Source organism: Carcharhinus amblyrhynchos, chromosome 19 (genome assembly GCF_965287045.1).
Source record: "Carcharhinus amblyrhynchos chromosome 19, sCarAmb.v2.hapA, whole genome shotgun sequence".
NCBI lineage: Eukaryota > Metazoa > Chordata > Chondrichthyes > Carcharhiniformes > Carcharhinidae > Carcharhinus > Carcharhinus amblyrhynchos.
In genome coordinates, this window is record NC_137342.1 from 33,101,412 (window position 1) to 33,245,590 (window position 144,179).

Consider the following 144,179-nt stretch of genomic DNA (forward strand, 5'->3'; position numbering starts at 1 on the left):
GTGTGGAACCTTCCAGCAAAGTCCAGGAGGGAAGATTTAACATCTGCTGAGGATGGAGAAACACATGATAAAATAAATGTGAATCATCCCCATTACACAGGTTTTTTGTAAAGGGGATTTCCACACACCTGACGTAGGAGCAAACCTCGAAAGCTTGTGAGATTACTATCAGATAAACTGGTTGGACTCTAACCTGGTGTTGTGAGAATTCTTACTGCAGCAGAACATATTCCAATTTATCAGTAGTGAAGTGGACATGTTCATTTCTTAACTTTTTCAACTGTTTTTTCCATTCAACATTCTCTTAATTGCCCAATGAGACTGTGGATGACTGCTCCATTTTCTCTCATTACCTCCTATGCTGTGGTTGGAGGGGAACACAGTTGGCTCTGGTGTGCCTCTTAATTGTGATGGTGTGTTGAATCCCATTGGTTGAACCAACTAAAAAATCCCCTTTACAAAAAACCTGTGTAATGGGAATGATTCATTTATTTTATCATGTGTTTCTCCATCCTCAGCAGACGTTAAATCTTCCCTCCTGGACTTTGCTGTCTCTTCCTCTAAGAAAAGGCAGCAAAACAGCACAGTAGCATAACCGTCAATTTAAGAGGTGACACTCACTTGCTCTGTCTCCTCCAGGCCTTTAGGCTTCTGCCTCCAGTTTCAGCAGTAGCAACACTAGCCAGAGGGTTTCCAGATGAAAGAACAGTATTCCCAGAACCCTGAAATCAGATTGCAGAACAGCAATTCTAACAATTTTTTTTCTAAGTTAACTCAGCTGGATTTCACAAGTCACAAAACAAACTTGCAGAGCCAATCTTGCAATGGGGCTAATAGAGGTGGTCAGGAGAGGACAATTATTACATGTACAGAGAAGTTCAAGAGGTCAATGCAATGGGAGATATTAACTAGGATAGATAAAGGGCACCAAGACTATATCAGACCAGGAGGGCCAAAGGAAATAGGTGAAAATGAACATGTATAAGTAAAAAACATTTGAAGTAATCTGTCAGGCAGCGTTAGAGACAAGAATACTGGGTTATCAAAAATAACAGAATCATTCTCAGAGTTTATTTCCCAGTGGGAAAGACTAAGGCACCAGTTCTGATGGGAAAGTTCATGTTCTAAAAGGATTGGCCCTGCTGGGAGTAGAAGGGTTTTGGCAAGATGGGCTTCAACAGCAGAGTTAGGATACCAGAGGGATGGTCTTTAATGGGATAACTGGAGTACTAAAGGCAACAAGTTGTCAAGGAAAATTAGGGCTTCAGTAGAATACTGGAGGAATGTGCTTCAGTGAGACCCTGTATATAGGCGTACAGAGGGTTGAGTGCACAATGCAAAGACTGTGCATTGATCTGCAATCCACAACAATGGAAGTGATGAAACGTGGAGCCAACATCAATGAAGCAGTGTTGAAAAAGAAATGAGTAGTCTGCTCTTGGGCTTCAGATTAATCAGGTGAACCCAGTTTACTGTATGCACCGGTGAATCACTGAACCAGACAGCTCAGAAAAGGCCCCAGGTTCAATCAGTCTGTGCCTAGCCTGCTGATCTCAGCTGGGATCTAACCCTCTCCTCAAGTGATCCATTATCAGACTGAAAAATCTCCTGTTCACCGCTCAGTGCCTCATTCTACAACAGGAATGTTCGGTGAGATCAGTCTCGTGGTCAGCTGTCCACCTAACCAGCCTACCAAGTGAATACCCAGCACTTTACTATGGTACCAGAGTATTAGTTGCCATTGTATTGAATCCTATACCCTAGTAACCTTTGTGGGAGGGAGGAGGAGGAGGAAAGGTGGGAGGGGAATTTGATGAGTGAAAGGCTAAGAGTTGGTCAGGTAACCTTCCCTCACCTAACATCATCCGTGTCTGGGAACATTCTACCTGCCCATTACTTCATTTAATGGAGGAATTTGTCGCTCAATGTTCACACTTTGGCAACATCGAGCTGCACTAACACAAATGAGTCTGGAGTTTCACTGCATTTGTGGGTATATAGGTAACTTGAATGTGGTTTTTAAGATTTCCATTGACAATGCATCTAGCAAAACAGGGAATGTATCTTGAATGAACATCCTCCAGAACCATGAACAAAGAAAATCTTCACACACATTGACATTGTCCCCTTAAACAGTATTTATGCATTTACTACTGTAGGGTGCACTCTCTGGTCCCACTATCCCTTAGTCCCACCCTCAGGTATGATATCCTTTGAAATTATTATGAAGAAATGAACCAGCGCCTGAATATCGGAATCTTCATCCAGTTCAGACTCTGGCTTGCCAAAGTTTCAGAAGTAAGGTTGGGAAAATTTCCCAGAATACAGGTAGTGGTACATTTCTCTGTATTTAATCCCAAGGTACATTAATTGGGTTGAAAAGTCAAAGTATGAAAGGCAAGTCACATCAGCTTCTACTGGTTCCCACTTATCCTGGCTTTGCTGCATTCTCCAATGTAACTTTCAGATACATGGGATTGAATATTTTGTGGGAACGTGGTTAAAACTATAAGGACATTGCAGCACTTGGCTTTTCCCATGAGGGCTGTAAAGTGAACCAAAATGCCAAAGCAGCTTCTAGTGGATAACATAGTGCGATTGACATCTTTTCCACTTCTCCAGCGACCTTTGGATTGATATTTTCCCGAGTAGCACATCCTCAGACAAATGCAGGTATCAACCCCTGGATTATGCTAGTTATTCTTACTGGTTGCCTGTATGTTAGCTGCATTTACCTGTATGTAATTTTGGATCTATGCTAGCCATTCACTATAACTAAACACATCAGTATGTAAAAGATTATGGTAACTTGTCATCTAATTGTATAAATGAGGAATTGATCACAAAGCCTTGTCATGTTTTTGATCGTATGATTAAAAATGTGCTTACTGAACTTCCAGCTATCTATTCTTTTGCCCCTTTTTGTGAAATAGCAACTTAATAGATCGGAAGGCAAACTGGAAACTGGCACTAATTCAGAGGGAGAAGCTGCCCTTCACAATGCTTGGGTGTTTAGCCAAAAGGAAAAGTCAATTCCACAGGAAATAAGGATTAGCTGCTCGATTAATCAAATATCAGAACCAGAGCAGTACCTGATGGCCCACTGGGGATATGTAATAGATGGTTCGAGTGTGAATTGAACCTGACTGGTTAGGGGCCTAGCCTCAATATTCAGAACCAAGAGGCAGGCCTCCGATTGGACAATGGGTGGTGACAGATGAACCTGGAATCTGATGGTCTTTCGGTTGCCCGTTTTCTGGCGCTATGATTAGTTGCTTGACTGAGATCCTGAGGGGAAGATTTAGAGAGACAATATTTTGAGAATATGTCCTTATTGTTACTGTAGATTAGGTTACCACAAACCAGCCATCAGTTGACTCTCTCCAAATTACTAAACCTTCATATCTACTTGATCATTCTATGAAAGAGCTCTCCCTCTATAATGCAAGGCCAACAACTATGGCCATTTGTTTTTAAAATACCGAGAGGATGTCTCTAGCCTGTGGTGCTCTCTCTCTCCTTTACCTGCATCAGGCAACCACAGCTGCTTCAGTAATAGAGGGCCTCCTATTGGCCCTTCATCCTTAATTTAGCAATGAGCATGCCCTATGACTGCTGACAGGCTTTTCGTTGCTGATCCCGTTTGGTGTCACCAACCCTAAGTTATCCCAGTGTCAATGTCCTGCTCCAAAACTGAAAATGCAGCCCTACTTCTCAAGTCAGTGATCCTTTGACTGCAATTTTCAATTTTTATTTCAGATATTCCGCATCCATGGTACTTTTCTCTTGAAATATATCCAACTTTGTTGATATAGAATGAGAAAATAAGCTGTGAAGAAGACATAAAGGTTGTGAAGGGATATAGACTGGTTAAATGAGTGGGCAAGAACTTGGCAGATGATGTCTAATGTGGGGCAATGTGAAATTGTCCATTACCTTGTCAAGCTCCCACTCAATGGGGCTTGACAGGGTAGGTGGTGAGAGGTTATTTCCACTTGTGGGAGAGTCTAGGACCAGAGGACATAATTTCAGAATAAGGGATTGTCCATTTAAGACAGGGATGAGGAGGAATTTCTTCTCTGGGAGTAGTGAATCTGTGGAATTCTTTACTGCAGAGGGGTATTGAGGCTGGGTCCTTAAGTATGTTCAACATTGAGATAATCAGGTTTTTAATCAGTAAGGGAATTAACGGTTATGGGGATAAGGTGGGAAAGTTGAGGATTATCATATCCATGACTTTATATCAGATCATACACTCACTGGTGGAACAGACTCAATGGGCTGAATGGCCCACCTGCTCCTGCATCTTATGGTCTAATAATAAAGGAAGAATATTTTTTTAAAATAAGAGTCTATTACATGTTGATATTCAGAGGGATTTATGTATTCTTGTAGATGAATCACTAAGTTACAATATAGATGAGTAATCGGAAAGGCAAATGGTGTGGTTATGATCCCAGCTCAGCAAGTGGTAACTTTTATTTTTTGTTTAGAGACATGGATGAACAGGATCACAGGACTGCGGATGAACAAAAGGATAAGCATTTATTATCAAGATAGTATTCATTATAATACACTACTTCACTCCAGCTATACCTTTACAGATATATTCAGATTAATAACAATAAAACAATTACAAGTGATCTTGTACTCTAATGTTCTCAGTAAGCACACAGTCCATGTTAATCAATAGGTGAAAGGTGGTCAGATACACTAGACACTAAATACAAGTGACAGATATCACCCAATAGAATTTCTGTGGATTTCTCATCAAATTCCAAATGCTTCTCACTCTGAGTTAACTGGTCTCACCGGAACTCTGACTTTTGCATGAGGGGTTCCAATCACGGCTCTCGAAGAACATGCTTTGGAATATTTCCCCAAGCGACACTTCCTCTCAGATAACTTCACCAAGGACCCACATCCAGGATTTCAGTCTCCTTTCAGAATTCCACTGCTGTGGATTGCCATGTGTAATCAAGCTTCCACACAATCTCCAAGGCACCCAGCCATGCCAATGGAACACTCCTGCATGACAATTTGTATTAAGGCTTCTTGTTGGCTAATGCCTCCCGATCTGAACATTGCAGCACAGTCTTTAACTGGGAGTCACTCTCTGTCCCTTTAACTTCAACAGCATTGTGCTCAGATTTTGGTTCTTTGTCCTTTTCACTTCAGTTTTCTGAGGACTCTTTTTCATTCCCTGGTATTCAGCATTTGGAGAATTCCCAGTCTCTGACCTGCTCCTGTAACTATTTATAGGACTGGTGTAACTTATTTTCTGATCAATGGTAAGCCTCGGGATGTTGATAATGGAGGATTTAGTGATGGTAATGCCATTGAGTGTCAGAGAGAGATGATTAGATTCTGTCTTGCTGGAAACGATTATTGGCTGGCACTTAGTGGTTAGTAATATTTGCTCCACACATCAGCAGAAGCCTGAATATTGTCCAGATATTATTTCATATCTGTATGTGGACATGGACGGCTTCAATATCTGAGGAGTCATGAATGGAGCTGAACAAAGTCCAATCATTCATAAACATCCCCAGTTCTGATCTTACAGAGGGAAGGTCATTGATGAAAAAGTTGAAGACAGTTGAGCCTTGGAACATTATCCTGACGAATTTCTGAACTGAGATGATTGACCTCCAACCATCACACCATCATCATTTGTACCAGGTATGACTCCAACCATTAGATGATTTCTCCCCCTCACAGCCCCATACCCGCGATTCTCATTGACTTCAGTTTTGCTAGAGCTCTTTGATGCCACACGCAGTCAAATGTTGCCTTGATGTCAATCAAGGGTAGTCACTGTCACCTCACCTCTGGGGTTTTTCTCCATGTTTGGACTAAGGCGGCACTGAGGTCAGGAGTTGTCTTGGCACAATCTAAACTGTGGTCAGTGAGCAGGTTATTGCTGAGTAACCCTCATTTCAATCTCATTCAGAATTGGATTCAAACCTCAGAGAATTAGAATCCTCTCCCACAGAGGGTTGAGGATGCCCAGTGGATGAGTACATTCAGCGTGGAAAAGTGAAGTCAATATAGAAGATCAATCAGGATCTGATAGAATAATGGAGCAGGCCTAAGGGACTATGTGATTACACCTGTTCATTTTCTTGTATTCTTCTGCAGCACCTTCTTGTTTGGCATTATTTCTTGAGATGTGGATGCAATAAGTAAGGCCTGAATATATTCCCCATCCCTTGTTGATGGTGGGGGAGAATTTTCCTGAGATGCTGCATTCCAGAGTCTTGAGAAGCTCCTGGGAGTATAAAATAAGGTGGGCAGGGTGCACAATAGCAGCTTCCTGAAATTGGGAGCAGACCACAGCAGTTCCTGCTTCCCATTGGCAAGCAACAGGAAGCTATTTTTAATACATAAGAATGTCATGCACATTTATTCAAACACAACTTTGCCAGATCAAACTGTGTCTTTGGAATGAAGTGTGCAGCAAACAAAAAATGCATGCCTTCAGATTTGTGATTGGTTTAAAGTGGTGTGCTGTAGTCTTTGGGCCAAAGAGGAGCTGCTGCCCTTGTTTGAGGAGCCAGACAGGAAGAGACTCTGAGGCATTGATATAAGTGGCAGCTGCAAAAAAGGGTAAGAGGAATGTTTGACTGAGGGAAGCAGGAAGGGAGGGAGGGGAGGCAGTCCTACTCAGGAGGATAGAGGGAGGAAGCTGGACTACACAGGAAGGTCAATGCTGAAGGTCTAGGAGTCATAGATGAAAGAGGACAGGTTAAGGATCATCGAGATTATGACAGACAAAAAGCTGAGGGAAATAGAAGGCAGTTCCAGTGTGCAAAGGGAGAAGGGGGAACAGGGGACTGATAGTGACAGTAGGTTGGATGATTGTTGGCCAAGGATGATGGATGGAAGGTCGACAGTCACCGAAGACAGAGCAAGAACAATGGAGCAACGCACAGGGCAGGTCAATGCCACTTCTCAGAAATGTAAAGGAGTCCAGAAAAGGAGGAATTGAAGGAAATGAGCATTACTTAAAAAAAAGCACTGGAGAAATGAGTCTGACTGAAATGCTGATAAATTGCAGGATAATAAAGGAGACAGCCTTGGAAATAGTGGATGCAGTGGCTGTCATCTGCAGATTCTGGAACAGTCCTGGCAGTTTGGAGGCTGGCAAATGTATACTTAAAAAAGGAGAGAAGGAAAAAACAAGGAATTACAGACCAGTTAGGCTAACATCAGTCCTAGAGTTTATTATAAAGGATATGATAGCAGGCACTTAGAAAGTTTCAATGGAATTAGTCAAAGCCAACATGGATTTATTATTAGAGACCAGACCAGAAGCTCCAAGGTTTATTATACAGTGAGCCTAGACCCCAACTTTTGCATTTGATTTTGGCATTAGGGTGAACATAAGGTGTTTCACTTCAGATATGATTCAGATATGATTCATTTTATCAAAGCAAACTTTATTTAAGAACACAGCCAGAATATAAGGAAAAGTATTAGCATAACTTTTACCAATCAGAAGACTTAAACATGACAAAGTATAATTCTTAACAACTAGCAATCTCTGTAGTTCCAATTTAAAGCAATATCACTACAGACATGCCCCCTTTTTCAGTATTTGTTAGCGCAAAACAAGTATGCTCACATGCTGCTAGATATCCAACCTTTTAACACTTCCAGACACTATCCATTTAAGTTTCCCTAGGATACATCTTCAAACAACTCTCAAAAGAAAGAAATACATTCATGCGGCAATTCTTAGAGAAAGACACTCATCTCCTGGCAGATTCCAGTCTCCAACTTCAAAGAGGGGAAAAGAGAGGCACTGCTTTCTTTCAACTCAAATCAGCACCTAAAAAGCAACCAAGCTTGAATTTTCTGTGTAAGCCTTGCTCCACCCAATCATATTACTCTGTCTGTCAATCAACCTAATCAAGCTCCACTCTGCAAAATCCCAGGGGAGCACACTAAAACAACAGAATAGTATTAATCCACATTAAAACAAACATTGTAGCAATTAAAATCAATAATGCTGCTACAATAATAACAGAGAATGTGGTTACATACAGAAAGGCACTAATAAATGGATGGGACTGCTAAAAACAGCATGCACAAAAATATGACTAAAATACATTTTTAAAAATCAGTATTGTCACATTATGAAACAGAAATCAAGTTTGAAAAACTAACTGAGCTTTTGAGGACATAACTAGTTGAATAGATAAAGGTGTAAAAGTGGATGTGATGTATTTGGATTTTCACAAAACTTTTGTTAAAGTCCCACACCGGAAGTTAGTGTGAAAAATTGAAGCACGTTGGATTGGAGGTAATATATTAGCATGGATTGAGAATTGATTAGCAGACATGAAATGGGTGGTAGGAATAAATGGATTTTTTGCAAGTGGCAGGAGATAACTAGTGGAGCCCTGCAGCAATCAATACTTGGGCCCCAGCTATTCACAATATAAATGAATGATTTGAATGAGGGAACCAAACATACTATTTCAAGTTTTAGACACCAAACTTGGTGGGAACATGAGTGGTGAGGAGGATGTTAAGAGGCTTCAGGGTAATTTAGACAAGTTGAATGAGTGAGCAAATACATGGCAGATACAGTATAACTTGGATAAGCGTGAAGTTATCCATGTCAGACTTCTCTATTATTTAAATAGTGATAGATTAGGAAATGTTGATGTACAAAGGGACCAGGTGTCCCAGTGCACTAGTCACTGAACGCAGGTACAGCAAGCAGTTAGGAAGGCAAATAGTATGTTGATCTTCATTGTAAGACGACTTAAATACAGGAGCAAGGATGTCTTACTGCAGCTGTATAAGGACTTAGTGAGACTAACTTAGAGTATTGTGTGCCGTTTTAGTCTTATTTTATGAAAGGATATATTTGTCATAGAAGGAGCATGTGAAAATTCCTGGAATGGCAGTAAGTGGTGTTTGTGATGGCAAGGACATAGGATCAGAAGTTCAATCTGTGGACAAATAGATGCCAACATTCAGAGTCCAAACAATGGTATGGATCTTGAAACATAATGAAATGACTGAAAACAATGATTTGTTAGACAGCAAGAGGTGATAGTTGGATAGAAGTTGGTCCCAGTCTGTCACTGAGGAGTAGCATGTAGATGAAGAAAAAGGATATTACAGTCCCACCTGATGTTACTACTGAAATGTCAGATCCCAGAATAGAACATTGGTTTAATAGATGATAACTTGCATTTTTTTGACTAGAGACATGGATGAACAGCGTCACAGGGCTGCCTGCCTCACCTTTAACAAAGAATAAAATCTTTCCTAAATATGAAACACCAGACCATGGAGAAGCAATGGCCTAGTGGTAATATCACTAGACTATTAATCACAAACTCAGCCAATGTTCTGGCGACCCGTGTTCAAATCCCGCCACAGTAGATGGTGGAATTGGAATTCAATAAAATTAATCTGAAATTAAGAATCTACTAATGTCAATTGTTGGAAAAAAAACCCCATCTGGTTCACTAATGTCTTTTAGCGAAGGAAATCTGTCCTTCCATGGTCTGGCTTACATCTGACTCCAGAGTCAACTCTCAACTGCCTCAGAGATGGCCTAGCAAGCCATTCAGTTCAAGGACAAATAGGGGTGGGCAATAAATGCTGGCCAGTCAGCAATGCCCATGACCCATGGATGAATTAAAAAAAAACTTATTCACTCCACCTACATATCTTCACGGGTGTATACAGATTTAATAACATAAGTTACAGAATATATCTATAATGTTCTTAGTAAGTGCACAGTCCAATGTAAACCAACAGGCCAACTGTGGTCAGATAAACTGTGTTTAAGAAGGGTCAGAGGGATAACCCAGGGAATTATAGGCCGGTGAGCTTGACTTCAGTTATAGGCAAGCTAATGGAGAGGATCCTCAAGGATAGGATGTATGAACATCTGGAGCGCTGCAATCTGATCAGGGATACGCAGCATGGCTTCGTTACAGGGAGGTCGTGCCTTACGAATCTAGTGGAATTTTTTGAAGAGGTGACAAAAACGGTTGACGAAGGACAAGCCGTTGATGTCATCTATATGGATTTCAGTAAGGCGTTTGACAAGGTCCCTCATGGTAGGCTGATAGAAAAGGTGAAGGCTCATGGGATACAAGGCCAGGTATGTAGATGGGTGGAGAACTGGCTTGGGAGGAGGAGACAGCGAGTAGTAGTGGAAGGCTCCTTTTCCAATTGGAGGTCTGTCACCAGTGGTGTGCCGCAGGGCTCGGTACTAGGACCTCTTCTATTTGTGGTATATATTAATGACTTGGAAGAGGGGGTAGGTGGTGTGATCAGCAAATTTGCTGATGACACTAAGATGGTTGGATTGGCGGGTACTGAGGACCAGTGCCTGGCAATGCAACAGGACATAGACAGGCTGGTAGATTGGGCAGATAAATGGCAAATGGAATTTAATCCGGAGAAATGCGAGGTGATGCACTTTGGCCGGAATAACGTGGAGGGGAGTTATACGATAAAAGGTAGAACTATCCGGAGTATAGATACGCAGAGAGACCTGGGGGTGCAAGTGCACAAGTCCCTGAAGGTGTCGGCGCAGGTGCAGAATGTGATGAGGAAAGCGTATGGTATGTTAGCCTTCATAGGAAGAGGTATAGAATATAAGAGTAGGAGTCTGATGTTGCAGTTGTATAGAACGTTGGTTAGGCCTCACTTGGAGTACTGCGTCCAGTTCTGGTCGCCGTACTACCGGAAGGATGTAGAGATCCTGGAGAGAGTGCAGAGGAGATTTACCAGGATGCTGCCTGGTATGGAAGGGCTGTCTTACGAGGAAAGATTGAACGAACTTGGGCTGTTTTCCCTTGAGAGACGTTGGCTGAGGGGAGATCTAATAGGGATTTATAAGATTATGAAGGGGATAGATAGAGTAAATGGTGGTAAGCTTTTTCCGCTATTAGAAATGGATAGAACGAGGGGTCACGGGCTTAGGGTGAGGGGGGCTAGGTATAAGACAAATATTAGAGGGCAGTTTTTCACGCAAAGGGTAGTGGGGGTGTGGAATGCACTGCCGAGTAAGGTGGTGGAAGCAGGCACGCTAGGGTTGTTTAAGAGTCACTTAGACAACCACATGAGCGGGCTACATATAGGGGGATATAGTAGGCCTTACTAAACATTGTAGGCTTGGGAATACGTTTTGCCTCAGGGATGTTAGTCTTTGCCTGTTTAATAATGAATTTTTTTGTCTCCACAGGCATTTAAGTCCAGCAAGGGGCATGCATGCGGCAGGTTGTAGTGGGCTGCTCTTGGACGTTGCTTCGGGAGTTGCCTATTGCTTCATGTCGTTAGTGTGCTTAAACTGGACCATCTCAAGGGCAACATGACAACTCAGAGACTATCTCTGTTGCTGTGCGGACACATGGATTTGGGCCTGTGTCTGTGGGAGTTTGCACGTTCTCCCCGTGGTTGCGTGGGTTTCCTCCGGGTACTCCGGTTTCCTCCCACATCCCCAAAGATGTGCTTTTAGGCTGATTGATTGGGTACTAAATTGTCCCTAAATTGGACCTCCCTGATCCTCGCACATTAGGCGTAGACTAAAATCATGAATAGGTCACTGAGACAGTGGGACGGCGGCGCGGGCTCGTTGGGCCGAAGGGCCTGTTTCCCGTGCTGTGTTGTTCTTTGTTCTTTGTTCTTTATATATCCCACTCTGAAACCAAGTGGCAGATGCCACTCCCCTAGGTGCTTATCATACTGTGAACCAACAGGTCTCACTGGAACTCTAACTTCCACACAAGTCTTTCCAAATTACATTCTCAAAAAAACAAGCCTTAGAATCTTCTCCCAAACAACGCTTTCACTCGGATACCGTCACCAAGAATCCACCTCCAGGATTTCAATCGCTCCTTCCAATATTGCACTGCCTTAGATTGCCACATACCTTCAAGCTTCCACACTATCTCTCAGATGGAGACGCCAGAAGAACACCGCTGCTTTACAGGTTATAAATTCAACAGATAGAAAGGGATGGTGAGAGAAGTCAATAGTTCAGCTGCTTTGCTGTGCTCAAGGGTCTAACCACTGAGGGCAATTCAAACTGGACAATGGTCAATGGTCTTGAAAACAGCTGAGAAGAAGAGGAGTTGTGTGCCAAGTTTTAGTCACCAGGAATAGTGTGATTTTGGCAGGTGGACAAGGCTCATTATAGTTTGCGAACCCTGACACCGTATTTGGGGACAGCTGATATTTATGAGCATGCAATTAGTAGAGAGGGTGAAGAAATTAAACCTGAAGCTCTGACACACAGGTAGAAGACACTTCTATGCTTGGCACTTGAGATTTAAGACTTCTGTTGACTAACAGTAAAGTGCAATGTGCTGACAATAAAGCACCATTGTATATTGGAAAGAAATACAGCTGCAGAGAAATTCACTGACACTTTAAACTGTCAGTTCATAGGCAAACTTAATTGCTGGTCTGCTCAATAATCAGCACCTTGGTGATGGAGAAAGAGTCTAGCGTTCTGGTCATGCTGCACAGGAGGATCTGGAGACAGCAACCACGCAGCACCCTGGTGGAACTGGTTGAGCCAAGGAAAGATTGAGGGAGAGAGAAAGAGATGAAAAAAGAGAGTGAGAAAGAAAGAGAGAAACAAATAGAATTGCATGTTCTTGTGCAAATGTATTAATGTCTTATTATAGTTTGTCACAGTTATGTATTAACAACACGCCCTAATTTGGTCAATCTACGACTTGTACTTCTAGTTCTTGAGTTTTTTATTTTTTAATATGGCTTTTTTCTTTTCAATTTGACAGAAATAGAACCCAGTACTGGGTTCATTTTTATGGTCTTATTTAGACGTTATCACTACTTGATTTGCGCGTCTGCATCCCTGGAGGGTATTAGTATATGAGTAATTGGAGAAGCAATCCATTGACAAGTTTAACATGTTTAGGTTGGAGAATAAGTGACTTTGGCCTATGGTTTCCAAAACTCTGCTCTGCTAGCAGGTTTTCCTCACCTTATTTACATCAAGCATCCAAGCACATAAATCTTCAAGAAACATCATGGATAGAATTGAAGAGGTTGCAGAGAGACGGGGTATCTTGTGCTGCTTGCCCTGTGATAATCAAAGCTCTACACATCTTACTAAGGTGGGCAGTTGTATCCTTTCCCTGACTGTGACTGTGCTTGAATGATCTCAGCAACCAAAGGGCCTTCTTGGACCTTTTCCCCGATGACCAGTGATTTCTGGAGACGAGCCTTCTGCCCTTCATCAAGTGAAGGATTTTCAAAGTGCACTCTAATCCAGGGGTCTCCTGAAATAAAATATAATTAGTTACAGTTCTCAGCCCCCTGGTGTAAAGAAACTTCAGTATTCCACCTCGTCTAATCCCAATCTCACAACCTCCATACTCCGCGATATCATAGAATCCCCATAGTGCAGAATGAGACCATTTGGCCCATCAAACCTGCACTGAAACAATCCTATTCCCATAATCCCATATATTTACCTTACCATACTAATCCCCCTAACACTAAGAAGCAATTCAGCATGGCCAATCAATCTAACCCACACATCTTGGACTGTGGGAGGAAACTGGAGGAAACCCACGTAGACACAGGGAGAATGTGCAAACTCTGCAGTGACCTGAGGAATTGAACCCGGGTGCCTGGCACTGTGAGGCAGCAGCGCTAACCATATACCACCATGCTGCCCCCTGTCTAATCTCACTTTTCTGCTCACTCCCAGTATTCTTTAATATCTCACCTAGTCTATTCCTACTCTCCTGCACACTTCTAAATTCAATCAATTTCTACTCTCCTGCTCAGTTCTGAAATTCCATTCAATTTAATTTAACTCTCCTGTTCATTCTCTGCCTTTTTGCGTTATTTCCGGACTAATTGCTGACACCCATCAATATTACCCTTAGTCTAATCTCACTCTGGCGTTTCCAATTGAAGCTGCAGCAAAGCACATTTAACCTTTGTTAATCTTGTCGCCTGCAGTTTTCAGCAATTCTATTCCAACCGTCCAGTTGATGGGCTGATCGGGTTGGTTGCGTCCTGCTCCCAGTTCATGCAGCACCTCTGCTATCGGCAAGGAGTGGATCGCCTGAACGATCCCTGAAAGAGACAGAGAGAGCTGAATTAAGGCTGGTTAGTTCCTGGGGCTTCACAGTGGCATAGGCAGTTGGAGGGGGTGGTTGTCAGTTTATTTAAGCACCCACCCCTGGAATTACTATCCCTTTGTTTTTAGTCAGACCACTCCCTCCTTTGAAAGTTTGTGCCTCAATTCATTTCAGGGAAACACAGAAACAAGGTATTTTCCCAGAGCAGCTAGCCCCAGCGAAAGCCCATTCTTTGGGCTGAGATCTCAGAATGTTTATTCAGGTACTACACTGAATCGTGCTGATGATGGATCAGAGAACTGGACTGCACGCTTTGGAGTTTTTTGTTACAACGGATCTGATTTGTTGTCCCAGGTGAAATTAACGTCTCCTCTCTGTCAGAGGATTTTAAAGGGGTCTGCTCTCACCTGCAGCTTCTGACAGGGAGAAAGGAAAATCTCTGCTGCAGAATGGAGTGCTGCAATAACTTAAAATCCTGCCAAGGTGACCCGAGGTTAAAGTGACCTGGCGCTTCAGAATTTACACAGCTAACTTTAGAAAATGCAGATATTAATTACAGAGCTTCCTGAATTCACTATGCCAGGGGTGATCTTCAGGTCTGCCAGGGCTAGAGGGGGCAATCCAGCCACTGCACCCCTCATCCCGGAGGAGAGTGGTGAGGTCAACTCCTTACCCCCTGCCCGAACCCATCCAACCCCCCAGGGCCTCTACGGGACCCTTCTTTGCAGCCTGGCAGTGTCAGAGGGGCAAACCGCCACTGGGCCTACCTCCTTGAGCCCCCTGAGGGACCAAGGTGCCAGGCCATTGTGTCAGTACCATGGGCACTGCCAAGGTGCGTGGCCTGCAGGGAGGCTCAGTAGGGGGGCGAGGGAGGGGAGAGGCCTGAATGTGCAGTCTGAGTGGGAAGGAGGATTCATGTGGAGTGTCTGAGGGGAGTGGGCCAGAAGAGGAAGTGGGGCTGAGTGGAGGGTCTGAGGGAAGGGGAGGAGAGCTGAGTCAGGGGTCTGTGGGGGAAGGATACCCCTGAGTGGGGAGTCTGAGAGGGGAGGGGGAGTTTGAGTGGGAGCTCTGAATGAGTAGGAGCAGTTGGGTCACCCTCATGGAGTGTGTGTGAGGGGTGGGCTTACCTGATATTTGTGAGGGAGGAGCATGCTGAGGGATTGGTCAGAGGGGGAGGGAACCTTTAAAAATGGCAGCTCAGAACCGTGTGGATGGCGGGTTGCTTGAAATGAACTCATTAGCATCTTTCTGGTGGCTGAATCCCACCTGACAGACATGAAGCACCAATGGGAAACACTCTTGTCTTCCTGCCGATGTGGGCACTTAGACTGAAAACCAGAGAATCGGGCCCCAAGTCTGACAGTCTACAGCCAACTTTTGGGTAAAGTGCCTAGACCAATCATCATAATACTATTCACTTGAATGACAGGATCCAGTGCTGGCATTCACTACCACGCTGTAAAAAGTAAAGTACCTCCAGCCTGGGCCTTCAGCTCCTCCTGTTTCTCCGCACGTCTCAGGCCTCCCTTTCCTTCACACAGAATCTTGGCCAAGTCCGCCGTCACGCCCTGGGCCACCAGCATGGCTTGGAACTTATCCAGAGCACTGCCATTCTTCAACACATCTTGCATGGCCTTCTCACCAGCCTTTAAACTCTCGGCTTTTCCACACATATGGAGCAGGTGGCTTCCTATTAAAGGTGGAAGCCAATATGTTAGTGAAAGTCAGTGTTATGTACCATATTTCTCATTCAGCTTGTTGTAGTTTGCAAGCTGGTACATTGTGGGATAGCAGAGGGTTATTGTTTGTTAAATTGGTTGCTGAAGTAAATGGAAGCTACAATATTAAATTACTTTCGTGTCTTAGTGTGTATTGACTCACCTTTGAAAAGTTATTGACAGTACCAGTATTAAAATGTAACAGTTACTTGAGGGCTGTGCATATTCTCACATGTCCTCAAGTCTGATCATACATGTGAGTGTCCACAGCTGTCTGCGTATGGGGTCCAATGTACATCCCACCACTGCCCCCCACCCCCTTACCCTTGTCCCCCTCAGTACAGTTGGGAAGGTTTACTACCCATTAGCACAGTGAAAGAACTCTAGGTTACAGAGTTATTCATTTGAGCTTGCTGCAAAATATCTGCTATTCCCAGTACGGGTCATCACCTCCCAAATGGGAACTCCAGGCAATTTTCCTCAGTAACCCAGCAATGCCAAGTAACCAACCATCCGTATCAATCAAATTGTTGACCCAGCTGAGACCAGTGGGTTGACATTCTATAGCGTTTCAAAGAATGAGAAGCTGATTTCATTGAAACTTAAAAAAACTTTAAAAAGTTCTTATGGATGCAAAAGGGTAGACGCAGATAGGGAGTTTCTCCTGAGTGGTGAGTCTGGAACCACAGTCTCAGAATAAGGGGCAGTCCATTTAGGACACAGATGAAGAGAAATTTCTTCTTTGTCTCTTTGGGCCAGTACCTCATTGTATGACGTACCTACTCACTGCCCCAAATTTCCAAACCTTAGCTCAAGCTTCTGCACCTAGCCCCAAGATATCCACATTGGGCCAAATCCATCTGCCCAGCACGCTGACAGTGCTGTTCAATCTAGAATTTTGTATTCCAGTTCCCATTTGTTTCTAATACGTACAATAATGGCTAAAGGCTTCTCATGCTGTCCCTTTTCCATTGCCTAAATTCCAACAGATGCCACAGGGTCAATGCCATTCACAATCTGGGCTTGAGATTGTGTATGAGGTCAGTTGGTTCTAGGAGCATCCAAACTGCATCAGAAAACTCACAAACCTCATAGAAGATTGGGATTGGAGGAATTTCTCCCCCAGGGTATGGGACATGTTGTGCAGATTGCCAAAATAATGGTTAATCTGGAATCAATTAATACCTTTGAGAAGAAGGGATCTGTACCTGAGGACTAAAGGTATGAGACAGAAATAAAGCTGGGAGTTTGGAAAGAGTGGATAGGTGCTTGGGTTGAAGGAGACTAAGTCCACAACTGAGTCCGTCATGCAATGGCTGCCAAAGGGGTGAGACTAATGGCCCTCATGACCATTTTCATTCAATGTTTCTTGAGTTCTAGGTTTTCCATAATGTCCACCACTCATGCACTAAATGTAATTCTCGATGAAGGACTAACCTAAACAAGTGACCAGTTCCTCCAATTCCTTGGGCCCCTTTCCCTTCAGGCATTCAATGGATTCAATGACTTCTAGAGAATTCCCAACACATCTGCCGATGGGATTGTCCATCCTAGAGAGGGCAGCAGCTGTTCGAACCCCCAAGTGGTTTCCAACATCTACCTAAAGATTTAAAACAGGAGATATTGATTTGTTACTGGGGCACTCCCAACAGAGGAAATGATGCATGCACTGTAACAAGGGAAGCTCTGGAGTTACAAAGCTTGTTAGGAGGCCACCAATCTCTAAGCAAGAAGCAAGGGCAAGAGGCTTTGGAAATCTATGCTGCATTACATTGCTAAATTAATGTCTGCAGTAAAATTGCAAACCCCTTATCATGAGCATCATCACAAATTCAAATCAAAGGAATGGACCTGCAACTTTTGAACCTGCAATTGTAAGTTTCAAATTTCAAAGTTCACTGTTTGTATAATTCTCCTTTTCCAAACTCTGACTTATTCTGGCCTTGAAAGTGATTTTTCTTCTATAAATTTAACAATTCCATATCTTTCCTCTCCAGTTCCCAGGTCTCCAGTAAGATGGGAAAACCCAGAAAGAGTTGCTGTCCATGATGTCAGAGAAAGGCAGAGAATTCTCAGTCAGATCCATTCTGCCCCCCCACCCACTCTCTTGCTCTCACTCTGCTTCTCTTTCTCTGCTTCTCCCCCCCCCCCTCTCTGCTTCTCTCTCTCTCTCTCTGCTTCTCACTCTCTCTCTCTGCTTCTCACTCTCTCTGCTTCTCACTCTCTCCCTCTGCTTCTCTCTCTCTCCCTCTGCTTCTCATTCTCTCTCTGCTTCTCACTCTGCTTTTCTCTCTCACTGTCTTTCTCTGCTTCTCTCTCTCATTGTCTTTCTCTGCTCACTGTTTCTCACTCTCTCTCTCTGCTTCTCTCTGCTTCTCACTCTCTTTCTCTCTCTGCTTCTCACTCTCTCTCTGCTTCTCTCTCTCATTGTCTTTCTCTGCTCACTGTTTCTCACTCTCTCTCTGCTTCTCTCTGCTTCTCACTCTCTTTCTCTCTCTGCTTCTCACTCTCTCTCTGCTTCTCTCTCTCTCTCTCTCTGCTTCTTACTCTCTCTCTCTGCTTCTTACTCTCTCTCTCTCTGCTTCTCATTCTCTCTCTCTGCTTCTCACTGTTTCTCTCTCTCACTGTCTTTCTCTGCTTCTTACTGTTTCTCACTCTCTCACTCTCTCTCTCTGCCTCTCTCTGCTTCTCACTCTCTCTCTCTCTCTCTCTCTCTGCTCCTACAGTGTGATGGAGGTGTTTTGGAGTGCATACTGACCAGATATTGTGCCAGCTCTCTGGCTCCATTAATCTCTTTGAATAACGCTCCTTCCCCAAACTTCACATCCAGAATCAGAGCATTAAGAGATTCGGCTGCTTTCTTCGAAATTATAGATGCTGAAAATCAGAAACTGCACGTTACTGAAAACAGCCAGTTCTTTATCACTGACCTCATTATTACAACTGCTCATTGTTCCAACCTGCCAAAGTAAATTTTGACATTGAACTTTCTTTTCCATAAATTGCTTGGAAAATATTAGTCTATCCAAACAAAGTGGCAGTAGAGATAGATGCAGCAAAAGGAATGCTGGAAAGAGTATGGTGTCTGTGAGTTTCAGTACAGGAAGGTCAGTGGTTAAATGGGGTAATGGGCAGGCCACACGGAGAGCACTCTGTTCAGTTTTGAGTGGCCCACTGTCGAGCAGCAATGTTGAAATCAAAGGAAGTCCAGTAATGGTTCACCAGGGATATCTGGGATTGAGTGAGACAGTGACTGATGATAAGTAACCCTTGGGTCATATTATCTGGGAATAATGAGGTGATCTAATTGAGCTATTTAAAGTTACAGGGGAGTTATGGGTGGCACTGTGGTTAGCACTGCTGCCTCATAGCTCCAGGAAGTCGAGTTCAATTCCAGCCTTGGATGACTGTGTGTGTGGAGTTTCATGTTCTCCGTGTCTCCATGGTTTCCCCCGGGTGCTCCGGTTTCCTCCCATAGCCCAGTTTAGGTGGATTGGCCATGCTAAATTGCCCCTTAGTATCCTAAGATGTGTAAATTCGATGGATTAGCCATGTTAAATGTTTGAGGTTACAGGGATAGGGTTGGGGAGAGGTCCTGGGTAAGATATTCTGTCAGAGAGTCAGTGCAAACTCAATGGGTCAAATGACCTCTTCTGCATTGTAGGAATTCTGTTCTATGATTCTAGGAGATTAGCAGGAGGAACCAGGAATTTTGTCCTTGCTCTAAACCCAGTACAAAGAAGTCTTAGAATTGGATCTAATCTGAAACCATGAGAGTTTTCGTTACAGGGGGAGTGAGAGTGACAATACAGAACCTAGGAGCTGTTTAAAAGTTTCAGGAATAAGGGTTTAGAGAGTTGGAGATTTGGGAATGATGGACAGGGAATTGGGAGATTCCATGAGGATAAGGTAAGCTAAGAAGGTTCAAGGGGCCAGACAGACACAAGATCATATTGGAAGGCAAGGCCTGAGAGACTGTAGCTGCAGCTTTTGTTCACACACAGCCTTCCCTGTAATAAATTGTTGTAAGGATGATTCTGTGAGGTTGATCAGATGAGGAAGTGGATCAGTTAGTAGGGGAGGGGTTGGAGTTGTGAGAGATTCAGGATCTGGAAAGTCAGAGCTGAGGAGACAGTCTGTCGGTTTCTATGATGTGGCTCAGGATTATTAGAGTAACATCACATCACATCGCTATGCATCACATATTGGACAAGCAACTGTCACTAACATTTAACTCCTACCTGTGTGACTCACTCTCACTAACCCGTTACTGTGTGACTCACTCTCACTAACCCGTTACTGTGTGACTCACTCTCACTAACCCGTTACTGTGTGACTCACTCTCACTAACCCGTTACTGTGTGACTCACTCTCACTAACCCGTTACTGTGTGACTCACTCGCTCTAACCCGTTACTGTGTGACTCACTCTCACTAACCCGTTACTGTGTGACTCACTCTCACTAACCCGTTACTGTGTGACTCACTCGCTCTAACCCGTTACTGTGTGACTCACACTCACTAACCCGTTACTGTGTGACTCACACTCACTAACCCGTTACTGTGTGACTCACTCTCACTAACCCGTTACTGTGTGACTCACTCTCACTAACCCGTTACTGTGTGACTCACTCTCACTAACCCGTTACTGTGTGACTCACTCTCACTAACCCGTTACTGTGTGACTCACTCGCTGTAACCCGTTACTGTGTGACTCACTCGCTCTAACCCGTTACTGTGTGACTCACTCTCACTAACCCGTTACTGTGTGACTCACTCTCACTAACCCGTTACTGTGTGACTCACTCGCTGTAACCCGTTACTGCGTGACTCACTCTCACTAACCCGTTACTGTGTGACTCACTCGCTCTAACCCGTTACTGTGTGACTCACTCTCACTAACCCGTTACTGTGTGACTCACTCTCACTAACCCGTTACTGTGTGACTCACTCTCACTAACCCGTTACTGTGTGACTCACTCTCACTAACCCGTTACTGTGTGACTCACTCTCACTAACCCGTTACTGTGTGACTCACTCGCTCTAACCCATTACTGTGTGACTCACTCTCACTAACCCGTTACTGTGTGACTCACTCGCTCTAACCCGTTACTGTGTGACTCACTCGCTCTAACCCGTTACTGTGTGACTCACTCTCACTAACCCGTTACTGTGTGACTCACTCTCACTAACCCGTTACTGTGTGACTCACTCTCACTAACCCGTTACTGTGTGACTCACTCTCACTAACCCGTTACTGTGTGACTCACTCGCTGTAACCCGTTACTGTGTGACTCACTCTCACTAACCCGTTACTGTGTGACTCACTCTCACTAACCCGTTACTGTGTGACTCACTCGCTCTAACCCGTTACCGTGTGACTCACTCTCACTAACCCGTTACCGTGTGACTCACTCGCTCTAACCCGTTACTGTGTGACTCACTCTCACTAACCCGTTACTGTGTGACTCACTCGCTCTAACCCGTTACTGTGTGACTCACTCTCACTAACCCGTTACTGTGTGACTCACTCGCTCTAACCCGTTACTGTGTGACTCACTCTCACTAACCCGTTACTGTGTGACTCACTCTCACTAACCCGTTACTGTGTGACTCACTCGCTCTAACCCGTTACTGTGTGACTCACTCTCACTAACCCGTTACCGTGTGACTCACTCGCTCTAACCTGTTACCGTGTGACTCACTCGCTCTAACCCGTTACTGTGTGACTCACTCGCTCTAACCTGTTACCGTGTGACTCACTTGCTCTAACCCGTTACTGTGTGACTCACTCTCACTAACCCGTTACTGTGTGACTCACTCTCACTAACCCGTTACTGTGTGACTCACTCTCACTAACCCGTTACTGTGTGACTCACTCTCACTAACCCGTTACTGTGTGACTCACTCTCACTAACCCGTTACTGTGTGACTCACTCTCACTAACCCGTTACCGTGTGACTCACTCTCACTAACCCGTTACTGTGTGACTCACTCGCTCTAACCCGTTACTGTGTGACTCACTCGCTCTAACCCGTTACTGTGTGACTCACTCGCTCTAACCCGTTACTGTGTGACTCACTCTCACTAACCCGTTACTGTGTGACTCACTCTCACTAACCCGTTACTGTGTGACTCACTCTCACTAACCCGTTACTGTGTGACTCACTCTCACTAACCCGTTACTGTGTGACTCACTCTCACTAACCGTTACTGTGTGACTCACTCTCACTAACCCGTTACTGTGTGACTCACTCTCACTAACCCGTTACTGTGTGACTCACTCGCTCTAACCCGTTACTGTGTGACTCACTCGCTCTAACCCGTTACTGTGTGACTCACTCGCTCTAACCCGTTACTGTGTGACTCACTCTCACTAACCCGTTACTGTGTGACTCACTCTCACTAACCCGTTACTGTGTGACTCACTCTCACTAACCCGTTACTGTGTGACTCACTCGCTCTAACCCGTTACTGTGTGACTCACTCTCACTAACCCGTTACTGTGTGACTCACTCTCACTAACCCGTTACTGTGTGACTCACTCTCACTAACCCGTTACTGTGTGACTCACTCTCACTAACCCGTTACTGCGTGACTCACTCTCACTAACCCGTTACTGTGTGACTCACTCTCACTAACCCGTTACTGTGTGACTCACTCGCTCTAACCCGTTACTGTGTGACTCACTCGCTCTAACCCGTTACTGTGTGACTCACTCGCTCTAACCCGTTACTGTGTGACTCACTCGCTCTAACCCGTTACTGTGTGACTCACTCTCACTAACCCGTTACTGTGTGACTCACTCTCACTAACCCGTTACTGTGTGACTCAGTCGCTCTAACCCGTTACTGTGTGACTCACTCGCTCTAACCCGTTACTGTGTGACTCACTCGCTCTAACCCGTTACTGTGTGACTCACTCGCTCTAACCCGTTACTGTGTGACTCACTCTCACTAACCCGTTACTGTGTGACTCACTCTCACTAACCCGTTACTGTGTGACTCACTCGCTCTAACCCGTTACTGTGTGACTCACTCTCACTAACCCGTTACTGTGTAACTCACTCGCTCTAACCCGTTACTGTGTGACTCACTCTCACTAACCCGTTACTGTGTGACTCACTCGCTCTAACCCGTTACTGTGTGACTCACTCGCTCTTACCCGTTACTGTGTGACTCACTCTCACTAACCCGTTACTGTGTGACTCACTCGCTCTAACCCGTTACTGTGTGACTCACTCTCACTAACCCGTTACTGTGTGACTCACTCTCACTAACCCGTTACTGTGTGACTCACTTGCTCTAACCCGTTACTGTGTGACTCACTCTCACTAACCCGTTACTGTGTGACTCACTCTCACTAACCCGTTACTGTGTGACTCACTCTCACTAACCCGTTACTGTGTGACTCACTCTCACTAACCCGTTACTGTGTGACTCACTCTCACTAACCGTTACTGTGTGACTCACTCTCACTAACCCGTTACTGTGTGACTCACTCTCACTAACCCGTTACTGTGTGACTCACTCGCTCTAACCCGTTACTGTGTGACTCACTCGCTCTAACCCGTTACTGTGTGACTCACTCTCACTAACCCGTTACTGTGTGACTCACTCTCACTAACCCGTTACTGTGTGACTCACTCTCACTAACCCGTTACTGTGTGACTCACTCGCTCTAACCCGTTACTGTGTGACTCACTCTCACTAACCCGTTAGTGTGTGACTCACTCGCTCTAACCCGTTACTGTGTGACTCACTCTCACTAACTCGTTACCGTGTGACTCACTCTCACTAACCCGTTACTGTGTGACTCACTCGCTGTAACCCGTTACTGTGTGACTCACTCTCACTAACCCGTTACTGTGTGACTCACTCTCACTAACCCGTTACTGTGTGACTCACTCGCTCTAACCCGTTACTGTGTGACTCACTCTCACTAACCCGTTACTGTGTGACTCACTCTCACTAACCCGTTACTGTGTGACTCACTCGCTCTAACCCGTTACTGTGTGACTCACTCTCACTAACCCGTTACTGTGTGACTCACTCTCACTAACCCGTTACTGTGTGACTCACTCGCTCTAACCCGTTACTGTGTGACTCACTCTCACTAACCCGTTAGTGTGTGACTCACTCGCTCTAACCCGTTACTGTGTGACTCACTCTCACTAACTCGTTACCGTGTGACTCACTCTCACTAACCCGTTACTGTGTGACTCACTCGCTGTAACCCGTTACTGTGTGACTCACTCTCACTAACCCGTTACTGTGTGACTCACTCTCACTAACCCGTTACTGTGTGACTCACTCGCTCTAACCCGTTACTGTGTGACTCACTCTCACTAACCCGTTACTGTGTGACTCACTCTCACTAACCCGTTACTGTGTGACTCACTCTCACTAACCCGTTACTGTGTGACTCACTCTCACTAACCCGTTACTGTGTCTCACTCGCTCTAACCTGCTATGAGAGGTAGACTGTCCACTGTTGATGTCACATCCCTGATCGCATAAAGCTTCTTATCAGCTGGCACCAGGTCGGCAGTCTGCCCGACAATACAACAACCAACTTTAGACAAGATATCCTTCATCTAGAGAGAGGAGAAAGACATCCAAACATCAGTCCAATTATGGTCACCACCACTGGTGACAGGGTCAAAGGAGCTAAATTAGTGCTATTCACTGTGTAAGTGTTCAGACTGATGGCTTAATCAAGAGGGTAAGGATACCTCTCCACAGCAACAGATTACATCTCACTAAATTTCTGGATATCTTCACTCATTTAAACCCCTTTTCTATAAACTCTGACTTACAATAAATCTGATAATGTCTGGGATGGAACCAGGTAATCACCATGAAAAGTGACATATTGGTATTACAGCCCAATGGTGACACTGCTCTCCTGCAGGGAAGCAACCCTGTTACCCAAACACATCAGGCCTACATGTGCCTCCTGTCTATTCTGAACTCTGATAGCCTAACACCGTGACCAGTTAGTGTGTTGTTAAAGGAGTGACGCAGGGGAGAGACTGTGTTGTAGTGGTAATGTAATCATGAGGCCCAGATTAATGATGTGGGGGCAAGGATTCAAATCCCACCCTGGCAATTGGTAAAATTTGAATCAAATCTAGATTGGAGCTGCACGATGGCACAGTGGTTCGCACTGCACCTCACAGCTCCAGGGACCCAGGTTCAATTCCAGACTGGGGTCACTGTCTGTGTGGAGTCCGCATGTCCTCCCCGTGTCTGTGTGGATTTCCTCCGAGTGCTCAGGATTCTTCCAACATCCAAAGATGTGCAGGTTAGCTGATTGACCATGCTAAATTGACCCTTAGGATAAATATGTGGGGTTACGAGAATAGGGCCTGGGTAGAATTGTTGTCAGTGCAGGCTGTATGGATTGAATGACCTACTCCTGCCCTTTCGGGTTTCTATGATTCGTTTAATGGGGTTTAGTTGTGCCTTTGCCACTGGAACTGTGTCCAGTCACAGCACAATGCTACCATCTGCTGGCTGCTAGAGGCAGTGCAACTCTAAATAAAATATGAAAAGGCTTTCTTTTTTTAATCATAGAAACCCGACAGTACAGAAAGAGGATATAATTCCACCCAGGCCCTATCCCCTTATCCCTACATATTTTACCCACTCATGCCTCTAACCTACAAATCTCAGGACACTAAGGAGCAATTTTAGCAAATCGGAGCACCTGGAGGAAACCCTTGCAGACACGAGGAGAATGTGCAAACTCCACACAGTGACCCAAGCTGGGAATTGAACCCAGGTCACTAGAGTTGTGAAGCAGCAGCGCTAACCACTGTGTCACTGTGCCGCCCAGTTTATAAAGAGCATTTAGAGACGTAGGGCCTATTTTACCATTTTGATTCTAAGTGCAGGGCGAAGTTGAAACTGGGACTGTTTCAGACCCAACTTTTAAACCCGTTCTGAGGCGCCCCCCATACACATTCTGCCTGTAAGAATATCAGCAAGTCCGGATCACGCTGCAGAAGCTGTGGGCGGGGCTTAACAAGCCCAAAATCCCGCAGCTCCGATCAGCACCTCCAACTGCACACGTACAAAAGAAAATGATAGAATGCTGCTTCTCTGCCACATCCCTCCCAGGCTGGATAACACCTCCCCCTGGCCCCCACGGACACTGCCCCACCCTCACAACATTACTGACCCCCTTACCTCCCCACCCGCTCCACCACACAGACCAATCGTGGGCCCCTGCCTGCTTCCCACCCCCCCCGACTGGATCTCAGGCAGAGAGGCAGCAGATCCCCCCTCCCCCCCACTGGATCTCAAGCAGAGAGGCAACAGATCCCCTCGCCCCCCCACTGGATCTCAGGCAGAGAGGCAGCAGATCCCCCCTCCCCCCCACTGGATCTCAGGCAGAGTGGCAGCAGATCCCCCCTCCCCCCCCACTGGATCTCAGGCAGAGAGGCAGCAGATCCCCTCTCCCCCCCCCCCCCCACTGGATCTCAGGCAGAGTGGCAGCAGATCCCCCTTGCCCCCCACTGGATCTCAGGCAGAGAGGCAGCAGATCCTCCTGCTCCCCCCCCACTGGATCTCAGGCAGAGAGGCAGCAGATCCCCCTTGCCCCCCACTGGATCTCAGGCAGAGTGGCAGCAGATCCCCCTTGCCCCCCACTGGATCTCAGGCAGAGAGGCAGCAGATCCTCCTGCTCCCCCCCCACTGGATCTCAGGCAGAGAGGCAGCAGATCCCCCTTGCCCCCCACTGGATCTCAGGCAGAGAGGCAGCAGATCCCCCTTGCCCCCCACTGGATCTCAGGCAGAGAGGCAGCAGATCCCCCCTCCCCCCCCCCACTGGATCTCAGGCAGAGAGGCAGCAGATCCCCTCTCCCCCCACTGGATCTCAGGCAGAGAGGCAGCAGATCCCCCTTGCCCCCCACTGGATCTCAGGCAGAGAGGCAGCAGATCCCCCCTCCCCCCCCCACTGGATCTCAGGCAGAGAGGCAGCAGATCCCCTCTCCCCCCCACTGGATCTCAGGCAGAGAGGCAGCAGATCCCCCTTGCCCCCCACTGGATCTCAGGCAGAGAGGCAGCAGATCCTCCTCCCCCCCCCCCACTGGATCTCAGGCAGAGAGGCAGCAGATCCCCCTTGCCCCCCACTGGATCTCAGGCAGAGAGGCAGCAGATCCCCCTTGCCCCCCACTGGATCTCAGGCAGAGTGGCAGCAGATCCCCCTTGCCCCCCACTGGATCTCAGGCAGAGAGGCAGCAGATCCTCCTCCCCCCCCCCCCCCACTGGATCTCAGGCAGAGAGGCAGCAGATCCCCCTTGCCCCCCACTGGATCTCAGGCAGAGAGGCAGCAGATCCCCCTTGCCCCCCACTGGATCTCAGGCAGAGAGGCAGCAGATCCTCCTCCCCCCACCCCACTGGATCTCAGGCAGAGAGGCAGCGGATCTCCTGCCCCCACTGGATCTCAGGCAGAGTGGCAGCGGATCTCCTGCCTCCACTGGATTTCAGGCAGAGTGACAGCGGATTCCCCACTCCCCACTGGATATCAGGCAGTGGCAGTGGATCCCACCTGCGCCCCCCCCCCCCGCCCCCCCGCTGGATCTCAGACAGAGTGGCAGCGGATCCCCTTGCCCCCCACTGGATCTCAGGCAGAGTGACAGCAGATCCCCCTTCCCCCCACTGGATCTCAGGCAGAGTGACAGCAGATTCCCCTTCCCCCCACTGGATCTCAGGCAGAGTGACAGCAGATCCCCCCTCCCCCCACTGGATATCAGGCAGAGTGACAGCAGATCCCCCTTCCCCCCACTGGATCTCAGGCAGAGTGGCAGTGGATCCCCCCACTGATCTCAGTGGAGAGCCCTTGGACACTATGCACTTACCTCCTCACTAATCCTCAGTCATGGAGCACTGGAATAGGACGTATAGAGGATTGGACTTGTATAGAGGATTGGACTTGTATAGAGGATTGGACTTGTATAGAGGATAGGACTTGTATAGAGGATAGGACTTGTATAGAGGATTGGACTTGTATAGAGGATAGGACTTGTATAGAGGATAGGACTTGTATAGAGGATAGGACTTGTATAGAGGATTGGACTTGTATAGAGGATAGGACTTGTATGGAGGATTGGACTTGTATAGAGGATTGGACTTCTATAGAGGATTGGACTTGTATAGAGGATAGGACTTGTATAGAGGATTGGACTTGTATAGAGGATTGGACTTGTATAGAGGATTGGACTTGTATAGAGGTTTGGACTTGTATAGAGGATAGGACTTGTATAGAGGATTGGACTTGTATAGAGGATAGGACTTGTATAGAGGATTGGACTTGTGTAGAGGATAGGACTTGTATAGAGGATAGGACTTGTATAGAGGATTGGACTTGTATAGAGGATTGGACTTGTATAGAGGATAGGACTTGTATAGAGGATAGGACTTGTATAGAGGATTGGACTTGTATAGAGGATTGGACTTGTATAGAGGATGTCTGTTGCACCGATTCCAGATTGGTGAACACGGTGATAAAGTGGGAAGTACCTGTAATGTTGGCTGTGCAGCCCAATAAGTCTATGTGAATTTATGCAAATGCTTTTAAATTCACGCCCATTTTGGGCATGGTCCCAATCGTGGCCATTTTCGGACATTGGTAAAGTGGTGGGGGGGTGGCAGCACGGAAGCGGGTGTGGATGGTGCTATTCGCCTCACACCCGACTTTACCTGAAAACGGGTGCAAGGCAATGGTAAAATCGGGCCCATGGGCAGGATTTTATGGTCTTGCTTATCCCAAAAGTGTAAAGTCCCACCCAAGGTCAACAAACCTTTCCATACTCCACCCCTTGCCGCTCTGATTCCTGTGGTGGTTGGGGTGTAAACTTCTGGCCATAAGGTCACTGAGATATGCAGCACAGAAACAGGCCCTGTGGCCCAACACATCCATACGACCCAGTTTCTTAAACTAAACTAGTCCCATTTGCCTGCATTTAGCCCATATCCCTCTAAATTGTTCCCATCCATGTACCTGTCCAAATGTCTTTTAAATGTTGTAATTGTATCCACTTCTACCACCTCCTCTGGCAGCTCATTCCATATGCGTACCTTCTCTTCAGGTCCCCTTTAAATCTTTGTCCTCTCACCTTGAACTTATGCCCTCTAGTTTTGGACTCTCCTACCATGGGGAAAAGGCCTTGGCTGTTCGCCTTATCTATGCTCCTCATGATTTTATAAACCTCTATAAGGTCACCCCTCATCCTCATACACTTCAGGGAAAAAGTCCCTGCCTATCGAGCCTCTCCTCATAATTCAAACCTTCCATTCCTTATAGATCTTTTTTGCATCTCTTCCAGTTTAATAACATCCTTCCTATAGTAGGGTGATCAGAATTGTACACAGTACTCCAAATGTGGCCTTACCAATGTCTTGTACAGTTGTAACACATCGTTCCAATTCCTGTACCCAGTGCTCTGACTGTTGAAGGCAAGTGTGCCAAATGCCTTTTTCACTGCCCTGTCTAGCTGTGATGCCACTTTCAAGGAACTACGTATCTGTGCCCCTAGGTTTCTCTGTTTGACAATACACCCAGGGCCCTACCATTGACTGTGCAAGTCCTGCCTTGGTTTATTTTATCAAAATGCAACAACTTGCATTTATCTGTATTAAACTCCATCTACTCTATCTTGGCCCATGGGTTCAGTTGACCAAAATCCTGTTGTAGTCTAAGATAATTTTCTTCACAGTCCACTACACTACCAATTTTGGCATCATCTCCAGACTTATTAGCCATGCTTCCTATATTCTCATCCAAATCATTAATATAAATGATAAACAACAGTGGACCCAGCATGGATCCCTGTGGCACACCGCTGGTCACAGGCCTCCAGCCTGAAAAATAATCCATACCACCGCCCTTTGTCTCCTACCAGCAAGGCAATTTTGTGTCCAATTGGCTAGTTTCCCCTGAATCCCATGTGATCTAACCTTACTGACCAGTCTACCAGGCACATGCTAAAGTCCATGTAGACAATGTCCATTGCACTGTCCTCATCTATTTTCTTGGTCACCTCCTCAAAAAACTCTATCAAGTTTGTAATTCACAATGCACAAAGCCGTGCTGACTATCCCTTGCTTTTCCAAATGCATGTGGATCCTGTCCCTCAGAATCCCCTCCAACAACTTACCCTCTGCTGATGTTAGGCTCACTGGTCTGTAGTTCCCTGGCTTTTCCCTGCCTCCTTTATTAAATAACGGCACAACATTTACCTTCCTCCAGTCTTCCAGCACCTCACCTGTGGCTGTGGAAGGTACAAATATCTTTGCTGGGGCCCCGCAATTTCTTCCCCAGCTTCCCACAATATCCTGGGATGCACTTGATCAGGGCCTGGGGACTTATCTATCATCATGCATTTTAAGACCTCCAGCATCTCCTCTTCCGTAATGTGGATGTTTTCGAGGCTATTTACTCCCTCACGTTCCCTAGCTTGCATGTGGTAAACACTGATGAGAAATATTCATTTAGGATCTCACCCATCTCCTGGGGCTCCACATATGGACGGTCTCTTTGATCTTTAAGGGGTGCCTATTCTCACCCTAATTACCCTTTTACCATTTACATACTTGTTGTATCACATTTGAAGACCAGCAGACATCTCCAAGTGCTTTTGAGCCAATGAAGTACTTACAAAGTGTATTAACTTGTAAAGTAGGAAATTAACAAGATGAAGTTTCACCCTTGTATTTACTGGAGATGGAAACAGAAAGAGAAGATGATTTAAATGAGTTGGTTCCCCTTTTTAAATGTTGAAGTGGAGATTTAATTTTAGTGTTTGAAATTCGGATTTGATTGTGTATATAGTGAGTAGCTGCTTCCCAATTTAAAATAGAGAGTGTGTGACTGTGAGTGAGTGAGTGTGAGTGAGTGTATAAGTGAGTGTGAGTAAGTGTATGAGTGAGTGTGAGTAAGTGAGTTGAGTGAGTGAGTGAGTTGAGTGAGAGAGAGAGAGTGAGAAAGAGTAGTGAGTGTGAGCGAATGAGTGAGGAGTGAGTAGTGAGTGTGTGAGTAAGTAGTGAGTGTGTGTGTGTGAGTGAGTAGTATGTGACTGAGAGTGTGAGTGAGTGTGTGTGGGTGAGGAGTGAGTGTGTGGGGAGTGAGTGTGTGAGTGAATGTGTGTGAGTGAGGAGTGAGTGTGTGAATGAGTGTGTGTGTGTGAGGAGTGAGTGTGTGTGTGTATGAGTGAGGAGCGAGTATGTGAGTGTGTGTGAGTGAGGAGTGACTGTGTGAGTGTGTGTGTGAGTGTGTGTGAGTGAGGAGTGAGTGTGTGTGTGTGAGGAGTGAGTGAGGAGTGAGTGTGTGAGTGTGTGTGAGGGAGGAGTGAGTGTGTGTGAGGGAGGAATGAGTGCGTGAGTGAGTGTGTGTGAGTGAGGAGTGAGTGTGTGAGTGAGTGTGTGTGAGGGAGGAGTGAGTGTGTGAGGGAGGAGTGAGTGCGTGAGTGAATGTGTGTGTGTGAGGAGTGAGTGTGTGTGTGTGAGTGAGTGAGTGAGGAGTGTATGTGTGAGTGAGGAGTGAGTGACTGCGTGTGAGTGAGGAGTGAGTGCGTCAGTGAGTGTGTGTGAGTGAGGAGTGAGTGTGTGTGAGTGAGGAGTGGGTGAGGAGTGAGTGTGTGAGTGAGTGTGAGTGAATGTGTGTGAGTGAGGAGTGAGTGTGTGTGAGTGGGTGTGTGTGAGTGAGGAGTGGGTGAGGAGTGAGTGTGTGGGAGTGAGTGTGTGTGAGTGAGGAGTGAGTGTGTGTGAGTGAGGAGTGAGTGTGTGTGAGTGAGGAGTGAGTGTGTGAGTGAGTGTGTGAGTGAATGTGTGTGAGTGAGGAGTGAGTGTGTGTGAGTGGGTGTGTGTGTGTGTGTGTGTGTGTGTGAGTGAGGAGTGAGTGAGTGTGTGAGGAGTGGGTGTGTAAGTGAGTGTGTGTGAGTGAGGAGTGAGTGAGGAGTGAATGAGTGAGTGAGGAGTGAATGAGTGAGTGAGGAGTGAATGTGTGAATGAGGAGTGAGTGACTGCGTGTGAGTGAGGAGTGAGTGTGAGTGAGCAGTGAGTATGTGTGAGTGAAGAGTGTGTGAGTGAGTGTGTGTGAGTGAGGAGTGAGTGTGTGTGAGTGAGGAGTGAGTGTGTGTGAGTGAGGAGTGTGTGTTTGAGTGTGTGTGTGTGAGTGAGGAGTGGGTGAGGAGTGAGTGTGTGGGAGTGAGTGTGTGTGAGTGAGGAGTGAGTGAGGAGTGTATGTGTGAGTGAGGAGTGAGTGTGTGAGTGACTGCGTGTGAGTGAGGAGTGATTGTGAGTGAGGAGTGAGTGTGTGAGTGGGTGTGTGTGAGTGAGGAGTGGGTGTGTGAGTGACTGCGTGTGAGTGAGGAGTGAGTGAGGAGTGAGTGTGAGTGAGGAGTGAGTGTGTGAGTGGGTGTGTGTGAGTGAGGAGTGAGTGTGCATGAGTGAGTGTGTGTGAGTGAGGAGTGAGTGTGTGTGAGTGAGGAGTGGGTGTGTGAGTGAGTGTATGTGAGTGAGTGTGTGTGAGTGAGGAGTGAGTGAGGAGTGAGTGTGTGTGAGTGAGTGTGTGTGAGTGAGGAGTGAGTGTGTGTGAGTGAGTGTGTGTGAGTGAGGAGTGAGTGAGGAGTGAGTGTGTGTGAGTGTGTGTGAGTGAGGAGTGAGTGTGTGTGAGTGAGTGTATGTGAGTGAGGAGTGGGTGAGGAGTAAGTGTGTGGGAGTGAGTGTGTATGAGTGTGTGAGTGAGTGTGTGTGAGTGAGCAGTGAGTGTGTGTGAGTGAAGAGTGTGTGAGTGTGTGTGAGTGAGTGTGTGTGAGTGAGTGAGTGAGTGTGTGTGAGTGAGGAGTGAGTGTGTGTGAGTGAAGAGTGTGTGAGTGAGTGTGTGTGTGAGTGAGGAGTGGGTGAAGAGTGAGTGTGTGGGAGTGAGTGTGTGTGAGTGAGGAGTGAGTGACTGCGTGTGAGTGAGGAGTGAGTGTGTGTGAGTGAGGAGTGAGTGTGTGAGTGAGGAGTGAGTGTGTGAGTGAGGAGTGAGTGTGTGAGTGAGGAGTGAATGTGTGAGTTAGTGTGTGAGTGAGTGTGTGAGTGAGGAGTGGGTGTGTAAGTGAGTGTGTGTGAGTGAGGAGTGAGTGTGTGTGAGTGAAGAGTGTGTGAGTGAGTGTGTGTGAGTGAGTGTGTGTGAGTGAGTGTGTGTGAGTGAGTGTGTGTGAGTGAGGAGTGGGTGAGGAGTGAGTGTGTGGGAGTGAGTGTGTGTGAGTGAGTGTGTGTGAGTGAGGAGTGAGTGTGTGTGAGTGAGTGTGTGTGTGAGTGTGTGTGAGTGAGGAGTGAGTGTGTGTGAGTGAGGAGTGGGTGAGGAGTGAGGGTGTGTGTGAGTGTGTGTGAGTGAGTGTTGTGTGTGAAGAGTGGGTGAGGAGTGAGTGTGTGTGAGTGAGTGTGTGTGAGTGAGGAGTGAGTGTGTGTGAGTGAGGAGTGGGTGAGGAGTGAGTGTGTGTGAGTGAGTGTGTGTGAGTGAGGAGTGAGTGTGTGTGAGTGAGGAGTGGGTGAGGAGTGAGTGTGTGTGAGTGAGTGTGTGTGAGTGAGGAGTGAGTGTATGTGAGTGAGGAGTGGGTGAGGAGTGAGTGTGTGTGAGTGAGTGTGTGTGTGTGAGTGTATGTGAGTGAGGGGTGAGTGTGTGTGAGTGAGGAGTGGGTGAGGAGTGAGTGTGTGTGAGTGAGGAGTGGATGAGGAGTGAGTGTGTGTGAGTGAGTGTATGTGAGTGAGGAGTGAGTGTGTGTGAGTGAGGAGTGGGTGAGGAGTGAGTGTGTGTGAGTGAGGAGTGGGTGAGGAGTGAGTATGTGTGTGTGAGTGAGTGTGTGTGAGTGAGGAGTGAGTGTGTGTGAGTGAGGAGTGGATGAGGAGTGAGTGTGTGTGAGTGAGTGTATGTGAGTGAGGAGTGAGTGTGTGTGTTTTTGAGGAGTGAGTGTGTGTGAGTGAGGAGTGGGTGAGGAGTGAGTGTATGTGAGTGAGGAGTGAGTGTGTGTGTTTTTGAGGAGTGAGTGTGTGTGAGTGAGGAGTGGGTGAGGAGTGAGTGTGTGTGAGTGAGTGTTTGTGAGTGAGGAGTGAGTGTGTGTTTTTGAGGAGTGAGTGTGTGAGTGAGGAGTGGGTGAGGAGTGAGTGAGGAGTGAGTGAGTGTGTGTGAGTGAGTGTGAGTGAGGAGTGAGTGTGTGTGAGGAGTGAGTGTGTGTGAGTGAGGAGTGGGTGAGGAGTGAGTGTGTGTGAGTGAGGAGTGGGTGAGGAGTGAGCGAGTGTGAGTGAATGAGTGTGTGTGAGTGAGTGTGAGTGAGGAGTGAGTGTGTGTCAGTGAGGAGTGGGTGAGGAGTGAGTGTGTGTGGGTGAGGAGTGAGTGTGAGTGAGTGTGAGTGAGTGAGTGTGAGTGAGTGAGAGTGAGTGAGTGTGTGAGGAGTGAGTGTGAGTGAGTGTGTGTGAGTGAGGAGTGAGTGTGAGTGAGTGTGTGTGAGTGAGGAGTGGGTGAGGAGTGAGTGTGTGTGGGTGAGGAGTGAGTGTGAGTGAGTGAGTGTGTGAGGAGTGAGTGTGAGTGAGTGAGGAGTGAGTGTGAGTGAGTGAGTGTGTGTGAGTGAGGAGTGAGTGTGAGTGAGTGAGTGTGAGTGAGTGTGTGTGAGTGAGGAGTGGGTGAGGAGTGAGTGTGTGTGGGTGAGGAGTGAGTGTGAGTGAGTGAGTGTGTGAGGAGTGAGTGTGAGTGAGTGAGGAGTGAGTGTGAGTGAGTGAGTGTGTGTGAGTGAGGAGTGAGTGTGAGTGAGTGAGTGTGTGTGAGTGAGGAGTGAGTGTGAGTGAGTGAGTGTGAGTGAGGAGTGAGTGTGAGTGAGTGTGTGTGAGTGAGGAGTGGGTGAGGAGTGAGTGTGTGTGGGTGAGGAGTGAGTGTGAGTGAGTGAGTGTGTGAGGAGTGAGTGTGAGTGAGTGAGGAGTGAGTGTGAGTGAGTGAGTGTGTGTGAGTGAGGAGTGAGTGTGAGTGAGTGTGTGTGAGTGAGGAGTGGGTGTGAGTGAGTGTGTGTGAGTGAGGAGTGGGTGAGGAGTGAGTGTGTGAGTGAGTGTGCGGTGATGGGGAATGCACTGTCTGAAAGGATTCTAAAGGCACATACAATCATAACTTTCAAAAGAAAATTTGAAAAATATTTTAAATTTGCTGGGTGATGTGGAAGAGGCAGGAAAAAGGGATTAACGTGGGACACAAACATGATAGGCCAAATCACAGCATTGTTACAGAACAGAAGGAGACATTCAGCCCATTGTGTCTTTCTCAGCTCTCCAAGACAGCAATCTCCTTTTACTGTTCTTCCTGCCTTCTCCCCGCATCGCTGCACATTCTTTCTTTTTAGATAGCAGTCTAATTGCTGTTGAATGTTTAAATTGAACCTGCCTCCACCACACTCTTATATGAACATACAAACATATGAGTTAGGGTCAGGAATATGTCACTCAGCTCTTGAGCCTGCCTTTCAATAAGATCATGGCTGATATGATTGTACCCTCAATCCCACATTCTTGCTACCTGGATAACTTTTCATCTCCATGTCTAGCTCCGCCTTAAAAATATTCAAAGACTTCAAAGACTCTGCTTCCACTGCCTTTGAGGAAAAGAATTCCATTACCCTCTGAGAGAATGACCCCTATTTTTAAAGAGGCCCAGTGATTCAGGCAGCGCATTACAGATATTGACCACACGTTGACGAGATCTTCCTTACTCACCTTCTCTTATTTTGCTAATCACTGGAAAAACTCAGCAGGTTTAGCAGCAGCTGTGGAGAGAGAAAGAGAGTTAATGCTTCTGACTTCTTCAGAATTGAGATTAGATGGCCCTTGGCAACTCCAAACAATGAGTTCAATTTTTTCAAACGTTTGATACCTCCTCTGGACTCTTCTGAATGCTAAATCCTGGGATAGATTCCAGCTTGTCCAGTGTGCCCCCCGTGTGTCCCAGTCCCCGACCACTGATCATTGGAACCTGCAGATCAACAACATCAACTCAAATATTAAATAAAAATTTTAAAAACCGCATTTCAATCGCAACTTCCACAGCCTCAAAATGTCCTAAAGCCTTTCAGTTAATTTGTTTTTGGTCTTGCATCAATGCCATTTGCACAAGACAGTTCCAAACTTCTATCGCCTGTCATGCATAGAAATGTTTCCTAATTTCCCTTCTGAAACTCTGTCTTAAATGTTTTTGCGTTGCCCCTGGTCCGAAACTGCCTAACCAATGGGAATAATTTCTCTCTATCTATTCTGTAAGTATCTTTAAAACATTTGTGAAATCACCCCTTAACCATATCAGTTTGAGGAAATCCAATCTTCTTTCTCCTTTTCTCCTGTTCTGATGAAGTTGTTGACCAGCTAGTTTCCCTTCCTGGCCCTCATGTTGATCAATACTGTTGATGGTTCCTTCCCCTTAGGTACTGTCTCCATCCCATTCCAATCTGTCATCATTGTCCTTCCCTAAAGGCTTAATCCTTGACCCCACCCCCTCACTGTCCTTGCAAACTAATGCCCCATCTTCAACTTCCCTTTCTTCTCCAAAGCCCTTGAGAACATTCTAACCTCCCAAATCTGTTCCCATATTTAGTATGACACCATGTGCGAATTCCTCCAGTCAGAGTTCTGCCCTCACCACGTACTGAACTAGCTTTTATCTAAATCACAAACAACATCCTTAGTGATTGTAGTAAACCTCCCTCGATATAGTTTCTTACACCATCCTCCTCCAATGCCTCTGCAGTGCCACCCTGTGGATTGGGACTGCATTTGCTTCCTTTGCATTTGCAATTATCCAGTCATAGTCAGAGAATTGCCTGCAATGGTTTATCTTCCCACTCCCATTCCATTTCCTCCTGGAATCCATCAGCTATCTTTCCTGTCGACGCTGTTTTTCATTGATATCCAAGTATAGGACATCAGGTTCTACCTGCATTTTAATGACACCCAGTTCAACCTCTCCACTGTTACTAAATTGTAACATTACTTGTTGAAAATTTAATCCTCGATGACTCATCATTGCCTCCAGCCAAGGACTGGAAAAACTGAAGCCAGTCCATACTCCAGCCACTCCGCTCCTCACTCTGGTAACAGGCTGAACCAAACCCTTTGCAACTTGCTGCACTAACTGACCCTGACTTGATCTTCTGACCCTATGTACCCTTGCCCACTGGCACCATCTCCTTCCACCTCTGCAACTTTGCCCATCAGCACTCTCGCCTCAGTCCCACTGCTGCCAAAACACTCATCCATGCTCATGTCCCTCCAGATTCCTCCTACCTGGCCTCCTCTCATCCATCCCCTCTGACCTTCAACTCATCCAAAAGCCCCACTACCCAATCTGAGCTTGATCAGCGTACCTGCTGTCTCTGCTTTCTTTACCTTGCAGCCACAAGCAGCCAGTGCTGGAGCTAGAATGAGGCTGACTTTGTCTCCGACTCCTCCTGTCGAATGCTTGTCAACCGCCAAACCCGACCACTCCTTTGGCCATTGCAGGACAACACCAGAATCTTTCATCTCCCTGGTCAGGTTCACTGCCTCCTCCTTTGTCATCCCCTGCAGGCGAATCGCCATCAACATGGCACCTAACAAAGAGAATCATGGGAACTTGTTACAGGCAATGCAACCAGTTGTTTGAAATCATGGCTACGTGCGACGCCTCTGTAGTTCAATATCACTAAGGGCTAAGGCAGGCTACATCAGTGCACTGCTTAGCTCATTCACTTGAATGTTGGAGGCTGAGGGACAACCTGATAGACAAAGTTATGAGAGGCATGGATAGAAAGGCTAGTTGGAGTCTTTTTTCCAAAATAGAAATGTCAGTTACTATGGGCCAGAGGTTTAAGGTAAAAGGGGGACAGTTTAAAGAAGATGTGAGAGGCAAGTTCTGGCAGTGCAGGTGCCAGGAATGCACTGCCAGAATAGGTGGTAGAAGAAGATACAATAGGAATGTTTACATAAGAACATAAGAACATAAGAAATAGGAGCAGGAGTAGGCCATCTAGCCCTTCGAGCCTGCCCCGCCATTCAATAAGATCATGGCTGATCTGTCGTGGCTCAGTTCCACTTTCCCGCCCTCTCCCCATAACCCTTAATCCCTTCTCTTATCAAAAACCCATCAACCCGCTTCTTAAAAATATTTAGCGAGGCAGCCTCCACCACTTCAACGGGCAGAGAATTCCAGAGATTCACCACCCTTTGAGTGAAGAAGTTCCTCCTCAACTCCGTTCTAAACCGCCTCCCCTTTATCTTGAGGCTGTGCCCCCTAGTCCTACTGTCTTTTTTGAGCGGGAAGAGTCTCTCCACCTCTATCCTATCCATCCCATTCATCATCTTATACGTCTCAATGAGATCTCCCCTCATTCTTCTAAACTCTAACGAGTACAAGCCTAGTTTATTCAGCCTCTCCTCATAGCTCAATCCCCTCAACTCCGGTATCAGCCTAGTAAACCTCCTCTGCACTCCCTCCAGGGCCAAAATATCCTTGCGCAGGTGCGGCGCCCAAAACTGCACACAGTACTCCAGCTGCGGCCTCACCAATGCCCTATACAGCTGCAGCAAGACCTCCCTACTTTTATATTCAATCCCCCTCGCTATGAAGGCCAGCATCCCATTCGCCTTCCTGACCACCTGCTGCACCTGCAAGCTGGGTTTTTGCGATTCATGCACAAGGACCCCGAGGTCCCTCTGCACCGTCGCCTGCTGCAGTTTTTCGCCCCGTAAGTAATAGTCCTTAGAGGCATTTTAACAGATACATGAATAGACAGGGAATAGAGGGATAAGGACCACATAGAGGAAAAAGGTCTTTTAGTTTAGGAAGGCTTCAAGTGGCAACACAGGCTTAAAATAAAAGCAAATTACTGCGGATGCTGGAATCTGAAATCAAAAGAAAAATGCTGGAAAATCTCAGCAGATCTGTGAGGAGAGAAAAGAACTAAAGTTTCAAGCCCAGGTGACCCTTTGTCAGAGTTTATCATTGACCAGAAATTGAACTGGACTAACCACATAAATACTGTGAATACAAGACCAGGTCAGAAATTGGGAACTCTGCGGTGAGTAAGTCACCTCCTGACTCCCCAAAGCTATCCATCATCTACAAGGCACAAGTCAAGATTGTGATGGAATACTCTCCACTTGCCTGATGAATCCTGCTCCAACAATACTCAAGAAGCTCGACACCATCCAAGACAAAGCAAGCTGTTTGATTGTTACCCCTTTCACAAACATTCATTTCCTCCACCACAGATGAACAGTGGCAGCTGTGTGGGCCAGCTACAAGGCTCAGGAAGTCACCAAACTTCCTTAGGCAGCCACATCCAAACCCACCACATTAATATCTAGGAAAACAAGAACAGCAGCTACCTGGGGATACCACCATGTGAAAGTCCCCCTCAAAGTCACTCATCATCCTGACTTGGAAATATATCGGCATGCCTTCACTGTCATTGGGATCAAAATTCTGGAATTCTCTCCCTAACAGCACGGTGGTATACCTGCATCACAGGATGCGAGTGGGGAGGGGGGCTGAGACTGCGAGTGGGGAGGGGGCAGGAGGAAGGGGGAGGGGTAGACGGGGGTGGGAATGGGAATTCTCTGTTTAGTGCAGTATCACACTGGGCAGTCAATTCATTCCAGACATGAGATGAATTCCACTGTGTTTTGGGATGAGTCACACACGTGTCAAACTCCAGATGCCACATATGCAGATTAAAAATCCAACAGGAAATGTTACCTATCTGGCTGTCCTGGATGGTTTGCTTTGTTACACCTTGCACAAAGTAACGGATTTCTTCCGCGCTCAAATCCTCTTTATCTCGCTTCTTCCGAATCATTTCTGGGACATTAATGTGTGGCTGGCTGGTGCACATTTTCTTTGTGTTTGTCTCGAAATGAAGAGAACCTTTGAGGATAGATAAGAAAGACTGATCTCAATGAAGTATTAGTTTAACAGAGTACAACCATTGCTTTGATCAAAGATTTAGAACTGGACTCGCAGCAGCAAAGCAGGGCGACTGACTGAGTTCTACAAAGTATGGAATTAGCCAGTAGGAATTGATAGAAACATGTACCTGGAGCCCTCCGGCAATGACAAAACACGGATAGTCATCCACACAAACTGCAAAGACCATTTGTTTCCAAGACAGTGGATTAACAATCTTTTTTGCCAAGGACAATCCTACAATGGGACAAGCTACGATTGGTATGCTTTTCATTCTATAGCAATACATATAACAATAATAAATTCAATCAGATCAAATGTATTCCGCCAACATTGATCTGGGGTGGCACAGTGGCTGTGACTGGGAAACAGATGCCCATCTTGCTATCTGTATTGCCCTGTGATTAGAATTAAAATCTCCCCCATTCATTCCAAATCAGCTGGATTCCTTCAGAGATCATCTTCATGACATGGGACTCACTGCTTACCAGTATGTTGGAAACAGAGATCCAAAAGGATTTCAAAAGAAAACTGATGGGCAACGAGTGAAATAAACTTGTCATGCTTTGGGGAATGTGAGTGCCATCACTCTACAGAGAGCTAACATGGATTTGATGGGCTAAGTGGCCTCCTCTATACGGTAATTACTCTGTAATTCTATCGGCTACCTCTGTATACCTAACTACTTGCCCAACACACAAATCTTGGGGCAAAGTGATCAGTTTTTGCTGAGCTATTTCCACCCCATCCCCCTCCCAACACTGCATCCACAACCCCAGTATGGACCCTTCACAGCAAGAGGCCATTGACATTCAGTCTGAAGAGGTTCAGGAAAGTTAGGCTAGTTTCTTTAAAGGGTGACCTGACTGAAGCTTTCATTTTTGTGTTCCACACCAAACCAAATTAGAGAGAGGTATTTGTAGAGTGATTTGTGTCAAACTGGTTAGGGGAGAAATCAGAAGGGATCTGGAACTGCGTGGCTATGATGTGGAGATGCCAGCGTTGGACTGGGGTAAACACTGTAAGAAGTCTCACAACACCAGGTTAAAATCCAACAGGTTTATTTGGTAGCAAAAGCCACAAGCTTTAGGAGCACTCACTGCTCCTTTGTCAGGTGAGTGGGAGTTCTGTTCACAAACAGGGCATATAAACACACAAATTCAATTTACAAAATAATGATTTGAATGAGAGTCTTTACAGGTAGTAAATTCTTAAAGATACAGACAATCTAAGTGGAGAGAGTGTTAAGCACAGGTTAAAGGGGATGTGTATTATCTCCAGACAGGACAGTTAGTGAGATTTTGCAAGCCCAGGCAAGTCACAGAGGTTACAGATAGTGTGACATGAGCCCAAGATTCCAGTTGAGGCTGTCTTCATGTGTGGAACTTGGCTATCAGTCTCTGCTCAGCGATTCTGCATTGTCATGTGTCACGAAGGCCGCCTTAGAGAACGTTTACCTGAAGATCAAATGCCGAATGCCCATAACTGCTGAAGTGTTCCCTCACAGAAAGAGAACACTCCTGCCTGGTGATTGTCAGTAAAAAGTCTGACAACACCAGGTTTTAGTCCAACCGATTTATTTGATAATAAACTCACAAGCTTTCGAGGGGACTCCCTCTTCGTCAGGTGAATGGAGAGTTCATCTCCATTCACCTGACGAAGAGGGAGTCCCCTCGAAAGCTTGTGAGTTTACTATCAAATAAATCGGTTGGACTAAAACCTGGTGTCGTCAGACTGTTTACTGTGTTTACTCCAGTCCAACGCCGGCACATCCACATGGTGATTGTCGAGCAGTGTTCATTCATCCGTTGTAGCGTCTGCATGGTCTCCCCAATGTACCATGCCTTGACACATCCTTTCCTGCAGCGTATCCAGGTAGACAACGTTGGCTGAGTTGCAAGTGTATATACCGTGTACCTGGTGGATGGTGTTCTCAAGTGACTTGATGGCATCCGTGTTGACGATCCAGCATGTCTTGCAGAGGTTGCTGTGTCAGGGTTGTGTGGTGTCATAGTCACTGTTCTCCTGAAGGCTGGGTAGTTTGCTGTCAACAATGGTCTGTTTGAGGTTGTGCGGTTGTTTGAAGGCAAAAAGTGGAGGTGTGGGCATGGCCTTGGTGAGATATTCATCTTCATCAATGACGTGTTGAAGGCTCCGGAGAAGATGTTGTAGGTTCTCCACTCCGGGGAAGTACTGGATGACGAAAGGTACTCTGTCTGCCGTGTCCCATGTTTGTCTTCTGAGGAGGTTGGTGCGGTTTTTCACTGTGGTCAATCGACATATCAAGCACCATATCCTGTTCTTATGAGGGCATCTTACGGCATCTGGAGGTTTTTGTTGTGATCCTCCTCATCTGAGCAGATCCTGTGTATACGGAGGGCTTGTCCATAGGGGATGGCTTCTTTAACATGTTTAGGGTGGAAGCTGGAGAAATGGAGCATCGTGAGGTTATCCATGGGCTTGTGGTACAGTGAAGTGCTGAGGTGACCGTCCTCAATGGAGATGCGTGTGTCCAAGAATGCAGCCGATTCCGGAGAGTAATCCATGGTAAGTCTGACGGCGGGATGGAATTTATTGATGTCATCATATTTCAGTGATTGTTCACCATGAGTCCAAAGGAAGAAAATGTCGTTGGTAAATGTAATGTATAGCATCGGTGACAATCCTGTGCAGTGAAGATGTCTTGTTTGAGCCTGTGAATGAAGATGTTGGCACATTGAAGTGCGAATTTGGTCCCCATGGCTGTTCCATGTATCTGGATGAAGAACTGGTTGTTGAAGGTGAAGACATTGTGGTCCAGGATAAAGCAGATGAGTTGTAAAATTGCATCTGGAGACTGTCAGTTGTCGGCACTGAGTACTGAGGCAGTTGCAGCAATGCCATCATCGTGGGGGATGCTGGTGTAGGTGCTGAGACATCCATTGTGACGAGGAGTGCTCCTGGTTCAACTGCTCCATGTGGGCTGAGTTTCTGTAGGAAATCCGTAGTGTCATGACAAAAGCTGGGGGTTGTTTGTACATTGGATTTCAGGATGCCCTTGATGTAGCCGGAGAGGTTCTCGCACTGCATGGCTACAACAGAGCAGTAACCAAAAGAGTGAACCAAAAGAATGTGAATGTGAAGTCCCAGCCAGTGGACTAGAAATCAAAAGATTTCTATGTGAAGTTATGCACAATGATTAATTCAATTCAATTGATGGGAGACGGTGGCATAGTGGTATTGTCAAGAGACTAGTAATCCAGAGATCCAGGGCAATGCTTGAGGGTTCGAATCCTGCCATGACAGATGGTGAAACTGGAATTGAATAAAAATCTGGATTTAAAAGTCTAATGATAATCATGAAACTATTGTCAGTTGTCATATAAAAACCCATCGGGTTCACTAGTGTCCTTTAGGGAAGGAAATCTGCTGTCCTCACCTGGTCTGGCCTACACGTGACTCCAGATCCACAGCAATGTGGTTGACTCTTAACTGTCCCCAGGGATGGGCAATAAATGCTGGACCAGCCACGACACCCACATCCCACATACGAATATGAAAAAAATTCTGCGCAAAATCCTGGGAACAGCATTGAAAAAGGTCAAAAGGCTAATCCCGAGTCTGAGTAGCAAGGGAAGATTCTACCTCCTTGGGAGGAGGGAATAGAGAGGCAACTGAGAAAGGATTTTGCAGAGGTGGAAAGGGAAGTTCAACACTGATCACCATTACAAGTTGAATCACAGCCAGAGGGCAAATAGGAAAGGACAATTCAGGACTGATGTTGAAAACCATATCTTCACACAGACGGATTGATGTTTGGAGTGGCGAAAGTGTGGGGTGGGGGTGGAATCTCTGATAGGGAATAATTAAGAGATATGGTGAAAAGGTGGGTGAGTGGGGAGGTGGTTAGGGGATGTGGGGAGAAGATAGGTGATTTGCCCAGTGTGTTTGCTGACCTGCTGGCTTTCCCCATTTCCTAAACATTCCTATTTTCTTCCTGCATTCTGCTTACTAATTACAAACTAAATGTCTTCACAATAATAAAGAAAATCGACAAAAACCTCCCAACCTCTGATCTACGCTCCTCAGGAACAGAGAAGTATACTCCGTGCTTCACTTGGTATGATTCCAAGGATGATTATCCAGTGAGAGTAATAAAATGAAGCAGCAATTCCACACCTTTAGAGAAATTCAGGTCAGTAATTTATCTAGTTCTGATCCTGTTGTGGCAATCAGGTAATGTTTCTCTATAAAAAATATCTTCCCAATTCCAAGTCCTCACAGTTCCTCTCCATTAATGGAGAACACGGGAAGCAGTCACAGTATTGTCTCTGAGAATATAAATGCATAATTATGAGAATGGTTTCAAAGGTGAATTTAAGATGGCTTGCTGCCAGACTAACCTGCCAATCGGTTGCTTGGTCCTGGGGGTGTGGGAACAGAATGATAAACTGCACATTGAACCTATCAAATAAACATGAACTGATTGTCAGGAACCTGCTCTCTCTCTCTCATTCCTCACACCAATCTCTAAATGCTGGGGGGATGTGGAGGGGTGTGCGAGAGGGTGACAGGTCACACACATTTCAGCCACTCACTAATCATCGAAAATGACCTAGATGTTTGTGCGGATGTTCCTTGGCTGATGGTGGATTTTAGTAAAGCCTTTGACAAGGTCCCTCATGGCAGGCTGGTGCAAAAGATTAAATCTCACGGGATCAAAGGTAAACTAGCTAGATGGGTACAGAACTGGCTTGGCCATAGAAGACTGAGGGTAGCAGTGGAGGGGTCTTTCTCTGATTGGAGGTCTGTGACTAGTGGTGTTCTACACAGCTCTGAACTGGGACCTCTGCTGATATATATAAATGATTTGGAAGAAGATATAGCTGGTCTGATGAGTAAGTTTGCGGACGACACAAAGATTGCTGGAGTTGCAGATAGTAATGAACATTGTCAGACAATATAGCAGGATACAGATAGGCTGGAAAATTGGGTGGAGTAAAAGCAGATGGAATTTAATTCAGATAAATGCGAAGTGATGCATTTTGGTAGATCTACTGCAGGGGGGGAGCTATACAATAAATGGCAGAACCATCAGGAGTATAATTATACAAAGGGATCTGGGTGTGCAATATCCTTAAAGGTGGCAGCACAGGTGGAGAGGGTGGTGAAGAAGGCATATGGCATGCTTGCCTTTATTGGACAGGGCATAAAGTATAAAAGTTGGCATATGATGTTGCAGTTATATAGAAGGTTGGTTAGGCCACATTTGGAATACTGCGTCCAGTTCTGGTTATCACACTACCAGTTTGGAGAGAGTACGGAAGAAGTTTACTAGGATTTTGCCTGGTATGGAGGGTATTAGCTATGAGGTGAGATTAAGTAAACTAGGGTTGTTCTCCTGGCAAGTCAGAGGTTGAGGGGTGACCTAATAGAAGTTCATAAAATTATGAAGGGCATAGATAGGGTGAACAGTTGGAAGCTTTTTCCCAGGTCAGAAATGACAAACACAAGGGGTCACAAGTTCAAGGTAAGATGGGGGGCGGGGGGGGCAAGGTTCAGTACAGATACAGGGGGATGTTTTTTACGCAGAGGGTGGTAGAGGCCTGGAATGCACTATCAACAAGGTGATTGAGGTAGATCCTAGCCACATGAACAGACTGGAAATAGAGGGATACAAACAGATGGTCTAGTTAGGAACACATGATCGGCTTGGAGGGCTGAAGGGCCTGTTCCTGTGCTGTATTGTTCTTTGTTCTTCTGTTCTGAACAAACACTTACGTAGCTGATAGGAATTGAAAGGCTGCAAACCAGGGGAAGGAGATTGGGCTGCATGATCATCCCAAATACAGACTCTCAGGTGCAACCGTGTGGCATCCAGCTGGCATCACTTTATGGATCATTTCTCCAAATTCAGGCACATACACATCTGTCTTCTTCCCTTTATATCTGTAATTCTGGCATTATTACAAATGTCCAGTGAAGTTTGCAAACTAAGTCAGTAACAAGTGACATAACTTAAATTTCACGTTCTAGCACATAACGTTCGTGTTTGGTTATTTATTGTTTGTTTTTGCCATTTCAACATCACTTGACTTTCTCTGTATGGGTTTTCTCTATAATTACTTCCTAGGAACAGGAGAAGATCATTCAATGTCTGTCCCACTCATAGCTGACCTCCCCTCTCAACTTCCCTTTAGCTCTACTCACCCAACAAAAATAGATCAGTCTCAAACTAGAACACTCCTCCCAGTTAAAACAGGCTTCTGCAAGCAGAATTACACAATGTTTTGCATAGCGCAAAAGTGCTTCCTAATTTCACTTCTAAATTGGGTAGCAGTATTCATCCTGTGGGCTCGGTGGACTGGGAGCTCAGGGCTGAAAAATACAGAATACCAATTAAAACAAGGTAATAGACTGGGGCAGTGAGACAGTGTAAAGGAGCACTCCATGTTCTTGATTCATCCACCACAGGAAATAGTTTTTCTCTGTATTTACCCTGATGAATCCCTCAATATGTAGGTTAGCTAGATTAGCCATGGTAAATATTGGTGTTATGGGGATAGGGCAGAGGGGAGAGCCTCAGTGAGATGCTCTTTAAGAGAGTCAGTGCACACTCAATGGGCTGAATGATCTCTTTCTGCACTGTAGGGGTTCTATGGCTCCATGATTTACCACAGCTAAATCCTCCTCGGAGAATTTCCACCCCTATCTGGCTGTTCCTTTTCCATCACGTCTAAAACAATTGCCCCACTGATCTGGAAAATATCTCCTTGCTGATTCATTTTGGATGGCATGGTGACACAGTGTGTCACAGTGCCAGGGACACGGTTTCAGTTCCCGGCTTGGGTCACTGTCTGTGTGGAGTTTGCACATTCTCCTCGTGTCTGTGTGGGTCTCCTCCAGGTGCTCCGGTTTCCTCTCAAAGTCCAAAAGACATGCTGGTTAGGTGTACTGGCCATGCTAAAATCTCCCTCAGTGTACCTGAACAGGTGCCAGAGCGTGGCGACTGGGGGATTTTCACAGTAACTTAATTGCAGTGTTAATGTAAGCCTGCTTTTGACATTAATAAATAACTTAAACTACAATAGCAGAAGACCAGCAAAGTGATGATAGATAAGTTGCTTAAAACTCTACTCAAGTCACTTGTTGGAATTTGGTGGGCTAGATGGTTTGGGAATGTCTGTCCTCAATACTGTCCCCTCCACCCCCACCCCACCATTGCTCACCAATGGGCAGAGTACTGAAGAATTCTTTTTCAAACCCAGACGCACCAATTACATAAACGTGTGAGCAGGAGTAGCAACAGGGCAGATAATGAGAGGCTGTTCAGTGGATCCTTGGGTTCGGTAGGCTGGGAGTTCTGGGCTGAAAAAGTTGGAATATCCCTTAAAACAAGTTAAAAGCATAGGGAAGCAAGAAAGTCAAAAAAAGTGCAAGTGTTCAGAGGTCATGGTGGGCATTTAGAATGAACTGATGGCTTTGAACAAGCACTGGAGAAGATGCAGAAAGTGACAACAAAAATGCTCGGCAGTGTAAAGAGAAAGAGTGTAGTAGCAGGTTGGAAGAACCCAAGCACTGTCCAGACAAAGGTAATTAAGGGTGGCATCACTGATGAATAAAGTCTTAATTATTAAAATAAGGTATCAGAAACATTGCTTTGTCTCAGCCTTCTTTATCCCTAGGTATGTTCTGTCCCACTGGTAGAATAGACCTATCAAAGGTGGCAGCACAGTGGGATTTGGTCGGGATGGAGTTTTCCTGGGAATCCCAGACAATGATTCCAGATCCCATGCAGTCTCATGGCATTAGATCAGGAATGGACAAGGAAACCTCCTGCCCATTACTACCTACCACCCTCTCTCAGCAGATGAATCGGTATTCTCCCATGTTGAACATTATTTGGAAGAAGCACTGAGGGTAGCACAGAAGGTACTCTTGAGAGGCAGATTTCAACGTCCGTCATCTAGGGTGGCTTCGTATTACCAGCACTGACAGAACTGTCTGAGTCCTGAATGACTCATCAGCCAGGTTGAGCCTATAGTATCTGGTGAGAAAACCAACAAAAGGAGAAAGCCTCTGCATCAATCTACCTGCCACAGATACAGGGCTGTATTACTAACAGCGATTAGCATACAGTCCTTGTGGAAACAAAGATGTTTCGTCACACTGAGGACACCCTCCACTGCATTGTGTGGCACTAGCAGCATGCTAAATCAGATAGATTCAAAATAGATTTAACAGTTTGTCTGTGAGAGGGTTTTGGAGCACAGACTATCAAAGTGAGGGACACCACATGATGGGTCAGGATTTAATACAAATGAGAGCTGCAAATGTGGCAATATCAGGCAGTAATGATGATGTAAGGGGGAGTGACTGGGGAAGGAGAGTGACTCTAAAGTAGAGCAACATCCCAAGGGGCAGGTTAGCCCATAGGATGTGGTGGATTAAAAAAGCTACAGACGCATCAAGTGTATGATCAAAGCCAAGGACTCGGATTTCGCAAAGAGCTATTGAATTTCAATGGGGATTGGGGATTGAAGAAGCAGACGGCAGACGACCAGCAGACAACCGACTACACAGAAGAAAATACTTGAGCTCTGCTGCTACTGGTGTATCTTTATGCTGGTTTCAAGCCTCTGGCTTGGACCTAATGCCAGTACAGTTAGACTCTGTGTTTTCGAACAATGGCTGCAGCTGCTCCGAGAGCTACAGGCCAAGGGCTGCCCAATACCATCTGGGTGAAGCCTTTGGGAGGTGGCTCACCTGTGAGCCGCGATTACCTCGTGGAGAAGGTATTGTTCGAGGGCTGCAGATTCCAAGCAGCGGTGTGGCTGAGTACTGCCGTATGTGGATACCAGCTTCAGAAGCCTGTCAGGATGCGTCAAGTTCCTGACAGCATTGAATGAGAAAGGCAAAGAGGGGCCCTTCTCTATCCTCACGGTGGAGCCTCTGTTCACCAGGCTGTCCCAGCGGAAACGGGTTATCACATCCCTGCGGCTGACGTTCCTCTGCAAGTACATGAAGGTGAAGGAAAATAGTGGACAAATGCGGAATCTGGCCCTGTAAAAGGCAGGTGAGAATCACCCTGAAAACAGACCCCGAGGGAGGCCTTCTCCACCCGCCCTCCAATTTTGCCATCAGAGGGAATCAAGGCTTCCTGTACTACACGGGACAGCCATGAGTGTGCCGCAGCTGCGGCAAAACCGGCCATTTTGGCGAATGCTGCAGCACCACCTTCCACAGAAACTGCTTGAAGGAGGGGCACTCAACCAATGACTGCAAAGACAGCAAATGTTGCAACCTGTGAGGGGGGGCTGGCCATGTTCACAAAGTCTGCCCCAAGTGGAAGGTAACATCTGCCCAGATCACTGGAGGCAGAGCGAGGAAGGCAAGTGCTCCCGCCACTTCAGAGAACAAGAAGTCCACTGCAAAAGAAGCTGGCAAGGAGAAATCTTTGGACTCAGAAGTAGATTCCCCAGTGCAGCAGGATGACACATCCACATCCACACCCGCAGGGGGCGCAGAGGCCATGGAGCAGGAGAGCAGAGTTCCCGAGGAGCCCCGGCAGGACGTAACCTCCAGGAAAAACACCCGGAAAAGAAAATCCCTCGCAGCTAGAGCCTCCAGACAAGGAAAAGAAAGCTGGCAGCTGATGGAACATCAAGAGGCTCAACTTAAAAGCGGGAACCTCAGCAGACTCAGACCATGGACATCGAAGCAGCCGGGGACCATCCAGACGACGGATGCAGCAGTGCGGCCGAGGTTCCCTTGATCCCGGAAAACAGGAACAAGGACACCAACAACATCCAAGGGGGAGACTGGCCTGAGACCCCGGCACCAACTGAGGGCTACACAACACCAACGATGTCACCCAGTCACAGTTGGGGATCTGAGGCAGGGTCAGGCTGCTACCTCAGCCCTGCGGCCCTGCAGAATTTCATGCTGACTAAAAGAGATGTAAGAACTGTCAAATCTTTTAAATTTCAAAATGACTTTAAAGTTTGCTTCTATAAATGTGCGCAACATTGAAGACAGTTTGAGATGTGCAGCCAGTTTATTCTACCTGGCCAAGGTCAAGGCCGACCTGCTGTTCCTGCAGCAGTGTGGGATACCTCACCTCAGCACTACAGGAGTTGGTCCCACAGACCGTCCATCTGGTCAGGTAGGAATGACTGCCGTTCCTCACCCCCAGGCATCCTGCTGCAGGGAGACAACTTCACCATCTCTGAAGATAAGGAGGTGGTGGGAGGACACCTCCTCGTAGCGGACGTCACGTACAGGAATCGCCCTCTCAGGCTGATTAATGTGTATGCCCGTGCCGTCAAGACCGAGTGGCTGGCAGTTTTTGAACGGCTGCCACTGCCGCTCACCACCCCCAGGCCGATCATTCTGGGTGGGGGATTTTATAGACAAGACCGGCCAATCCAGTGGGGCTGAAAACAAACTGGATGCTACGTCCAGAGCCTTGCTGGAAACAGTCAAAGATGCCAAACTACACAACATCTTCAGCAACCCAGCAGACAGAGGGCAGCGTAGATACACATGGTCATGGCCAGACAGGTCTGTCCGCTCCAGGATCCACTTCATGTTTGTATCCTGCGCACTCACGGTCAGATCCACTGACGTCAAGCTGGTGTTCTTTTCTGACCACTGCCTCCTGCTGGCCGACTGTCAGCTGGAGGAAAACCAGAAAATGGGCAGGGGGTCCTGGAAGCTAAATGTAGATCTATTGATCCCAGAGAACCTCGAGGAACTCAAGAGGGTTTACCACGGTTGGAGAACCATGAAACCCATCTTAGAGTCTCCGTCACTCTGGTGGGAAACCATCAAGGGCAATATCAAGAGGTTCTTCATCAGAAGGCCAGGGAGAGATGGCGGCAAGTGTCCCGACTCCAGAAAAGCATGCAGGAGCTAATCCAACTGCAGTCGATGAGGGTTGATGTCAAGGAGGATCTCTGGGAGGTGAAGAGCCAGCAAGCCTTGCTCTTTGCCTCGGAGGCCGCCAAGGTTACCTTCCAGTCCAGGGTCTGCTCCATGAAGCAAGGCGAAACGTACTTGCGTTTCTTCTTCCAGAAGGTGCACAGAGAAACCTCTGTGATCAGCAGCCTGAAGAAAGAAGATGGCTCCATAAGGTCTGACATTGTGAGGAATTGCAAATCCTTCTATGCCGGACTGTATGACTTGAAGCCAACAGACAGCACAGTCTCCCAATCTTTGCCTGTCATCTATCACGCAGGTCTTAGACAAAGGTGAGCGGGACAGCCTGGGCAGACCGGTATCTCTGGGTGAGCTGACAAAGGCCGTTGCATTCTTTCAGAAGGGTAAAACTCCCGGAATCAACAGCTTACCGGCTGAGTTTTACTCAGCGTTGTGGGAGTTGACGGGCCCGGACCTGCTGGAAGTATACAAGAGTATGCTTCTGAAAGGCAGCATGTCAGAATCCATGAGGAAAGGCATCATTCCCCTCATCTACAAGCAGAAGGGGGAAAGGGAAGAAATTAGAAATTGGCGCCCCATTTCACTATTGAACATGGACTATAAAATTCTGGTCATCGCCAACCAGGTCAAGTCTGCTCTGGGGTCAGTGATCCATCCTGACCAAACCTGTGCTGTGCCCGACAGGAAGATCTCTGATAACTTTGCGCTACTCAGGGATACGATCGCCTACGTGCAGCCTAGACCAGGAGAAGGTATTTGACAGAATATCGCACAGCTACATGATGGATGTGCTCTCCAAAATGGACTTTGGGGAAGGAATCTGCAATTGGATCCAACTTCTCTACACAGACATCAGTAGCGCAGTTTCAATCAACGGGTGGGAAACAGATTGGTTTCAGATCAGGTTCTGAGTCAGGCAGGGCTGCCCTCTCTCCTGTGTCCTTTTCATGTGTTGCATTGATCCCTTTGCTGAAGCCCTCAAAAGCGACCCAGACATCAAAGGGGTTACAATCCCAGGCAGCGGAGCACACGGATGACGTGGCTGTCTTCTGCTCAGACCCCTCGTCTGTTCGCAGGCTCCTCCAAGTCTGTGAGCAGTTTGAGCTGGCCTCGGGAGCCAAAGTCAATCAGGGTGAGGTCATGTTCTTTGGCAACCGGGCTGACAGATCCTTTGTCCCCTTCACCGTCAGGGAAGACTACCTTAAGGTGCTGGGGATATGGTTTGGAGCAGCAGGGGCATGCGCCAAAACCTGGGAAGAGCGCATTGCCAAACCCAGGAAAAAATTAGGCTTGTGGGAAAAACGCTCCCTCTCCATCGCCAGAAAAAACCTGGTCATCCGGTGCAAGGTGCTGACTCTGTTGTTGTACATGGCGCAGGTCTGTCCTATCCCCAAATCCTGCGCAGCAGCAGTGATCCAGGCCATCTTCAAATTTATCTGGAGATCAAAGATGGATCATGTCCGGAGGGACGTGGTGCACATATCTCCAGAAAATGGAGGGAAAAACGTTCCCAACACTGCCTTTATCCTGATGGCCACCTTTGTGTGCGGCTGTGTCAAGCTGTGTGTAGAGCCTCAGTACGCTAACAGCAAATGCCACTACTTTTTGAGGTTCTATCTGTCCCAAGTGTTGTGGAGGATGGGTCTGGCCACACTGCCACAGAGCGCTCCGAGTAGTTGGACCTTACCGCAGCACCTGTCCTTCGTGGAAAAAATTTTTCCACAAAACACACCTTTGACCACATGGCAATGAAGCAATGGTCAGCATGTAACAACTTTGAGGCCCTGAGAGAAAAGGAGATGGCGGATCCTGAGCGGGCTGTCAGTGTTATCTGGCAGAATGCCTCTTCACCAGAACTGACAAACAAGCACCAAGACCTGGCTTGGCTGGTGCTGAGAAGGGCACTCTCTGTCAGATCCTTTATACACGCTTGAGGTCTCAGCATCACCACACGCTGCCCTCAAAGCTGCTGCGGGGCTGATGAGAAGGTCACACATCTCCTTCTGGAATGTGCCTCTGCAAAGAAGGTCTGGACTGAGATGCAGTGGTATTTGTCGAGGTTCGTCCCGAGCAGCTCGGTGACACAGGGCTCTGTGCTCTACTGGGCTGTTCCAGGGACGCACACCGAGACAAATATCAACTGCTGCTGGAGGGTCATCAACTCGGTGAAGGACGCACTTTGGTCCGCCTGAAACTTGCTGATCTTCCAGTTGAAAGAATTGCCCTCGACCGAGAGTTGCAGACTGGCACATTCCATGGTCCAGGATGACATGCTGAGGGACGCGCCCAAGCTTGGGGCAACCACCGCAAAGACACAATGGGGAAAAGCCACCGTGTGAAACATTTCAACTGAGGCAAAGGGTCTGGTAACTGCAGAACACCCTGGGCCTGCATAACTGTGTGCCAATCTGAAAAATAAAAGCACGCAGTAAAATTTGATATATGTATATAGTTTTAAGTAATGAAATGTAATGAATGAAATGTTGTGTAAATAAGCATAGTATTGTCCTGGAAAAATTCTTTGTTATGCACTGTTTGTAATTTTTGAATCTGTCATTTTGCAATTGTTTATTTGAGAATTTTTTTTATGAATAAAGTGTATTTTTGCAATAAAAAAGAATTTTAAAAAAACTGCAGAGGCATTCAAACGAGATAGTGAATGCAGTACCTATATACTCTTCACAGCTCCAGTGCTGATGAAACCAACTCTGTATCCATTCTCCAGCCATGTCTGGATCAGAGATTTCAACATCACATTTCTTTTTCCAAGCCCATTCCACATTCCAGCTCTATTACACATTCCCCACAATACCAAATTGTGTAAAAACAAATCCCAGAAACTCCCAAAGGGAAATACTACGTGCGATCCATTAAGCTACATTGATTTACTGTGTTTTTATCCAGTCCTTAGTTTGCAGAGTTCTTCTCTTTCTGTTGGACAGTTCATATTTGACCAGGGACCCTGATCACAAATAGCAACTCAGATAATATTTAATAACACATTCTGGCCTCTTCCATTAATTCAGTGAGCCTTATGTATAATTCAAAGCACAAAATGCTGGATAAACTTATTAAATGTGGCAGCATCTGTGGAGAGGGAAACAGAGTTACCATTTTGAGTTTGATATGACTCTTTTACAGAGCTTTTTCTGTTTTATTTTTAATCTTTACTCCATCCAAGATGAACCAAATTCAACTGAATCCAATTCATGGTCCCTACAAGAGGAACAACCAAGGTCCCAGCTAACAAAGTGAGGCATTGCACCCATCCTGGGCTTAATCCATCACATAATCTTAGTCAAAGGCTAAGGAAACTTTGAAAAATTGTATCAAGGCAATTTTTTTTTGTTTACTTTATTCCAATCCAATCAAGTCAAATTAAAGCCAATTCAGAGTCCCAACAAGTTGGGACATTCCTGATCCAAGGTGACAACACAGTAAAAAGTCTGACAACACCAGGTTTTAGTCCAACCTATTTATTTGATAATATACTCACAAGCTTTCGGGGTTAGCCCCTTCGTCAGGTGAATGGAGAGTTCTGGCCTCAGACAGAGCATATAAAGCACAGACAGTTTAGAGATTACTGATTAGAATGTGAATCCTTACACCTAACCTGCTGTTCAAGACCTGAAGTGGCTGACAATGTGAGTGGAAGGAACACTGATCACAGTTTAAAGAGATGTGTATTGTCTCCAGACAGTACAGTAAGTGAGGTTTTGCAAACCCAGGCAAGTCACAGGGGTTACAGATAGTGCGACATGAACCTAAGATCCCTGTTGAGACCGTCCTCATGTGTGCAGAATTTGGCTATCAGTCTCTGTTCAGCGACTCTGCGCTGTCGTGTGTCGTGAAGGCCGCCTTGGAGAATGCTTACCCGAAGGTCAGAGGCTGAATGCCCGTGACCACTGAAGTGTTCGCCAACAGGAAGGGAACAGTCTTGCCTGGTGACTGTCAAGCGATGTTCATTCATCCGTTGTCGTAGCGTCTGCATGGTCTCCCCAATGTACCATGCTTCGGGACATCCTTTCTTGCAACGTATCAGGTAGACAACGTTGGCCGAGTTGCAAGAGTATTTACCATGTACCTGGTGGATGGTATTCTCACGTGTGATGATGGTATCCATGTCGATGATCCGGCATGTCTTGCAGAGGTTGCTGTGGCAGAGTTGTGTGGTATTGTGGTCACTGTTCTCCTGAAGGCTGGGTAGTTTGCTGCGAACAATGGTCTGTTTAAGGTTGTGTGGTTGTCTGAAGGCAAGAAGTGGGGGTGTGGGGATGGCCCTGGCGAGATGTTCGTCTTCATCAATGATATGTTGAAGACTCCGGAGAAGATGGCGTGACTTGCCTGGGTTTGCAAAACCTCACTTACTGTACTGTCTGGAGACAATACACATCTCTTTAAACTGTGATTGGTGCTCCTTCCACTCATATTATCAGCCACTTCAGGTCTTGAACAGCAGGTTAGGTGTAAGGATTCACATTCTAATCAGTAATCTCTAAACTGTCTGTGCTTTATATGCTCTGTCTGAGGCCAGAACTCTCCATTCACCTGACGAAGGGGCTAACCCCGAAAGCTTGTGAGTATATTATCAAATAAATAGGTTGGACTAAAACCTGGCGTTGTCAGACTTTTTACTGTGTTTACGCCAGTCCAACGCCGGCATACCCACACCAAGCTGACAAGACAGGGCTCTCACCACCTGTCTTGGGCTTGATCTACATGATCCAAGCTGATTGGAGTAAGTGTAGCTCCGCCTCCAAGCCTTGATCTTACTTGCATCTTAGCTAAAAGGCTGAGATGCCACTTTAAAAAATTGCTTCAAATGAAGCTGAAATGTAACCTAATGACTTCAACCGAGTGCAGCATGTCAATACTACACTTAATTTTAGCCAAAAAGCCAAAAATCCCAAGCAATCAACCTGCCTGATTATTGACTCTCCCCTGCTAGGTAAATATGTTTTCTCTTTATGTTTCTATCCAATTCAATCCAATCAAAGTCCAATTCAGAGTCACAACAAATGAGACATTCCTGATCTAAGCTGACAAGACAGGGCTCTCACCTCCTGTCTTGGGCTTGATCTACATGATCCAAGCTGATTGGAGCAGGCATTGCACCTCCTCCAAGGTTTGATCTCATTTGCATCTTAGCCAAATGGCTGAGATGCCGCTTGAAAAGATTGCTTCAAATGAAGCTAAAATGTAACCTAATGACTTCAACCAAGTGCAGCATGTCGAAACTACACTTGATCTTAGCCATTTGGCTGAGAAGCAATTTTTATTTCCGCTTTCCAACATCTGCAGTCTGCTTTTGTCTGAGTCCAATATACACATCACCTGAGCTCTGTTGAAGGAAACCTCATGGTCATTGAATCTTCTCTTGCTCCTAATTGAACCGAGAGGTTGGACAGCACTGATCCATTGACTTTGTTATGTGACTTTCACTTGACTCCACTCTTTCTCTCTTCTACATAATTGTATTTCCTCAGGAGGAGGAGTTGAGCAAAGCCTGTCCCGCTATTTGATTAAATCATGGCTGATTAGTACCTCAACCCCATTTATTTGCTGGAAAATCTCAGTACATCTGACAGCTTCTGTGGAGAGAGAATAGAGCCAACATTTTGAGTCTGGATGATCCTTCACCAGATCTGCTGAGATTTTCCAGCATTCTCTTACTAATTCAGTTTCCAGCACCCACAGCATTTTGCTTTTCCTGCTGCTCCGCTGACACTCTAACCGAACAAAGTAATGAGATTGCCTTTGAAGATATTAATAATTTCTCAATATCCACTGGCTATTAGAGGACAGAATTGCTCAGTCTGTGGGGAAAGTCCTTCCCAATTTCCCCCTGGAGTGATCTCATTTTGATTTTAAGATGACGCCCTGTTATTGGAGCAGTGCTCTGAAAGCTAGTGGCGTTTGCTACCAAATAAACCTGTTGGACTTTAACCGGGTGTTGTGCGACTTATTCTGGTTACTCGACAGAGGGAGTGGTTTGTATTGATCCCAGTGAGCCTCTTTCTCATTCTAATCTACAGTAGGGGGGGGGTCAGTGACCTGTCTGTTCTCTCTAGCCTATTCCCCATCACCAGCAAGGCATTAGGAAAGTACTTTGCATCTTAAATGTTTTCTCTGGGGCAGGAAGGGGATGAATCATTGGAAACAGGGTTGTCATACTGGGTGTGATACAAGGAGAGAAAAGCAGGAGATGCTGGAAGATCTCAGCGGGTCTGACAGGAGACGGAGACAAGAGAGTGTGACTCTATTTCAGACCGTTTCCCGAAAGCAGATGCCAGTCAGAGCAAGTCACAGAGGATCGGCAATCCTTGCAAGCTTTAACCCAGGAGCCGGTGCCATCCCATTTCACACATTTGCATTGTTAGCTAAGAAATTCATCAGATTTGGTCATCAGTCTTTAAGTGGCTGTTGCTGGGAGACCGGCATGACGGTGGCGTTTTCACGGGGCGACGATGATTGAGATCCGGCTGGGAATCAGAGGCAGGATAGGCGTTCACTCAACACTCCCTTTACAATCCTGTGCGGCGCGCTCGCTAACCTCTGCAGTTGTTCAGTGTTTCCATTCTGGATCAAAGTGAGTGCGAGTTGGAAAGCTGTGGGTTTAAAGCCAGCTTGTTAAATACTCGCTATCTGGTCTCTTCAGATTGGCAGAGGGTTAAGGAGTGAGCATTCCCCCTCCCCACTTCAAACCCTACTGCTATGAACTTTGGGTGGAACCCCACTGATAATGAAGCCCTCCCGCAAAGGAACGGCCGAGACGTCCGGGTTGATCTCACTTCAGTTTGCTTGGTGCCAATTGTAGAAAGAGATAGATTGACCTGGACCTGCTCCTGAAATAAGTGCATGTGTATGAGGGGTGAATGTCATACCCCATCGTAATCCATCACCTTGCCAATGGCCATTATGTAGCTTCAGGCGTCAAGTGAAAGCAAACCTCTCTCCAACTCGGTCAATCCAACTCCGTTCAAATTGATTCACCCACCTTAGATCCCAGGAATGAGGGTTATTCTCAGGCAGAGATTGGTGAGGATTGGGACAATGGCAGTTGGCTCAATCTCTGACCAAGGTTAACGGTTACCTCCCGAGTGAACGGAACATTGATCCTACCTCTCCCAGGACCAGCAGTCACAAGACATCCAGTACTGTAATTCTCAACGATGCCTTTAGAAATCATCATTAAACGTTTCGTGACCTTTTCAATTATAATCCTTCCACCCTGTTTACAGATAAGTCCAGCCATCTACAATGCCGACTGATTCTTGGGTTGGAACATGGAGACCTCACCGGCCCAGAATGGCCATTGCAGCGATGTACAGCGGTCCAGGTCCCAAATACCTGTTGCGTGGACAGACAGGTGTGTATGATACAGCTTACCTCAGTCTCCTTGTGCCACTTTCTTCTTCAGCTTTAGAAGACAAGCCCAGGGAAGTGAACAAGCTCCCTCCAAAGCAAATTGTGACGAAGCGCTGATATTGAAACCTTACTCAACCCTCTGCTGTATTGGCACGCCCCAAACTGGTGAGCAGGAGAAACTAGATATTAGCCCACTGTCTCTTAGTTCAGCCTCGGTTACAAGGCTCACAACACCAGGTTAAACGTTTATTTAGCCTCTTTTAGATAACAGGTTTATTCGGTAGCATGAGCTTTGGGAGCACTACTCCTTCATCACTATATGCTAACATGACTGATCTGATGAAGGAGAAGCTGATGCTACCAAATAAACCTGTTGGACTTTAACCTGGTGTTGTGAGACTTCTTACTGTGCCTACCGCAGTCCAATGCTGGCATCTCCACATCAGTAACAAGGAACACAGTGGGTTCAGGAACTTCCCACTTAGAAAAGACACAGAAATTCAGGAAAACAAAACACCTGTGTTTGTGTGTTTTGAGATTTTTGCTGACCATTCGCACCACCACCTCCCCACCCCGCCCCCAGAATGTTTAACTTAACCAATTAAAGATGTGACATATTTGTTAACTCACAACGTTAGGATTGGACCAGATTCCGAAATGGGCTCAACCTGTATCCTCCTCATCCCCTGCCCCTCCCCGGGTGTCCCTGTGAAGAAATGATGGAAGTTGTACCATTTAGCCAATATAATCACAACCAACCTATCTTGAAAGTATGAGGACTCTCGCTCCTCGACTTTCCTGGACTCTGGGGCAAAGTTCAGCGTAAACTCCTGATAACATGTGCAATCTCACCCAAGTTGTCTCTCGCTGTGACAGAATGAAAAAGGTGTAACAATGTTCAGAGTCAGTTCCATTGGAACAGACTGTCGCATTGTCCAAACTATCTGTGAGAATGACTAGAGTCCTATTTGAGAGGAGCCCAGGAAAACCTGATACTAGTTTGTCACTGTTAATTTATATTTGCATTTCCCCTGGGCTAGAGGCATGCAGAAACACCAGTGTATTCATGAAACTAAGGTGTGCTCAGAAAAGAAATAGGAGGAGTAGACCACATGGCCCATTGAGCCTGTTCAACCATTCAATACGACCATGGCTGATCCTGGGTTTCAACTCCATTTTCCCGTTCACTCCCCTTCTCCCTTACCTGTGACACCAAAAATCTGTCTATTCCAGCCAATGTATTCAGTGATGGGAGCATGATTTAGTCGAGCATGGAACATGGGCGTCACCAGATGGCCAGCATTTATTGCCCTTGGAGGGTAGTTGAGAGTCAATCACATTGCTGTAGCTCTGGACTCACATGTAGGCCAGACCAGCTAAGGATGGCGGATTTCCTTCCCTAAAGGACATCCACAACTCTCAGGGGTAGAGAATTCCAATGATTCACATGCATGCAAAGATCATTCCAAAGGTCATACAAAGCAGCTCCAAATATTAATTACTTGGACAAGAGAAGTGAATGTACTATTGCTAAGTTCGCAGATGATACAAAAATAGGCGGAAAGGCAAATGGTGAGGATAATACAAAGAGTCTACAGACAGGTATAAACAGGTTAAGTGAGTGGACAAAAACTTGGCAGACCAAATATAATGTAGGAAAATGTGAAGTTATGCACTTTGGTAGGAAGATAAAGGAGCTGAATATTATTTAAACGGAGATGGCTGCAGAAACCTGCAGCACAGAGAGACGTGGGGTCCTCGTACATAAATCACAAAAAGCTAGCATGCAAGTTCAACAGGTGATCGGAAAGGCAAATGGATTGTTGGCCTTTGTTTCAAAAACTGAAATATCAAATAGACAAGTCTTGCTAAAACTATACAAGGCATTGGTTCGACCACACGCAGAATACTGCGAACAGTTTTGGTCCCTTATCTAAAGAAGATATACTGGCATTGGAGGTAGTCCAGAGAAAGTTCAGTTGGTTGATCCCAGGGGTGGAGGGATTTTCTTATCAAGAGCGGTTGAGTAGGTTAGGCCTACACTTATTAGAGTTTAGAAGAATGGTACAATCTTATTGAAACAAATAGGATTCTCAGGGAGCTTGACAGTGTAGGTGCTGAGAGCTTATTTCCCCTTGTGGGAGAGTCTAGTATCAGAGGCCATAATCTCAGGTCTCCTATTTAAGACAGGGATGAGAAGGAATTTCTTCTCTCCAAGGGTAGTGAACTTGTGGAATTCTTTACTGCAGAGACTGGTCGTTAAGTATATCCACAATTCTCAGGGGTAGAGAATTCCAGTGATTCATAAGCATGCAAAGATCATTCCAAAGATCATGCAAAACAGCTCCAAAATTTAATTACTTGGACAAGAAAAGTGAATGTACTATTGCCAAGTTTGCAGATGACACAAAAGTAGGTGGAAAGGCAAATGGTGAGGATGATGTACCCAAAGTCGGAATTGAACCCAAGTCCTGGCACTGTGAAGCAGCAGTGTTAGCCACTGTGCCATCATACCATCCATCATACAGTCAATTTCCTGGTTAATTTTTTTTCCAGGTTTCTGGGATCATGACGTAACAACGAACAGGGCACCTGCTTATTCCATGGGCAAGCGCCACGCGGATCTGAAAGGTAGTGGCACACCGGCACCACGAACACTACCAGAGAAGATGACTCATCATGGAAAAGACAGTGTCCCTGCCTGGACAATGGCCCATCGACACAAGGACTATGACCCTGGTAGAACTCCAGGACCAGGTCAGTGCTGAATGATCAAGGAGTGGATAAGGTAACAAATGAGGCAGGAAGGGTTTAATTAGCAAACCCAGTGCTGGATTATAACACAAGTTTGGGCCTCCATCACAACCCTGTTAGTGAACGAACCTTCAGCTACATTGGCCCCAAACATCTCTATTTATCTCTCTTTAAGGTGCTCCTTAAAACCTACCTATGAATAATCCTCTCCTAATATCTCCCAATGTGTCGAGAAGTGAAATTTTGTTTGATAATAGCTCCCATAAAGTGACTTGAGACTATTCACCATTTTAAATGTGCTACTGAAATGCAAATTGCTGTAGTATGTAGTACCATGTTTCTGATTTTTGAAGTTATGGAATGATGGCTGCTTTGGATTGGGATAGGCACAGTAAGAAGTCTCACAACACCAGTTTAAAGTTTAACAGAATTATTTGGTAGCACGAGCTTTTGGAACACTGCTTCTTTATCAGGTGAGAGTGGACTGCCTGGTGATTGTAGAATCATAGAATCCCTGCAGTGCAGAAGGAGACCATTCAGCCCATTGAACCTGCACCAATATCAATGCATTAACATAATGCAGTTTGTAGCAATCTTCACTGCGAGGTTCAAGCCATGCTTGAACATTTAACTATGATAGTTCTTCAGTGTAATGAGGAAGCATTACATGATTGAATGTGCTGTCTTTCAGATGAAACATTAAACTCAGGGCCTCTCCTGCATATTGACAAAGATATTCAAGATCGAATGGTTTCCCATGGGAGTAAGACTAATTTGCTGATGTGTATAAAAAATAATTATGAATGGATGACTGTTTTTCACGAGTTGTTATAAATGTTAAGTTTCCAGCTGCAAATTTTCTAATTCTGACGCCCTGATGTCTAAATCATTGACTCATACAGTTTCACAATCTGTTGACAGAGATCTGTAAGGGGAAATACAGCTGCCCAGAATTTTGACTGAGTGAGATGAATTAGCAAGTGTGTTGTTCCAGACTGGAATACCTTTACACACATTGTATGAGTGAATTTAGGGTGGCACAGTGGCTAGCACTGCTGACTCTCAGCTTCAGGGACCAGGGTTTGATTCCCATCTTGGGTCACTGTCTGTGTGGAGTTTGTACATTCTCCCCATGTCTGCATGGGTTTCATCCAGGTGTTCCAGCTTCCTCCCACGGTCCAAAGATGTGCGAATTAGGTGGATTGGCCATGCTAAATTGCCCCTTAATCTCAGGGGACATAGTAGCTAGAGTAAATGTATGGGGTTGCGGGGATGGGGCCTGGGTGGGGTTGTAGTCAGTGCAGATTCAATGGGCCAAACAGCCTCCTTCTGCACTGTAGGATTCTGAGAGTGTGACTGTATCTATCAAGCTGGAGAAGGGTAGTGGCTGTCAGACTGGAATCTGTGGGCCAGCCATACGTGGGTTCACTGTGAGATGGGGTCAGGGTGCAGGAGCCATGTGGGCAGTGCAGAGTGGGTTAGCTCTTTCACCTAAAAGGGGAACGTGTACTGGAGAACAGCCAAATGGAGCTAGGAGCTCTCTGGGTGTACTGGCCAACACTCCTCCCTCAGAAATTGTCACAAAATCTGATCACTCTCACTGCTACTTGTGGAATCTTGCTCTGTACAAAATCGTAGCTTTGTTTGTCGATGACCCATTAAGAAGCTGCAGAAATGCACGTCCTTTTTTCTGTCCAATTGGTATGAGAATGGAATCCCCTAATTGCACAAAATGTTTATTGGTTTGAAACTGCGTACAGTTAGGCAGCTGTGAAATACAGATCCCTGGTAAATACCTCTTCTGAGGGGAAGAGACAGGGAGGAGGTGTCAATGAGGTTGAACTGTAAGAACCATTAGTGAGTTCGAGATGTGAGTAAAGGAGTGTGAGATAAATGAATGAAAGATTTGATTGGAACGTGAGTGAGATGAGAGAAGAACCAGCTGGTTAAAGGGATGATCAGTTCAGAATATGAACACGGAAACGAATCTCTGTACCAGGAAATACTTAAAATGAGTTTCAATCATTTGAAAACATAAGAATTGCTTAGGTGAAACATAAACAGTTCCAACCTGTTCACCTCCTTCCATCTTGATAATCACATGGTATGATCATGCTAAGTGATCATGTGGTTATGGGACTAGTGGCATGCCACATAGAAAGAAAACAGCCTACTGTATACAGAGCTAAAGGATGCCACAATTGAAGTTCTGTAACCCAATGTCCAGTGGACAACCAGGCAACACTTCAGAGAGTGATTTTGTGTGGGGGGGTGGGGTGTGGGTGTGTGTGTGTGTGTGTGTGTGTGTGGTGGTTCCTGGGGGATGGGGGGTTGAGTTGGGGGATGCATGGTTGGATTGGGTGATCCAAGAACATCCCCTTCCTCTGTCATGGTGAATTGTAACATAAGACTTGAAAAGTCAAAGCCAAAATCTTCAGCCTAGTGACAGAATGATCCTTCTTCAGTGTTTCTTTAACTTTTTACACTGAAGGATTCCTTTCAAACTGAATAGCAATCCCAAGCCCCCTGCCCTCCCGCCCCTCACCCTCTGAATTCAGATACTGCAAATCGGAAAATGTTACATGTAAAGAGTCTTTTAATATATAGCAAACATGTATTTACTTGCAGATATAATAATCCAGGTGCTGTTCTCCAGTACAGGCTCCCCTTTTAGGTGAAAGAGCTAACCCACTCTGCACTGCCCACGTGGCTCCTGCACCCTGACACCATCTCACAAAGAGTTTAGAAGGGGGCTGTTTGGCCCATTGAATCTGCAGTGACTACAACCCCACCCAGGCCCCATCCCCATGACCCCATATATTTATCCTAGCTACTATGTCCCCTGACACTAAGGGGCAATTTAGCATGGCCAATCCACCTAACCCACACATCTTTGGACCATGGGAGGGAACTGGAGCACCCGGAGGAAACCCACACAGACATGGGGAGAACGTACAAACTCCTCACGGACAGTGACCCAAGCTGGGGATCAAACCTTGGTCCCTAACGCTGTGAGACAGCAGTGTAGCCACCATGTCACCCTAAATTCACTCATACAATGTGTGTAAAGGAATTCCAGTCTGGAGCAACATACTCGCTAATTCATCTCACTCGGTCAGAATTCTGGGCAGCTGTATTTCCCCTTACAGATCTCTGTCAGCAGATTGACTCGTACAGTTTCCCAATGATAAGACATCAGGGCATCAGAATTAGAAAATTTGCAGCTGGAAATCCAACATTTATAACAATCCGTGAGAATCAGTCATCCATTTGTAATTGTTTCTTATACACTTACCAGCAAATTAGTCTTACTCCCAAGGGAAACCATTGTTTCCAGGTTGTGTTTGATCCTTGGTTATCTGTTTCTCAAGTATTTCCTGACCAATTCCAATTTTTTCCAAAGCCAATGAGCGCAATTTTAGTGCCTGTTCACACCACACTCCTACTACAGCAAAGTCGGAGAATTTGGTGACCAGCCAAATCTTTGTTTATTGCAGCAGGAAGGGAAAATCTCACTGGTGTGAACAGCTGGAAAATTCTGGCCAATATGTCTGAAATGCAGTTTCTGCTGCTTGCTATTCTGAACCCTGGGCCTTTCTGCACCTCACTATGTTCCAGACCATAGTTCCTTCCCCATCACTAACATGGGACCATAATCACCCCTCAAACTCCATTCCCCATTCCCATTACCACTGTAAGCTTCTATCTCTTCAATGCCTTCAGCAATGTGACCCCTCAATTCCCTGTCTGTCTAGGGGCAGCATGGTGCCACAGTGGCTAGCACTGCTGTCTCACAGATCCAGGGACCCAAGTTCAATTCCGGCCTCGGATGACTATGGAGATTGCACATTCTCCCCGTGTCTGGGTGAGTTTCCTGTGGGTATTCCGGCTTCCTCCCACAGTTCAAAGATGTGTGGGTTAGGTTGGATTTGCCATACTCAATTGTCCCTGAAGCAGAGAGAGAGAGCTAAGATTTTACCTGTTAAAAACCTGTTTAAAATAAGTTTAAAGCACTTTACTCTTTGTAGAACTGTTTAAAGCATTTATTTATTGTATTTACTGCTTTAAGAATTCTGAAGGAGTGGTTAAAAGGCATTTGTGGACCAGCCTGCTTTAAATCAGCGCCAGGTTTAAAAGGAGGCCTGGTGTAGACAGCGGGCAGCGTCTGAGCGGGCAGCGGAGTGAGTGGGAAGCAGAGTGAGTTAATAGGGCTTAATATCAAAAAGGGCTTGGAGGAAAAAAGGCCAGGTGAGTTTGTTTGAAAAAACAAGGAAAAAAATTTTTTTCAAAACTACTACAGCAGGAAACAAGGAAAAAAATTTTTTTCCCCATAAAAAATTACAGTGAATAATGGAGGGGCATGTGATGTGTGGTTTCTGTATGATGTGGGAACTGGTGGACCCCAGGGTCCTTCCCAGTGACCATGTCTGTAGTAAGTGCAGGTTGCTGGAGGAGCTCCAGCTCAAGGTGGATGAGCTGGCCTCTGAGCTACAGACACTGAGGCTCATCAGGGGGAGAGAGGGTGCCATTGTCAATGGGGTGCAAGTGACATCCACCCCTGCTAGACTGGCTAAATCTAAGGGTCAGGGACAAAAGGGGGCTGCTGGGAGGAGGAAGGGGGGTGAGGAGCGGAGGCCTCAGCCTCTTAATCTGCATAACAGGTTTGAGGTTCTTGCTTCCAGTCTGGAAGAGGACGAGGCAGGTGAGGTTGGTGAGCAAACTGCACACGGTACAGTGATGCAGCAGGACATAGGCAAAGAGAAGGGGAAAAGGAACGTAGTAGTGATTGGGGATAGTGGGGTGAAGGGTATTGACACTGTCCTTTGTCACAATGACAAAGTGCACAGAAGGGTGTGTTGTCTGCCTGGTGCTCGGGTACAGGATGTCGCAGCTGGGCTGCAGAGGAACCTGGAGTGGGAGGGTGAGAATCCAGTCGTTGTGGTACATGTGGGTGCCGGCGACGTAGGCAAAGTGCGGACTGAGGATCTGGGGAGGGAGTATGAAAAGCTGGGAATGGAATTAAAAAGTAGAACCGACAAGGTGGTCGTCTCTGGGCTACTGCCTGAACTGAGTGCAGACGGGCGTAGGGTTGACAGGATAAAGGAAGTGAATGGGTGGCTCAGGGATTGGTGTGGGAGGAATGGGTTCGAATTTATGGGGCATTGGCACCAGTATTGGGGTAGGTGGGACTTGTTCGGGCGGGATGGGGTGGGTCTGAACCGTGCTGGGACCAGAGTGTTGGCGAATCGAGTAAAGAGGACTGTAGACAGGGCTTTAAACTAATTAGGGGGGGGGAGGGTGCGAGGGTAGGTGACGCTACGAGGTCTAAAGTTAAGGATAGGGTACAGGTAAGGGAAGAGGCCGAGGATGTCCCAATTGGTGGCGTTACGGCAAATAGGGTCCAGGTGAAGGCTGGGATGAAAGCGCTTTATCTGAATGCACGAAGCATTCGGAATAAAGTGGATGAGCTGGTGGCGCAGATCGACACAAATGGATACGATCTGGTGGCCATTACAGAGACGTGGCTGCAAGGTGACAGGGACTGGGAGATGAATGTACAGGGCTATCAAGTGTTTAGGAAGGATAGGCAGGAGGAAAGAGGGGGTGGCGTAGCTCTGCTGATTAAGGATAGTATCAAGGTGGTAGCAAGGGATGATATCGGAGCCAAAGAGCAGAAAGTGGAATCGTTGTGGGTGGAGATTAGGAACAGCAAAGGGAGGAAGACGCTGGTGGGTGTCGTCTATAGGCCCCCAAATAATGATCTGGAGGTGGGGCGGGCTGTTAACGCGCAAATAAGTGCGACGTGCAGGAATGGGACGGCAGTAGTTATGGGAGATTTCAATCTGCATATTGATTGGTCGACCCATGTTGGACGAGGTGGGCTCGAGGAGGAGTTCTTGGAATGCTGCCGGGATAATTTCCTTGAACAGTGTGTGTTGGAGCCGACGAGGGAGCGAGCTATCTTGGATCTGGTGCTATGTAATGAGGCGGGTAGAATTAGGGACCTTGCGGTGAAGGATCCTCTTGGAGAGAGTGATCATTGCATGGTGGAGTTTCTGTTGCAGATGGAGGAGGAGAAAGTGGGTTCCCGGACACGCGTCCTTTGTTTGAATAGAGGGGAGTATGGTAGGATGAGAGAAGAATTGGCGAATGTGGACTGGGGGAGCGCGTTGGAAGGTAGGTCTGCTGAGGAGCAGTGGAGGATCTTTAAGGAGATCTTTCTTGGTGCTCAGCAGAAATTTATTCCGATGGTCAAAAAGGACAGTAGGAGGAGAGGTAATAAGCCGTGGATAACGAAGGAGGTGAAGGAAAGTGTTAAATTAAAAGCGGAGGAATTTAGAGTAGCTAAGAGCAGTGGGCGAGAAGAGGATTGGGAAAGGTTTAAATGTCAACAAAGATTGACAAAGAAGTTGATAAAGGAGGGTAGGAGAAGCTATGAAGCTGGGCTAGCGCTTAATATAAAAAAGGATAGCAAGAGTTTTTATAAATATATAAAAAGGAAGAGGCTGGCTAGGGTGAACGTTGGTCCTTTAGAGGATGAGAAAGGGGAGCTAGTGGTAGGGGATGGGGATATGGCGAAGGTCTTGAATAACTTTTTTGTTTCTGTCTTCACGGAGGAGGACGTGAATAATTTGCCGGGTGTTAGCGATGGAAAGGTGGTAGGACTGGAGGGTCTTAATGACATTACTGTTACTAGAGAGGTGGTGCTCGACAGACTGGAGGGGCTGATTGTGGACAAGTCCCCAGGACCGGATGGAATGCATCCGAGGGTTCTGAAAGAAATGGCGGAGGTTATAGTGGATGCCTTGGTGGTTATTTTCCAGACGTCGCTGGATTCCGGGGAAGTGCCGGAAGATTGGAAAACGGCTAATGTTACGCCGTTGTTTAAGAAGGGTGCCAGGCAAAAGGCGGGGAATTATAGGCCGGTTAGTTTAACGTCTGTGGTAGGTAAAATGTTGGAATCCGTCATTAAGGAGGAAATTGCGAGGCATCTTGAAGGGAATTGCTTGATAGGGCAGACGCAACACGGTTTCATTAAAGGGAAGTCGTGTCTGACAAATTTACTGGAGTTCTATGAGGATGTGTCTAGGGCAGTGGATAGAGGAGAGCCGGTGGATGTGGTCTTTCTGGATTTTCAGAAGGCGTTTGACAAGGTACCTCACAAGAGGTTATTGCAGAAGGTCAGGGGACATGGAGTTGGGGGTAGGGTGTTAGCGTGGATAGAGGATTGGTTGTCAAATAGGAGGCAGAGAGTGGGGGTCAATGGGTGCTATTCGGATTGGCGGTTGGTGACTAGTGGGGTGCCCCAGGGGTCGGTGCTGGGGCCTCAGCTATTTACCATTTATATAGATGATCTGGAGGAGGGAACCGAGTGCAGGGTGTCGAAATTTGCTGATGACACCAAGATTGGGGGAAAGGCAAATTGTGCGGAGGGTGTGGAGAGTCTGCAGAAGGATCTAGATAGGCTGGGCGAATGGGCCAGGAAATGGCAAATGGAATTTAATGTTGGCAAGTGTGAGGTGGTCCACTTTGGTAGGAAGAATGGTAGGAAGGACTATTACTTACGTGGCGAAAAACTGCAGCAGGCGACGGTGCAGAGGGACCTCGGGGTCCTTGTGCATGAGTCGCAAAAACCCAGCTTGCAGGTGCAGCAGGTGGTCAGGAAGGCGAATGGGATGCTGGCCTTCATAGCGAGGGGGATTGAATATAAAAGTAGGGAGGTCTTGCTGCAGCTGTATAGGGCATTGGTGAGGCCGCAGCTGGAGTACTGTGTGCAGTTTTGGGCGCCGCACCTGCGCAAGGATATTTTGGCCCTGGAGGGAGTGCAGAGGAGGTTTACTAGGCTGATACCGGAGTTGAGGGGGTTGAGCTATGAGGAGAGGCTGAATAAACTAGGCTTGTACTCGTTAGAGTTTAGAAGAATGAGGGGAGATCTCATTGAGACGTATAAGATGATGAATGGGATGGATAGGATAGAGGTGGAGAGACTCTTCCCGCTCAAAAAAGACAGTAGGACTAGGGGGCACAGCCTCAAGATAAAGGGGAGGCGGTTTAGAACGGAGTTGAGGAGGAACTTCTTCACTCAAAGGGTGGTGAATCTCTGGAATTCTCTGCCCGTTGAAGTGGTGGAGGCTGCCTCGCTAAATATTTTTAAAAAGCGGGTTGATGGGTTTTTGATAAGAGAGGGGATTAAGGGTTATGGGGAGAGGGCGGGAAAGTGGAACTGAGCCACGACAGATCAGCCATGATCTTATTGAATGGCGGGGCAGGCTCGAAGGGCTAGATGGCCTACTCCTGCTCCTATTTCTTATGTTCTTATGTTCTTATGTCCCTTAGAGTGTCAGGGAAAGTAGCAGGGTAAATACGTAGGGTTATGGGGATAGGATCTGGGTGTGTGATTGTTGGTGGTGCAGGCTTGATGGGCCAATTGGCCTTTTTCTGCACTGTAGGGATTCTATGAATCTACAGCTGGAACCATTCATTCCCCTCTTCTCAGCTTGAGCCTTATTGAACCATTGGCTTCCGTAATACCTGAGGAACTTAGCAGCACTCTGAAACAATCCTGAAAAATGCATCAGCCTCTGGCGGTGAAAGTGGTACTGTCAATCTAGAGACTTGGGGTAATGCTCTGAGGACTCAGATTTGAACCCCGCCCCAGCAGATAGTGAAATTTGAATTCAATAAAAGTCTATGATGACCATGAAACCATTGTCGATTGTTGTAAAAATCTGCATGATTCACTAATGTCCTTTAGGAAAGGAAACCTGCTGTTCTTACCTGTGACTCCAGATTCACAGCAATGTGTTTGACTCTGAAATCTTAGAATCCCTACAATGCAGAAGGAGGCCATTTGGCACATCAGGTCTTCACCTTCTTATCTTACCTAAGCCCTATTATGGCTAATCCCCCTAATCTACATATCTTGGGGCACTCAAGGACAATTTAGCATTATCTATCCACCTAACCTTCACATCTTTGGACAATGGAAGGAAACTGGGGCACTTGGAGGAAATCAACAGAGACACAGGGGGAACTTGCAAATGCCACATAGACCGTGACCCAAGGCTGGAATTCTACCTGGGTCTTTGATGCTGTGAGGCAGAAATACTAACCACTGTACCACCATGCTGCGCTGCTCACAGAATTTTATGTTTCATTGAGATCACTTCTCATTCTTCTGCTCTCTAGGGATCACAGGCTTAGTCTACTCAAGCCCTTCAATTCAGTTCATAGCATAAAATAATAGTATATCTAGAGTGCAGCTGGAGATCATTCAGCCCACTAAGTCCACCCTGACCCTATCCCCATGTATTTACCCTGCTAGTTCTCGTGACACAAAGAGGCAATTTAGCATGGCCAGTCAACCTAATCTGCACATATTAACACTGGGAGGAAACTGGAGCACCCAGAGGAAACCCATGCAGACATGGGGGCAATGTGCAAATGCCACACAGTCACCCAAGGCCAGAATTGAACCCAGGTCCCTGGCCCTGTGAGACAGCAGTGCTAAACACTATGCCACTTTGCTAGCCAATTCAATGAATGACTTAGTATGCCATTCAGTTGAGGGATGGGCAATAAATGCTGGCCTAGCCAGTAACACCCAAATCCCCTGAATGAATAAAAATAAAACCACTCAACAACCTACAGCAATTCATGCTCTCCACAACCCAATCCAAGGACGGCACGTTGGCACAGTGGTTAGCACTGCTGCCTCACAGCGCCAGGCACCTGGGTTCAATTCCCAACTTGGCTCACTGTCTGTGCAGAGTCTGCACACTCTCCCTGTGTCTGTGTGGGTTTCCTTCGGTTTCTCCCTGCAGTCTGAAAGATGTGCTGGTTAGGTGCGTTTACCCGAACAGGCACTGGACTGTGGCGACTCGGGGAATTTCACAGTAACTTCAGTGCAATGTAATGTAAGCCTTACCTGTGACTAACCAATAAACTTTAAAACTTTTACCTTACTCCACATCCCATTTACTGATCATTTATCCCTAGCACTTGCCTTCATTTGTCCATCAATGTTGTCAATTTACACTCTGCCTCACTCCGGACCTGCACCGTGAGCAACTCCACCCGTATATCATCTAATATTTTATTTTAGGAAGTGTTCGTTTTCTGTCTGTTATACCACAGTTCCTGTGTCATGCTTCCTTCCTTCCTTCCTTAATTTGTAACAAATTTATTAATTTCACAAGAAAAGAAATATCACAGCTGCGATTCCCCCGCCCCCCCGAAAAAAGACACAGCGCTGGGAAACCCGGAGTATTTCCCGAAGGCAGCATATCCCAGGTGGGATTTACCCACCTTTAGCTTGTAAAAATATGCATACAGGATTTTAAAAAATTGCAAATTGGCCAGTCCACTTTCACCCAGATCGGAGCTCCATTTTCAAGAGGCATCTCAATTTCCACATTCAGAGGGAAACACCAGGGAAATGGTGACTCCGCCCGCCCGCCGCTGGAGAGGGGAGCACCATCACCTCCTCAGGACAGAGGATCGTCCATCATCCCCTAGCACAAAAATAACGGGTCACCCACCCCAAGCCAGGCAATCATGCTAACCCTCCCCTCCCCCGTCTCCGAGGTCCCTGGCATCCTACCACTGATACGTTAGCACTGACACTTTAAACTCTTATTATTCATGCACTGTCCTCTAACATGTTCCAAGACCCTGGTAAACATTTTCTCTGTGTTTGCAATAACAGTTACCAGAAATCTGCGGCCTCTCCCGTGGCAGGGATTCCCGGCTATGACTGCAGTTTTCGCTGACTGCCAAATTTCTCCACTCTCGTCAGCACTGCAGGCAGGGTGAACGAGATTGGGAAATTTCGCTCCCGTATTGTTCAGGTGTTAAACCCGGTTGAAGACTTAAAATAACTAGACTAGAGTTTGTGCAAATTCATTGCCCGGCATTTCTGCTGAGATTCATAGAATCCCTACAGTGCAGAAGGAGACCTTTCGGCCCATCAAGCCTGCACTGAGGACAATCCCATCCAGGCCCTATCCACATAACTCCATCTACTTACCCTGCTAAAGACCCTGGCAGTAAGGGGCAATTTAGCATGGCTAATTAACCTAACCCTCACAGCATTGGACTGTGGGAGGAAATCACGCAGACACTGGGAGAATATGCAAACGCCACACAGCCAGTCACTTGAGGCCAGAAATGAAACTGGGTCCCTGATGCTGTGAGGCAGCAGTGCTAACCACTGTGCCATTGTTCCTGTTTGTCTCTGAAGTACTGGACGATGAACGGTATTCTGTCCACCGTTTGTCTTCTGAGGAGGTCAGTGTGGTTTTTTGCTGTGGCGCGTTGGAACTGTCAATCGATGAGTCAAGCGCCATGTCCTGTTCTTATGAGGGCATCTTTCAGCATCTGGAGGTGTCTGTTGCAATCCTCCTTATCTGAGCAGATCCAGACCCTATACAATCTGTTCAGATGAGGAGGATTGCAACAGACTCCTCCAGACCCTGAAAGATGCCCTCATAAGAACAGGATATGGCGTTCGACTCACCTATCGACAGTTCTGATGCGCCACAGCAAAAAAACGCACTGACCTCCTCAGAAGACAAACATGGGACACGGTGGACAGAGTAGCCTTCGTCATCCAGTACTTCCCCGAAGCGGAGAAGTTATGACATCTTCTTCGGACTCTTCAACATGTCATTGATGAAGACAGATATCTCACCAAGGCCATGCCCACACCCCCACTTTTTGCCTTCAAACAACTGCACAACCTCAAACAGACCATTGTCTACAGCAAACTACCCAGCCTTCAGGAGAACAGTGACCACAACACCACACAACCCTGCCACAGCAAACTCTGCAAGACATGCCGGATCATCGACATGGATGCCATCATCTCACGTGAGAACATCATCCACAAGGTACACGGCACATACTCTTGCAACTTGGCCAACATTGTCTACCTAATACGCTGCAGGGAAGGATGTTCCAAGGCATGGTACATTGGGGAGGCCATGCAGACGCTACAACAATGGATGAATGAACACTGCTCGACAATCACCAGGTAAGACTGTTCCCTTCCTGTTGGCAAGCACTTCAGTGGTCACAGGCATTTGGCCTCTGATCTTTGGGTAAACATTCTCCAAGGTGGCCTTCACAACATACGACAGCGCAGAATCGCTGAGCAGAAATTGATAGCCAAGTTCCCCACACATGATGATGGCCTCAACCAGGATCTTGGGTTCATGTCACGCTATCTGTAATCCCCATGACTTGCCTGGGCTTGCAACATCTCACTAACTGTCCTGTCTGGAGGTAGTACACATCTTTTTAACCTATGCTTAATGCTATCTCCACTCACATTGTCAGCACCTTTAAGAATTGATTTGCTGTAAATACTCGCATTCTAATCAGTATTCTGTAAACTGTGTGTGCCTTTATATGCTCTGTTTGTGAGCAGAACTCTCCACTCACCTGATGAAGGGGCAAACCCTGAAAGCTAGTGGGTTTACTATCAAATAAACTTGTTGGACTTTAACCTGGTGTCGTGAGACTTCTTACTGTGTTTGCCCCAGTCCAACGCTGGCATCTCCACATCATGTCTCTCATTGAGACAGGATTTCAGTGACAGCAGGTAGATTCCACTGAATCCCTCGAGCATCTTCCCTTTTATCGCTATCCTATTCACATTCCTCTCTCACTTTCAATCTATCATTTTTAAGTTTCACCTAGTAATTTCCAGGCAGTCTTTTATGTTAACCTTCAAAACATTGATACCAACATTGGTTTGCCACTTTTTAGTTGATCTTGAACACAGAGCACAGTTAAAAAAAGACTTCTAAATCGCTGATTCTGTCTCAGCTGGTGTATAATCCATTCTGGGCATCATACCTTCGGAGAGATGTCAAGACTTTGGAAAGATAGCATGGAAGAAGAACTACTGTTTTGGCTGAAATTTAATGCCTTTCCCCATGGCAAGTTTGGTGGCAGGAACAGCATTAAATCAGGTGGTTAGACTAGTGGGTGGGGAACCCACTGCCTTCCCATCACCAACCTGATTAAATCCATGTTGGGTAGGCCCACAGCTAAGGCTGCTTATTGTCTTATCATCAACTTGTGAGCTCAACAAGAACAATTTGTAACTCTTGTAATTTTGAAATTGTTTTTTGCAGTTTTGGAACATTCCCTGGCAGAGTTACAATATCCAAAACGCGTCACAGCACAGATGATCCAAATTGCTCACATATTCATTTTTAGTCTCATTGTAAAGTAAACAAAGTCCACAGCAATAACTTGTCAATTCTTGTTGAGTGAAACCGCGAGGTGTGCCAAGAGTAAGTGCCAATGTTTAATGAGGTGACTACATTGACATGTCAATGAAAATCAATAATAGAAGACAATGTCACGCGATGGGGTGGAGGAGTCATGTGACGTGCAAGGAAGAAAGGTAAGGTACGCAGTTTTTAATGAGGTGAACAGCAAGGCAGTTCAGTACTAAACTCAAGCCATTTGCAGAGCTGAAGAAATCTATAGCAAAGGACAGAAATATAAGAAACCCTGCAAAGGCAATGGCACTACACTATAGTTAAGAAAAATCACTTCAAAACAAGGAGGATAGCCACCCAATTACAGTGAGCACTGGAAAAAGAATACAAGAATATATCAAAAGAATGTTCAAATATTCCTGAGATTATCAACAAGCCATTCCATGGTAGAGTTAGCAGCAGAAGCTTACTCAGCATTGCTTCTACAATCATGACTGTGTATATAGCCTAAAGCCCAATCTGAAGCTTGCCAAATATTAATCAATTTCACCTGCAACAGTTATGTCCTTTTAATAGTTTCCTCAACTGAATAATTGGTGAAGCGAGTCCTACGCCCTGTGGCTGGATAAGAATGGTGTTAAGCTTAGTAAGTTTAATAGGCATCCAAATAACAGAAGGGGTATAGGAATTTCAAGATCTGGAAGGCATAATATATTGGAGAATGTTACCACAACAGAAGACACCCTCAGAGCACATTGTCATCCAATGCCAAAGTTCAGACCACAGACAGAACACCTGGAGACCAGCCCAACTGAATTGGAGCCATTTTCCAAAGATAAATGTCCTTAAAAATACAGCAATGACAACAGAGCAGACTGCTGTGCCCGGATCACTACCACTTGGATTACATTTTTGCAATTAATAACAGAAGAGGAACTCTGATCCGTGCATTCTCTTGCAGGAAAGAAATCATACATTGTGGAGGTAGTGGTAAGAGTGAAATTAAACCACAAGTGTGGATGGGCTATTCTAGCAAATGGATGCTGTACTGTTACTAGGGCCAAACAATATTCCCTAGTATTTAGCTCTGTCTGTGGGAAAGGAAGTTATCATGAAGCAAGGTTGTGATGTAAATCTCACAAAGCCTTTTTCACACATTGATGACTGAGGTTATCTAAGGAAATCTCCCTATACCATGGCCAAGAGACTTGATTTGAGTAAAGTTTCAATAGGGACATATAAATAGATGTCATAAGGCATCCAATACACGCATCTGTGGAGACAGGTTCTCTTTGTGAATAGTTTGAAGACTAGTGACAACAGGGGTTTTGGTAACTTAAGTAAAGTCTGCAAACACTGTAATCTTGATCTCGATTTCATTGATCTAACATATGAATTGATTCCACTAAAAGTAGAAAAGAATGGAGTGAGTGGGTGTTCATTAATGCAGAATGCTGGCAAAAATCATTTAATTTGGTTAAATCTGCAAAAGCTTGATTTGAAAAGTACAACCGTATTGTAAACTACGAAGTGATATATCGGGTGGTAAGCGTTGTCAAAGATGTCTCCAAATGATACCTTCATAGGGAAGAAAGGTTCAACAGCTGAAGCTTGTTCCTGAATCTTTAAGGTGTTGTCATAAATTAATATATATTTTAGTTTATTCTTAGTCTCACCCCAACCAATGTCTTTGTACCAGGAATAAAGTGAGTATAATTTAAAAGCAGAAAGTTCGGATAAGTTCCAAATAAAAATGTTGCAGGGAACTCAGTTATATTTCTAATTCAACTTGGTAATAATCGAGTGGGGACTGAGCTGAAGTTCAAGGTCTGGCTTTAGAACAGAATCAAGGCAGCGGGGGAGGGAAACTGATGTAAGATTTGTTCCATTTGTGTCTTTGTTCCATTTCATGGATAAACTGAGCAGAATTATTTTGAAATTGTGCAGTTCTAATCATGACTAATGCCAAGTCTTGTTCTTTGTCACTCTTGTGCTCATAGATATACAGCCCTTCACAACTGACAAAGCCTTGGTTTTATAATTCCCGTTCTTATTTATTCCACCATGGTCTTGCTGCCGCCATACTGTCCAGCCCCACAGCACTCGTTCAAGTTCTGACCTCTTGTGCATCCTAATTTTAATTGCTTCACCGTGCCTTTTTTGCGGGCTTTGATGGTGGCCTTTAAATTGATCACAACTTTACCCCACAAGTAACCAGACCAAATCACGGTGTTCTCTTAAACAGCTGTTTTAATCAAACTATGTAGCTCGGAGCCTGGAAAGTCGCCACTAGCCAGAGTGCAGAATTCAGATAAGCAACTATGGTTTCAAATTTGATTACAAGTAATTAGCACATACCAATCACTTTTTTGGAGTTATCGCTTTCCAATCGTAGTTATTGATTAAGGTTACATCATGCGTACGTGAGGATATAGTGTCCAATTAAAATTTATGCATGTTATATTATCTGGAAATGATGGCCATATCTCTGACCAATGGGATATCAACCTCCGGTGGCACGGTAGCACAGTGGTTGGCACTGCTGCTTCACAGCTCCAGGGACCTGGGTTCGATTCCTGGATTGAGTCACTGACTGTGAGGAGTTTGCACATTCTCCTTGTGTCTGCGTGAGTTTCCTCCAGGTGCTCCGGTTTCCTCCCACAGTCCAATCCAAAGATGTGTGGGTTAGGTTGACTGGCCATAGTAAAATTGTCCCTTAGTCTCCTGAGATGCGTAGCCTAGAGAGATTAGCATATGCTCCCTTTCCATGTTCCTAGTTCTAATGGGCAAACACGAGCTGCAACTGCACCTCATTCAATTAAGTGGTCCTTGACTGTTATCTGGGTCTGCTTTAATCAAAACCTGTTGTATGCACATAGCTTTCCCTGTGTGGCTGAGGTGCAGCTTGTGTGATTTTTAAACTTGTGTGATTATTAAACCATTCACCTTCAGTTGCTGAAGTTCTAAGCTCTGGATTTTGTCTCCAATCTCCCCACCACCCCACCATCACCCAAAAAAACTTCCCCACCTCTCTTAAGGTGCCTTTTTAAATCCTGGTTCTTTGACTAAGCTTTCAGCCACCCTGCTGCTCTACATGCCCCAATATGAAGTTATGTGGCTGCTGGTGTCAAATGTTTGATAATGTTTCTATAAAACATCTTGGTACATTTTACCATGTTCCTAGATGCTGAATAAATGCAAGTGTTTAAAGATTAGGACTGACATATGGATTCCCCTACATAAGTAACTAGAGAAATAATTCATTTAAATTTGAGTTGAGGGAATAAATCTCCTGGCATTTGGTGCTGCATAAAGTTTTTGCATATGAATATGATCCTGTTTTTGACTGGCCAATCCTTCTCTCCCAGCCATGACTTCTGTGTTCAAATGACTATGTTGTTGATCTGTATGTTATCTTTGAGATTAGTTTATATAAATTAGAAACTAAGGGAAAAAGGAATATCTTTGTTAGGTGAGTTTTCTTGCCACAAAACCCAAATTCTGTTATATTTATCCAAATAGTTAGATTTAAAAAATGAAGTTGATTTAGGTATTGAAGTGATTGAGATAGTGTGCAATTGTTTTAAAATATTTAACATAGATTGGCTAGTTAAAAACATCAGAGTAGGTGGACAAATGTTTGCTGTGATATTTATTTGTCCACGTGGGCGATACTGATCTTGAGAGAATTTAAGTGCCATGTGGACTCTAGTATCACAGTTACAGTCAAAGGATTTTATCCCATCTTAGCTGACCTATTGAGAATAGCTCTGAATTTCTTTGATTGCAACATCCATCCTCTGTGATTGTGTTTCAGTTTCCAAACTGATTAAATCACTTCTTCAAATGTTAAATCATTTCTTGTAAATGTGGGTGTGCCTGTCCTTTTCATTACCATTATAAGATCATATGATTTCCTGTTACTCAGTGGTTGAAAAATCTGATTATTTGTTGTGGCGGATTAAGGGAGAGTTTGGTGGTGGGGGACAACAGGGAGGGGAGAAGAGGAGAATAGGGGAGGGATCACTGCAAATAGTCTTAAGAGCATCGTGAAGCAGATAGGAACATTGCTGCTCTTCATAGATGCCTGTGTGAGCTGAATTATGATATCTACAAGGGACAACTCAAAATGAAAGAGCAAGAGGAAACCATTTACCCCTTAAGCATCTGCTTTTCAGTTAGATCGTGGTTGGCTTTTGCTTCATATTCCCTGGAGTTGTAGCCTGTTCTCAAGCCCTGGGGTGGGGTTTGAATGGATACTTGCTGTCTCATGTGAGGGTGTAATTACTGTGTAAATGTTAACATAGTGACTAATGATGGAAGTGGAATTTCATGTTCTTGGCTGTGGCAGCCCTATCTCACAATATTGATGCTTGTTTTTGTCATGTTAACTTGATGCCCTATATTTTCTCATTGAAACAGAAGTAGACCATTCAGCCCATCAACACTGTCCTACCACCCTATTAGATCATAGCTGATCTATACCTAAATTTAATTTGCTTGACTTAACCCATACCCTATCATTTTCAGGCTAGCTCCAATCCATAAGAACAAGAAGTCTGATTTCCATAACGATAATAATTCCAGCTAGGCCAGTCCTCCATCACCAAAAATTGTTTAATAATAATACAGGAAACTGCCACACTGGTGGCTTATAGCATGCAACTCAATACCTGGGGACCTACAGAATATCAGCCTAAGTTGAAGCAGTGGGTTTTAACCCTCTGCTGCTCACTTCCCATTAGACGAGTCTCCACTTGCTCAATAAGGAAGTTCGTACTCTCCTAAACCCACGGGGAGATCTATTGATGATCCACATTGCCCTTTGTGGTCAACATAACAACTACCATTTGCGTTCTTCCTATTTTCGTCCTAAAATAATCTAGCCTCTAACTGTATGATTCCCCTGTCAGAGGGGAATAACCTCTTTGAGTGTTCCCATTGTGGGGAGTCCAGAACTAGGGGCTCATAGTTTGAGGATAGAATTGAGGTGTAGAGGAATTTCTTCACCTGGAGAGTGGTGAATGTGCTGAATTCACTACCATAGAAAGCCGTTGAGGGCAAAACGTTGTTTGATTTCAAACAGAAGTTAGCTATGGGGTGAAAGGGATCAAGGGATATGGGGGAAGAAGGGAGAACAAGATATTGAATTCGATGATCAGCCATGATCATGTTGAATGGTGGAGCAGGCTAGAAGGCCCAAATGGCTGCTTCCTGCTTCTAATTTAAGTATAAGTTTATTTATTAATGTTACAAGAAGGCTTACATTAACACTGCAATGAAGTTCCTGTGAAATGTACTGTGAGTTGTCATACTCCAGCACATGGTTGGATACACTGAGAGAGAATTTAGCATGGCCAATGCACCTAACCAACACGTCTTTCAGACTGTGGGAGGAAATCGGAGCACCCAGAGGAAACCCACACAGACATGGGGAGAACATGCAGGCTGTGCACAGACGTTGACCCAAGCCGGGAATTGACTGCCTGTCAAATCACTGGATCAATTTAATGACCTCAGTTAGATCACCCCTCATCCCATCATTGGCCGACATGGTGGCATAGTGGTCAGCACTGCTGACTCAAAGCATCAGTGACCTGGGTTCAACTCCAGCTTTGAGTGACTGTCTGCAGGGTAGGTAGATTAGCTATGCTCAATTACCCCGTACTGTGCCAGGATGTGTAGGTTAGGGGGATTAATGTGATAAATGCACATGGTTACAGGAATAAGGGAGGCGGGGGGGGGGGGGGGGGGGGAGGGGGAGGCATCCTGTCAGAGAGTTGGTGCAAACTTGATAGGTCGAATGGCCTCCTTCTGCACAGTAGGAATTCTATGTAAATATAGTCTCCTTAACATTGACTGATGTAAGAAATAGGGACTAAGGTGAAATGGTTATTTTTGAAATTGTTTGGAACAGTTATGTAGTTAATAAGCACAGCATAAAGCCATGTCAATAGAGAAATTATTTCTTTTCTCATTCTGCATAAACACATAAACTGTCCCTGCAAATGCCAGTGACCATTCATTCTAGCTTCCATGTTGACATTCTTAAATTGGTGGGATGGTACTTAGCGTACCATTGTATCTATGTGATTGCCTGGCAAGGACTAGCAATAACCCTCAGCATGAGGGTAAACTAAAAAATGACCTTGTGCTAAGTGATGGACAGGAGGGAGGTGACTATCCCGACATCCTGAGTACGTGTTTCATATTTATTGGTTAGAAATGTTCAAAACAAGTGACTGACGTAGGGTAAACTGTCAGCCCGTAGAAATAAAGTATGTTAATGAGACAAGGATCAGTCCTCGTCAGCTAATGAGCTGTTCTGTTGTCACTATCAGTGATGTGTACTCCCTGGACATCATGAAACTATTAAGTCTTTATTAACATTACTGAACCATGTTCGTATTTACAGCAGAGGAGGAATCCATACAAAGTCCTTACCTAATACTACCCTTCTCCAGACTGACCTTAGTTCCTGATCAATTGCATTCTTATTTCGTCTTTTGGACGATACTGAATTCACTCCCATATTAACCCTTTATGTACTAGATCCTTCTACTCCACCTCTCCCCAAGTTATTAATCCCCGATGTAGACTAACAGTAGTTTACTTACAGTTTGTTTTGACTATATAGTCTTGTATACTTAAATATGTTACAACTATAAACTTTACTCACTCTGAACTTCTTCATGACTAAGATTACAACATTAACACGAGCATTAACAATGCTCTTCCTCCACCATCACTTCCCTTCAAGTCACTGAAAGTGGAGACTTGGGTGTTCTGGAGGTCTCGCCATGTCTTATTTGCGGTCTAGTTTGGACAATGGTTGGTTCTCATGGTTCTTGATATTGGCAGCGGTTTGGAGGTTGTATCAGGACGTAGATATAGCTTCATGCACTTCATCCACTGACAGATGCTGCACTGTGCCTGATCAGTCGGGTTAATGTAAGGGTGATTTATTGTCATGGGGATGACCGTTTCTTTCTGTGATGAAGAAAGCAGTATTTATCAGGTTATCAGTGTTGTTCCTTCTTCTTCTGCCTTTTCTGGCATTGAAGCTGTCTGTGGTCAAGAGAGAGCAGTCCAGTGGATGGAAGAAAAGTAGGGAGGTAGCTCACCTTTGTGTAGGTGTGTTTGTGTGAGACTGATACCTGGTTCCAGTTGAAAGCTGGATCAGGATGTTGAATTTGATGAACAGCCATGATCAAAATGAATGGCGGAGGAGGCTCAAAGGACTGAAGTGTTGAATTATCTACTCCTGCTTCTATTTTCTATGTAAGCTGTGGTTTCGGTAAGCTGCTTGGTACGTGTTAGGGCTGTGCATTGGTTGGCGCCTCTACCGTCTGTACAGTGGTCACCGGTGGAGACAGGGGCTTCACTGGTGGTTATTTTGGCTCTGATGTTACTTCTACTGGGGATGCTTTGGTAACATCCAGCACAGTGGGCTGGCCTGGCCAGGTTTGGGAACCTGAAATGAAGGACAAACCTGCTCTGGGACTAAGAAAAAGGTTACAAATAACATCAACCTTTGATTGGTGTGTTGTTGGGCCTTTGGAGGGACGCCTTTCAGGCTGGGTGGAAACCATGATAGTCTTCACATCTTCTGGTTGAAGAAGAGCTATACAGGAGTATCTAAGGAGGAGTGGAATGGACTGCTTTAGCACAACGTTTATCAATTACATAATCTGTTTTTCATCTCACCTCAATGGCCAGAAGTTGGACACTCCTTGTGCCTGGAGTGGGGCATCCATCGCTTGGACTAAATGGCCTTGGAGTCATGACTCCTCATCTGATAGGACTGTTACTCAGGCACCAGCATCTAACGTATAGTTGGTTAGCTGGCCAGTCATTGAGATGTCTTTTTTTCAAGATAGAAGAGCCACATAGTGATGTTACCCAGGAAGAGGCTGTGTGTTTTTGGGGCTGGTGGCCTCAACTTCATGGATGAGTCTTAGGTTGTCTGTGTGGTGCTGAAGCCTAAGCTCACTGAAGGGTTCCTGTCTGTGGCATTGCTCACACTTGCAGAAAATTGGTCTTCCTATGACTGCATTGCACGCTGCGGTGCTGGCATGGTCATTTGGCCGAGAGGTTGGGAGAGAGGCATGGTCCCTGTGCTTGTGTGGCCTGATGTGATGGACTGAGGTGTGGTATCTGCTCCCTAAAGTACCTCCTCCTCTTAGAATGGTTCTATGTTGGTCTTGCTGCTTAGATAGCCTAATTAACAAGGCAGTCTTGTGGAGAGTAAGGTCCTCTTTGGCTTGGAGATAGTCAGAGTGAATTATCCCCTGCAACAACTATAATTCTATCTTGGGTGAGATTGGATTTCAGATCATAGTATTCGCATCCTTCTGCTATGTAGTAAAAATCATTGGTAATTCTCCTGTTAAATTTGACACATTCCAGTATCGTGTTAGATCTCAGGTTGAAGTAAAGATCAAAAGGTTTTAAATGTCATCAAGTTCAGCAGATAATTTATCTATAGCTTGTTGGATGATATTGTCTGCAATTGGCCCAATGGAATAAAGCTACCTGATAACTTGTCCTGCATCTGACTTTTTATTTAACCTTGTGGCAGTACCTATACTTCAGGAGCCTTTCCCCAAATAACTCCAATTCTAAGATTGTTCAGGGTATAGGTAAGACACATTGGAGGTTGCAGTGACGAATTGTGTACCATCTTTAAGATATTTTATTCTGTGGATGTACCCTTAAAAGTGAAAGGTGTTTAAAGATATCGATAAAGATGGGATTTTGTGTGCTTTGCAGTTCTGGCATGAAATTCAAAATGGCGGTAGTGATCTACAGGGGAAGAAGAACAATCAAACTGGCTGTTGGCTGGGATGTTGCTGAGGGTTGTTTTAGTTGCAATGGTGTGCTGCGATTCAGAGATCGGTTAGGAGGACAGAGTGTTTGCTGGCAGGGAGGCTGAAGAATCACAAGGCACCTGGTTTGTTGTTTTATCACTTTTCACACATGTTCAATCACTTTTTTTATTGTTACAATGTAGACTCTCAGTGCCACTTGGGAAGAGCATGGCATCAGTGTTCAGGCTAGCAACAAAATTAACAATGCAGTTTCTGCCTAACTGGATTATTAAAAAATGGTTCACTGGACTGGCTTGCCTGGAACTTTGCAAAAATTTTATTTCACTCTGCAGGCTGCTGGTTCTGCCTTGTTGAAGATGACCTTCCACAGGGATTCACTGGGCCTTTTACTTGAGCTTAATTTCTGCCTCTTTTCTGCTGCCAGGCTTTTGCGTCTCTGGAGCTTTTCAGGTGAGTTTTCTCAGCTTCTTGGTTTTTGAGTACAGTTGCTTCAGTGCAGAATTGTTGCTGATGCTCCTTTGGTAACTCCTTCTGTCTTTTAGAAAGAATGTGGATTTTTGACCCAGGTTGCCAGCAGGCAACCTGTGATGTTCACTGCATGTACCCCATGAAGCAGTCTTGCTGAATTTACAAATAAAATTTTCTTAACATTACTGAACAATATATGGATTTACAATAGTGGGGAAAGGCATGGACAGAACCCCAGGTTTCTACCCACCTCTAGACTGACCTTGAAGGTTATTCATCTTCTTACATCACTGTATAGCTGGTACTGAACTCAGACCTGTTAGGTGCCAGATCCCTCTACAATAGGTGGCAGTCCTCATTTGGCAGCTGCCTTCTTCAGATGGAAGATGGACCAGGAGAGATGGATTAAGACCAGTGGAAGAATTCCTCAGGCAATAGAAAGCAGAATGCTACTGCCACAAATTACTAAGATCAACATGACCTGAGCCAATGATCTGTTTGTATTCTAGGAACAGTGAACAGCTCTCAATTATCACGGGCCGTATCTTTTGCTGTCTATTCAACTAATGCTTCATAACAAAGTGATAGTTTCTTAATGAATTTAATAAACTATCTTCAAACTATAATTTAAATAATTGACCGCATATCTTAGCTATCTGTGGCTCTTGAAACTAAACCCTTACACAACAAAAAGCCGTGCCTTTGACTGACAGACAGCAATGCATGCTTCCTTTCAATTATAGACAGAGAATGACTCTCATCACTATTTAATTACTTTTATTGTCTTTTTTCTGGATTTCTTGAGAGCTTCTTTATAAATACTTTCAATCTTCTAACGGTTGGCATGTTTCCACTTTAATGCCCTAATGTGGTCTAACTGAGCAACGTGACAGAAGATCTGCTAGTTCCCTATGTGAAAATCCCAGGCTGGATTCTTATGTTCTGCCAGGGGTGAGATTGGAGGTGGGCAAGTGATGAAATAGCAGTGCCAGCCTGTATGCTGGATTCCTATGGCCGTTCCCACTACCAGCAGAGCTTATAAGGGTGATGGGGAGGCCAATGCCAAGAACCCGTTTAACCCTGCTAATGAATCCAATTAAAATTGTCAAGTAGCTCATTGAAAGTTGGTGGAGGGATATTCTGTTCTTGCGAGGGCCCACAGACTGCGTGCTGGTTCTTGGCAATGGCCAAGAGTCCATCCATAGAATTTGTGAGGTGGGGGGCAGGGGTTGGAATGAAGACTTTTGATACCCTACATTGCTGGAGGATGGCGAGGTCACGGTGGGTTGACCGGAAGGTGAGTGTGCACAGCAGGAAGTTCTTATTGTGGTCTTATTGAGGGAGTGGAAGCCTTTCCTGTTGATGAATCCAATTGGCCATTCACTTGGTGTCTTTATGACCACATGGGGGCAACTGATGCTGCCCTGCACCTGGGGGAAATTCGGTAATGGAAGCAAAACATACTGCCCCTGCAGCTCACATCTGTCTGAAACTGTCTGCACGATCCCCTTCACAAATAGAACATTAGAAAGCTGCGAGATGCACTAGTGTGAAGCCTATTGTGACCAAGAACCACAGCTAATCTCTGTAAGGGGCCAGAGTTGAAGAGGTTCAAGTCTACAGTGATCCTGGTGTTCACTGACAGGATGTGGTGAGCAGCTCAAGGATTTTGTCAGAATACTTTCAACATTAGGGCAATCGCCAACTCTTAAAAACCTCTTGCCATTTAAAACTCACTTGCAAGAATGTCCTGCCCATGAGGCCTGTTGGCCAATCTGGTTGGCTAACTGTTCTCTGACTTATCAAGGCATAGCACTGCAGTGACCAGAAGAGGTACTGCATCTCTGCCTGGGACTGAATCCCAGGGCTGTCCTCAAGATAAGTCCTGGGGTTTCCAGGGGTGGGTGGGTGGCGACTGCAGCGTCAGGGGAGAGGCTAGGTGGTGAGTGGGGGGCTGGTATCGGAGGGAGGGGTGCCCCAAATCTGAAAGGGCCTTCAGATTGTGGCATTCCTCACTCTCCCAGTCCTTTCCCACCTGTAATTCTCTGTTCCCCACCTACTCACAGCTGGTCCTGCCAGCCTATCAGTTGAGGCTGGATGTGAAACAGCCCTTACCTTCAAGTTTTTTTGAAGTTTATTTATTAGTGTCACGAGTAGGTTTACATTGACACTGCAATGAAGTTACTGTGAAAATCCCCTAGTTGCCACAATACAATTCCTGGCTATTAAGTGACCACTTAAGGCCTTAGTGGGTGAAAGGGTGGGATTCCTGCCAAGGTCTGCCCACCCAACTGTGAAATTGTCTCTGGGCCGGGGCAGGTGGGATCTCGGGGGAATCCAATCCGTTCGATTTTATGCTCCCCACCCTCCAGCTCAAATTCTGCCCCAGGGATTGCCTGATCTATGAACATCTCTCTTCTCTTGCCTTGTCATTAGTAGGAGGAGGTTCACAAGTCTGGTTTCATGTCAATGTTTAAATGGTGTTCAAAAAGAAGAGAGTCGCAGAGAAACACTCCTGTGTGAAGCAGATGGATACTTTACTATGTTAAAGGCACTATGTAAATGCAAGTTGTTTAAATTACATATGAATAACAGAACTAATTTTAAGGACCTTTCACTTTTCTCTTTTATCTCCAAACAGCAAATTACAAGATCCACCAGGCAGATCGATTAGTTCATCACAATGTACCAGCCTATTCCATCGCACCGAGAACAGTCGGGTTTAAAATGAATGAGGGTCCAGGTACAGTAACTGCTGCTCTGTTCTTTAATTATCGGCCGGTTAGATTTCTGCTCTTGGGCTGGCTGCTACCAGTAATAAAGCTTGTTTCCCAAAACGTGACTGTATTCAACCTCAGAGCCAATGGCCTGAATTTTACCCTCCCCCATCCGGTGGGTTGCTAAGTGGTGAAATTGAAGGGATGGGATTTCCCCTGGGTTCCTGCCCATCTGACCACACAGCGATTTTACGTTGGGTTGGGCAAGACCGCAGATGGGAAGCCTGTTCTTGCTGTATTTGAGGTCCTTAAGAGGCAAATTAATGGCCACTTACGGGCAGTTTCCACCCAGCCTTAATTTGTGGGCTGGCGGGAATATTAAATTTCCATGGGAAAGGCTGGAAAGAATCAAAGTTAAATCCTGGTCAGGAATTGGGGGGGGATTGGAATTGGGGGTGGGGTGGGAGGGTAAAGCTGTGGGGGGCACCTCCATCAGAAGTGCCCTTTTGAATGGGGGCACCTTTCCTTTAAGATCCACTGACCTTTGGGCCTCCCTCCATCCCCACCCACCCCAGGCCTCTTTTCTAAGATCCTGGTCACCTCCCTTGATCTTCCCTATACTGGAACATCATCCAGCTCTGGCACTTAGGCTCAGGCAGATTGGTGCATTTCCAGCTCTGACAAAGGGTCATCCAGACCCGAAACATTGGCTCTATTCTCTCTCCACAGATGCTGTCAGACCTGCTGAGATTTTCCAACATTTTCTGTCTATGTTGTGTTGATGTAGTTCCTATTTTGTCCCCTGGAGTACGAAATCTGCAGGGAATGGAGAACTGCCAGCAGTCTACTTTGGCTATTCCATAAGGCAGGACTTCCTTCCAAGAGGGCGTTGGATGTCCCACCTGCAACCAATTGGCTGTGGGAGTCACTGGGGATTCTGAACCTCCACTTCACACAACAGGGGACCATCGGCTGCCATTCAGAATATTCACACCAATGTTGCTGAAATAGTTTTTGACAATCCCTCAAAGTCCAGCCAAATGAAGATTAAAAAGTATTAAATTTAAAAGGTGAACAGTGTCTTTGGGATTGGCTGAATCCTGAGTCATCTCTGAACATAAATGATTAATAATTCATCCTTGTCTTTGTCACGTTCAAAATTCCGGATTTAGTGGTTCCTGTCACTCACCGTCACTCCCTCAGTCCCTGTCACTCACCCTTGCTCCCTCAGTCCTCCGCCCTGCTGCCTGCCCCCCTCCACCTGCCCTGTACCCTGCCGCCACCGCAACGCCATCTGCCACTGGACCTGCGCTCCTGCTGCCCCCTTGCCGTGCTGTCTACCCTCCACCCCTGCGCCCTGTCACCTGCTCTCCGCTCTGAGCCCTCAGGACCTGACGCCTGCCCCCACGCCCCCGCACCCCCACTCCCCTCCCCTGTCCCCCGCGCCCCACTTCTGCCCGACCCACCCCTGCCGCTGCCACCCTCATGCCCCTGCCGCCCACCCTCCACCCTGCCACGCGCCCTGCCACCTACCCTCGCGTCCTGCTGCCCGCCCTCCGACCTCGCGTCCTGCTGCCCGCCCTCCGACCTCGCGTCCTGCTGCCCGCCCTCCGACCTCGCGCCCTGCTGCCCGCCCTCCGACCTCGCGCCCTGCTGCCCGCCCTCCGACCTCACGCCCTGCTGCCCGCCCTCCGACCTCACGCCCTGCTGCCCACCTGCCATCCGTCACCCGCTCTCGTGCCCTTTCAGCCTGACTGCCGTTTTGGATAAATCTAATTCATGCAAGATGTGAATCTGGGACCAAAAGGTGCCTGAAAGCAGTTTTGACTGAGGTGAAGGTAAGTCCTCCAGACCTCAGGTGGAAACTTTACATCTCCCCTACCCAGCCTATCGCTCTCCCCTCCCCATATTCCACCCTATGATTGTCCTCTTGCTGTCATTTCCCCCACCCTGCACAACCCCACCGCCCCCCGACTTCAACATTGACCAGCTGCTGCATCCCATTCAGCAGCCATGAAACTGCCTAAGCTGCTCTGTGAAAATCAAACACTTTCACAAGTGTGTGCGTGTTCTGAGCTCCACTCTCAAATGCAAACCTGAGTTTAAAGAGGGAATCTCACCATGCCAAGAACCCCCTTTTACAATGGTGTCCCGCTCTGCTCCATTTTTACCAACTTTGATCACTGTCATATATAACGCTGCTTAATAGTAAGGAAGGTGGGAATGTTCCCTCCTGAAAATCTGTGGTGAAATTTAGTAAGTTTGTAAGGTGGTTGTTCATGAGGAGAGAAGATAAGAGATCTATTTTATTTTTGAAAAGTCCCAAATCATGTAGTCTTCTGGAAAAACAAAGATCCATAACTAAAGAATGCTGATTTAATATAACTGGGAAAAAATTGGGATGAATTGAGGAAAATTTTTTTTATTTAGCAAGTTATTAAATCTTGACCGCACTGCCTTAAACAGATTGGAAACCGTTGCACTAATAATTTCCAGAAAGGAACACTTGAACAAGGAAGATTTAGAGGGTTGTGAGGAACTCTTTCAGAAAGCCAGCACTGGGTGCAATGGATGAGTGGCTTGTTTCACTGGGAGATTCTATCCCTGAGAGGAACCCCGAGGCTCGGCCCTCTGGTTAGGCACCTGGAGGTTATTGTCTGAAATCCAGACTGCCTGACCTGGCCACGTTGTGGCCACATGAGTGGCTCAGTTCAATTCTCTTTCCTTTTCTGCACTCTAGGGCCTGCGCGATACAAAGATGTGGCAGTGAATGGGCCAAAAATCCCACACCTGAAAGCAGCACCTGCCTACTCTATCTCACAGAAAACCGCATTTGGCAGCATGCTGAGTAACATCGTGAAGGTCAGTGAATTTAAATCTGGGTCATGGCGGGCCAAGGCCTATATTTTCATTCTGGGATCATCTGTTGGAAATGGTGCGAGCTTTGGGAGGTAGTGATGTTGGGGAGAATGCAGTTAAAATGGAGTGAGGGACTCCTTACTCCATCCCCCAATCTGCCTGGTCCCCTGTCGGACTCCGAACTCTGATTGTAACGTTAAGCTTGAGTGCTGGCCTCTTCCCCATCAGGCCAAACCTGCTGGGAACAGAGGACAAGGCAGGGAGAGGTCAAGTGAGCTGAGTTTTTTGGGGTTTCCTTTTGGGTTGGGAGTGTGCGAGATGTGGGCGGTTCCCTCTCTGAGGCCAGTCAGTTTGTATGGATTACACCTGAGCAACTGACTCAATCCTTGGGGGGGAACTCGATCAGCTTAGTTGTCACCGTTAGGTTTCAACCGTCGAGCCCATCCAAAGAGACACCTCTGGGGACACCGATCCCACTTCCCTTTCCCCCCCTGCTCTTGAAATCAAAGACACGGCGGAGTCATTCTACGTCAGTTTATTCAATCTTGCAAGAAAGGGTGCAGTCCCGTAGGTACACACACACACACAATACATGATTCTGCCTTATATGCCTATGCAGTTTATCATACATCTCCCTTCCCTTGTTAATTGGCTCCCGCGCCGCGCTTCCTTATCGTGAACTGCTCAGCTAGCTTCACCCTCCTACATCTCTCTTCCCTTGTTCTATCTTTGGCGCCTATTCCTCCTTTTTATGGTTTGCAGTAACCGCTTCTTTATCATACCCAACCCATGACTACTTTGACTGCGAGCAACTGATTTCATACTTGTTTTTAAGCACCTGCCCCTGCAAAGCGTTTATACAGCATATTTCACTTCTCGATTTCCCGCTCTGTCAGCCCGCTTTCTCAAAAATTGCATCAGCTTCCCCTTACAATCCCCCCTGCTTTTCCTTACGCGCTGCAATTTTTGACTTCCACCTCCTGTTTCCATCCCTCAAGCATTATGCGGGCTCGTTCGTCCCAGGTGCCATCTTCACCTTTGGTGTCTAGGAGGCCCTGTCCCTCCTCTGTTTCTAAGTGTATGCCTTCTACCCGTCCATCCAGGATATCGCGTTTAGTCAGAGCCGTTTCAATGAGCCTCTGTGTCAGACCCCGTATGCAAGGGATAACACAGCACCCTAAGGCGGTCAACACCCCTGCTACCACTATAAAGGAGATGAGGACGGATACTACGACTCCTTTCCATTTCCCGAACCATGTCTCCCACCACCCAGCAAGGTCAGTATCCACTCCTGAATTTTCAGCCATCTCCTCAGCCAGAGTCGTTAGTCCTTCTAAAGCCCTAGTGATTGACCCATCAGGGGCAGTGTTGTTCGGGATGAAGGTACAACACTGTGTCCCTATCATGACACAGACCCCGCCTTTCTCTGCCAGGATCATGTCTAAGGCTAGCCTGTTTTCCCATGCCATTCTGCTGGTGGCATCAAGCTGCGCCGCGATTCCCTTCACTGCATCGCGGGTGTAATTAATAAATCGCTGCTGGTTATAGTAGATGTAGTTGATCCAATCCACATTTTTATTGATGGTCACCCACCAGAACAGAGACTCAAACCCCGCCGCTATCTGGTTCCTAGCTTTATATTCATCGGGAACCCCCCTGGGGACTCCTATATTGTCTAAATAGACCCGGTCGTCAAAAGAGGTGGGTAAGCTCCTCTCTGTTCGCCGATCCCTACGGGGTTCCTGGTGTTCGAATGCCAGGGTGAATGGGACAACTAATTGGACTATCGCGCAGGTCCCTGTCCATCTCCGGGGTAACGTTGGTCGCAAAGTCCTTCCTCCACAGTACCACCAGAGGTCAGCTCAGGGGACCTGGATTTGGGAATAATTCCCTTCCCCCGTGTCGTCACTGACCTTTTTGATCGTACCGCATCTGTCAAAGGTGCCCACCTGCCTGTCCAGTCTGTTCCCAGTCCGGGAAACACAAGTGTGATGTGTCCCTAATACCCCAGAGAACACTGGGGGCTGCGATTCCCTGTTGGATCTTACAGGGGGAAACGTCAGGCCCAGGGATTGGCAGGTGGGATCATCCCAGGCCATCCGGTGTTGATATAATCTCACCAGGCATTCCATCTGTTGTGGCTCCTTATCCCATTCCAACGGGAAGGGAACTACCTGTGGAGTCGGCCTACTGCCCGTGCAGGCGTAACAGTTGCCTTTTTCGAGGCTTTTGACCGTATACCTGACCCATTCAATCCAGGCATTCGTTTCTCCGAACCCCGTTTCTATTTCAATAGTCTCCTTGAGATCTTTTATCTTTACCACCCTGACCCCTTTGGAACTTTCCGAGACGGATGTCTCCTTCCATAGAACCGGGGAACTGCCAGCTACCGCCTTCTGGACTGTGATCCGTACGTAGCACAATCTACCCCCCTAACTCTTACCCCTAGTACTTCATTGTCCAGGTTCCCATACCTATTTCCCACCATCCATTCCGTCTGCCTCACGGTGAGGTATAACGGATTACACTGGTTCAGCCCGCAATTCCTAGGGAGGATGGCCCGTGGAATTAACGAGACACGTTCCCTAACCCCGAGTGATATATCCTCACCTAGCCCTTTTCCCAGGAAAAACAATTCCATCCTCTTTCCCTGGTATCCCTTCTGCCTTTCAAGGTTTACTGCAGTCTGGTCACGTTCCCCTACGGTCTCGCATGGCACCATCCGGCAGAGATCAATCTCTATTACCTGCACCTGGGGTGCTTTGTTTATGGTGAGCGAATATATTTTGCCTGCGCGGGCCGCCTCTTCCGCATACCACCTATCAACCGCTTCCTGATTTTCCCGCGCCATAGCTCCCAAGCCCCTCCCCAGAAACTTTATCCACATTATTAGCAATATTAGTAGCATTTCAGTATTGTGATCAGAGTTCATTTCAGAATATTGTCCACTTAGTCCTCTGTAATATTCTCCGCCTCTGTAACGTGATCGCTAAGAGTTGACATCTCCTCCGCTGGAGCCGGTACCGGTCCCTTAACTCTGGTGTAATGCGTCCAGCCTCTCTCAGCCGTCCGTATAGCAGTCTCTGTAATCAGTAGTACCAAGAAGGGGCCATCCCAGATCGGCTCCAATGTTCGTAGTTTCCAGTTCTTAATTAGGACCCACTGTCCCGCCTTGATAGTGTGAACCGCGAATTCTAGAGGCGGCGTCTGTGCCAGGAGTCCCTGTTGACGTAAACGAGACAGGACAGATTCCAAGGCCTCAACATATTTTCGTATAAATACGTCTCTAGACTCGAAGAGGGGTAACTCCCCCCTCGGTCCATTAAAGGGGAGACCGAACAACATTTCATATGAGGAGTCACCTAAATCGCGCCGCGGTTGCGTTCGTATTTGTAGGAGAGCTAGGGGAAGGCACTTAGTCCAGGGCAGCCCAGTTTCAGTAGTGAGTTTCGTGAGCTGTTTTTTTTTTAAGGGTCTGGTTCATCCACTCGACCTTGCCCGAGGACAGGGGATGCCAGGGGATGTGGAAGTCCCATGATATTCCTAATCCTTTCATTATCCCTTGTAGCACTTTTGATGTAAAATGTCTTCCCTGATCAGAATCTACATTCTCTACCAAACCATATCTAGGCACTATTTGTTCGAGTACTTCCCTGATGTAAGTGGGCCATGATTTCCCCCATTACTTGTTTATTTATCATTTCTCTTCCATCTGGCAGTACCCATTTTCCTTCCTCAGTTTCCCTAGCTCCCATCTCAGTCAGCTCCTCTTTTTCCTTTTCTGTAAAGATTGGATTTGCTCCCCGGGGCATTAGGGAAATAAGGGCCTGCATCCTAATTGGTTGTGGGTTTAGGGCTGCTTTTTTTTTGCTATTTCATTGGCTAGCTTGTCCACAGGCCTCTCCTTGATCCCTTGGGATATTAAAATGTCCCAAATATAACATCCGTGCTTATCGTCTACTATAAAGAAAAACTTATCCTGTGAGTTCGAGTTCAAGGGGATGGACGAGAACTCGTTAGCTATATCTAATACTATAAATACTTTGTGGGACAATGATAATACCAAAATTTGGCATTTGAACTCCAGGGCTGGAGTTTTCTCAGTGACATTAGGATCTGATGTCTTTCCCTGGTGTGAAATATTTAAATTGGTCAATGGATTATTCACTGTTCCTCCCCTCGTTACCGGAGCAAGGTTACAGACCTTCTCCTCAGTATTAAAGTCGCCCCCAGGTGCTGTAAGTTTCATGGTCATACTGCCAGGGGAGGGAGGTAATGTCCCCCCGCAGTAGTCTTCTAACACTTAGTTTTGTTTCTCCAGTTCCCTTACTCTGAATTCTAATTCCTTAATCTTTTTATCCCCACTCCACTTCTTAGTGGAAGTGTCTACTTGTTCAATTAGTCCAGCTAACTGATGTATTAACAATACTGCTATTTTCTTTGTTTGGTTTCTCTTTTCTAACTCTCTAATCTGTGATTCTGTTGTTTTAATTTTCTCCTTGTCGTCAGCCCAATTTTTTTTTTACCCAAGACTGAGATGTGTTCAATTAATCCAGTTTAAACCTGTTTAATTAATTCAAACTAAGAGAATTCCAATTATCTTAGTTCTGTCCTTTTTCCAATCATTTCCATTGTTGATCTAGTGGGTGAAATGGATCCCACCCCTAGGTCGCTCTTCTCAGAGTCTGGTGATACCTGTTAGGGGTGATTAGTGCCCTCCGTACCACCACTTACACTCGTGAGCTTACACCCTTAAGCTCACACTATTAAGCCGGCTTTCCCTTCTACTCCCGCGATCTGTCAGATTCTTTCTTACTCACGTCTGAACATCACATCCCAGGCATCCTTCTCTAGCCTTTACACTCACTTCAAACTCCTGAACTTTGCGTAGGGGGCTACCCCTCTTAACAACTGGTCTAAGGCTGGGTGTAAAGACAGATGCCTCCTTGTCTGTACATGCTCAGCTCAGACCTCTCACACACACTCACACTTTTTCATCACAGGTGAGCCCCTACTGCACTTTGATTCACTCCCTTAAATTTGGTAATCTGTTCCGGAGCTCCGGTTGTGGCCGCACCAATTCTTGTAGGTAAAGATACCTCTGAGACTAATTGTGAGTCAAAGTACAGCAGTTTATTTAACAAAGCCGGATTCAGAAAATCCAAAATAAGATTTATTTTTATCACCTTTAAATATCCTCACTAAATCAAGACCCTTGCACATTCTTACGATTCTGGTACAATAAAACAAAACATCACTTGGAGCACAGATGCACGAAGAAATACTGAAAGCATTCTAATGTGCAATCTACATGTTTAATTATTTCTGCAGCTCTGCCTTTGTAACCAACACAGGCAAGTACAAAATCAAATCTACTGTGTGCCTAAATGGTTAACTCTCCTTACAACTTTAAGATGCAATGTAATGCCACTTTCCCACTTGGCAGAATTCAAATCTCTGTCTGATCCCTACATAATTTATTAAACTTAAAGCAATTCACTTTGATTGGCTATACCTATTACATCACATGAGGGTCTCAATTACACAGTTACACCCCCTCTCTCTCTCTCTCTCTCTCTCTGTACCATACAGAGTCAGCCTGCTTGTCTCTTTTTAACCCTTTACTGATGGGAGCTCACTGGCCTCTAATAAATTTGACCATGTTTGATTCGGGTGCCTCATGTCATGACAAATCCCTTTCTCTCTCAAACAGTCATATAGTCATGCACAATTCCAAATACATAACCGCTATTAGTGTTCTCCCCGCACCTCAGTAAAAGCCTATGTCAGGGTTCCCAGTTCCACTGACATACTTCTCTCTACTCTTTCTGCTCAGACCAATTGTAGGTCCATCCCATTCACACTGATCCATCTATATACTTCGTGACCCATCCACAAACTCCAGTGCCTCCAGGGACACCTCCCTTATTCTACTTTCCTCTGCTCCCTCATCACATAACCTCCCCGGGTCTCGGTTTACCCTGTGTTTGCTGGATCACAGGATATAGTGGGACAGACAGGGGCGACCCAGGTATCGCTCCCACCCAGCAAGCCGCATATTTGATTTCCTCCAGGCTGGGTGATGGTTTACCATTTACATATAAATTTAAGAGTTGGCAGACCCAATCCTCGTGCGATCCGTATTTTGGCCAGAATACTGACGGTGCCCGGATTGGTTCTGCTGTCCATATAAAACAACAATATTTTATCATAACCGTTTTGTCCAGATTTTTCGTCTTCGTCCCATAGTCCCAATTTTGTAACTTCATACCTAATGGGCTATCTGGGGGTATTTCCTCCTTCTTATCCTTCCTCCTAGGTTCCCCGTCCCGTCTTCGGGACGACCTATTTCCCATGGTTAGTCTCCAGTAGTCGTCTTGAGTATGAATCACCCACACTCTCAGATCATACTGTCATAACCATGAAGTCAACAAGGTAGATAATAACTCTCACTAGCCCGAATCCAAATTCCGAGAGAAATTTCTTACTTTGATCTGTGCACGGAGTTGTCTGACTTCTGTCTGTGTGTGTACCCCTTTCTGTCTACAAGTCCCGGCAACAGTCCTTCTCCCCTACTCATCCGTGTGATTTCCTTCCTAGGGTCCAGAATTATCTCAATCGAGTGGTTTCAGATCTCTCCACCCGAGGACCAAAACGGCGTTCCTAGGCATAAATATATACCAGACGCGTCTTATTCCACCGAGTTGGTCCCCCCGCGAGAGGTCCCCGTTATAATTCAGGATCCCGGACGAGCCCCCAAATTGTGCGAGATGTGGGCGGTTCCCTCTCTGAGGCCAGTCAGTTTGTATGGATTACACCTGAGCAACTGACTCAATCCTTGGGGGGAACTTGATCGGCTTAGTTGTCACCGTTAGGTTTCAACCGTCGAGCCCATCCAAAGAGACACCTCTGGGGACACCGATCCCACTTCCCTTTCCCCCCTGCTCTTGAAATCAAAGACACGGCGGAGTCATTCTACGTCAGTTTATTCAATCTTGCAAGAAAGGGTGCAGTCCCGTAGGTACACACACACACACAATACATGATTCTGCCTTATATGCCTATGCAGTTTATCATACATCTCCCTTCCCTTGTTAATTGGCTCCCGCGCCGCGCTTCCTTATCGTGAACTGCTCAGCTAGTTCTGTCCTTGGTTTCCACGCTCCCTTATCGTGAACTGCTCAGCTAGCTTCACCCTCCTACATCTCTCTTCCCTTGTTCTATCTTTGGCGCCTATTCCTCCTTTTTATGGTTCGCAGTAACCGCTTCTTTATCATACCCAACCCATGACTACTTTGACTGCGAGCAACTGATTTCATACTTGTTTTTAAGCACCTGCCCCTGCAAAGCGTTTATACAGCATATTTCACTTCTCGATTCCCGCTCTGTCAGCCCGCTTTCTCAGAAATTGCATCAGCTTCCCCTTACAGGAGGAACGGGAATGCCCCCTGCACCAGGTCACCTCAGCTGTCGGGATGTTCCCCCTCCAGCCCCGAGTACCTGACATGGGCAAACGGAGTGTGTCAGAGGTGTTGTGATCCCAATGAGATGACAAAGCCAAAGACCCATCTGTTCAGGTGGATGTTACCATGGAACCATTCAAAGAGCAAGAAACTCTTCCAGTGACCAGGTCAACACTTCTCCCTCAAACATCAGCAAATCAACTGGTCACTGCTGTTTGTGGGATTTAATTGTGCCTAAATTGGCTGCCACATTTTTCTCCATAAAATTCACTGTATTTGTAATTAATGCAATAGAAAGCACTTTTGGGATGTTTGAATGGGATCTGATAAGGTCCCAAACTTGTGACCTCTACCACCTGGAAGGATGAGGGCAGAAGATACAAGGAAACATCACCAGCAAGTTCCTCTTTAAGTCACATACTTACCTGGCTTAGAAATATGTTGTTGCTCCTCCATTGTTATTTTTTATTATTATTTCATGAGACATGGGTGTCACTGGGAAGGCCAGCTTTTGTTGCCCAAGCCTAATTTCCCTTGAACTGAGTATCTTGCTGGCTCATTTCATAGGGTGTATTTAAAAGCCAACCACACTACTTTAGGTCAGGAGCCACATGTAGGCCAGACCAGGTAAGGACGGCATATTTCATTCACTAAAGGACAATAGTGAAACAGGTGGGTTTTTACTGTAATCGACAATGAACATAAGAACATAATTCAGCCTCTCCTCATAGCTCAACCCCCTCAACTCCGGTATCAGCCTAGTAAACCTCCTCTGCACTCCCTCCAAGGCCAAAATATCTTTGCGCAGGTGCGGCGCCCAAAAATGCACACAGTACTCCAGTTGCGGCCTCACCAATGCCCTATACAGCTGCAGCAAGACCTCCCTACTTTTATATTATTTATTTATATATATATTTGTATATATTTATATGTTTCATGGTAACTGATGGTGAGACTAAGTTTCGATTCCAGATTTTTTTTTATTGCTGAGTCAAATTCCTGGAAGTCCATTCTGAGCAGCATTGCAAGAGCTGATTCAACAGACTACAGCAATTCATTAATAAGGCATGGTGGCAACTGGTTAGCACTGCTGCCTCTCAGCGTCAGGGACTCGGGTTCTATTCCAGCCTCTGGTGACTGTCTGTGTGGAGTTTGCATGTTCTCTCCCTCTCTGTGGGTTTCTTCTGGGTGCTCTGGTTTCCACCTCACTCCAAAGATGTGCGGATTAGATGGATTCGCCACGCTAAATTGCCCCTTAGTGTCCCATGATGTATAGGTTCGGGCGATTTGTGGCGTTATGCAGATAGTGCAGGCCAGGATAAGATGCTCTGACAGTCAGTACAGACTGGATGGGCTGAATGGCCTCCTTTTGCACTGTAGGGATTCTATGACCACACTGAGGGCAACCAGGAATCGGGCAAAAAGAATGCCAATCTTGCCAGTGACATCCATATTTCCAGAATGAATGATTAAAAATGTAACTACAAGACTGACCTATTTTTATAAAAGTACATTTTCATTACCCATCTTGATCTTATGAAATAATCTTTTGAGGTGTGATCTAAGCACGCCTGGGTCCATAGAGCAAAGGATTGTCCACATCTAGAAAGAAGTCAGCACTCCCATAACAGGCTCCAGTCCTCTACCTGGAAATAAAACATTCTCAAACAAAGTCAGTGGATGGAATTTTCCCATCTGGGAGTAAAAACCAAGGTTGGGGCAGGAATAGGGAGTGGTTCCTCCTAGCACACAATGCGATCCTGGTCTCATTAATTATACACTCAGGGGTTTCCTGAAGTTTAATGTGGTGGGAGGGCTGGATGGCACACCCCCTATCATCATATCCCGATGTCATATTTAAGAGGCACCCGGACAGCAACTTATCTGCCTCGCTGATTGAGGAGATGGCATGGGCGTTGAGGACACCAGCAAGCACCACAAGTAACATGCTTCTCTCAGTCTTATCCTATTAGTATGGACTCAGCATTCTGGAGGGTGCTGGCCTTGAACCCTTCTGGACAACCTGCAGTGCATCAATCACATGCTCCACAATCCACTGGGTTATTTGGAAGACTGCAAGCATGACAACTATAGAACCATAGAACACTACACCACAGAAACAGGCCCTTGGGCCCTTCTTGGCTTTGCTGAACCATTTTTCTGCCTAGTCCCTCTGACCTGCACCTGGACCATATCTCTCCACACTCGTCTCATCCATGTACCTGTCCAAGTTTTTCTTAAATGTTAAAAGTGAGCCCACATTTACCACTTCATCTGGCAACTCATTCCACACTCCCACCACTCTCTGTGTGAAGAAGCCCGCCCTAATATTCCTTTTAAACTTTTCCTCCTTCACCCTTAACCCATGTCCTCTAGTTTTTTTCTCCCCTTGCCTCATTGGAAAAAGCCTGCTTGCATTCACACTATCTATACCCATCATAATTTTATACACCTCTATTAAATCTCCCCTCATTCTTCTAAGCTCCAGGGAATAAAGTCCTAACCTATTCAACCTTTCTCTGTAACTCAGTTTCTCAAATCCTGGCAACATCCTTGTAAACCTTCTCTGCACTCTTTCAACCTTATTAATATCCTTCCTGTAATTTGGTGACCAAAACTGCACACAATACTCTAAATTCTGCCTCACCAATGTCTTATACAACCTTACCATAACATTCCAACTCTTATACTCAATACTTTGATTGATAAAGGTCAATGTTTCAAAAGCACTCTTTATGACCCTATCTACCTGTGATGCCACTTTTAGGGAATTAAGTATCTGTATTCCCAAATCCCTCTGTTCTTCTGCACTGTTCGGTGTCCTACCATTTACCAAGACACCTGAAACCCAATTGCTATCACCCCAACCTCTCTCTATGCACAGAGGATGTTAAACTACAATTGTGGAGAGAGGGAGAAAACAGGAGGGGTCGGCCATGATGAAAAGAATGAATTTTGAGGAGTGGGCAGCACAACTGGCAGGGATAAAGTGGGACAGATCCATTGGAGATAGAGAGATTGGCTTGTGGCCTCCAATAAGTAAGAATCCATGCTTGTCATAGAAACCTCAGGGTCAAGGGTTCCTCCACATTGGCGGCAGCTCATGCGGTCACTCACTCTCTTCTCTCACTCAGATGTCACCGAGGAGAGGGAGGCTTGTCCAGCACTGGTACAAGCCCAGAGAGGAGCACAGACATCACTGATGAAGGAAATGTGCCTGTAGAGATAACACAGCAGATACCTGCACCCTTCACCAGCTCAGAGACACACACCTTGTTGGATGTTAGTTCCAGAATAGGAAGGGTCTCATAGTTTGGTGGTTACTGTACATGTTCACAGCAGGAGAAGCAGCAAGCTCATTGGTACTTGGAGTGCTGAAGAAGAGGCAGTTTACACCCAATGAAGGACCTGTGGAATTGGCCATCCTAGTGACACTGGAGAGGCTGCATGAGACAAAGGAAGTGAGGCAAAGGCCCTCAGCCACAGGAGTCTGTCCACTGGCTGGCTGATGAAGTGCTGCTGAGTTGTGCACACATGGAGGCTCCATGGGGGACGATAGCAGACAGTATGAAGACCCAGGTCCAGCAGATTCTGCCAGAGATGAGCGTAGACCTGCACTCCGCCATGGTAACCGTGGATGAGCTTCTGTGGCAGATACGCAAGAGGATGGAGCACATTGACCTCCCACCAGGTGCCCACCCACTCTCACCAAGGCATCAGGTAGAGGTCTTTCAGCACCCAGAGGGAGGGGGAGCAGTAGTTGGACAACATTGGGACCTCCACTCAGGCCTCTCTAATGGTGTTCAGCCTTTCTGTATCCCGATTGCCTGTGACTCCTGCAGCAGAGAGAAGTTGCCTCACAAAAGGAAAGCCCTCGAGGGACTGCCCTCTAGGCCTCATCTCTAGAGGACAGCCCCAAGGTCATCCAAGGCAACAGGGCTAACTGGTCTGCAGGCTGCTCCAATCTTGCTGCGGATGTTACGGGAGCATTTAGAAGGGGTTTGAGGGAAAGAGAAGTGAAACTTTTAATTCACAAGTACTTGCACAGCTGCTCACTGTTACACATATTAAACATTTATAAATATAGTTCATTTGCATCAAGTCTTGTGTGGTTTATTTACGATAATCCTTAAACTTTGGCAACCCACTCTCCCTTCTGATGGACACCCCATTTCCCTTGGAATCAGAGCATCTACAAGGAGGTAAAACCAGAACCCTTGTGAACATGTGCAAGCATTCTCCCATGCATGCTGAACCTTTGACCTTCACGCACTTCTCTGTCCCAAGGCTTTAGCATTGCAAAGAGCATGTGCTGGGTTTTGCCTTCAGTTGAGATGATCTACATCTCTCCCCACCCACAATGATCCAACTCCCATGCAGCATCTTGAGATCTGCACCATCTGTCCTTGCGTTATTGTGACCAGGCATGGTGACAGTAACATTTGGGATGCAGTCTAACACCTTACCTTTTTCCCTATCATCAACACACATCATCCACAATCCCACCCCACCTCCCCACCAACATAAATATTGACTATCCTATAGGAATCACTTTCAGCCATTCAACCTTCCCCCACCACTCCTGTCCCATCCAGATAAATGTAGAAGTGCCCTCTTTCTCAAATATCCCATCCCTGTAATGGTAGAAATGCATCCTCCTCCGCCCCCTCATTCTTCCAATGACCCTCCACCCTGAATCTGTGTCACTTTCCACATCCCCTCAAATAACCCTCAGTATCTTTTCACTTGAGATTGTCAAAGCCTCACTCTCCCACCCCCAAGTACAGACCCATATCACTCAACAGAATCTCTACAGCCTTCCACCTGCAATTTGAAGGTGCAATCCTTGGAAGGAGTCTCTGGATGGAAGTCTGATCCCTGGGAGAAGTCACTGGATGGAGGTCCAATCCCTGGGAGAAGTCTCTTTGATGAAGGTGCAATTCCTGGAGGAAGTCTCTGGGTGAAGGTGCAATCTCTGGGAAAGGTTGCTGTGCTGGGAATTATAACTTCCTGCACTATTGCAAGGAGAGATCCAGGCACCCAGTGCTTCACATGGTATTCCAGGGTCCACTCGCTGGAAGCCTCCATCTTCTCATCTTCCTGAACTACCCCAGGCCTTCTGAAGATATGTGCCGACATTTACCAGCCACATTCATCCAGACGTGTTCTGGACCTGCGTGATTCCTTCTGATGTCATGGACAAATGAGTGGGGAAGGGTGAGTAGTGATGATTCTGGTTGAATCTGCCTCTCATCAGCGGCATTCTAATTGGTTTCATGCTGGTCTCTGGCAGGAATTGTGAGCTGCCATGGCAATTGGGAATGGAGGATCCTGTCACCATTTTACACCAGCAGGAAAACTGATTTTTGAGCTCCTGCCACAGTGCCCCCCCTTACTTCCCCCAAACACCCTTCCCCATTATATCTGTCCGCCCCTATCTTCCAACCCCCCCCTTCACCCTGACCCCAATCCGCATGCATCCCCCATCCACTCCCTTCCCCCAAAACCCCCCATCCCCTCACCCACCATTAAATCTGCTGTGGAGAGCTGGAAAAGTTCCTCCCACTAATGCTCACATTACAAACCTTCAGTTTACTAAAATGCTCTACCTGATGCTCAGAGAACCCACTGAAAGCTTCAGTGTCACCTTCCCATTTGTGGAGCTCCTCTTGTCGATGTTGCTGTGTTGAAAGGACAACTCTCTTGGATGAGTACAGTCAAGGGTCTGATTTCAGTTTAGCACTAGAGTCTCTGGTCAAAGTAGCAATCTGACCCTCATTTCTTGTCTGACTGGCCTTCATGTTTTTTTACCTTTAATTGCAGACCCCAGGCCCGTGTGCATACAAACATGTAGATACCGATGTCTTCAAAACCAGAGCACCCAGATATACCATAGTAGAACGCAATCTAATTCCGGGAGACACAACATTAAAACCAGGACCAGGTCGTTACAGAGCAGAAGATGTAAGTAGGGATTCTGAACAGGAATCTAATTCATTTAAACCTTCTAATCTGTTACACTGGATTTTCCCCACCAAAGATCAGTTAGTGCCTCAGTTTGCATGTGCTCCCTGTTGGTACAGATGGATCTAATGTCTGGGCCGTGGGTTTCAGTGGTTTGTCTTTAAAATGAACTGAAACTGGCTGCCATAGTAACCATGATGTAGCTATGCTGGCATTGGACTGGGGTAAACACAGTAAAAAGCCTGACAACACCAGGTTTAAGTCCAACCGATTTATTTGATAGTTCTGGCCAGAACTCTCCATTCACCTGAAGAAGAGCTTAACCTCGAAAGCTTGTGAGTTTACTATCAAATAAATCGGTTGGACTTAAACCTGGTGTTGTCAGGCTTTTTACTGCCATAGTAACCCCAGATGTGAATTAGCTGTTAAAGGATGGACATCATCAGGGTTCCTGAGTGACACTAAAGGAATCATTTTAACTAAGGATGAGAATCTGGGAGGGAAGCGAGGAGTAGGGTATCTCTCCAAGCATGAGTTTGAGGAGAGATTAACTCCCAGGCCACAAATTGGAGGCTGCAATACTGACTCCGGCTTGAAACTGTGCTTTGTTAATATGGGCAGCCTGGAAGGGCAAACTGGTCACATTCTTTTCCATTTGTACATGACAGCCTTAGCAAATTTTTCCCATTTTGAAGGAGCTTTCTAAAGGTGAGTTGAAAGCTTCAAATTGTCGGAGCCATGGGAAGTTGGGGGTGGAGAACTCTTTCACTCAAAGGGAAATTGAATAAATAACTTAGCGAGGATATTGAAATGGAATCCAAAGATGATCCCATGTGGTTGTGTATAGAGAAATCTTTGAGGAATAAGTATCACGTGGGATGGATTCAAAAACTGCTGCCTTCACTTTACTTACAATGGATTCCTGACAATGAACTCTCCTAATAAAGAGGTGGCAGTCTGGGCAAAAAGATCAGAATATGGACTTACTGATTAACATTATCCCTGGATTAGAGGGCAGTCACTTCAATTGACTGCTTATGCTGCAGATGAGAATAAATTTACTGCCCTACTTATCCCCATCATAGGAAGCATAATTCTTTGAGCTTGATTTATGTTTTTTGGGCTGTGGGAGCCAGTTCACTGACATTGGGAAAGGATATTAAAGAATACAGAACCAAAACATTGAGGTATAGATCAGCCATAACCTGACTGAATGACACAACAACCTTGAGGGGCTAAATGGCAGCCTACCGTTCTTAAGACTGGCTTATTCTTTGGCACTTAGCAATTGGAATAGGGTGACAAAGGCAGGACTTGAGTTTCAATTCTAGGCATCCACCTGAGGTGTTGGAACTATGGACCCTCTAAGTTTAGCACTGAGCCTAAGTCCCAGGCAGATTAGTGTTGTTCGAAGGTAAATCCAACTTTTTGGTACCTGCTTTCCAACAAATGAACACAATATATCCCAATTTCTACCTCCCCTCGAGTGCCTGCAAGCTATGTGACCACTATCCTTGGTTATCATTCAGACTTGCTACGTTTGTAGCCTGGTTCAGCAGATCACATCTGGAATGTGGTAAGACCATGGCAAATCTGACACCTCCCCATACCCTGTGTCCTAAGTCCAGTCCAGGCCCAAAATAGGAGTCAGATAATCCACACTTCAGATCAATAATTGAACATGAGCCCTCTCTGCTCTGAGTTCCACACCATTCAGATGGAGAGTATCTTAAATATTGTGATCATCGAAAGGAATGCACAAACTTATTTATGTTGTATTTTATAATATGTGGACAGACTTAGCAATTTAATCCCTTTGTGATTTCTTTCCAGGTGAACTTGCATAAAAGCTACCCCAAGTACACCTTTGGAATCCACCACTCTGACTTCCTCTCACCCCTTATTGTGGCTCCCTCGGACTGAGAGCCAAGAACATAGTATGGCCCAATCCCCCAGCACACTCTTACACTCCTGAATAGCAAAAATGACATTTGTATTTCAAAAAAAAAACAATCATTTAAACATTTGATTCTTTTTCATCCTACGTGTATGGTCTAAAAACCTGGCAGATTTCTGTACTAGGAGATTGGTATTCACAATTAACCCAATTGAAACACAGCTGCACATGGGTGGACTAGGTCTTGCAGACCTGAGGTGTAGGCAGCCTCCAGGCTTATTTATCTCACAGCAGCCCGAGTGTACAGCTACAACCCCATTGTGACTTCCAACTCTCCAGGTGAAGAATGGAGTTCTAAAATACTTTCCCAGGCCACATGACCAGACCTTTCACTGTAGAGAGCAAACACACAAGTGAATTCTCTGTGACAATATGTCTCTGTTTGTTATTTTGCATTGGCTGTTGTGGACAAGTCTTTGGAGACTGTAATAACGACACCCTTAGAGGAAGTAGGGTCTTGGCATCAAAACAAAACACCAACGTGTCTCACACATGGTGGCACGGTGTCAAAATGAAACTTCAGGCTTACTGACTCAACGGTGAAAGCAGTGGAAGTGTTCTTGAGGGGTGGTGATGGTGGCTGAGAGATTGAGCGGGATTGTCTGCTATTTTCTTCTGTTTCTCACCTACCCCCACCCCCTGCCACCCAACCACATTTCCTATCCATTGTCTTGCCATAGGAGATAGAGATTCATGGCATACTGGGTCAGATCAGCCAAGTCAAGACACCAAGGGAGAAAAGATCTTCTAAATGGAGGTTGGAGGGTATAGCCCCAGAAGTGGTTAGACAACTTTATCTCAATGTGTGGGGCTGGACTACCTGGGTGGAGACTGTTCAAACTGATTGTACTTCACAATATATGCTATTGCGAATGTAACAATTGGTGACTACATTACGGGTATTGTGATCTGTGTGAAAAGGGATAATTCTGGGGATTAATAAACTTGTTGGAGGGGTTGGCTCACAGTCTTTTTTCAAAGAGAGTGGGAGAAATTTATTGTAAGGGGAACATGATTACATTTTACTCTTGTGGATAAGAAACTAATAAAAAATGTATATATAATGTCTCTGTGCATGTTATGTAAAATGAAAGTATACATGTTTTTGAAAATTGAAATGACCTAAAAAGACTGGCAAGTTTCCCAAAAAACGCAGCATTTTTGATGTTGCCCAATTCTATCTAACTACCTTCTTCCTATATTCCCCAACTCTACATATCCACTCGCTCACCATGTCCCCTAACCCTTATTCCTCAACCCTGCCAATCTTTCCTCCACATCTGCCAACCCCATCTACCACCATTTCTCTACAACACAGAAATATGTTTAATATTCTCTCAATTCCACTTGCATCTCTGCATCAAATTTTCAATGATAACTTGTTTTACACACAGTGAACTGAACATGGGTACCACCACAACCCCATAAACTCTTGACTAAATACTGAGCTGTACAATACAGGCAAACCTCCAAAGATGGCAATCAGACCATAGAACATAGAATCCTACAGCGCAAAAACAGGCCCTTCAGCCCAACGAGTCTGCACTGACCACAATCCCACCCATATCCCTACACCATGCCACTTGAGCCTCCTACCACACTTCCTTGTCTAATTCTGTCAATATAACTCTCTGTTCCCTTATTTATGCAAATCTAAATTTCACTTAAATGCATCTATATTATTTGCCTCAACGCACTGCCTGTGGTAAGAGATACGCACTCTCATCACTCTCGGTGAAAGTTTCTTCTGAATTCCTGATTCAATTTCCTGGTTACTATTTGACTGGTGACCTCTAAGAGGTGGTAATGGGACAAAGAAACAGAAGTTGCGTCTAATGTCTGTAGATGGGAAAAGCAGAATCACTACTGATGTATTGTTTAAATCAGCCTCACCTTCTCAAGAAAATAGGAACTCGATCTGGTTATCCTTCAGTCTTCCCTGACAGCTATCTCTTGCATTCTGATATCATCATCATAAACCTTTCTTGGCATCCTTTTTAGTGCATCAAAATACTTCATATTATATGGTGACCAGAAATGTAAGCAGCGCTCCAAGTGTAGTCTAAGCTTCTATACAACTTTAGTACAACTTTCCTGCTTTTCAATCTTGATCCTTGTGGAGCTTTCTGCCATCCTAAATAACTACTCATGATCCCTTATCATTGTTTTCTGTCTTGTAGCCAGCTAGTAACCCATTCTTTTACTTATCACTAATCTATGCTCTGATATTCATTAATCTTTATGTAGTCCCTTTCCAAATATATTCAATTTACGACATTATCATTGTCTAATCTGTTACCTCTTCAAGGAATTCTGTGAAGTCACTCAAAAGAAATGCATACTGACTATTAATAACTTTGATTCCCACGTTTTTTCTATTTTTCTGCTATTACCACTGTCTTTATCTTTCCTACACATGATGTTTATGAACTTGTTTATTGTTCCCTTCTTACATATAGGATAATAACTTATCTACCAGCATTCTGGCACTACATCTTTTTGTAACAAATTGTTAAATATGTGGCATAATGCTTCTGCTGTCCCTTCCCTAGATTATTTTAAAAAGCACCAATGCAATCTATCTGGATTTCTGATTAAATACATGGGCATTCGCACTGCCAAATTGTGCATGGGCAAACTTCAACTCCTGGTTATAAGCTGAACTGTATGCTCTAAATCTTTGCATAAATCTGAAATTGGTAGCCTGTTTTATACACCTTCTGCTTTTAATTCTATGGATCAATGAAGGGCTTAGAGCTAGGGAAGGGAAGTGGGGTCTTTTTCAATTTAAATTGGCATAACGATGAGGTGCAGTTGATGCTGAAAGATTGGAACTGAGTCAACCCTTCATGATATTGACACCTGCAACTACATTTCAAAAGTACTTTGCCGAGTTCATGAAAGATGCTATATCAGTGCACTTTCTCTTTTATTCACTGATCAGCTCAGTGTGTCCGCAAAACTCTTGGGCTTGGCTAAACTCACAATCAACAGGTCCAGACAGCAGGCAACTAAGGGGCAGTCATCTGACCTGACTGTCTGCCTCCCTACTGCAGCTATATTCACAGCCAGGTATCCCTGCAATGGGAGCACATGGTATCTACCCACTGTCGAGATCCTCCATGCCTGATGGGTATTGCGGGGAGTGGGGTGCCTTATTGACATTTTGATTTGATGTTTTAAATTTAATTTGTGATTTGCTTTTTTTTCCACTGTGTCCCGTTAAAGACTGCTCCTTTAATTTGTTCCTTAGTTCATTTGATTTTAATTGATTTGCCACAAAATAGGGTGTTTGCAGTATTCCTGATAATTGACTAGTTGGTTTGGCTCATTAGTGGAATCTAGAGGGGCAAACTCATCAATGCAGACTGGGATTCTTCTTATTTGGTACATATGCTACCTCACAGCGCCAGGGACCCAGGTTCAACATCTGGCCTCGGGAGTCTGTGTGGAGTTGCATCTTCTCATTGTGTCTGCATGAGTTTCCTCCAGTTTCCTTCCCTAGCCAAAGGATGTGCAAGTTAGGTGGATTGGCAATGCTAAATTGCTCCTTACTGTCCCAAGATGTGTGGATTAGAAAGATTAGCAGAGTAAAGTACATGGGGTTACGGGAAAGTGCTTGGGTGGGATCCTCTGTCCAAGAGTTGGTGCAGACTCGATTGGCCAAATAGCCTTCTTCTGTTCTGTATGTATTCTACAATATACCAGTGATTCTCTGATTCATAATTACATCAACTGTCCATAATGATGGCTGCATCAATGTCTGGCTCAAAATGAGACCTTAATATCAGCAAGCTTTGCTGTAGGTTGTTAAGCACCTTGTCATTTTAGTTCAGTACAGCACTTGCTTTCTTTCAGGTTTTCTCAGGGTGATTTTATTCCCTTCCACTGTTAGATCATTCCTTGCTTTTCACCAGCCCATTGTTTAAATACCACTGTGAATCTACAAGTACTACAGTGGGTCTATCAACATCTGAAAGAGTACAGATAGACAGGGGTTCATAGAGACTGTTCATTGAAATTTCCACTGGAAATTTCCTCTTAGATTCTCCTAATTGACTATGACAATGTTTACCCTGAAAGATTTTTATTGATACGTAAAGAAGGCAACGCTGTATAGCAGGATACCTGTCGGATGTCCCTCCTCTAAATGCTCCAAGAGCACATAAACTGAGGGAGTCAATCACATAAACAGAGGGATTTGGTCACACAGTCATCAAGTAACAAACTGGGGACTGACTAAACTTAGCTAATTTTTGTACAAACAGAATGCCATTAAGAAACCCACACTGATGATTTTGAGAAGTGTGTAAAATTCCTTGATTACAGAGCCTCAGAAACATTTCAAACATTTCCTTGTTTTTTTAAATCCTGATTTCCTTCAAACATGGCTTGAAGTACAGGGTGTAGTTACACAGCAGGCAATGAGCATTACCTTACAGAAAGAAGTCTCACCAGGTTAAAGTCCAACAGATTTATTTGGTATCACATGCTTTTGGAGCTCTGCTCCTGATGAAGCCAAATAAACCTATTGGACTTTAACCTGGTGTTGTGAGACTTCTTACTGTGTCACCCCAGTCCAACACCAACATCTCCACATCATTACTTTGCACAAGAGTTCAACTACCAATACGTACACAAACCTGAATGTGTCATTTTGTGGATTAATTGACAGTGATATTAACATTCAGTAAATGTTGTTGAATTCATCCACTCTTTCAAAATGGATTAAAAACAATTGAATTTACATAAAGTATGTTTCTTTCGTAAAATAAATCCTGTACAATAAATCCTTGATTTTACAGGAATGGGTGTAACAGAAGGGCTCTTCCCTCACTCTCCGAACTGGAGTGTGGGGGTGCGGCTGTATCGTCACTTTAGCCAATATAGGGATAACAGTTTTACAAACACAGAAATGATTAGTGCAGGACAGTGTTAGGTTGAGGCATGATATAGCCACCTGTTGCAAGATTATTGTAATTGTTCAACTGCTCTGAATGAGCTCCAGTTCCACAATGTCCTCTTATCCATTATCCTTACTGATGATCAAGGATGGAGGCCCTGCTTCTAGCTGTCATGTGCTACCAAATAAACCTGTTGAATATTAACCAGTCCAGTGCTGGCATCTCCGCATCTAGCTGTCAACCAGCAGATCCATAGCTCCAAACAAGGGCACCATGCAATGTGCCTTCCTCAATGTTTGCGTCACAAAGGAAACTATTCAGTGCTTTTTTTCCAGGGAGGTTGTGCATTAGGGTAACAGGATGCCTTTTAATTCTGAAGAATACACCAATGCTGGAGTAAGTGCTTTTTTAAGCTAAGTCCAGTTGTGAATTTAAATGAAATTCAAATGATACTCTTTTTTTTCCTTGTGGTCAGATAAGAGTTAGTGGATGATAATTTGGTGCTCGTCTGACATTCTGTCCATTTCCTCCATTTTACACACTGTGTCTTCGGTTATGGATCATGGTAACAATGTGAGTGAGATCAAGACTATTCATCATCACATCACAAAACTCTTTGTTCTTTTTTGCGCCGTCAACAAACTCTTCAAGAGAAAGTTCCCCTGCAAACAAAACATAGCCAAAGGGAAATTAATTTAAAGTCTGCAGATAATGAGAAGTGTAGGCAACTTGGAAGGAAACAAAGACAAAATGAAGACTTCAACAACAATATATATTTATATAGTAGCTTTAGTGAAATAAAGTCGCTTACAAGAAAACTATAAAGCAAAAATTTAGAGAGATAGGAATTTGGAGGGGTTTTGGGAGGGAATTCCAAAGTTTAGGGCCCAGCTAGCTGAAGCCCTGGCCACTAACAGTGAACAAGGAAAATTGGTTTACACATGCATATAATTTGTCTTTCACAACCTTAAATTGTCCCAAAGCATTTTGAGCTAATGAATTACTTTTGAATTACAGTAACTGTTGTAGAGTAAGAAACTCAGCAACCAGTTTGTGCATGACATGGTCCCAAAGAATTACCAGTTGATTTGGTGTTAATTGAGGAATGAAGGACACTGGGGAGATATCCTATGTTCTTTTTTGATATAGTGCATGGGATTTTTTCATGTTCCATCCATGAATATAAGGTGGTTTAAAATCCCATCCAAAAAACTGCACTTCTGAAAGTGCAGCACTTCTTCAGATTTGGTCAGATTAATTCTTCAAAGTGGGATTTGAACCCACAGTCTTATGAATTAAGGTGACAGTGCCACCACTAAGCAGCTGAAGGCATAGCCGTCAATAGTGGGATGAAGGGAGAGGGATGGGTCTGATTTCTTGGTTCATTTAACTGTGAGCCGCATGGATCAACTATGATATTTTACCTTCACGGGTTGGCTGGTACAGAGAAAGAAGTGCTGGAATTGGTGTCGGCATCCTGGCTCCCATTCCTAATTGCAGTCTAGCCACAACAGCTAGAGAAATCTGTTAACTGTCTGGTGAATAACAGAATTGGGCTCACTGCAATGTCTAGAGCAGTCATGTCAGTGGTCATGATTATGGGGGTGGCACGGTGGCATAGTGATTAGCACTGCTGCCTCACAGTGCCAGGGACCTGGGTTCGATTCCCAGCTTGGGTCACTGTCTGTGTAGAGTTTGCATGTTCTCCCTGTATCGCCGTGGGTTTCCTCTGGGTGCTTCGGTTTCCTTCCACACTCCAAAGATGTGCGGATTAGGTTGATTGGCTATGCTCAATTGCCTCTTAGCACCAGGGGGTTAGCAGGGTAAATAAGTAGGGTTACGGGGATAGAGCCTGGATAGGATTGTGGTCAGTGCAGACTAGATGAGCTGAATAGCCTCCTTCTGCACTGTAGGGATTCTATGATTCATGCTCACACGTGAAAAGGTGATATTTGGACGTAAAGTACAATCAGTGCTTGTGGAACTTTACCCAAGTGATGAGTCCGTGAACTAAGGAGAGGATCAGCTCTGAAAAAATCGAAAACTAAAAGGAAAAACCTACTCACCATCTCCATTGACATCAATACTGTCAAAGACATGGTTTGTGAAATCCTCCACTGACATGTGATGTTCACAACCATTAATGGCACGGATAGCCTGGGAAACAAAATGATGCAAATCAGTGATCGACAGAGATAGCAGAAACCAGAGATTGTAGTTATTAAGAAAGACTTGAAAACAGAAAAGGCGACATTGAGGTGGGATGGAAACGTGGCTAATTCAGGACTTCAACAAAGAGTCTTAAGAGGTTAAATAGTAAAAGTTTGCTACTACTAGTTAGAAGAGGCACAGACCATGGATCATCACTGGAAGAATGAAGGGCGGAGTTGGACGAAATGGTTTCACAGAGGTTGATTACAAGGTACTGAATACTGCAAATGCTATGGGCCCAGACAACACTCTGACAATAATACTGAAGTCTTGCACTCTAGAACTGCCCATGTCCCAGCCAAGCTGTTCCAGTACACCTACAACACTGGCATCTACTCAGCAATATGGACAATTGTCCAGGCACGTCCTATACATAGAAAACAGGACAAATTCAACCTGGCCAATTATCGCCCCATCAGATTACTTTTGATCATCAGTAGAGTGATTTAGGGGGTCATCAACAATGCTTAGCAATACCTTGTTCACTACTGTTCAATTTGGCTGCCACCCAGGATCACACAGCTCTCGACCTCAGAGCCTTGGTTTAAACATGACAAAAGAGCAGAATACCACAGATGAGGTGAGAGTAACAGCCCTTGACATCAAGAGAGCATTGACGAACCCTAGCAAAACTGGAGTCAATGAAAATCAGGGAAAACCCTCCACTGTTTGGAGTCATTCCTAGCACAAAGGAAGATGCTTGCAGTTGTTGGAGGTTGATCATTTCAGTTCCTGGACATGACTACAAGAGTTCCTCAGGATAGTGTCCCTAGGCCCATTGGCTGCTGCTTCATCAATGTCCTTCTATCTATCATAAGATCAGAAGTGGGGATGTTAACTGCACAAATTTCAGCACCATTCGCAATTCCTCAGGTACTGAAGCATTCATGTCCCTATTCAGCAAGACCTGAACAACATGCCAATATGGACTGATAAGTGAAAAGTAACATTTGTGCCATACTATTCTAGATTAGGAGCACTTCTCTGATAATTCACACGAGTAAGAAGTCTTATAAGTCCAGGTTAAAGTCCAACAGGTTTATTTGGTAGCAACCACCACTAGCTTTTGGAGCGCTTCATCTGCTCCATTGTCAGGTGAGTGAGAGATCTTTTCACAAATAGGGCATAATCAAGTCTTAAAGGAACAGACAATGTAAATGGAGAGAGCGTTAAGCACAAGTTAAAGAGATGATTATTGTCTCTAGATAGGACAGTTAGTGAGATTTTGCATGTCCAGGCAAGTCATGGGACATGAACCTAAGATCCTGGAATCTTGGGTTCATCTATAAGGCACAAGTTTGGAGTGTGATAGAATACTCTCCACTTGTCTGGATGACTGTAGCTCCAACAACACTTAAGAAGCTCAACATAACTGGAGAAAATCAGCCCACTTGATCAGCACTCCCTACAATGCATTCACTCCCTTCATCACTGACAAACAATGGCAGTACAAGATGCACTGCAGAAACTCACCAAGACTTTTTTGACAGCACCTTTCAAACCCACAACTTCTACTACCTAGAAGAACAAGGACAGCAGATGCATGGGAACACCGTTACCTGCAAGTTCCCCTCCAAGCCAACACCGTCCTGACTTGGAAATATATCGCTGTTCCTTCACAGTCACTGGGTCAAAATCTTGGAATTCCCTACCTAACTACAGAGGTACTTACAACACATGGATTGCAGTGGTTCAAGAAAGCAACTCACCATCACCTTCTCAATGACTATTAGGAATGGACAATAAATGCTGGCCTGGCCAGCAAAGCCCACGTCCGATGAATGAATAAACAAAAGTTTTTTGTTCCCTCCCCAGCTCAATCTCTGATTTTATGTAGGTAAATGTGGCAGCCTTTCTGCACCAATAATCTCAAATAGCCAGGTGGCTAAGGGAAGATTATTGGCCAGGACACTGAGAGATCTCCCCGTTTCTCTTCCAATAATGCCTGGGATCTTTAGCATTCATCTGATCAGAGACAAAAGGCCTTAGTTTTAATGTGTAAAGAGAACCGTAACAATAGCAGTCCTGGCAACTATCGTTCCCTGAGTGCAGCATTAGAATGTCCACCTAGATTATGAGTTCAAGTCCATAAATGCAGTTTAAACCTGAAACCTTCTGACTGAGAGAGGGAGAATACTATCAACTGAGACATGTTGATACAAAATCACATTCTCCTACCCCATGGAATAAAAATGTTTCTCCCAATCTCCACTGTCACTTGTTAATTTTATCGACTCATTTGCCTCTGAGCTCAGTCCCACAAACAGAGCCTGAAGGAGACAAGATAATCTGAATAAGAATTGGTAAATTTAATAGGAAAATAAAAAGTATTTATTCAGTGAGTGGTTAGAACTTGGAACCCAGTACCACATCAAGTGGTTGGGGCAAACGGCTCAGACACTTTCAAAAGGAAGCTAGACAAGTATATGAGAGCAAAGTGAACAGAAAGGTATGTTGAAAGGGTGAGGTGTGGTCGATAGAATGAGAAGAGACTCTTATGGAGTAAACACTTCAACTCATTAGGCTCAATGGCCTGTTTCTGTGATGTATAATCAATGTAACCCACTTGTTGATTCACACCATAGATACAGGAGTCAGCCATTCTCACCGCCTCCTGCAATCTTAATTAAAGAATATGTTCACTTGTGAAAATCTTCCTGGAAATGCCAGTGACTTCTTACCTTAATTATGTTGAGCAGCTCATGCCTGTCAATGCAGCCATTGCCATCTACATCATAGAGCTTGAAGTACCAGCGGAGTTTCTGTTCCATTTTACCTCGGAGGACTAAGCTAAGGGCAGCCACATACTCCATGAAGTCAATGTATCCATCCTGCGACCAGCAAACAGAAAGTCATCAGACATGCAGCCCTAAGTTTCCCAACAATAATCCAGCAAAATTCGTTGTCCCTAGGAAAGGGCTTTTGGTAATATGGAGGTGTATCTCAGAGTCCCCTGCCCCAAAAGATCCCAAGAATGCCAGTGTTCAATGTTTGGTGGAGGAAAGTGTTGATGGATGGGTGGAATTGCCAGGATTTCTCCCTCCCACTGTTAATGCCCTATTTTTGGGCAGGCTGAGGCTTTGTCTCAAACACAAGGCCATTGAAACTAAGCTGTGTAAAGCCAAGTCTGGATCCCAGCAGGTTATCATGAAATCTTTACAGGACAGAAGGAGGCCATTTGGCCCATCAAGTCTGCGCTGGCTTTCTGAAACAGCACTCTACCTAATCTCACACCCTGCTTTATCCCCTCAACCTTGCACATTATCTTTTTTCAGATAGCAATCTAATTTCCATTGAATACTTCAATCGAGCATGCCTTCTTAAGAAATTTGTTCCAAACTCCAACCATCCTCTGGGTGAAAGTATTTCTCCACACATCACTTCTACACTTTTTGTCCATTATTTTGAATCTGTGCCCTGTAGTTCTTGATGTTCTTGAGTGGAAACAGATTTTCACTATTCATCCTGTCCATATTCATTAGGATTTGGGATAGCTCTATCAAGTCTCCTCTCAGCCTGCTTTTTTCCAAGAAAAACAGAACCAACCTCTCCAATCTATCCTCATAACTACAATTCTTTATCTATGCAATAATTATTGTGAATTTCCTCTATACTTTCTTTAGTGCCTTCACATTCTTCCTTAAGAATGTACCCAGAACTAGTTGCAATGCTCCAGATGAGGCCTAACTATGTGGATGTTCCCTGAATTATAGGAGCTTTTTAATTAAGCCTCTGGATAAGATTCCACAGTTCGGCCTCACCTTTATACACCAAATTTGGAAGTCCATCTGCCCATCCATCCAACTGTATTTTATATCAGTACCAAATGTTTGCAACTGCACTTCATTCTGCAGAGTTGAATCTTACAGAATAACAAAGATCCTAAGATCAATGCATTCTCTGTGTTGAGCTATGCCGTGTTGGCCTCAAGAATCCTCTGCTGGGAAAGGACATTCGGCTAGGCTCTTAGCGGGCCCAATCCTCTACCTGGTGCCCTGCATTGTGAACCATAACTGTTCATTTAGTGTTCTTTGACCCTGCACTTGCTTCCCTACATTGTGGACTTTTCCCTTCACATGGATTTCTCAGCAAAATAAGGATAAGTGAAGTGAGCTTGACACATAAATCTCCTTGCAATTTTTTTGTGCTTTTTGATTAAATTATACTTTTCGCCATTTGCTCATCGAAATAAAATATCTCTCAGTTCCAAAGCACACTTCAGCACACATGCCTGGGCTTTCATTTTAAACCAGAAGCTGTATCCTATGTTGCAGTTACTTGCTCAGTTTCTGCTGAGATGAAGCTATCTACACACTCTGATCCATGGGTCACTTTTGCACGTGGAAAAATAAACTGGAAAACCTCTGTACTGTGTATGGCCCAGATTATTGGTTAGAGCTGTCTGCAACCTTGGTGTTATTCTTGACCCCTACGTAAGTTTCCAATCATGTATTCATTTCATCACTAAGATCTCCTATTTTTACCTCCATTAAATTGCCCAACTTTGCTCCTGCCTCCGCTCATCTGCTGCTGAAACCTTCATTTGTGCCTTTGTTTTTTCTGAACCTGACTATTCCAACACACTTGTGGTTGGTTTTCCATATTCTACCTTTGGTAAAGTTGAGTTCATCTAACGCTCTGCTGTCGTGATCTTTCTCACGTCCTGTTCACCTATCACCCCTGTGTTCACTGACCTACAATGGTTCCTGATCATGTAGTGCTTTGACTTAAAATTCTTGCTATTGTTTTCAAATCTGCCATGCCCTCACCCCATCTCTGTAATCTCTTTGGGTCTCACAACCCTCTGAGAAACCTCATTCTGACCTCTTAAGCAACCTGGATTTTAATTGCTCTTCCATTGGTAACTGTGCCTTAGCTGCATAGGCCTGAAATTCTGGAGCTCTCTTCCTAAACCTCTTCCATTAGCTTTCTGCTTTTAAGACACTCCTTAAAATTCTATCTCATGATCATGATTTTGAACATTGGGCTTAATACTTGCATGACTTGAGGCTGGACCCACTTGCAGAATTCTGTGTCCATTTCGGACAGATCCGGGGGAAGGGGGCAGAGTGTGATTGTCACACGTGAGGAACACAAACTCAGCAGGGCAATGTGAACTCAATGTTGACTTTAAACATTTTGGCTATTCCAAGGCTCTTAACCTCCAGTGGGGAACTCACATATTTATGGAATAGATATAAACGCTTTTGAAGGTTGGACAAAGTTTGTTTAAATAACAAGATTTAAACTTTTTAAAATCTTCTGCTCATTAAACTTAAAAGAAAAACAAGCTTAAGCTGTCAGTGAGAATTAGAAACAGCATCTGTTGGACTGCTTTGATTGACAGGCCACTTGGTGTATGTTAGAAAAATAAATCACCATCTGTTCTACAGTTTCAATAGAGATCTTTGTTAACATTTCCTAATGGCTGTTATTATGTAATTATTGCTTGGCTGAGTTTCAAAAACTAAAATCCTCCTAGTGGGGGGATTCTGAGTTTAAAATTTGTTTTCAGTTTAAAGATGCTATCAAAAATTTTTGATGTAGCAACTCCTGAACAGAAGTTTGATTTTCATAACAGATTAACTGCTTGAGGAGTTGTAAAAGCTTCAAATGGGTGAGAGGCATGCACTGACACGGAAGTGGCATGATGGAATGAGGGGGCGTGAGGGTGGGGTGGGTGGTGTGAGGAATGAGGGTCAGAGAGCCCAGCAGCTTCTAAAAGAACCAGAAGGAAGTCCCAGATAACTAAGTCTTCTAACCAGCTCACCTTGGTACCACCCATCTCCAGGGATCGTCGAACCTGACTCTAACCCACCTCGTCTCCCTGGAGTGAAAATTGCATCATATGGACCTCTTTAAACTGAGGCAGGTCTGCCTGGTTGGGAAATTTCAGAACTTGAGCTATCTGTTTTGGTAATGAAAATCTGGCCTAATCTGGTCTAATTTTGCTTTATAGAATTCCTTTGAAGTGCATTGCAACATTTTATGTTGTTAAAGATGTTATATAAGTTGTTGTTGCATTCCATAAATAGTTCTGAGAGCAATTCTGAAATACGTTGGCTGTAAGACAAATACAGACACATTAACAATTTCTGTCGTGGTAAAGTGTATTTGCACTCTGACAAATCAGAGCAGTATTCTCTATGGTGGGTGTCCAGTCTGTGCACAGTCTAATTACTCACTTCACCTCTCTCCATCGTCCATCTCATATCTCTGTTACGGACCCTATTCCACCTCGTCTCATTACCCACCACTCCATACCTCTATTGGGTAAAATTATTAAAACAATTTGATTTTCTTTTTCCTTACCTTATTCATGTCAAAAGTCTTAAACATCTGTTCAATGTAGGCATTGGCTTCTTGATTCAATCCTCTAAGGCCAAAGAACTGTTTGAACTCATGCAGAGTTAGCTGTCCTGATGGGCACTCAGTCATGAACTTCTTGTACCAGTGGTGGAGCTCCACAGCCTGCAGGTCATCCACAGTGGTTCCTTGTGAGTTTCCCATTATAGCTGTAGCTCCAAAATTGAAGGTTTCCACGATCACACACTCTTGGAAACGTTGAGATAAGTTTCCCTCACCTCTATGCTTCTCAGCTGATTTAAATGGGGGCTAAGCCCAGCTCTGGCCAATCAGCTGCTTTAATCCCCCTGATATGGATTTAAGATCTCAAGATATTTATAAAAAGATACTATCTAACTGGGAGGCGGGCCTGGATTATCACCATGGAAAAGCCACTTCAGGACACACTGCAATCGTCACTAATCGGCTACATTTACATGACAGCTCACTCTAACTTTTGTAAGTACTCTTTTTTGCTGGCATTCTCTTTGTCCCTTTCATCCCCTCTTCTTCTTCTCAGGTAATCAAATTGCACCCATGTCAATTGACATTCACTTTAAAAAGCAAACTTCTCAGGGTGTACTTTAGTTTTGAATATAAATACTGGGGGAACACTCCAGTAGGAGCAGATTCTGCTCATTTTGTTCCGAATAAGATTTCAAACCAACAGCAAAACAATTAGGGTGACCCTCACTTGACAAGTGGCTGGAAGGCTTCATAAGAGCATCTGGTTCTTTACAATTATAAATCTCACTTGCGCTCTTGCTTTGATGCTGGCGGTTTCTTTGCTCCTCTCCCTCAGTTTCCTCTTTTCCCCTTTGTGAGATGTGTGTTGTAAAATAGTTGTCCATAATTGTTCATACTTGAATCTGTTAGGGGGTCAATTGAACAAAGGCAGCAATTGTTGGTTGGAGATGATATGCAACATGTGGCTTTGTAAACACTGCCATGGAATTGGAGTGGGCGATGGTCCGACAACAGAAATCTCGGTTGAACTCGGGCTGGAATTTCCATCTCGCCCGAGTGAGGCTATAAAATCCCACCCTATGGCTGCAACTCTACTACCTCGCCCACCACGGAATCGGAGTGGGCAAAGGTCTGACAATGGAAATCCCCATTGACCTCGGGCTGGAATTTCCGGTCTCGCCCAAGCGAAGCTGTAAAATCCCACCCAAAGTTCCAGTATTCTGTCCTTCATTGCCTGGCTATCAGTTAGTAGTGTAACAAGGACAGATCTTTAACCAAGCTTTAGTAACTCCTAACATTTCATTTGTTGGCTGGGTATCAGTTTCTCATTATACTGCTGTGAAGCACCTTGGGCAATTTTACTAGGTCAAAGGTGCATAAAAATTGGTAACACCAAACTCAATATACAAATATAGAAAAAAGGACAAGACAATATCATCTTTAAGTTAAAGTTTATTTATCAGTGTCACAAGTAGGCTTACATTAACACTGCAATGAAGTTACTGTGAAAATCCCTTAGTTGCCACACTCCACCTGTTAGAGTCCACTAAGGAAGAATTTAGCATGGCCAATGCATCTTCATACATCACGCACATTTGCCCACCCCACAGCCAAAAGGTGAAAATGTAGGTGATGGTAAAATAACTCAGGTCAATTTAAGAAAAATGTTTCTCTCTGACACAGGAGACCACTCAAGTAAAGGCCAGGGGATCATAAAGATTGATGACCAGTCCTTAATGGCCCACATATGTTTACCAGAGAGGGAATAGATTGTTAGCATTTTCTGCCTTGATTCTGATTACCAAATGCAGCTGACACACAGATAACCAGTCTCTACCTGCAATCAATGCTAACTCGGAAAGTAGTCATTTGCAGGTAAGCTTGAACTCACTGGTGATGCTGTTATTATAGATTCATCACTGTGATGAATGACATATATCACAAACCTCTTAAACAATTATGTGCCTGGAATCTCCAGAGTTATCCCCAAATCACACAGTAACTTTAGTGAAATTCCTGGAGAAAGGAAGCAGATGGCTAAAGTTGGCAGTCTAAACTGTCAAGCAGGGGTTTTGCTGATCACCTGCTGAACAATTAGCTGTCCCTTCTGATAACTCTTCTCCACGGTTCATTTCTCCTCCCCCTCCCACACAGTAGCATCCTGAAATCTTTCTGTACTGGTAAAGGTTTTTGCACATGGGAAATTTGTCATTGTGAAAAATAAATGAGGAAAATTGGCACGAGGTTCACTGATCCCCTGCCATAACTGGAGGCTCGGGGAACTCCACGATGAAGGTGGCCAATTTTAGGCATCAGCATCATTCTTCCAGAGATTCCGTTGATCTTCACCTGACCCTGCTGTTGGAAGCAGCTAAAAGGTTAGCACTGCTGGATAAACATTTTATTAATAGCAATCAGATAAACTGGACTACACTAAGTGGGAGTAACAGATTATAGGGCATTTAATGATCAGCTATAAATAAAAATACAGACCACGTTGGCCAATGTACAATCTCTTATCAATAGCAGTTAAGCTCAGCTGATCCGTTACACAGCAACATAAGATATTCCAAAACCTCCAATTACAATTGTAATTCCTAACTCATTGTTTGTAATTGTGTCCCATGGGATTTGGATCAGAGAACAATTTGCCATGGTCAATGACATTCTTAAATCCTTTCACTCCCAAAGATAAGCATAATTTTTCCTCAATCTGATGTGGAGATGCTGGCACAGTAAGAAGTCTCACAATTCCAGGTTAAAGTCCAACAGGTATATTTGGAATCACGAGATTTCAGAGCCCTGCTCCTTCATCAGGTGAGTGGAGGTAGGTTCACAAACATGACATACATAGGCAAAGACACAATTGCAAGATAACTACAGATTGGAATGTGAAGAATGGTTGGAATGCAAATTCTTCAATCTGAAACCGTTGATCCCTACCTGATGGCTCAACCTTTACCCTCATGGCATTCATACTGTGGTTAATTGGCTGCAGCCACCTGCAGGTCTCCAGATGACTCTGATCAACAGGCCTCAGCACTGTTGTACCCTAATATCATTGAGCTGTTGGATCACATGATGAAAATGTAGAGGTGAGTATTCAGTTATTGCCCATGGGTCAAATTGCTCTGACCTTCCACCTCTCACCTCTCTCCCATGGCTTTGTCAATGTTTCAGGGTGACAACACTGAATCTCGATCCCTGCCTGTCTCTGCAGTGAAATCTGATCCTATTTGTGATAGCAAACTCACATTTTAACAATGCAAAGATACATTGAATGAGAAAAATTCCCTTCTTCCATCAAGTCCATTCCTTCCACTGACCATTTAGAGAGGTTTTTACTCCACCCATTTCACCTCCGCAGACAGCTTTTGGTATTGTTACTCCTGGTCACTTTTGAGGTACACTAAGATAATTCTCTGATCATCTTTCAATTGCTACTCTAAGTTGAAAACATGAAACCAATGTGGACACAAGCAAGTTCCCATCAACAGCGAGGTGATAATGTTTTGGTGATGTTGGTCTCTCTGTTTTCTCTCTCTATTCCTGTTTCTTTGTCTCTGACTCTCTCTTTATCTCTGGCTGTTTCCGTTTCTCTCTCTGTTCTTGTTTCTCAGTCTCTCTCTCTCTGTCCCACTCTTATGTTCCAATTTTCTTTCTCACTGTTTTCTCTCACCCTATTTCCTTTCCTCTTTTGTTTCTGTTTCTCTCTTTCTTCCTGTTTCTATCTCACTGTTCCTTTTTCTCTGTGTGTGTTCCTGTCGGTCTCTCTGTTTCTCTATCACTCTGTCCCTGTTTCTCCGTTCCTGACTCTCCCTCTCTCTGTTTGTTCTGCCTCTTTCTCTATCCCTGTTTCTCTGTTCCTGACTCTCTTTCTCTGTTTGTCCTCTTTCTCAGTTCCTGTTTCTCTGTTCCCAACTCTCTCTCTCTCCTTCTCTGTCCCTGTTTCTCTGTTCCTGACTCTCTCTCTCTGCCTTCTCTTTTTTTCGTATAACATACATTTAATAACATACAAAATATATACAAGGGTTCACTGTACAGCTATCTAAAATAGAGACAATGAGATGGTGCTAATCATTCCATCAGGCTTGTGTTATGAAAATGGTGGTTCTACTTTAGTTAGCCTCAGTATGAGATCATTACAGCCAGAGTGTTATCTGTCCTCCCTCTCTCTCGCTCTCTCCGGTTGTTATGGTGATGCTCCCGGAAGTGTTTCCCTGTGGGGTTGAGTTTTGGTTCCGGGTGGCGGTGCTGATGTGGCTGCTGTTCGCTGGGGGAGCGGGTGAGTGAGAGTGGGCAGTGCGGCCCGGACTGCCCGACCCAGCAAGAGGAAACCCGGGGAAAACCAGCGGCAAAGGGAGACAGCGGGACCCGGGATGGGAGAGAAAGAATACCGGAATCAGGGGAGAGGGAATGCCAGGAGCCCGGGGGAATGCCAGGAGCCCTAAGGAGGGGGGGAAGGCCAGAATCCCTCAGGGAGGGCCGAGGTGGGGGTGATTGATTCTAGGAACGGGGGGGCAATGGAGGGGATACCAGGGATCAGGCACACTTTCAGTGGAGACTGTGTGTGTGTTCATAGGATCTTTTCTAATCTGCGCTAAATCACTTTCACCGGGTACAAATGTACTTGCAGTTATCACTAGGGTTTGCTGTCATATTATTGTAGGCTGCAGGAGAGATTACAATTATGGCATTACATGAGGTGAAACAGGCCCATTTCAGTATTAACTGGTCTGGCTGATATACTCCAGAACCGCAACAATGTGATTGACTCCTAAAAGCCCTCTGAAATGGCCACCAAGCCACTCAGTGTCTCTAACTGCTACAAAGAAAACAAAAAGAAATGAAATCGTATAGACAACCCAGATTGAGCTTGGTCCCAGAAACAGCAATGGCAAACCCTGCAAAGTTCTCCTTACTAACATCTGGGGGCTTGTGCCAAAATTGGGAAAGCTCTCAGAATCCCAGACACCACCATTATCATCCTTGGGTATGTCCTTTCCCCTCAGCAGAGGTAGCAGAACAGTGATGTATGGTTGTGAGGGATTTACCCTGGGATGCCATGAAGTCTCATTGCATCAGGTCAAACATGGGCAAGAAAATCTCCTGCTGATCATCATGTACTCCTGCATGTTGAATACCACTTGGAGGAAGCACTGAGAGTGGCAAAAGCACTAGATGGGGGATTTCAATGTTCATCACTAAGTGTGGCTTGGTCCGAAAGAACGTAGCTGCTAGATTGGATCTGTGGCATGTATTGAGGGAAAACCATATTTGACCTCAGCCTCAGCAACTTGCCTACCAACGACAGTGTTGGTAGGCGTGACCACACTCCTTGTGAAGACAAATTCCCGCCTTCATATTGAGGATATCTTCCATTGTGTTGTGTGGCATTACCACCATTCTAAATGAGATAGACTTCGAACAGATCTAGCAACTCAGACTGGGCAACCATTCAATACAGGCCATCAGCTGTAGCAGAATTGTACTCAACAACATATCCCCCACTCTACCATTACCATCAAGCCAGGGGATCAACCCTGGTTCAGTGAAGAGTGTAGGAGGCCATGCCAAGAGCAATACCCAGCATACCTGAAAATACAGTGTCACCTGGAGAAGTGACAACACAGGACTACAGGTGTGGCAAACAGCATGAGCAGCAAGTAGAAAAAGAAAATAGATGAAGCTAAGCAATTCCATGACAAGCATCAAACCTAAGGTCTGCGGACCCGCTACATCCAGCCTTGAATGGTGGTGGATAATTAAGCAACTCACTGGAGGAGGAGGCTCCACAAATATCTCCATCCTCAGTGATGGAGGATTCCAGCACATCAATGTAAATAACAAGGCTGAAGCATTTGCAACAATCTTCAGCCTGATGTGTCGGGTGGATGATTAATCCTGACCTCCTCAGAGGTCCCCAGCATCACAAATACCAGTTTTCATCCAGTTTGGTTCATTCCATTGACAAAAGTTATGGGGCCCAATAATATTCTGGCAATAGTACTTGAGACTTGTGCTCCAGAGCTTGGTATGCCCCTTGCCAATCTGTTCTGGTACAGTGACAACACTGGCAACCACCCTACAACGTGAAAAATTGTCCAGGGTATATCCTGTACACACAAAAACATGACAAATCCAACCTGGCCAATTACCGTCCCATCAGTCTACTCTCGATCATCAGTGAAGTGATGGAAGGGGTTAACAGCGCTATCAAGTGGCATTTCCGAGGGTAGAAGAGTCAGTTACTAGAGGGCACAGGTTGAAAGTGCGAGGGGCAAGATTTAAAGGAGATGTATGAGGCAGATTTTACACACAGGATGGTGGGTGCCTGGGACTGGTGCAGTTATCTTTTCTCTTAAGTACTTCTCGTTTTCTTTGGATAAGTTCTAAGCTATTAGCCTCAATCACTTGCTGTGTTCGTAAGTTCGACATTGTCATCATTCTCTGAGTAAAGACATTTCTCCTTATTTCTCTTGAATTTATTTCTAACCATCCTCTATGATCCCTGGTTTTGGATTCTTCTGCAAATAGAAACTTGCTGCATCTATTCTCTCCAATCCATTTATAATTTTACAGACCTTTTTTAGGTCCTCTTTGAAAAGAGAAAGGCCTAACCTATTCAGTATTTCATGTATTTTCTGAAATCTGTGATCACAGTTCTGCTACCATCTTTCTAAATTTTTTTTCACTTTCTCCAGTGATTCCATGTCCTTTTTATTGAATGGAAACCAGAACGGAACACAACCTGACCAGGGTCCTATCCTGTTTTTCTTTTTCCTACCCAAAGTGCCTCACCTCACATTTATCTATGAATTTAACTTGCCACTAAACTTTCCATTCTGGAATGGAAACTCTTTCACTCATTCATCTAAGCTATTTTTAAACATTGACATGGAATCATTAATTCCAGTAATGCGTCCCACAGCCCCACAACCTTCAGTGCAAAGAAAAATCTTTGCAGAAGATATACAAACTCAAAACATTTATTTTCCCTTCACAGATGCTGCTTGACCTGCTGACTTATTTTAGCTTTATCTGTTTTTGTTCTGAAAAACTTTCATCATATTGTCAGTCCTTAACCTCTTTCTCTTTGCTTTAGCTGATTGCTTTGATTTGACTCTTCTATTCCTTCTGCAGCATGGCTATTTGATCATTTTAAAACTTACCTCGTCTTTCTCTATCTGCTACTTCTGATTGTTTTTATTTTCCATGATCCCTTCCCTTCTGCTTTAGCTGACTGTTCATCACCACCATTTATTTTGTCACTTCATTAGCTTGTTTTCCTGTTCACTATTGTAGGGCAGATAAAGATGTTTGTGCACAGGTCGACATTGAGCAAACTGAGCTTGTTCCGCCATTCAATGAGCTGAATGGTCCCTTATATTTCTCATTTGTTGCCCACCCACCCCACTTTCCCCATCATTTCTTCTGATCCTCTGCCAATGCCCCTTGAAATGGAATCTTACTCTGGAATGTAAGCCTTCAACCCAGGGGTTGCGATCCCTAATCTTATCTATTCTTTTAATACACAGCTGGAGGAGTAAACCAAACATTACTATCCTTCAAGTTCCACCTTGAAACCTATTTCCCACACTCCCTTTGCAGTCACTTAGGGTTTCCCAGTCCTAGATCATTGACTCTCAAATGGGCTGTAGTGACTCTCTGCACCTCAGGAAAGCACAATCACAAAGTAAACATCCAGCAGTTAATGTGAGTAAGCAATCCAAACTGATAACCTATTGTTTACATGTGAGGTTCAGTAGAGCACTGGAGGTGGAACACAATTTAAGGGTTGCACTTTATATTCACATAAATGGTGTTCTAGCTAGCAATGCCCACTTTATTGCCCATTCCTAGTTGCCCTTGAGAAAGTGGTTGTGGGCTGCCTTCTGGAACCATTGCAATCCCTGAGGTGTAGATACATCCACAGTGCTGTTAGGGGCTTCCAGAATTTTGACCCAGTGACAGTGAAGGAATGGTGATATATTTCTAAGTCAGGATGGTGAGTTTTTTGCAGGGGGGAGCCTCCACATAGTTGTGTTCCCAGGTATCTGTGGCTCTTGTCCTAGATGGTAGTGGTCATAGGTTTGGAAGGTGCTGCCTAAGAAACCATGGTGAGTTCCTGCAGTGTACTTTGTAGATGGTACACACAATTACCACTGTTGGTTGCTGCTGGAGGGATTGAATGTTAGTGGAAGGGGTGGCAATCAAGTGGGCTGATTTGTCCTAGATGGTGTCAAGCTTCTTGAGTTGTTAGAACTGCACTCATGCAGGCAAGCGGCAAATATTCCATCACACTCAACTTGCGCCTTGTGGGTAGTGGACAGACTTTGGGGAGTCAAGAAGTGAGCTACTCGATGCAGAATTCCTAGCCTTTGAGCTGCTCTGGTAGCCACAGTATAAGAACATAAGAAATAGGAGCAGGAGTAGGCCATCTAGCCCTTCGAGCCTGCCCCGCCATTCAATAAGATCATGGCTGATCTGAAGTGGATCAGTTCCACTTTCCCGCTCTCTCCCCATAACCCTTAATTCCCTTGTCTATCAAAAACCTATCTACCCGTGACTTAAATATATTTAGCGAGGTAGCCTCCGCCACTTCAACGGGCAGAGAATTCCAGAGATTCATCACCCTTTGAGTGAAGAAGTTCCTCCTCAACTCCGATCTAAACTGCTCCCCCCCCTTATCTTGAGGCTGTGCCCTCCAGTTCTGCTATCCTTTCTAAGCGGGAAGAATCTCTCTACCTCTACCCTATCCATCCTCTTCATTATCTTATACGTCTCTATAAGATTGCCCCTCATTGTTCTAAACTCCAATGAGTACAGACCCAGTTTATTTTGTCTCTCTTCATAGTCCAACCCCCTCAACTCCGGTATCAGCCTAGTGAACCTCCTCTGCACTCCATCCAAGGCCAATATATCCTTCCACAAGTGTGGTGACCAAAACTGCACACAGTACTCCAGCTGCAGCCTCACCAGTGCCCTGTACAGTTGCAGCAAGACCTCCCTGCTTTTATATTCTATCCCCCTCGCGATAAAGGCCAACATTCCATTCGCCTTCTTGATCACCTGCTGCACCTGCAGACTGGGTTTTTGCGACTCATCCACAAGGACCCCCAGGTCCCTCTGCACCGTAGCATGCTGCAGCTTTTCGCCTTTTAAATAATAATCCCTCCTACTATTATTTCTGCCGAAGTGGATAACCTCACACTTGCCAACATTATACTCCATCTGCCAGGTCCTCGCCCACTCGCTTAGCCTATCCAGATCCCTCTGCAGACTTTCCACACCCTCCACACAATTTGCTTTTCCACTCATCTTCGTGTCGTCAGCAAATTTCGTCACCCTACACTCAGCCCCCTCTTCCAGATCATCTATATAAGTGGTAAATAGCTGAGGCCCCAGCACCGATCCCTGCAGCACTCCACTAGTCACCAACCGCCAATCAGAACCCATTGATACCAGCTCTCTGCTTCCTATTAGACAGCCAATCCTCTATCCATGCTAACATCTTACCCCCAACTCCATGCACACTAACCTTCTGTAGCAACCTTTTTTGAGGCGCCTTATCAAACGCCTTTTGGAAATCTAAAAACACCACATCCACCGGTTCCCTTCTGTCTACTGCACTAGTCACATCCTCCTAGAAATCCAATAAATTCGTCAAACACGACTTCCCCTTAATGAATCCATGCTGCGTCTGCTCTATCAAACCATTCTTTTCTAGGTGCCTTGCTATTTCTTCTTTGATGATGGATTCAAGCATTTTTCCAACAACAGACGTTAAACTAACCGGCCTATAATTCCCTGCCTTTTGTCTGCTACTTTTTTTAAAACAGCAGCGTAACATTAGCCGTTTTCCAATCTTCCGGCACTTCCCCGGAATCCAGCAAATTTTGGTAAATAATTACTAAGGCATCCACTATCACCTCTGCCATTTCTTTCAGAACCCTGGGATGCATTCCATCTGGTCCTGGGAACTTGTCCACCTTCAGTCCCATTAGTCTATCAAGCACTACCTCTCTAGTGACAGTAATCACATTCAGGCCCTCAACTCCTACCATCCTTCTGCCTTTAAGATCCGGCAAACTATTCGTGTCCTCCTCCGTGAAAACCGAGGCAAAAAACTTATTTAAAGCCTCAGCCATTTCCTCATCTCCCACCACTAAATCCCCCCTCTCATCCTCTAAGGGTCCAACATTCACTCTAGCCAGCCTCCTCCTCTTTATATATTTGTAAAAACTTTTACTGTCCTTTTTTACATTTAGCTTCATAGTCCATCTTTCCTTTCTTTATCACCTTCTTAGTCATTCTTTCCCCAATCTTCTAATCGCCCACTACTTTTAGCCATTCTGAATGCATCAGCTTTTAATTTAATACTCTCCTTTATTTTCTTAGATAACCATGGCTGGTTATCCCTTCTACATTCCTTCTTCACTATTGGAATATATTTCTGCTGAGTACCGAAAAAGATCTCCTTAAAAATCCTCCACTGTTCCTCAGCCATCCTACCAACCAATCTGCACCCCCAATCTACATTCGCCAATTCCGTTCTCATCCTATCATACTCTGTTCAAACAGAGGACACAGGTTCGGGTCCCTACTTTCTCATCCACATCAAAAATTCAACCATACTATGACATACTAAGAATTTATATAGCTAGTCCAGTTTGGTTTCTGGATAATGATAACCCCTAAGATGTTGATGGTGGGGAATTCAGCAATGGTAATGCTGTTGAATGTCAAGGAGTGATGGTTTGATTCTCTCTTGTTGGAGAAGGGCATTGCCTGGCAGTTGTGCAGTATGAATGTTACTGGCCACTTCTCAGCCCAAGCCTGGATATAGTCCAGGTCTTTCTGCATTTGGACATGGACTGCTTCAGCTTCAGTATCTGAGGAGTTGCAGATGATACCTAGCATAGTGCAGTCACCTGCGAATGTCTCCACTTCGGACTTTATGGTGGAAGGAAGGTCATTGATTGAGCCGCTGAAGATGGCTGGGCACTGTCCTAAGGAACTCCTGCAATAATGTCTTGGAACAGAGGTGATTGACCTCCAATCACCAGAACCATCTTCTTTTAGAAGTGATTTCAGAGTTGAATGCAAGTCAATGCTTTGACCAATCAGAGTCAAGCTGCCTGGTTTAAATATCAAACTGTCAGTCATCTTCAACTGGTGCATTCTCCATGTCAATGCCTCTACTAGAGTCCAGCCAATCAACTCCCTCTTTCATATAGTATAAAGTTATTTCCCCTGACGTTGGTGTTCTTGTGAATGTCCTGATGAGTGTAAGATGAAAAGCTTTGACAAAATGTCTTATTTCAGCAATATATTGCATAATGCTATATTCAGCAGTTTGATCTCTACATATGAACTTCATTTTACAGACTATTAGCTCATGTACCCTGGAATCTGTTTGTTTTACTAATTCGTTGTCAAACATGTAATGTTAAGAACATACCTTAAACTGCACAGGAATAGGAGCAGGCTATTCAACTGTTCGAGCCTGTTCTAGCATTCAGTTAAATCATAGCAGAACTGGCTTTCAATTCATTAATGTCCTTGCACATCCTTGATATATTTGTCTAATAAAAGCCAATTGACCTCAATCCTGACATTTTAAATTGAACCCCAGGATCTGGAGCACTTTGGCAGAGAGTTCTAGATTTTCATTAATCTTTGTTTGAAGGAATATTTTGTTGTGAAAGAGGATCTAATTTTATCCTGTTGTGATACCTACGCTCCTCTGATTCTGACCTGCCCCCCACTTTAATCACTCCATCATTGGTGACTGATCTTTCACTTACCTTAGTCCCAAGCTCTAGAATTCCTTTCCTACATCTCTCCGCCTCTACCTCGCATTCCTCCTTTAAGACATTCCTTAAATCTATCCCTGCTTGGTCATCTGATCTAATGCATCCTTATCATTAGAATCCATACAGTGCAGAAAGAGGCCATTTGGCCCACCCACTCTGCACTGACCCTCCTAAAGAGGATCCCATCCTGGCCTTCCCTCTGCCCTAACCCCGTAAACCCACGCATTTTTCATGGCTAACCTGTCTAACCTACCCATCTTTGGATACTAAGGGGCAGCTTACCATAGTCAGTCCATCTGACCTGCACATCTCTGGACTATGGGAGGAAACCCATACGGACACGGGGTAAATGTGCAAACTCCATACAGACAGTCACCCAAGGTTGGAATTGAACCGGGTCCCTGGTGCTATGAGGCAGTTGTGCTACCCACTGTGCTGACCTTATGTGGCTTGGTGTTTTATAATGTTCCTGTGAAGCATCATTGGATGTTTTATTACATTAAAGTTGTTGTATAATTTAGCAATAGCTGTATCCCTGTGGTTGGAAACAAGTAACTTCTGTTTGCAAGGTCATGTTTCAATTTCTCACCTCAGCAATGTCAGCCAAGCTCCATTATTCTCCAGGAACCACTTCAGCGGTTGTTGGCTATTGACTTCTCCCCTTCATTATATCTGCTGTAACCTTTTCCCTGTTTTACCAATGCTGAATTACTATGCCACTTAAGTGTTCTCTAGCTTTCCCTACACAATAAATGCCTCGTTCTGCCCAGTTTGCAAATGGAATTACATGACGCTGAGAGGCCACTGAACCCACTGTGCCTGTGCTGGCACTCTGAAGGAGCTATCCAATTAGTCTCACCACCACGCCCTTTCTTCATAGCCCTACAATTTTTTTCTCTTCAAGTATATATCCAATTCTGTTTTGACATTGTTTGATTTTGAAGGGTGCTTCAACCACCCTTTATGACGTTACATTCCAGATCATAACTCACTGCCATTGGAAGCTTGCTGTATCTTCTCTGTTTAAAATGAGACTCACTGTCCATTTTGTTCTTCCTCAGGAGTGAAGAACTGTGGAGCTCTTCATCTTTGTCAGTCTTCCCTTCCTCTTACAAATCTAGCTCAGTGTTCCCCCCCAACTACAACTTTCTGATTCCACCTCCTTATTCCTCTACCTTTTTAAACTTGTCCCCTTGAGATAGGAGATGTATGACATTGTTTTCTTGTCCCATGTGCAGCTCCACCATGTTGAGCCGTCTGTCAGATCTGGCGAAGGGGGTCAACAATGTGCTGCAGGATCTCTCAGGGGATGATATTGGAGATGAGACCAATGCTGCTGAGGGAGAGGTGAGTAAAGTACAGTGTGGTCTTTGTGATAATAGTTGAAGCCGGTGCAGTTCTTGTTTCAAGTGCGTGGCAGTGTCACCAGATTCCTTTTGCCCTAGCTTGAAGTTCTGTGTTGGGAGAAATATCCTTCAGAGTTCTGATGAAAGGTGTTTTTCTCTCCTGAGGTATTTCCAGCACTTTTTGCTTCTTCTTTCAGACTTCTGGCATGTGTAGAATATTGCTTTGGTAGACAAAAGGTAATGATTTATGCTCTGCTCCGGGGTGAAATGTGGATTCTTTTCTGCTGGTCTTCAACAACTGAATATACTATGAAAACTCAACAACGTTTATAATTATGGAAATTCTTTTGACAGTTTTGTTTGTTAAGGCAAGTGCATTGTCCCTGATGATTTACACCTTGAGAATGATTGATGGACTGCTCTGTTGCTTTGGTTGTGTTGTGTAGGAGGCCAGTCAGCAGCCTGAGGTGGAGACCTGTGCTGAGGCATCGGAAGATGTGCTGGAGCGTCTGGCACAGACTGAGCAGCTGGTTGTTCAGCTCAAGGAACTCATACGTGAGAAAGATTTGCAGCTTCAGAATAAAGAGGTTGCAATGAAGGTGAGTTGTGTTGTATACCTGAAATTAGTTCAGGAGATGTATCATCCATCCCTCCTGACTCTCACTTCTTGTACCCTCCTGATAATTATACCAAACATCTCTCATTATTTGACAAAATAACTTAATTTATGTATCTTTCTTGAATTTAGGTTCCATTCATTTCCATTTTTTCAACTCTGCTCCTAATGTCCCGGTTTAAATTACAGGTGCATTGTTCTGATTCTATAATATTTTACACCCCTTGATTGGGACCCTCCCAAACTATTCTCTCTGTAGAAAATAGAGCTGGACTTTTTCTAATCCTTTTGAAAACTCATCTCCCTCATACCTGGGATCAACTTTGTTGCCCCTCTTTGCACCCTTTCCAATGCTTGTATATAATCCAAGTGGCATGGTGACCAGAATGGTACACAGTATACAAGTGTGTTGTACAACTCCAAAGTAACCTAGATCTATCCTCCAGTACTGTGCCAACACATCCCACCATTTGATGCATTTTTCAAATTGTTTTGTCACAAGTGGAGTCACTCAAAGTGATAAATCTATTGTCTGTCTACAGGCCCTCTCTAAGACGCGGGTTGATAGGTTTTTGATAGGCAAGGGGATTAAGGGTTATGGGGAGAGGGCGGGAAAGTGGAACTGAGCCACGACAGATCAGCCATGACTTTATTGAATGGTGGGGCAGGCTTGAAGGGCTAGATGGCCTACTCCTGCTCCTATTTCTTATGTTCTTATGAGTCTCCATCTTCTAACTCAGTCCCATTCAGTGAATGCTTGGGAGGTTCAATTCTGTACATGCATTTTCCCCTTATTCTTACTACTTTCTGTTTAATGGAGTTTCATCTGAATTCCCTGTTGGGTTTATTAGTGATTAGCTTATTTTCATACCTCCTTGTTTTAGTCTCCCCATATGAGGAGTCATCTTCTCCATGTTTACCCTATCAAATCCTTGCAAAATTTTAAAAGCCTCTATCAGGTTAACTCTTAGTCTCTTTTCTTTTTAGAGAAAAGAACCATAGCTTGCTCAAACCCTTTCCAATAGTTATAATCTCTGTTTTGCTGTCATCGTTGTAAATCTTTTTTTGCTCTTTTTCCAGTGCCTCTATATCCTCCTTATAATAAGACCATTGCTTACATAATATGTGTGATTTAGAACTGAACCCAATCCTGCCCTTGCCAATTTCATTTCAGTATGTATGACCCATCACCAGATGATGTTTTGTTGACTACAGCAGCAAGGGAGTCACTTTGATAAGAATGAGGGACATTCTCTCTGTGAATGTACGATTGTTTCACAGGAGGAGAAGGAGCTGTCTGATGCCAAATTGTCAAAACTAAAACTGCAGGCAAAAGCAAAGGTTGCCTCATTAAATGCCCGGATTGAGGCGCTACAGAAGCAGAGTTTGCAAAAACCCTCATCACAGCAAGAAAAGGTGGAGGAGCAGACTGTTGAGGTAAGGAGACAGATATGCTTGTGTGTCTGGATGTGCATGAGAGTATATTGATGTGTGTTCCACCATTGTGGCTTAAAACAGACAGGTGAGCATCAGACAAATGCACCTGGTAATGAATCTCAGTAAATGTCACCAGTTTGGGATCTCTCAGCTGTGATGGTTTAAACAATTGTCAACTAATCGCTGTTTTTAAGGGTGGTGATGGTATTGAGAAACCTCAGGTATTGGGCCAAAGCACAGACTGTAGCATACTGTAGAGCACAACGAGGGGAGAGAAGGCAAGGTGGATCAGAAGTCAGTGATCAAATAATGTCGAGTGAGAATTGTTACATTACGTTGTACTGCCCACATTGCATTATACGTGCAGCCTACCAGCGCAAAGGTAAACTTCCACTGAGTAATAGGCAGTTGCTAATGGGGTTAAACTGGAGTCATTTGAAAAGAGTCCTAGTTCTCAGGCATCTGAATGCTAACATTGTTAATCATGATGATAATGTTCACCACTGAAGATTACAGCTGGACGTGCCACAGGTTTTCAGTTAGTGGAAGCTGGTGACTAAAATAACAAGCAAGTAAAGGTTTGTATGAGCAGTTTTTTTCTTTAATCTTTGTAGCTGACCTGTTTTGATAGGATTAAAGTCTCTCAGATTCTGCTGTTTACTGTCCGCTGGGATTTGCTGATCCACCATCACTTTAGTCGCTGGCCCTTGACAGGTACTTGGGAAGCTTTGAAAAAAGCTGCCATGTGTGGCTTAGTTAAAGCTCTCTTCACTATATGAGCCATTATCAGGTATGAGATGGAATAACTTTGATAATATCCTATTAGTTTTCTTTTCAAAAGGCAGCACTGCTCCCCATCTCTCTGACCTCTAACAACACTGAAATCTTTGTGTTTCTTCATGTCTACCTCTGATTTCCATCACTGCGCCATTGGTGATTGTGCCTTTAACTGATGAAATCCCTAAACTCAGAAATTCATTTCCTAAACTTCTTTGCCTCTCTTGCTCTCTCTTCTTCTTCTGTCTCCTCCTTTAAGACAATTCTTTAAACCTGTCTCTTTGAGCAAGCTTTTAAGCTGCACAGTTAACACTGCTGACTCACAGTGTCAGGGATCCGGGTTCAATTCTGGCTTTGGGTGATTGTCTGTGTGGAGTTTGCATGTTCTTCCCGTGTCTGCGTGGGTTTCCTCAGGGTTCCTCCCACAGTCCAAAGATGTGCGGGTTAGGTTGATTGGCCATGCTAAATTGCCCATTAATGTCAGGGGGATTAGTAGGGTAATGTATGGGGTTACGGGTTAAGAGCCTGGGTGGGATTGTTACTGGTGTAGGCTCGATGAACCAAATGGCTACCTTCTGCACTGTAAGGATTCTATGATCTGCCCTCCTATCTCTTTGTGTGTCTTTATGTCTGATTTTTGATAATGTCCCTGTGAAACCCTTGGAGTGTTTCATCACTTTAAAGGTTAGGTACAGAGCAAAAGCGCCTTCAATACTGAACCAACCAACACCCTTTGGACAGTTGCAATGTGGGTGAGATACAGAGTTAAATTCCCTCAAACCTGTTTGGTTAATCAGCCCCATGGCACATTGAGCACAATTTTCAAAGTAAAGGTCCTTCTGCATTGCATTAAATGTCCACAGCAGCAGCAGCCTCTGTTGATTCATGCTAGAGACAGAGTCATCCAGACTTGAAAACGTTGTCTCTATTCTTTCTCCACATGTTCTCAGACCTGCTGAGGTTTTCAGTTTCTGTTTCACATTCCAGTATCTGCAGTAATTTGCTTTTATATTAAGTTGTGTTGTATTTGTTTTTCTTTGAAATTTGACAGGTGAGTTTGAAAGAGAGCTCCACACTTGAACAACAAGAGATTGAGAAGCTCAAGTGTCAACTTCAGCAACAGGAGGAGAACTGTCAGACCCTGCAGGCAGCTGTTGATAGCATGAAGGATGAGCTTCAAACTACCAATGAACTCCTGAAGCAGAAAGAGGCTGAACATGCACAACAGGTAAAGAAAGTAGCTTGCAGTGAAAAGGGTGAAGCTCCCTCTACACTGTACCCATCAAACACTCCCACGGCAGGTACAACGTGGATAGATACAGACTAAAACTCCCATTACACTGCCCTTTCAAACACTCCCAGGGCAGGTACAGCATGGATTGGTACGGAGTGAAGCTCCCTCTACACTGCCCCATTAAACACTCCCACAGCAGGTACAGCATGGATTGATACAGAGTAAAGCTCCCCACACTGCCCTGCCAAAATTCCCAGGAAAGTTATGGCATGGATTAACACAGAGTGAAGCTCCCTCTGCACTGTACCCATCAAACATTCACAGGACAAGAACAGCATGGGGTTAGGTAGAGTGAAGCTCCCTCTACACCTTATCCATCAAACACTTGCAGGCAGGAACAGCATGGATAGATATAGAGTAAACCTCCCCCTATACTGCCCTACCAAACACTCCCAAGGCAGGTACATCATGGATTGATAGAAAGTAAAACTTCCGCTACACTGCCCTATCAAATGCTCCCTGTGCAGGTAGAACATGGATAGATACAGAATAAAACTCTCCCTACACTGCTCTATCATACACTCCCAGGACAGGTACAGCATGGATTGATGCAAAGTAGAGTTCCCCCACACTGCCACACCAAACATTCCCAGGGCAGGTGCAGCATGGATTGATAAAGTTCCCTTTTGCACTGTTGTATCAGACACGCTACAGTCCCAGAAGAGCTTCCTATGCTGCGCTAGTGTGGTACTTTGCATTTCAGCTATCAGCCATCTCGTGAGCCTTCAAAGCAATGCTGACAATTTGGTGTGAATTATTGCAGAATTCTGGGCAATATTGTGTGGAAACAAAATCAAACATGAGCCATCCAAACCAATTTTACAGAAAACTCTGGTGACCAACAGGCAAATTCCAGAGGGCAAGGATCTGTATCTGAATCTTTCTACATTCCAAACTCTGTATTCATGTTTTGTAACAATAGCTCCGGTCAGTTCAAGAGATCATTCTTGAAAAGGACACACGATTCCAAGAATACATACAGAAACATGAGGAGGAGCTTATGCAGCTGGCATCTGGATCTGAGATAAACAAAGAACTGCAGCAAGTAAGTGTTGCTGGACTAGTAATGAACTAACTACCATGGGTTTCTGGGGGGGAAGGGTAAGTCTGATGGAAAATGGTCTGAATAGACTGAGAATTGGTTGGGTGACAGGAAAGCATAGTCAGTAATGTTCTCAATACTCTTTATCAATGTTATGAAAGGGGTGTCTGTAATTAGATTAAATTTGCTAGCGACACAAATTTGTGTGGATGGTTAAGAAAAAGCTTGCATTTACATTGCACTTTCACAACCTCAAGATGTTTCACCTTATTTTACAGCCAATGAAGGGCTTTTTACGTATAGTTACTATTAGAGTCTAGGGAACATGGTGTAGTCACTGTTGGAGTGTAGGAAACATGGTGATTAATTTCACACTGCAAGCTCCTATAAACACCAATGACCAGATGATTTATTTTACTAATATTGGTTGATGAATTAATATTCGCCAGGATACTGGGAACAACTCCCCTGCTCTTCTTAAAAATAGTGCCTTGGGATCTTTTATACCCAACAGAGAGGGCACTCAGGGCCTCGGTCTAACATCTGGGCTGAAAGACTACATCATTTAGTGGACTGAAACATCACCTAAGAGTATCTGCTGAAGACTCTGCAGTCAACTTGAATGGAAAACCTTCTGGCTCTGAGGCAAGTGTGCAGCCGCTGAGCCACAAGTGATGGATTAATTGTCATCAGAGAACCCTGGACAATGATATAGATGGGCTGAGATATGATTTTAATGCCAGCCATTGCATTTAGAAAGCAGAAAGAGCAAATATGGATCTTGCAGTCATTCATCTTACTCTGAAAGCACCTTGTCAGTGTGATGTAACTATGAATAAGGCAGGTTGAGTTCTTGAAATATTGGAGAACATCAGAGTAAGTTCTACAGACTGTACAGATCAGTGGTGAGGCTAGGTCTATGCAGTTTGGATCATCCAATTTCAAAGGATATGGGTCCATTTAGACATTTAAGTTGATCATGGCTTGGATGGACTGAGTTATAAAGAAAGGTTCAAGCAAATTCTTTTCTCTTCAATATGATTTTCATGTGTCTCTGTTGCTGGCGTGTGGAAGCATGTGTGTCTGTTTAAATGTCTTAGATTGTTCATGTGTGTATGATGTCTTGTATGTCTGTGCCTTCTGGGACATGTCAGGGATGCAAGTGCGTGAATCTATGTGTGCATTGTGTGCATCTTTTTCCACCTTGTTATGTTCCTCTTCAAACCCTATTGCTTGGTAATATGCTCAAGTCTTCACAAAGGAGGACTATAGCCAAGATACTCACATGCCTTTCTTGTGCATAGAGGGTGCTTGACCTGCTGAGTGTTCACAACAATATTTCTCTGCACTATTTTGATACCTGTTCTGATTAAGGTGTGTGTTCCCAGCACACACTGCCTTTGCTTTGGATTTTGAGCGCAAACTTTTTCCTTGTTTCCTCTCAGGTGTATTTTGTTTTATCTGCAGACAGTGAAATCATTACAGAGAAAACTGGAAGAGAAGGAGGAGGCATTGCTGGGACGGACCCGTGTGGTGGAGATGTTACAGCAGGAACTGAATGAAAGTGATCGGAGTAAACAGGTTTCATGGCCCATTTATGCAAATCCTGCGGATTTATGTAGAGAGCTGCTGCTTTCCTTGTTTTAATTAAAAAAGCTGAAGTGAAATTATGTTGGACAAAGCCACAATGCAAGGTGCAGCAGAGAAATAAGGGGGTGTTATTTAAGAAAAATTCTTATTATTTTGCAAAATCAGTATTGCCCATTTTCTAATTGTCTTGACAATTTAATGCCTTGCTAGAACACTAAAGTGAGCAGTTCAGTGTTCATCCCATTAATAGGGAACTAAGTCAGACATATATATTGGCCAGATCAGTTACAGATGGCAAGTTTCCTGATTTTACAATAATGCAGCAGATGCAGGGTCGCAGTTACTGATCCTGATTTTTATTTTCGTTTCATGCAGATGTCATGGAACTTGTCTTTTGAAAGCTTGTAAATCATAGTAAGAAGGGAAGACAGAGGGAAGGAGTTCCATAGTTTTCAAGAGATATGGAAATAAGTAAATTTAGGAAACTGATTGGAAAATGAGAAGAATGAAGGCATGAGGCAGAGCATGCAAGGTGTCTTGTTTGGAACTTAGAAGACAAGGGAGGAACAGTAAAAGTAATAGCAACATAGAAACTAGAAGCAGGAGTAGGCCATTTGGCCATTCAAGCCTGCTCCACTATTCATTTTGATCATGGCTGATCAACAAATTCAATATCCTGATTTCCCCCCTTCCTCCCATATCCCTTGATCCCTTTAGCCCCAAAATCTACATCTAATTTCTTTTTGAAATCAGACAACATTTTGGTGTCAGACAGAAACATTATGATATCCATGTAACAGCAAGGGACAGAGAATGATAGCTGCATGGGTAGGGACAATTAAACCTGTTAAGTTTACTCATGTAGCGCAGTGGGCCCCATGGAGCCCAATCTTCAAACGTTTATGACGCCCACTGAGTACGAGTGTTGGCCAAACCAAATGAGGTAAAGGGAAATCTTGAGAACTTCTTACGTTCAAAGTATTTCTCAGATCAATTCAAATCAGCCCCACTAACCAAGAAAGAGCCTACAATGAGCCTTAGTGTTGCGACACTGTATATGAACCAGTAATGTGTGATAGAAAGAGTGTATGTGGAGACACAGGGGAGAGCAGGATTGCCCTTAGCTGTGATGCCCAATCCCCACTGTCAGGCCTCACATAAGAAGCAGCTATTGGGATGTGGTACCAGAGGGTGACTGTCTCCCATAAGATAGGAGTTTATGCAAATAGTTGCTGATGTATTGTTTTCTCTTGTCCAGAAACCATAAAACCAAAGCATATGAACAGTGCTTGAAAGGAGATCAAATTTGCAGAAATAATACTTTTCCTGTACTGTTCCTCCTTGGTCTTCTAAACTCTGAAAAAGGACACCTTGCATACTCTGTCTCATGCCTTCATCCTCCCATTTTCCAATCAGTTTCAGTGAGCGAGAGGTGAATCTGTGAATCAGGCTCCCGGGGGCTATGGGGAAACTGTTAGCCTAATTAGCTTTCAAAAAAAACTGAATACAGTATATGAGACATAATGTGAGGTAAATGGAACAAACTCAGGAAGAGCAGATAACTTTGGACCAATAGTTCCCAAAGCTCTCCACCACTGGCATTTTCCTCATGTCAGGGTCTGTTGTAGACTAATTGTCAGGGATTGATTGCTGTGATTAGTCAACAATTCTTTCTATTGCATTGTATGCCTGCCATAATGATAGTAAACTAAATGGACTTTGGGTTTACATTGCACAGTTCATATAGTGCTTGCAGAAGATTTTAGTAATCATTCAATTTTTTACCTGCTTTTATTCTTCAGATCCTCGGGGAGAAGTTGCAAGAGGCGGAGGCCAACATTGCCATTTTACACACTGCACTCGAAGCAGAGAGACTCTCAGCTGAGACACGGCTGAGCGAGGTGACTGAGAAATACGAAACAGAGTTAGCTGAGAAGAATTGTGCTGTCACACAGATGCAGCAGGCACTGCAGGATGTGCAATCATCCTGTACTGACCTGACAACACAAAACCAGCAGTTGCAGAGTCTGATGGAGGACCGAGAGAGACTGTGCAAAACACTGACTGATGAAATAAAGGAGTTGCAAGGTGAGAAAGCCTAATTCTTAGAGAGCAATAGCTACATTCCACTTTTATTCTGATTTTCTTTCTTGCTCAGTGGTTCAACAGAAGCTCTCATGATCTTTCTGATAATCCCCCAGTATGGCTTTAACTTATTTTGCCCCTCATTTGTTCTGAGGATTTTATGTCATTACATTGTTGTGGTGGTTAGTCACAGACCTGATTTCATTGACTTAGCATGTTATTTATGTTTTTGCAAATAAATACAAACAACCAGAAAAGTTTGAAAATCGTACAAATACAGTCTATAAACGTAACTTCAAAAGCAATCTGAAATTGTTGAGATGCTGAAAGTAAGGACTTCACAGCTTGAAAGATAAAATCTTCATTATTGACCGCAAAAATGTAATTGCTTCGTTCAATCTTGGTGAAACACTACATTAGATCACTTTCCTTCAAGCAAGTAGTTCAGAATCTATTATCATTAAAAAATGCCGGAATCAAACAAACTCCCTTTTTAATCCGTTAATTACTTTAGATGTGAAATTTTTAGATAACTTACACATGCAAGTAAAGATTCAGGTCTTGAGTGCAGGCATTCACTCCAACTGGAAAGAGTAGAAGAGGGGAAATAATTCAGGACATGCTGCTGCCAATCTTTCTATATTTTTTTTAACAACTTGCACGTTTGTTAAGCTTAGCAATGTTGCCTAAACAATGGTCACCCAGTTTCTATACTGATTACTCCCAGGACAGGCACAGCGTGGCACAGTGGGACAGTGGTTAGCACTGCTGCCTCATAGCTTGAGAGACCCAGGTTCAATTCCAGCCCTGGGTCACTGTCTGTGTGGAGTTTGCATGTTCTCCCCATGTCCATGTGGATTTCCTCTGGGTGCTTTGGTTTCCTCCCACACTCCAAAGATGTGTGGGTTAGGTTGATTGACTGTGTTAAATTGCTCCTTAGTGTCGGGGGATTAGCAGGGTAAATACATGAGGTTCAGAGATCGGGCCTGGGTGGGATTATTGTTGGTGCAGGCTTGATGAACTGAATGGCTTCCTTCTGCACTGTAGGGATTCTATGAGTAAATGTAAGTCTCCCTCTACACTGTCCCATTAATTCCAGAGTAGGTACAGCATGTGTCGATGCAGGGTAATTGTCCCTTTAGTCATGCATGCATAATGGAGTTTATTATCTAATTCCTCAGCAATTCTGAAGTTCCTTATCCTGGTATCATGCTATAAATCTCCTTTGCATGCTCCCCATTTTTGGTACCTGGAATTTGAGACAGTATTCCAGCTGATGTCTAACCAAACAGCCATTGATTTATTAGAACATGAAAATATAAGAGATAGGAGCAGGATAGACCATTCAGTCCTTCAAGACTGCTCTGAAATTCAGTGAGACCATGGCTGCTGTTGTATAATTGTAATATGATTTCACTCTAATACCAACAAACTGTTCTTTTCCCAATTGGCTGATGCTCCTAACTGCCTAATAATAGAATAAAACTTTTCTTAGCTCTGTGAGATTTTGTTTCCTCTGCCCTATGCAAAATTCTGCTTCATATGTTGGCTCTGTGGCTTGAAATATAATTTCTTGATATCAGTCCTGAATTCATACGCAACCTTTTTTTCATATTAGCACACCTTCAGGAACATAAAATTCAGGGACACTTTTTTTCCCTCCTGCAGATGGACTGAAGAAGGTTGAAGCAAGTGAGCAGTCGGAAGCTGAGCAAGCATCTGAAAGGGAGGCATCGGTCAGAGTCCAAGAGCTTGAAGAGAAAGTTCAGGAGCTGCAGGTTAGAGAACTCTTTCTGCAAGAAGGATTTGATGAGCAGAAACAAATGGGTTCACTGACTGGTGAAGTCTGCAGCATTAACATATGTTGTCCTCACACACTAGCGAGATAAAGATTGGCACAGCAGAGGTTTAGGAGCTGTTCATTGTTCTATTTGAAACTTGTGTATGGCATTCAGATGATTCGGTAGCAGCGGATTGGGCAGCAGAGACTGTTTGAATCCCATTCTGCATATCCCTCTGTTCCTCTTCTGTCCCTTCCTCCCTCTAATTCTGCTATGCTTTGTGCTGACCCCTTTCAGTGCAAATTGACTATCGGTGTGCCAGGCCCCATAGAGTGACAGTAACACCAAGCAATCAGCTTGCAGCACAGCATGGTGACAGTTAGCACTGTCCGTGTGCAGTCTGCTCATTCTCCCTGTGTTTGCGTACATTCCTCCAGGTGCTCTGGTTCATCCTACAGTCTGAAAGAAGTGCTATTTAGGTGCATTTACCGTGTTAAGTTCTCCCTCAGTGTACCCAAACAGACGCTGGAATGTGTGACTAGGGGATTTTCACAGTAACTTCAGTGCAGTGTTGATGTAAGCCTACTTGTGACACTAATCAATAAACTTTACTGATCACTGGAAGTGAGTGTATAATCTGAGTAACAAGAAAGGACCCTTGGAGGAGTTAATCTTACATTTTCGGATGACTGCAAGCTAGTTTGTGACACTATTGGAATCTCCCCTCCCAGAGTGAGTTCATGCCCACATACGTCCAGCTCCTGTTCTGAGGACCCGGAGGCTCAACTGGGCCCAACTCCACAGCACCTCTGCTACCTCACTCGCTGTTTGTGTGAGTTTAGATTGTGAGTACGTCAGCAGACTGTTCAATCATTGAAACAACACAGCTGAGTGTGAACCTCGCCCAATATTCACACATGAGCAATGTAAATGGTCAGAGATAGGAACCCAGAGGCTAAACATAGCATCCCAATTGAACCCAGCTAATGCAGGACAGAGCAGGGCTGAAAGTTCCAAAGCACTGCTGTGTATCAGTATCACACTCTAATGCATTTTTATGCTAGGAACATAGTGCATAGGAGCAGGAGTTAGACCATTCAGCCCATTAAACTGCCCTGCCATTTAATGCCATCATGACTGACAACATATGAGGACAATGTTAATGCTGCAGACTTCACCAGTCAGTGAACCCATTTCAGTGTCTTTTTCCCCCACACTATTTCCATGTCCTTTTGGGTCATTAATAGTTAGAAATTTGTCTATCTCTTGTTAGCTTACAGCATTTTGGGTATTAATGCTTTATTTGGTTTCCCCTGTTTTTGTACCTGTCACTGCAAAGTCTCGACTCGCTCACCATTCCCTTAAGGTAACGAAGATGTGAAATAATACCAATAATATGATCTGTATTACTGCTTCAAACCTGAAGCTGAGCTGCTATTTTAGGACTGAGATTAAGTTTTAAGCAGCTTGTAAACTGTGTCTGCCTCTTCTAATATCCCAGTTAGATGTCAGTTCTGCTTACGCTGTTGGATTTCAGTGGTTATTGATGCTTGCTTTCAGCTGATTTTAACCGCTATGTGAACAAGTGGTTTCTACAATACAATAATCCAGTGGCACTATGAGACCAGTGATAAACTGTACCTTTTATTACTACAGTGTCAGCCATGGCTCAGTTGGTAGCACTTTTGCCTCTGAGTCACAAGGTTATGATTCAAGCCCCACTCCAGGGTTTGAGCACAGAAATCAAAAGTGAGATTCCAGTGCAGAACTGAAGTAGTACTGCGCTGTTGGATGTACTGTCTTTTGAATGAGGCTTTATATTAAGACCATGTGTCACTACTTAGAAGCAGAGCAGGGAAGTTATCCCCAATGTCCTAACTAATATGGACTTCAGCTGTTCAAGAAGGAAACCTGCCCCCACTTTCTCCAGGGCAGTTGGAAATGGGCAGTGAATACTGGTCTTAAAAATAAATCCCTCAGCCAACATCCCAAAAAAAATTATCTTAATTAATGCTCTTTGTGGGAGTTTTGCTGTTGCATTTCTTGTATTACAACAGTGACTGCACTTCACAAGTACCTTGTTGGCTGTAAAGTGCTTTATGATGTCCAGTGATTAGGAGAAGAAATATATAATTACAATCTTTTTTTTTTGTGTTTAGTATATCTGGCCTGTTCATTTCCCAAGATTAGGCCTCTATGGCAACTGTTCTGACAAAAAGTCATAAATGTATCTGTTTCCCTCATCTTAGATGCTGTCCGACTTGCTGAGTACTTCCAACATTTAATGATTTTCATTTCAGATCTTCAGCATTTGTAACATTTTGATTTGTATTAGACTTCTTCAGATCCCTTTTGGCCTCTCTGGCATTTTCCTGGTTCTTACTGAACCCCTACACTGCCCTCCTTGTCCATCGCCCTGTACTTGTCCACTTTCACTGGCATCTATTCCCTAGTGCACCAACCTCAGCATCCTTATTCTTGTTTATAAACCCTTCCTCCCTATATCTGCAGCTTCCTCTAGCTTGCTGTCCCAACCCTTGTTGCGCTATTGCACAGCTGTGGCCTCTTGTGCATGCACCTTCCTGAGTTTAAGATTAAAACAAAATCCTGTGGACGCTGGAAAAACTCAGCAGGTTTAGCAGCAAC

The 144,179-nt window shown here is 45.0% G+C and overlaps 4 protein-coding genes across 7 annotated transcripts in view; 2 read left to right on the forward strand and 2 right to left on the reverse strand.

The window, feature by feature from the left end:
* Positions 1-11,674: 11,674 nt before the first annotated feature.
* tymp (thymidine phosphorylase) lies at positions 11,675-58,176 on the reverse strand. Of its 3 annotated transcripts, none has more exons than XM_080207545.1 (10): positions 58,093-58,176; positions 39,577-39,744; positions 37,227-37,429; positions 35,722-35,820; positions 24,286-24,415; positions 18,579-18,697; positions 17,258-17,420; positions 15,577-15,792; positions 13,957-14,097; positions 11,675-13,289 (listed from the first exon to the last, which is right to left on the reverse strand). In XM_080207545.1, exons 2-10 carry the CDS (start codon positions 39,710-39,712, stop codon positions 13,120-13,122), a joined length of 1,377 nt encoding a protein of 458 aa, XP_080063671.1. In that variant the 5' UTR covers positions 39,713-39,744; positions 58,093-58,176; the 3' UTR covers positions 11,675-13,119. The 3 variants fall into 3 exon arrangements, with proteins under 3 accessions (XP_080063671.1, XP_080063672.1, XP_080063674.1); XM_080207546.1 differs by lacking the exon at positions 58,093-58,176 and adding an exon at positions 56,038-56,238; XM_080207548.1 differs by lacking the exon at positions 58,093-58,176 and adding an exon at positions 43,832-44,036.
* Positions 57,198-108,525, forward strand: cimap1b (ciliary microtubule associated protein 1B). Its single transcript, XM_080207550.1, has 7 exons — positions 57,198-57,292; positions 57,945-58,072; positions 60,628-60,828; positions 86,001-86,102; positions 88,817-88,938; positions 102,222-102,362; positions 104,196-108,525. Exons 2-7 carry the CDS (start codon positions 57,964-57,966, stop codon positions 104,283-104,285), a joined length of 765 nt encoding a protein of 254 aa, XP_080063676.1. The 5' UTR covers positions 57,198-57,292; positions 57,945-57,963; the 3' UTR covers positions 104,286-108,525.
* Positions 108,526-109,047: 522 nt separating this feature from the next.
* Positions 109,048-118,032, reverse strand: guca1aa (guanylate cyclase activator 1Aa). Its single transcript, XM_080207549.1, has 4 exons — positions 117,747-118,032; positions 114,116-114,265; positions 111,290-111,380; positions 109,048-109,885 (listed from the first exon to the last, which is right to left on the reverse strand). The coding sequence occupies exons 1-4, from the start codon at positions 117,942-117,944 to the stop codon at positions 109,758-109,760; spliced, it is 567 nt and encodes a 188-aa protein (XP_080063675.1). The 5' UTR covers positions 117,945-118,032; the 3' UTR covers positions 109,048-109,757.
* Positions 118,033-118,191: 159 nt separating this feature from the next.
* LOC145355441 (golgin subfamily B member 1-like) overlaps positions 118,192-144,179 on the forward strand; it is a 70,540-nt gene continuing 44,552 nt past the window's right edge. Inside the window, exons 1-9 of one of the 2 annotated variants that reach the window (XM_080207552.1) lie at positions 118,192-118,238; positions 130,804-130,912; positions 131,358-131,510; positions 132,809-132,964; positions 134,793-134,969; positions 135,958-136,080; positions 137,545-137,658; positions 139,470-139,755; positions 141,421-141,530. In XM_080207552.1, the coding sequence (XP_080063678.1) occupies positions 130,811-130,912; positions 131,358-131,510; positions 132,809-132,964; positions 134,793-134,969; positions 135,958-136,080; positions 137,545-137,658; positions 139,470-139,755; positions 141,421-141,530 (1,221 nt within the window). In that variant the 5' untranslated portion in view covers positions 118,192-118,238; positions 130,804-130,810. Of the gene's footprint in view, positions 118,239-121,984; positions 122,032-130,803; positions 130,913-131,357; positions 131,511-132,808; positions 132,965-134,792; positions 134,970-135,957; positions 136,081-137,544; positions 137,659-139,469; positions 139,756-141,420; positions 141,531-144,179 lie in introns of those variants that run through there. The other variant, XM_080207551.1, reaches the window with a different exon arrangement.

What these genes read in the sequence shown, in the direction of transcription:
- tymp (XM_080207545.1), bottom strand. Translation starts at nt 39,712, where the DNA reads ATGTGCACCAGCCAGCCACACATTAATGTCCCAGAAATGATTCGGAAG. An exon ending in CATCCAGGACAGCCAGATAG is followed by an intron (nt 37,430 to 39,576) that starts GTAACATTTCCT and finishes TCTCTTTGTTAG; the next exon opens with GTGCCATGTTGATGGCGATT. An exon ending in AGGCGACAAGATTAACAAAG is followed by an intron (nt 13,290 to 13,956) that starts GTTAAATGTGCT and finishes ATTTTATTTCAG; the next exon opens with GAGACCCCTGGATTAGAGTG.
- cimap1b (XM_080207550.1), top strand. Translation starts at nt 57,964, where the DNA reads ATGCCGACTGATTCTTGGGTTGGAACATGGAGACCTCACCGGCCCAGA. An exon ending in TAAAATGAATGAGGGTCCAG is followed by an intron (nt 86,103 to 88,816) that starts GTACAGTAACTG and finishes TCTGCACTCTAG; the next exon opens with GGCCTGCGCGATACAAAGAT. An exon ending in GTCGTTACAGAGCAGAAGAT is followed by an intron (nt 102,363 to 104,195) that starts GTAAGTAGGGAT and finishes ATTTCTTTCCAG; the next exon opens with GTGAACTTGCATAAAAGCTA.
- guca1aa (XM_080207549.1), bottom strand. Translation starts at nt 117,944, where the DNA reads ATGGGAAACTCACAAGGAACCACTGTGGATGACCTGCAGGCTGTGGAG. An exon ending in AGCTGCTCAACATAATTAAG is followed by an intron (nt 111,381 to 114,115) that starts GTAAGAAGTCAC and finishes TTTGTTTCCCAG; the next exon opens with GCTATCCGTGCCATTAATGG. An exon ending in TATTGATGTCAATGGAGATG is followed by an intron (nt 109,886 to 111,289) that starts GTGAGTAGGTTT and finishes TTTTGTTTGCAG; the next exon opens with GGGAACTTTCTCTTGAAGAG.